Source organism: Hemitrygon akajei, chromosome 15 (assembly GCF_048418815.1).
Source record: "Hemitrygon akajei chromosome 15, sHemAka1.3, whole genome shotgun sequence".
Classification (NCBI taxonomy): domain Eukaryota; kingdom Metazoa; phylum Chordata; class Chondrichthyes; order Myliobatiformes; family Dasyatidae; genus Hemitrygon; species Hemitrygon akajei.
In genome coordinates, this window is record NC_133138.1 from 23983881 (window position 1) to 24105776 (window position 121896).

Here is a 121896-nt window from a genome sequence, read left to right on the forward strand (position 1 = left end):
GCTAGGTTGCCTAAGACTTTTGCACAGTACTGTCATAATGGTATGATTTGCAATGTCCTGCTGCTGCAAAAGCAAATTTTATGACATATGTGAGTGATGATAAACCACATTCTGATATGGGTCTCTATTGAGGACTGAGAGTGGGAAGAGTGCAAGGAGAGGGGAGTCATAGTTGGGGAAAAAGGGAAGGGAGTGGAAAATACCAGAGAGACGTTCTGTAATGACCAATAAAACAATTGTTTGGAATCAAATATCTTTGACTGATGGCTTAGGACTGAGAGTGTCTGTATGTGTGCCACCCCCACCCCTGGTACTTCTCTTCTGCCACCTATCCCACACCCCTCCCTTGGCACTCTACCCCAATATCCTTTGTTGCCGACAGATTTACAAACTCGCTCTCTGTTCCACGTTGACAAATACAAGGTTGTGCAAGAGTCTTGGGCACCCTACCTACATATAGGTTGCCAAGGAGATGGCAGATGAACTAAATGAGTATTTTGCATCAGTCTTCACTGTGGAAGACACTAGCAGTGTGCCAGATGTTGAAGGGTGTGATGGAAGAGAAGTGAGTGCACTTACTATTACAAGGGAGAAGGTGTTCAAAAAGCTGAAAGACCTAAGTCACCCAGACGAGATGAACTGCACCCTAGGGTTCTGAAGGAGGTAGCGGTAGAGATTGGCATTAGTATTGATTTTTCACAAATCGTTGGACTCTGGTATGGTGCCAAAGGGCTAGAAAATTGCAAATGTTATTCCACTCTTTAAGAAAGGAGCAAGGCAGCAGAAAGGAAATTATAGATCAGTTAGCCTGACCTCAGTGGTTGGGAAGATGTTGGAGTCAGTTGTTAAGGATGAGGTTATATATACTAATTATTCCGTCCCATCTCTATGTTCTTTTGCAGAACTATTGTTTAAGAAGACACAGAAAGATGGCTGGTGCTGGAAATCTAGAGCAACCCACAAAACACTGGAGGAACTCAACAGGTCAAGTAGCTTCAAAGGAGGGTCTCCCTTGTCTGCTCTTCTCTCTGCACCAATCCTCCTCCAGGCACTTTACCTGCAACAGCCCAAGTGTTAAATTTGCCCCTACACCACCTCCCTCACCTCCTTTCAAATCCCTAAGCTTCACATTAAATCCATTGGTGTCATCTATTGCATGTGGTGCTCTACATTTCCTACCTGTCGGTCCATGGCCTCCTCTACAGCCATGCTAAAGCTAAACACAGATTGCAAAAGCACCTCATATTCCACCTTGGAAGTTTCCAACCTGACTGTATTACTTCCAGTAACCACTCTCCCTTCCACACCCTATGCCTTCCCTTATCCTACTGGCCCCCATGACTCCTTCTCTTTGCTCTCTGCTGCACTCTCAAACTTTACATTCCTCCGTCTAGTTCCCTCCTACCTCCTTCCCACTTTTCCGTGGTCCACACTCCTCGCTTATCAGATTCTAATTTCTACAGCATGTTGTCACTCCACCCATCACTTCCTAGCTTCATTAATCATTCTCTCTCTCCTGTTCCCTAATCTCCCATCTGTCCTCCTCTCCTAGATTCACCGAACGCCTGCCAACTCTTTCTCCAACCCCACACCCGCACTCATTTATATTTTCTATATCCCTTCTTTCTTCCCAGAACTCATGAATTGCTTTGACCTGAAACATAACGGTCCATTTCCCTCCAATAGTTGCTGCCTGGCCCATTAAGTTCCTCCAGTATTCTGTGTATGGCTTCATTGTTCAAGATGGCAGCAAAGACAGGCCAAGCAACGACAAGCCAGTGAATCAGGTATCAGCAGTGGGTGAATTACTGAGGGAGAGGTTCAGTCAACAATCTAGTTAGGAGGAGTCAGCATGGCTTTGCATGTGAGAAATAGTGTCAGAATGCAGGGTACTTTCTGCTTATAAAATATGACTCAAGGGGTTCCACAGATCATGTACAGGAAAGTGGGATTAGTTAGACCATAAGACCATAAGACATAGGAGCAGGATTAGGCCATTCAGCCCATTGAGTCTGCTCCGTCATTCCATCATGGCTGATCCCGGATCCCACTCAACCCCATACACCTGCCTTCTTGCCATTTCCTTTGATGCCCTGACTGATCAGGAAACTATCAGCTTCTGCCTTAAATATAGGCATGGACTTGGTCTCCACTGCACTCTGTGGCAGAGCTTGCCACAGAATTACTACTCTCTGGCTAAAAAAATTCCTCTTTACCTCTGTTCTAAAGGCTACTATTTACAGAGACTGAAAAACAAGCTGTTGCTGCACCAATATTAAAAGCATGGCAGCAAATTTAAAGGAAGGAAAAGCTGAGTCACTTTGCGAAGATGGAATAGGACTTGTATAGAGATGAGGCAGGCAAGAGGATTGGCCTTAATCTCTCTGCTTCTTTCTCAACAACAGACCCGACCAGTTCCTCTCTACCACCACCCTCCACCATTAGGCTGAACTGGTCTTCACCCTCAATAACTTTCTTTTGGCTCCTCTCACTCTCTCCAAACTCAATGTGAAGCCATGGGCATTAGCGTGGGCCCCAGCTATGCCTGCCTTTTCATTGGCTTTGTGGAACAGTCCCTGGTAATGCTCCTTCATTCCTTCTGTGCTACATTGCCAACTGCATTGGTGCTGCCTTGTGCAGCCGTGCTGAGATCATCAAATTCATCAACTTTGTCTCCACCTTCCACCCTGCCCTGAAATTCATTTGATCCATTTCTGACACCTCTCTCCCCTTTCTCAATTTCTCTGTCTCCATCTCTGGAGATAACTGTTAACTGATAACTTTTAGAAACTTATTGACTCCCAGGGCTAACTTGTCTATACCTCTTCCCACTCTGTTTCCTGTAAAAAATGCCATTTACTTGTCTCAGTTGCTTCATTTCTGCTACACCCATTCCCAGAGTGAGGCTTTCCTTTCCAGGAGATGTCTCCTTCTTCAAAGATTGAGGTTTCCCTTCCTCTACCATTGTTACTGCATTCCCCACATCTCCTCCATTTTCTGGACATCTGCACGCATCCCATCTTCCCACCAACTTAACAGGGATAGATTTCCTATTGTCCTCACCCACCACTCCATGAGACTCCACATCCAGCACATCATTTTCCACAATGTCCACTATCTTCAACTGGACCCTACTACCAAACACATCTTTACCCTAACCCCCCCAACTCTCCACTCTACACAGGGATTTGTCCTTCCTCACTAACCTTCCTCTTGGCACTTACCCCTGCAAGCAGCAGAAGTGCTACACCTACCCAATCCCCTCCTCTCTCACCTCCATTCAGGGCCCCAAGCAGTCCTTCCAGGAGAGACAAAACCTCACCTGTGAACCTTTTGGTGTCGTCTACTGTATCTGGTGCTCCTGATGTGGCCTCCTCTACACTGGTGAGACCAAATGTAGATTGGGAGACTGCTTTGATAAGCACCACCATATAATGCAGAATTTCCTGGTGGCCAGGCATTTTAATTCCTATCCCCATTCCCATTCTGACATGTTGGTCCATGACTTCTTCTTTTGTCACAATGAGGCCATTTCTAGAGCGGAGAAACAACAATTTCTCCAACTTCAGGTAAATCTTTCCCCCTTCCCTTTTCCTTTTCTTTCAATTCCCCACTCTGGCTTCCTACCTCTTCTCCTCACCTTCTCCTGCTGCCTCTCCTCCTTCCCATTCTCCCATAGTCCATTCCGCTGTCCTATCAGATCCCTTCCTGTCCAGCCCTTTGCCTTTTCCACTGAACACCTCCCAGCTTTTTACTTCATCACCCTCCCCCATCCACCTGGCTTCACCTATCACCTTATAACTTGTCCTTCTTCCATTCCCCCCACCTTCTTAAGCTAGTGTCTTCCCCCTTCCCGATTTAGCGTCTTAGCCCAGATGTCGACTGTTTATTCATTTTCATAGATGCTGCCTGATCTGCCAAGTTCCTCCAGCACTTTGTGTGTCTTGCTCTGGATTTCCAGCAGCTGCAGAACTTCTTGTGTTTAAGCTGCATGCTGTTATGTAGAGGTTGATGAGACCAGGAAGATGAAGAGGGACATCAAACAGATAGGTGAAAGAGGAGAAACCAAATTCTCCTTTTGACTTTTCAGCATCTTTGAACCATTGAGCTCCCATTTATGACCATTATGCAATTACTTTTAGGTTCATTTTATTGTCAAAGTATGCACGTACAATACAACTCTGATATTCGTCTGCTCCAGACAGCCATGAAATACAGAAATCTCATGGGGGATTGTTGAAAGTAAAGACATCAACTCCCCCTCCCCAGGATAAAAAAGAAAAATAAACAAAATTCGCAAACCTCAAACTACTCCCCCCCCCATCCCCTCCCTTGCAAAAACAAGCAAAAAAAAACTGGAACTGAAGGTGAGGTTACAAATTCTAGCATGTGCAACTCCATTTCTCAGGACTTCTAGAATTTTTGGTTTTAGTCGTGACGTACTAATAATCTAAAATCTATCTTCTGTGGACGACTTGATGGGTTATCCTCATAATCCATACCTTTTTTGATCCACGGAGTATTTTTTTAAGATTTCTGTTGTGGGCTGGATCGATAAGATCCAAAAGATCCAAACTATTTGAGTGTCCAGGAGATGTGGTAATAGGCATACAAGTACAACAAAGTAACTTAAGCCTAATTTATTATCATAAAATAGAAAGCACAGATAACCTGCATAAAATACGATGTAGTAAGGTACTAAGATTTCCACAAGGATTCGTGGCTCACAATTCTTAGTCACCACTTGACTGTAGCTGTTGTTGGGAACTTGATTGTTCAGGGAACTCCAAATTCCGACTCGTGAAGCCACCCTGGGTCCTAGGCATCAACTGAGATATTTTCAGTCTAAGTGAAATCCAATGAACTGAGGGAAATATCTCCCAATAAATAGGGGTTCCACAAGCATAGAGAGACACACACAGAGCAGACAAACACTTTGATCTTTTGTTGTGATGTCACTAACTCAGTATGACTCTGATAGGAGTTTCACAAGCATTGAGAGACACGCAGAGGCAAACATACTCCTTGGTCTTTTGTTCTCGTGTTGTTAATTCAGCATGGTTTCCCTCATTCAAGCAACTCATGTGGTTCATTAACAGATATCCTCACAGCACTGGTGTCTGAGGCCAAGGAAGAATCCAGCCGCTATCAGCAAACATTTAACAAACCTACAGACACCTTACATGCTGTGGGCTCACTGAGAGTTAAAGTGTCACTTGAAACTGTTCAGAATTTCATCCAATATTTCACTAAATTTAATACAGCACTACTTTTGAAGCAGCAATAGCACAAGTAGTCGAACTGCAGACACACAAGTTCAGCTATCCATGTTCAACCATATCCTTCACAGCTGTCTATGACCATTTGCAATATTCGCCCTGTTACTGCAAGGGTCTCCTCTGGGTGCTCTGGTTTCCTTCAATTTCCCAAGCACTGCTGGTGCCGCTAATGAGTGGTAAGGGAAGCTGATGGAAACGTGGATTTTTTTTTCAATGAGCCTTGTGAAAATGTACGCATGATGAATGACGTAGAATTGTTGATCAACCCTAAGATTCAATTACTATGATGTCAAGTGATCAATTATAAAGGATTCCAATCGCAAACAAGAGAAGATCTGCAGATTCTGGAAATCCAAGCAATGCACACAAAAATGCTGGAGGAACTCAGCAGGCCAAGCAGAATCTATGGAAAAGAGTACAGTCGGTGTTTCAGGCCGAGACGTCCACTGTACGCTTTTCCATAGGTGCTGCCTGGCCTGCTGAATTATAAAGAATTATCTCATGGGACTGTTTGTTCAAAACTCTGCCCTATGGTACAAGTTTATCTTTAGTCTGTAGGCCAAATGCATGTTAGATTTAATAGAATGAAAAGGAGAAGTTGAATGCAAATAGTGGACATTCCTCAAATATGGTTTTAACACCAGCAACCACAGACCAGCACATTACCTGGGTCAAATTATTTGTCGTGGGAATTGTATGCTTTGATTAGATATTACTCCAGAACTCAGCATCTACAAAATGATGCGCCTCCATTGCCCCGATGCAGGGGTTTGACATGGCACGCTGACAACTCCTTTCCTCCCACAGATGCTGCTCAACCTGTTGAGTTCCTCCAGCAGATTGTTGCTCCATACACCAGCATCTGTTTATTTGTTAAGTATTCCATGCTTGGAAATATCCATTTTGCACAAAGATGCACAAAAGCTTTTACCGATCTGTAATGTATGACCCAGTGCAGCCAGGGTACTAATAAAACAGTTGGTTTTAATCAGCTAAAAATACACCTAAACACATGGCATAAACCATGTTTTGGACATGAAGAGTCAACAGTGTTTTTTTTAATTAAGTTGATTTATTTTTCAGTGTGTCAGATTTCAGGGAGGTTTGATACTTCAGTCACTCATCAGGGACTGCTATGGAAATCTGGACAAATTATGTTTACAAATGGGTGGTGGGGTGGAGATACGTCTCTGCTAAAGGAGATGCAAGCTGCTTCTTCCCTCCACTAACTTATAGATCACCCTAGGGCAAGCTGTAGCGCTTGCTTAGCCCCCTGATCAGGGTCATGTGAAGCCATGGGAGCAGGTGGTGGATGGTCATATGAGCAGCTGGTGCATAACACAAGTTCTGGTTATGCGACCACTGACACCAGGCAGACAATCTCTGAAGAGTATTGATAATGGCTGGAGTTACCTGTCTTGTAAAGGCACTGCCGAGAAGGAGGTGATGGCAAACCACTTCTGTTTACAAATTTGCCAAGAGTAATCCACGGTCATGACAGATGGGAGACTATAATCACCCAAGTCATACGACACGGCACATAATGATGATGTTTACAAAACGCTTTCTGTTAAAAAGTAAGTCACTTCGAAAATTATGTGCTTTTTTCACACTATCTAAAAATGTTTTTTGAAAATTGGTATTTTTTTTAAAATTCCAGCAAGTCTAGTGATTGAGAGATGATATGCAGAAAGGAATGATATTTAGGTTAACCAAGACCAGCATGAGTATAGTTATGCTTATTTATAAATTCAAAAGTATTTCCACTTTAATCACCCTTCCAACATTAAAGAGTTCATCTGTGCATAGTTACTATGCACTTTCAAACTGTGGATTCATAGCTGAAGTGAATTGAACTAAGACCATTTATTAGGTTCTACGAGGTTCAAAATAGCAGCTCAGTGATGAAACATCATCAGTTTTCTATTACTTTGAATATATCTAACTTTGCAAATAAAAACAATGAAGATGATGGAACTGCAAATCATAAACGCAGGGGATTCTGCAGATGTCGGAGATCTTGAGCGACACACATAAAATTCTGGAGCAACTCGGCAAGTCAACGGCACCTTTGGAAATGAATAAGCAATCAATGTTTTGGAATGTTTTCTCTCAGGAATTTGTGTACATGTCTTCTTGTGAGCAAGAGAGAGTGAGAGAGACAGATTTCCGTAAGGGTTAGACTGTTCATGGAATGATATCTAAGGAATACTAAACAGGGAGCAAATAAATAAGTATGACGCCATCTGAGGACATAAATATGTAATTCCAAGAGCATTACACACACCATTGTCAGAAATGTGATTCAGAGTGCACTCATGGAGGTCTGTAGAAAGAATGGGAAAGAAACTGGTGAGTGTTGTGTGTGATGCATGTGAATGATAATTTTAAATGAAAAAACCACCGTAACACACTGAACTGCGTGGGTCAACTTTTATCCAGGGATTGAGGGAAAAGCTATGTACATCAAAGAAAGATTGCACAGGCTTCAGGACCAAAAGAGGAATGCAGACCAAAAATGATGTCACCTGTTTCCGAGAAGTAAGAACCAAGGGTTATGTGTTACTTATCAGAGTATAGAATGATGCATCCAAGAAACTTGCCATCTTTCATACAAACTTTCTAGGAACCACGCCCTAGAATTATTCTAGTTTTGCAATGAAGGCGGACTTTAAGCACAATGTAAATTAAGTACAAATATACTATTGGACTAGTAATCTAAAAACCCAGGAAGGTTATCCATAGAGTGTCAATTCAACTTCAGATTGAGGATTTAATATCTGGACAAATAATTTTCTATCGATAACTAACCAGGAAGCATTTGGATGAGGGCTCTACAATTCATATCCTCAGTAATATATTTATGTTGCCCTTCCCTTGGACAACATCGGTGGCATGGAGAGGGGAGACTTGCAGCTTGGGCAACTGCCAGTCTTCCATGCAACCTTGCCCAGGCCTCAGTCAACATCGAAATCGATGGACAGCCAAAGAAGAAAAAGATATATACAGAAATGTGTAAAAGTATCAGGCGCACATACACAGTCTTAGGTACATTAGCTATATATATATATACATAGGTTTATTGATCATTACAGAATGTCTCTCTGGTGATCGCCACTTCCTCCCCTCTCGCTTCCCCTTTTCCCAACCTTGACCCCCTTCTCCCTATACCCTTCCCGCTCTCAGTTCACAATAGAGACCCACATCAGAATTGAGTTTGTCATCACTCACAGATGTCATGAAAGAGGGAGAGAGCAGGCTGTAGAACTGGCTCAGCAGTCATGCTCATGAGTTCCAGCCAATTAGTGTTTCATTGTGGTGGTCTTTAACTCCCTTCTTCTCTGTCTGGTCTTGTCAGGACTTGACCAAAGGCACAGCAACATCTACACTCGCTGCGTATCTTCACCATGATCTGGAAAGAAGACTACCATTTTGATTGACTCTGTAAAGGAGCAGTATTTGTTTTGTAATAAGCTACTGCTTCCTAGCCACAGTGTTGGCGTTAGCTTTCAGTTTGAGAGTTTTAGTTAACGACCCTGCTGTCTTTCCTTTTTTCTTGCACAGTCAGTGAGCTATTCATCTATTTGGTGTCTCTCCCCCTGTACTTGAGTCAAGACTGCACACTTGTGTCAGCTAGTCTCGACAACAAAATGGACCCAGCGGAGAGAGAACGGCTGATCGCGGCTCTGAGTTGGGCAGGTAGCAGAGAGGATGAAGTCAGTAGAGGCTGGTTCAACTGATGCGGCAACTGCTCGCAGAGTGGCAAGCTCCATCCACGCTGAAGTTTGTTCGTTCGGTGGCGGAGAAGTTAAAGGCAGTGGAGTTTGGGTTGTCTGAAGTGGCTAGCACAGTGATGCAATTGTTTTCAGAGCAGCAAGCCCAGTCTTTCCAACAATTCGTAGTCGAGTTCACGTGAGTGTTTGATCTTCCAGTCCAGAGTCAGAAAGCAGCCCACCAACTCCTGGACCTGCGCCAAGGGAAAGGGACAGCAAGGGACTACACAGTAAATTTCCACACACTGATGACTGAGACGGGGCGGAGCAAGAAATCCCTTATTACTGCTTTCCAGCGTGGGCTGAGTTCAGTTCAGCCTGAGATTGTAGTGCGGGACGAGTTGGATGGTTGGGATAACCTACTACAGGAGAAGAATGCCCTGAGCTTCTCACTCTTTGGCTCACCATCTACCTTCACCCTCTGTCTCATCACCCAGTTCCCAGTCCACAGAGGGGCCCATGCAGGTGAGGTGCATGTGCCCATCTCAGGAGGAATGAGATTAATGCGGGAGGACAGGCTTCTGCCTCTAACGTGGCAATTCAGACACTTCTGGGCATCATGTCCCAAGCACCCAGTAAAAGAAAATACCCATCAGCAGGAAGGGGTGTTCTGACAGTTTGATTCTCCCTACAAATATCGTCCCCTAATCACATAACGCTCCCAGCTTTCTTGCCAATGGGGGTCACAGACTCATTGCTTCAGGCATTTATTGACTCCGGAGCAGACAAGATCCTAATGGATATGTCTCTGGCTCAGTTCCATCTCAGCAATTGAGAGAGAATATTGATATCAGGGATCTGGATGGTTGGCCTCCCAGCACAGCAAGAGCGACCTTTCCACAGAACCCCTCCAACTTGTGCTAGAGGGCAACCAAAGGAACAACTCTCCTTCTATCCTTTTAATTCGTCTGAACTGCTGATGCTGCTTGGCCTTCCTTGGGTATCTCAACACAAACTGCAGATCGATTGGTCCTCGAAGCCACTCCAAAGAGTGGGGACCGCCATGTCTGTCTACCTGTCTGGGTCTATTCAGTTTTATCAAAGTGGTGCTTATACTACTGATACTTGCAATCTTACTGAAATGTTCGAAATGGCAAACGTACAATAACACAAAATATTGGCAGCAGTCATACAGACAATGGTATAATGCAAGAGGCACATAGTAAAGGAAAACCCACTTTAAATTGCTTGCGTTACTGGTATTTGTTTGGTTTCCCCATAGCCCAGGCACTTTTTAATCTAATTAATCTTTCATCAATATATAATCTAATGATAGTGCAATCTCTATGTCATAAACTTAACAGCATGGGGAACTCATGCGGAAGACCATATCCATAAATAATGCAAAGAATAATATGAATGAAAGCACATTGAAAAAGCATTAGATATGTTACTCTGTATAACCGAGCTTAATAGAAAACTGATAAAGGTAACAATTTTAGCAAGGTATTAAGTTCCTGACTCAGGACCATGTTTTAAATCAACACTTTTTCTTAATTGAAACAAGTGGGAAAAAAGCAATTCAAAATCTTATGATTACATTAGGTCTGCATTTACAAAGATCCTGTTCTATATAGAACGTGATTCTTCTCCTGGCCTACGAACATACAGAATTACTATAAGTTTATAATATTATCATGTCTCAGCAGAAAACAACTTTATCAGCATTAGGGATTTTGAATACAATCCTGGCTTAGCAGTTTATACCTTGAGGGAAAGAGCAAAGAAGCATTCATGTCAACAATAATTTTTAACCATTTTTGACCAAAATAAACCTGCCAGAGAGGGACCCAGTTTCAAATTATCATCTTTGATTCCTTTCCTCAATAAAATACCTTAAATCTGCTAACAGAGGAGTTCACCTTATGTATGAATTAAATCTTATTATGGCGTCCCTCTATCAGTAAGAGTCTTATTTTGTTTGCATAATTGGCATGGCTGCCTCACAGCTTGGAGCTGAGGGTGAGACTAAACAAATGCAACTGCTGACCATGAGATTCTACAAATACTGGAAATCAGAGCAACACACACAGAACGCTGGAGGAATTCAACAGGTTGGGCAGCATCTATGGAGAGAAATAAGCACTTGATGTTTTGAAACAAGATTCTTCACTGGGATTATGAACCTATCAAAGTTCAAAGTACAACGTGTATCTATTAACAAAGTAAGTATACGTTACACAACCTTGAGATTCGAATCCTTAACACAAAACAGAAACACAAAAGAACCCATAAAAAAGACTAACAAACACCCAATGCGCAGAGAAAGACAGAGAGAGACAGAGAGAGAGAGACACACACACAATTGTGCAAACAATAAAAGCAATCACCAGCATTCAGAATGAAAGTGGGTCCATAGACACAAAGCCAGAGCAGGGCCACCTCCTCAACCTCAGTTCATCACACAGTGAAGCAAAATGTTCCAGAGCTCACAGACACAAAGCCCAGAACAGCTGGAGCAGGCCCACAAACTCAGCGAAGAGCAGAGCGGCAAGTAGAACCAGCTCGACCCTCGCCTCCCATCCCGACACCTTGCCTCTTCAAACCATCCCGGCCAGTGTTTAAATTGTCCAAACATTGGGTCATTCTTCACTCTAAGACCCGGGTCCTATGATCTGGGCCTGGACCCCGCCACCATGTTCCAGCCCATACCTGACATTCCCAAATCGGCCCAGTGCTTAGTTTGATCAGACCTCACTCTTGGAGCTCTGCTCCGACTTTCCTCCACTTCACTCGCCCCACACTCCGTCTCAATCGTGTCTCGACTCCGTTCCGACCACTTCTTCTCAAACATGGCTCGACCCTTGAGTCAGCCTCATCTTCACTCGCCTCTTCATTGTTTGTGGCGATTGTTTACCATAATCTTTTTACAGAAAAAGTGTTATTAATAATGTATTTAGTTGCATTTCTTGCTTTGGAAACCACAGTAAGTCATTTCTCATCTTCAGTAGTGCCATCGTTTTGAATTAAAAAGATAATTTGCTCATATACTGTATAACACTGCACACATCTAATACAGGATAGTATCAGCTAAAAATTGTAGTATGTAACCATTAGACTATTAGACATAGGAGCAGAATTAGGCCATTCAGCCTATCAAATCTTTTCTGCTATTTCATTATGTCTGATTTATTATCCTTCTCAACCCCGTTCTCCTCCCTTCTCCCCATAACCATTGATTAACCAAGAACTATTAACCAAGAACCTATCAATCTCTGCTTTAAATATACCCAATGACTTGGTCTCTACAGACATCTGTGGCAATGAATTCCACAGATTCACCACCCTCTGATAATGAAATTCTTCCTCATCTCTGTTCTAAATGGGCATACTTCTATTCTGAAACTATGCCCACTGGTCTTAGACTTCACCACTATAGAAATATCCTCTTCACATCCACTCTTTCTAGGTTTTACAATATTTGATATGTTTCAATCAGTTCCCCCCCACCCATTTTCCTAAACAGGCCAGAGCCATAAAAAGCTCCTTGTGTGTTAACCCTTTCATTCCAGGATCAATCTCATGAACCTCCTCTGACCACCCCCCCTCCCCCCATGCCTTATAAAGCCTCAGTATTAATCCTTGTTCTTATGTTCTAGCCCTCTCAAAATGAATGCTAACATTCAATGGGGTGGCATGGTAGCATAATAGGTTAGCACAATGCTTCGCAATACCAGCAACCGGGGTTTGATTCCCACCACTGCCTGTGAGGAGTTTGTACATTCTCCCCATGAGATTGTAGGTTTCCTTCAGGTTCTCCAGTTTCTTCCCACATGCCAAAATCATACTGGTTGGTAGGTTAGTTGGTGATTGAAAACTGTCCTGTGATTAGGATTAAATCGGGGGATTGCCAGATGGCATGGCGTGTAGGGCCAGAAGTGCCTATTTCACGCTATATATCCATAAATAAATAAACAAGTAACATTGCATTTGCCTTCCTTATCACCAGCTCAACCTGCGAATTAACCTTTGGGGAATCCTGCACAATGACTCCCAAGCCACTTTGCACCTTTGATTTGTGAATTTGCTCCTCGTTTAGAAAATAGTCTGTTCCTTTATTCTTGGTACCAAAGTGCATGGACCATACATTTCCTTACACTATATTCCATCTGCACCTTCTTTGCCAATTCTCCTAATCTCTCTAAGTCCTTCTGCAGACTCCTTGCTTCTTCAACAGCACTTGCCCCTCCACCTATCTTTGTACTGTCTGCTAACCTGGCTACAAAACCATCAAGTCTGTCATCCAAGCCATTGACATTGACATATGTCGCAACACCGCCCCCTGCAAAACACCACCAGCCACCAGCAGACAACCAGAAAAGGCCCTATTATTCCTAGTTCAGTTCACACAGTTGCCAGCATCTGTATGTGCTTGTGGAAGTGCAAGAGGAATGGTATCAGCATTAGAGAATTTTTATGAAGTAGATTTATGGTTTAACTTACCAACTATTTTCCAGTATGTTAAAAGAAAAACTAAGAACAGAATTACAACTAATGATTAATGGTACTATTGGAAGATCTAAAGTAAGGGAAAATACACAAATATTTATGGCAGCAAGCTTACATTTCTTAATCTAAAAGCAGATCCTGATAGCATGAAGATAACAATACTGGACCTTCCTAAAACATTGATTATTATTTCCATATCTAAAATTCAAATCAGCAACAGTTGGTTATATAACATTCATTTATTAATTCATCTGGTTTAGCAAACATCAATAAGAGCAAATGATAAATTACTTGTAGGTCTGTAAACTTACCCTGATTGCAAACATTAACTGATGTCCTTTAATAGGTGAAAACACCTGATCTGCCGTTTTATACATCCAGAACCATGACAATGTTGTTACCTACCATCTGAAATGTCCATAGGCTGAAGATCAAACAAAGATACACAATAAATGCAGACTTTGCCAAAGATCACGCACCTCATGAAGGAATAAAACTCTGGTTTCAAGCCCTCTGCATCCTTTTATTCCTGTTGCAAAGTGAAGGATTGATGAACTGTTTAAAGTAATATTATATGAATCAAATATCAAGTTTGAATGTCTGGTACTGAAAAGAAAAACTTCAAAGATTCCAGCAAAGCTATTCTAGGAGGAGGTCTGTCCCAAGTGAATTTTTATGGAAGAACAATGTCTACCACTTCTAATACCAATAAATCTTGAGAAATATAATGTGATATCAAGCTATTAAGCCTAAACCAGCATTTATACCGGCTGTGGATCCATCAGTCTCTAGATAATTGAAAGTAAAATTAGATGATAAGAACAGGGCATTGTTCTAATCCTGCCAGTTTCACAGGAATGGGTTCCGCTAAAATTAACCCAAGAGGTCAAGCCTCATAAAGAAGGTGAGTAACTATTTATTATTATAATATTATAACTGTTAATTATAATTATGCCAAGTCTGGTTCCTTAAGGTTGTTATAGCAGGGGGTGATAATGGGGACAAGCTCCCTCTACCTATTAAATGCTCCCAATGGCGTGCACCTCAAATAGTCTCTGACACCCAGGCCCAGCTCCTGGCCTTCACATGTGGCTTAGCTACTACACATGGTGCAACTGTTTCTACTGACAGGGCAAAGGCATGTCACTGGTGCCTTAAAACCAGTTGCTTCGGGCAGATGGGGCTCATCAGCCATGGTTGGCAGCTCATCTAGGAGAAGGAAAACTCTGATCTCAAACCTTCGCTGCCTTGTGGTCATACCCACTCTTGAGGAAGGCCTTGGGAGTACACCCCAAGGAAAGAATCTGGAGCTGGAGTCCCTAAGACAGTCTTACATTGAGTTCAATGCTGACTGGCAAATCCTGCATGCTGCTGGTGCCAGACTGTATCAGTCTCTGCTGTTCCTTTAGGTTCATCAGATACGTGGAGAGACGGAGCTTGCTACATGGGCGACAGCTTGCTCTCCATATTGTACTGCTCAGGCTTGTACATCTAAACAGCTGGGACGCAACACCCATGGTCATCTCTAACTCGTGCCAAGTGTCATTAGCTAGAAAAAATGGGAAGCTTGACTTATACAGTATTTTGCATTGCTTCAAATATATAAATTGGCACATAACTATTGCTTTGTGCATCATTTAACAGTAGAATAAGCCAATGGAACAATTTGTTTCAGTCCTCATCTTAGTGTTCTGATCTGCCTTTGAAGAATCTGAATGAAAGAATCAAGTGTCCTATTTAGATTACAAAGACATTCTGATGCAATAGTCTCAAAGATACTACAGTACTTATAATTGATAGGCAGCATGGAAGTGACCGTAAGTTTAAGATTTATCATCCACATATTGAAGTTACTTGTACAGTGTCACTATCACTGAGCATAAGAGAGCCAATGCACTGTATTTGTAATGCATGGCTGCCTCTCTGTTGTTTTTTCCCCTGCTGACAAACTCAGGTAAAAAGCCAAGTGTGTCAACAGGGAGAGCAAAAACTATCAAAGGAGAAGAGACAGCTAACAGTGCCATAGTAGTATCTAGCTCAGAGTTCAAAAGGCCAGTGGATGAAGCAGAAAACAAATATAGTGGGAATGAGAAGTACAGTTCTGAGCATCTGGACCAGAATTTAATGCGAAATCAATGCGAAAAGCTTTATAGAGTCATAGAAAAGTACAGCACAGGAAGAAGCATTTTGGCACATCTAGTCCATACCGAAATATTTAAACTTCTTACTCCCAATGACCTGCACTGGGGCCATAGCCCTCCATAGCCCTATCATCTCTGTCTCTATCCAAACTTCCCTTGAACGTTGAAATCAAGCCTACATGCACCACTTACACAGACAGCTCATCCACACTCTCACAACCCTCTGAGTGAAGATTTCCCTCACGTTCCCCTTAAACCTTTCACCCTTAAACCATGGCCTCTACTTGTAGTCCCACCCAACCCCATTAGAAAAAGCCTGCTTGCATTTACCCTATCTACATCCTTCATAATTTTGTATACCTCTATCAAATCTCCTCTCAATCTTCTGCATTCCAAGGAATAAAGTCATAACCTATTCAATCTTTCCTTGTAATTCAGGTCCTCCAGTCCTGGCAACATAAATTTTCTCTGTACTCTGTCAACCTTACTTACTTCTTACCTATAGGTAGGTGACCAAAACCTACAATGCTCCAAATTAAGCCTCAGCAACATCTTATATAATTTCAACAGAACAATCCATCTTCTATACTCAATACTTTGATTTATAAAGGCCAAAATGCCTTTGATTTCAACACTCTGGAAACATAAGATGTGAAAATAAAAGAAATTTAAAAGAGGACGAAAAAAATTAGCATTTTGCAAATTTCTGAAAACAGCACTTCACTTGTAGGAATGAGAATTCTGGCAAGAGTAACTAACTGGAGGTCATCAGCATTCTTGAAAGGTTACATATGTTTAATAATTTGTGGCCTTAACATTTTGTAGCAAGTTTAATGGGAAATTAATGTACAAGTCAAAAATAGTTAGGGAACAAGATGTGAGTCTGTGTGATCTTAAATTAGGACCAACACAAGTCGGCTAATGATTGCTCTTAATCCTTTTCGCCAGGCGTTGCTGTTTGATTTGCACAATAATCATCTTTAATTTATTTTCACATCAACAAAATTCCTTTTAGATACCAGTTACAAGTAGGTTCCATTAATCTTAATATACATTTGTTGTCTAAATATGTTATGGTATGTTGCCTCTCAGGTGCCAGGGTTAGGCATGTCTTAGGTCATGTCCACAGCGTTGTAAAGGTCAGAGTGAGCAGCCAGAAGTCATGATACATATTGGTACCAATGACATAGGCAGGAAAAGGGATGAGGTCCTGAAGAGAGAATACAGGGAGTTAGGTGGAAAGCTGAAACCTCCAGGGTAAACCCCTGGATTGTTGCCTGAGCCACACACCGGTGAAGCTAAGAATAGAATTACTTGACAGATTCATTTATTTATTTAGAGGGATGAATTTGTGGCCACGGAATTGATGCAGGGCACAAGGTTTCAAATTTCTGTATCTTTGGGATCTCTTCTGTGGAAGATATGACCTGTACGAAAAAGACAGGTTACATCTGAAGCTGAGGGGAGCCAATATCCTTGGGGGTGTGTTTGCTGGAGCTGTTGGGGAGAGATTAAACTAATTTGGCAGGGGCGGGGAACAGGAACGAGAGGGCTAAGGATGGGGCAGTTGGTATGCAAGTAGATGCAATGTGTAGTGAGACAGTGAGGAAGGACAGGCAGGTGATAGGGCAAAATTGCAGTCAGTGGGATGAGTTGAAGTGTAACATGGGGCAAAATTTGATTTCTTCAGGGGGAAATCTTTGTCTGACGAATTCTTTGAGGAAATTACAAGCAGAATAGACAAAGTGAGTGTCAGTGGATGTTGTATACTTGGATTTTTAGAAGGCCTTTGACAAGGTGAGGCACATGAGGCTGCTTAACAAGATAAGAGTCCATGTATTACAGGAAATATACTAGCATGGATAGAACATTGATTGACTTGCAGGAGGTAAAGAGTGGGTATAAAGTGTGCCTTTCATGGTTGGCTGCCAGAGACTAGTGGTGTCCATTTCTTCATAGTAGTTCCCCCTTATGGACACATGGTGTAAACCCACATCAAGGATGACAGGAGGAGTATCCATTCAGGTTACCCAAAGAAATAGACAGTAGCAGAACACTGCATTCGCAACGGCCCTAGGATTGACTTTGACAGCGCAAAACTACTGTACTATGCCAATGGCTTTTGGGATTGCCTGGTAAAGGAAGCCATTGAAATGAAACTATATAAAAAGAACTTTAACAGAGATGAAGGTCTCACTCTAAGTAAGAATTGCAATTTGATTGTAAACAAGGTGGGAGAGTGGAAGCCTAATTGGATGAGGAATAACCAATCAGGAGGGGCGGAATACAGAGGTATAAATACCACCAGACTAGACTTGCCCAGGCATCATCCCTGAAGAAGATGACAGAGATTGTCTTCAAAATATCAATTATATTGGCTTGAAGGCCGAGAAGAGTTTATCCATCACATATGCCGGGAAAGCACTAGATCCTTTTTCATTACTTGTACTCACTTTAACACATTTGGGACAGAATGTGACTAACCAAGTGGTAGTTGAATATGTTGTAAAGGCATTGAGATGTGAAGTTACGCAGCACAGAAACCCTAAGCATGCTGATATTGTGGTTATCTACAGTCATCTCATTGACTTGTATCTGCTCCTTAGCTTTCTCTGCCTGGATTATTCAAGTGCCACTTAGATAGAGTGCGTAAGAATTTTGCACAGTATTGTAGTAATTTTATGTATTGCACTGTACCGTTGCTGCAAAAATAAAACAAATTTCATGACATGTGAGTGATGATAGACCTGATTCTGATATGGGTCCTTACTGTGAACTGAGAGTTGGGAAGGGGCCTTGGAGACGGGAATCATGGTTCAGAAAAGGGGAAGAGAGAGGGAGCAAGTGGGAATCACTCGAGAGACACTTTATAAGTGATCAATAAACCAAATGTTTGCAATCAAATGATGTTGTCTGGTATCTCGGGGCTGGGTGTGTCTGCAACTCTGCCACCCCAACCCCAACCCTGGCACTCCTCCTCTGCCACTTGTCCCACACGGCTCCCATCCTGCCCAACCGTTGCCATTCCCAACATCCTTTGCAACCCGTCAACTTTACAAACTAGCTCTCCACTCCACCTTGACAAATATAGTACTCGGCAAAGTTCGTGGGCACCTTACGTAGACAAGAACTGTGCACAGTTCTTGGGAACCCTACTGTGCCTATTACTTTTGCACAGCACTGTATATGGGAAGGAAGCATTAGATTGACCTTGGAGCTGGTTAAATGGTTGTCACGACATTGTGGGCTGCAGCTCCTGTACTGTTCTATATATCCAAGTGCATGAATTCATGGGTTACCCATTTCACAGAAAATCTGACTATTGTAAATTCATTCTTTTCCTCCCTGTAAGATCTGCCTCAAAGTTAAATTAAACTGGAAAAAAACAAAACTTCTAGTTCTTGGAGCAAAGAAGTTTGGGAGGAGATTTGACTGTGGTGTATGAGAAGATGGTGAATTTTTTTTTTTACAAAGTTAACTGCTGCTTCAATGACCAGATGAAATGGGTTTAAAATGAAAGATGACATGAAGAACAAACAACACTATTATATAGAAAAGGGTTCTGATCGTGAATTTACCACTTATCTGGATAACTGAAACTGAACCAATCAGGCTTTCAAGAAGAAATTGGATAGGCACTTCCCACCGAAAAACCACATCTCATACCAACAAACTTGCATTATTTGCAGAAATTAACCAGAACAATTTTTAATATATTATTGCGTGCAGAGGTACATAGTATTTTGGAATGACCACTTCCATGAGCTGTTGACTCTGTATCAGATTATAGAGAATGTAAGGAATGGAGAGACCTCCATGAAAAACATTGTCATCTGCTTTCAACCAAAATGTACACTTAAATAAGCTCTTGATCTTGCATCCATGTGTAAAGAATGAAGGGAATGGAATGAGCACTATCGAAAACACAGTCATCTGCTTCCAACCAACCTTCAGGATTAGCCCTGCAGGCATCTTAGAGCTAAGAAACCTGCCTAGCCTTCTCCAATACAGAGGCATTCCAATGCCAATCATCAAAAGTAAAAGGGAAAGGGTAGACAAAAACAAGCTCAAGGTAAAATTAATTTTGAACTGCACAGGAAAATAAGCTTTATCATAAAAAACTACCTTCTGTTTTCAATCAAAATTCTTCCAAGGAATTAGTGAAATGGAAATTTGTAAAACATCTGCATTTCATTTTAGGTTCATTTTCATTGAAACATGATGGAATGTTCCTTTAAATGATTTGTTGCATTTTTGTGTGAAAGTAGCTGCATTTTATTTCAGAATTATAAACAAGAAAATCCTGAATATTTTGAAAAAGAACATAGAAATCAAACCTTCTTCCATTCTAAAGTCATGGCGATGGTCCAACTGTACTGGAGTTATGCATTGTGTAATTTGCTGTTCAGCACCAAATGACTTTCCCGTTAATACGGCAAAATACTTATGGCTAAACTAGCAATGTTTGCCATCTTTACTTGTGAAACTGACAGCAAAATTGGGGTTTTGGGAAATGTTTATTGCTTCAGTCTTCCTCCACTAGTTTCAGTCCTTGCATCCTTCTTCACTTCGATTAAATTAGATCACTTAAAATGAAGTGAATTTAAACTCCTTGCAAACAATTCTAGCTGTAAAATACTCCAAGACTATTAGGCTTGTTGCATGAGCTCAGTCTGATTAAACCAAATCATAATGACTAGTTAGAAAAATAAATCATAAATATCTATAATGTAATGCCTCACGCAAGTATTTCAAAACAAAAGCACATTTAAAATATTTAAATATTTGTAAATATCTATAAGTATTTAAAAGATTATATTATAATAGATTATGCCTGCAGAAGGACTTGGGCAGATTAGGAGAGGGGGCAAAGAAGTGCCAGATGGAATACAGTGTACGGAACACATACACTGTATGATACCTCATATAGGTATCAGAAGTGGAGAGACTGAGCAGATTCAAATTCTTGGGTGTCAGGATCTCTGAGGATCTAACCTGGTCCCAGCATATCGATATAGTTATAAAGAAGGCAAGACAGAGGCTATACTTTATTAGGAGTTTGAAGAGATTTGGCATATCAACAAATACACTCAAAAACGTCTATAGTTGTATGGTGGAGAGCATTCTGACAGGCTGCATCACTGTCTGGTATGGAGGGGCTACTGCACAGGACCGAAAGAAGCTGCAGAAGGTTGTAAGTCTAGTCAACTCCATCTTGGGCACTAGCCTACCAAGTACCCAGGACATCTTCAGGGAGCAGTGTTTTAGAAAGGCAGTGTCCATTATTAAGGACTTCCAGCATTCAGGGCATGCCCTTTTCTCACTTTTACCATCAGGCAGGAGTTACAGAAACCTGAAACACTCAGCGATTCAGGAACAGTTTCTTCTCCTCTGCCATCCGATTCCTAAATGGACATTGAAGCTTTGGACACAACTTCACTTTTTTTTAAAAATATACAGTAGTTCTGTTTTTGCACATTTGTTTAATCTATTCAATATAAGTATTTGATTTACTTGTTTATTTATTTATTTTTTTCTCTGCTAGATTATGTATTGCATTGAACTGCTGTTGCTAAGTTAAGAAATTTCACATCACATGCCGGTGATAATAAACCTGATTCTGATTCTGTAATCTCATGCAATTTTGTAGAAAGAATAAAGTCATAAAAGACTATTTTCTAAACAGGGAGTAAATTCAGAAATCAGAGGTACAAAGGGACTTGAGAGTCTTTGTGCCGGATTCTGTAAAGGTTAACTTGTAGGTTGCTTTGGTGGTGAGGAAGATAAATGCAATGGAATCATACCTGACACAAAGGAAGATGGTTGTGGTGGTTGGAGGTCAATCATCTCATCCTCAGGACATCACTGCAGGAGTTCCTCAGGGAAATGACCTAGGACCAACCATCTTCAGCTACTTCATCAATGACCTTCCTTCCTTCATAGGTTTGCCGATGACTGCACAGTACTCTGTACCATTTGTGACTCCTCAGATAGTGAAGGAGTTCATACCCAAATGCAGCAGGATCCAGACGATATCCAGGCTTGGGCTGACAAGTAACATTTGAGCCATGCAAGTGCCAGGCAATGACCATCTCCAACACAAGAGGCTTTAACTATCGTCTCTTGACATTCAGTGGCATCACCATCACTGAATCTCCTACTATCAGCATCTCAGGTTTACCATTGACAGTAAACTGAACTGGTCTAGCCATACAAACATGTGGCTACCAAAACAGGTCAAAGGCTAGTATTCCTCAGCGTGTAACTCACCTCCTGACTCCCCAAAGCCTGTCCATCATCTACAAGGCTCAAGTCAGGAGTGTAATGGAATACTCACCACTTGCCTGGATGAGTGCAGCTCCATCAACACTCAAGAAACTTGACACCAAGGTAGCCCCACTTGACTGGTACCCCTTCCACATCCATCAAATTCCTCCTCCATTGACAAACAGTTGCAGCAGTGTGCACTATCTACAAGATGCACTGCAACAACACACCAGAGTTCCCAAGGCAGCACCTTCCAGACCCACAACCACTACCACCTAGAAGGACAAGAACAGCGGGTACCTGGGAACACCACCACTTGGAAATCCCCCTCCAAGTCAATAACCATCCTGACTTGGAAACATATCACCGTTCCCTCATTATCGCTGGGTCAAGATCATGGAATTCCCTCTCTAACAGCACTGTGGGTATACCTACACCTCAGGGACTGCAGTGGTTCAAGAAGGTCACCACCTTCTCAAGGGCAACTATGACTGGGCAATAACCTCTGGCTTAGCTGGCCGTGCCCACATGCTGTAAAAGAATAAATTTTAAAAATGTTGGACATTCATTTCAAGAGGACTGGAATATAAAAGCAAGGATGTAATGCTGAGACTTTATAAGATATTAATCAGCCTACACTTGGAGTTTTGGGCCCCCTTTCTGAGAAAAGAATGGGCTGGCATTGAAGAGGATCCAGAGGAGGCTCACAAGAATGATTGCAGGAATAAAAGGATTAATGTATGAGGAGAGTTTGATGGCTCTGGGCCTGTATTCACTGGAGCTTACAAGAATGGGAAAGAGGAGATGTCATTAAAACCTATCAAATATTGAGAGGCCTAGACAGAGTGGATATGGAGAGGATGGTTCCTACAGTGGCGGAGTCTAGGATCAGATGGCACAATCTCAGAATACAAGAATGACTTTTAGAACAGAGATGAGAGGAATTTCTTTAGTTAGAGGTTGGTGAATCTGTGGAATTCATTCCCACAGATGCCTGTGGACAGCAAGTCATTGGGCATATTTACAGCAGAACTCGACAGTTTGTTGATTAGTAAGGGTGTCAAAAGGTATGAGGAGAAGGCAAGAGAATGGGGTTGAGAGGGACAATAGGTCCGGCATGATGGAATGGTGAAGTAGACTAGATGGGCTGTGGCCTAATTCTTCTCCTATGTCTTTTGCTACATAGTCTTATTTCTTAATCATATGTGAATGATTGAATTTCTATTATTAAACTGCATTGTTTAAAATGTTAATTCTTTGTGGTTTGTTTTCTGATTTGCTGCTTGTCAGAAGTCTTTGGTGTGATAAACTGGTAAAAAGTGTAATCTAGTAGCTGCTGGGCATCGGGCATCCACTAACTTGACAGCAATGGGTATTGGAAAGAAGAGGTTCCTGTGTGACTTTTTTGCAGGTCCATTTTAGCAGACATGAACCTTGCTTTATTGATTTTCTAATCTATTCGATTTAAATGAAGTAAATAACTTTAAAAATGTAAAATGAACTAAAATGAAATTATGAAAATTGCATCAAAACACTTAGAATTAAAAAAAATACTTTAATCAAATCTACAATAATTTGATTTTTAAAAATATTACCATGCCCTTTGTCTTTTAATCTGTGTGACTAAAAGGCCTATTGAATTCATTGGTAACATTGATCCAGCATCTGTTCTGGCAAGATGAACTAACAGCTCTCTGAATCAGGAAATACATCTGTGTGAGTCCATGATTTACCTCACTTTGAATTGCTCAACACTGCCAATTCCAAATTGAACCAGCAGGGTTTAGCTCAGAGTATATTCATTACTTGTTCGTAACTTTCATACAGATGTAATGTTTCTATAATACACACAAAATACCAGAGGAACTCATCAGGTCAGGCAGTACCTATGAAAGGAAATGAACAGCCAATGCTTCAGGCCGAAACATTTCAACAGAACTGGAGAGAAAGGGGCAGAATCCAAAATAAAAATGTTGGGTGAGGCAGAGGAGCGTAAGATAGCTGGTGATAGGTTTGGCACTGTGCAAAGGTTTTCGGCACATATTCATAGGTAGAGTGCCTAAGACTTTGGCCCAGGACCGATCAAACTTCTGTTTGACACAGGTCTTTCTATCCATTGTCTCCACCCTTTCTATGTTAGGCCAAGTTCTTCAGTCAACAGCCACTGATGTGGTCCTGGCAAGCGTGTTTTATGTGTGTGAAAGTGTAAACATGTCACATCAGTTGTCGTTACTATAGTAACTCTAATCAGGTAAATGCTATGGGGTTGAGAAGAGACTGGTTTATTTTTCATTATTGGCCACAGCCCTTTGGGCAATGTTACTGGGTAAATGGATCCAGAATATTGTCTGGCGTCTTTGAACGTAGTGTAAGATTCCTATGGAAAAATGAAAGGGCCCATATTACTTCTCTCTATGTTCCAGATCCTTTAACCCTCACTCAAGCTATATAATCAGATTCATAATCAATCCCAGATAAATGCCATTCCTTTTCCAAGCACAACTCAGATGTAAAGACTGAATTCCAACTGAACAAATAGTTTTTCGTCCCCTCATCTTCCATAAAGCCACTAGTCCAAGTATAATAGTTCCACATCAGAGAATGCCAATTAACATCTCACTCCCAATAAAATCCATAACAGTCAGTTTGTTGCCAAATGTCACCTGATTCAAAGCCACATTTAACCTCAATTTCAATATCATAACACATTAATCTCAATTTAAAAAGTTTTGATTGACTTACTTTGAGATTGTGGGACGTGTCCAAACATGTAAAACTTTAGATTTTCCATTTAAGTTTTATTCAGTTCATGAAACTTTAGATGCAAATATGATACTTAACATTTCTGCAATTTAAAATTCAGGCTTGGTCACAAGTGCAGTTTATGCAAAGTATGCAGACAAATGATTTAATTGTACTTGATGCTGGGTGTTTCTTCTTGGTTGTGCATGCTTATGGTACTTGTGGGCGGTTATCTTATCAGCTTAATATTACAGTTATCTAATGATCAAAAGGTCGTTGGTTGACCTCCCATTCTATACCGACACTACAGTGTATCACTGATGTGTAAGATATTAAATTAAAAGTGGGCTATCTATTGAGATAATGTAAAATGTTGAGTGGCAGCAATCAAATTTTGCCCATGTGTCTCACTGTACTTAGCTCTTACACTCTATTGTCTACTTGCTTTCTCTGTAACGATAACTGTAAACTGTGTTCTGCAGCAACACACACAAAATGCTGGGCAACTCAGCAAGTCAGCCAGTGCCTATGGAGAGGAATAAAGAGTCAGCTTTTCAGGCCAAGACCCTCCATCATTACTAGAAACTAAGGGGGAGTAAGCCAGAATAAGAAGAGGGGGGAAGGTGAAGTACAAGCTGGCAGGTGGTAGGTGAGACCGGGGCGGGGGGAATGACGTATGTATCACAGAGGTAAAGGTGTGACCAGATGAGGGAGGGGGAGGGGAAGTGAGTGGGTGGGGAAGGGTGTATGAAGAAGTTGAGAGGTGATAGGTAGAAAAGGAAAAGGGCTGAAGAAGAAGGAATCTAACAGGAGAGATCAGTGGACCATGGAAGGAGTGAGAGAAGGCAGTGAGATGGTAACCAGGAGGAATGGAGAAAGAATGAAGGAGGAAAGGGGGAGAAGTTACAGGAAGTTAGAGAAATTGATGTTCATGCCATCAGGTTCCTCTCACCCTTTCTCTTCTCCTCACCTGCCCATCACCTCAATTTGGTTCCACTCCTCCTTCCCTTTCTTCCACGGCCCACTCTCCCCTCCTATCAGATTGCTTCTTCTTCATCCCTTTACCTCTTCCCCCCATCACCTCCCAGCTTCTTACTTCAAACACCCTCCCCCACCCATTCACCTTCCCCCGCCCCCTCATCTGGTCTCACCTATCACCTGAAAGCTTGTTCTCCTCTTTTACCCCACCCCCTCCACGCACTTCCTTACTCTGGCCTCTGCCTCTTTTCTTTCCAGTCTTGGCCCCAAAGGTCAAGTTGATTCTCCTCCACAGATGTTGCGTTACTTACTAAGTTCCTCCAGGAACTTGTATGTTTTGCTCAAGATTTTCAGCATCTGCAGAATCTCTTGCGTTTAAACTATATTCTGCACTCTACTATTCCTTTTCCCTTTGTACTACTGCCATGTATGTGTGTTTCACCACGATCACGTACAGATGGCATGCAAAGCAATGTTTTTGTTGTGCCTCAGTACAGTGGTTAATGGTTTAATTTAATGTCAGAGAATGTATACAGTACACAGCCTGAAATTTTTACTCTTTGCACACATCCATGAAACAGGCAGAAAAAAGCCCCTCAAAGAATGAATGACAGAAAAACTTGAGAACCCCAAAGTCACACCCAATGCACAAGCAGTAGCAAAGCATCTACCCTCCCCCACTTGTTCCAGCAGAAAGCAAAAATAATAATCCAATCACCACTTACCAATTTCCAACCCTCAACGATCATTGCTAAAATATCAATGTATCATTATATGTGGGATTTTCCTGTGTTTAAATCAAAGATTCAAAGTATATTTATTACCAAGGAATGTATAAATTATACAAGCTTGAGACTTGTTTGCTCATGGGTAGCCACAAAGCAAGAAACCCGAAACAACCCAATTAAAGAAAAAAAGAATAAAAATAAAAAGGCCAGGCCCGATACACAAGGAAAAAAAAACACAAATCGTTCACACAATTGAAGATAACAACAACAAACCGAACCAAATATTGAGTCCTCAGATCCGAGCCCCGGAATAGCCCAGAGTAGGCCCAAAGCCTCATATTAGCAGGTACGGAGCACAACAGCTGGGGCAGTCTTCATAACCTCAGCACCATAGAGAGAGAGGAGTGACCATCACAGAGAATGAGTGAAGTTGTCTCTTGCCCCAAATCCCTGTCTTTTCAGTCTATCTGGGCTAGCGTTTAAACTGACCTAACAACGGAACAGCGAAAAGCTCTTGCACCCTGGAGAGAGGAGTGAAGCAAAATCAGTTCTCGCTTCCAAGCTAGGCCAGCATTTAAATTGTCTAAACACTGTATCATACCTCACACTAAGACCCGGGCACTGTTCCAGAGCAAGGCTCCAGGCCTAGACCACATTGCCCAGTGGCTCGCTTCGGGCCCAGATTTTGAAGCCCAGCCTGAAGCAGCTCTCAAGCTCTTCAAATCAGCTCAGTGCCCAGACTGATCCAACCTTTCTCCCAGGCCAGTTGCATGTGCACCAAGATTGCCAAATTTACATAAATAACATCACTAAAAAAATTATTTATTTGATTAAAACATGCTTTGATGTCCTAAAAATGTCTTGAATGAATTATATTTTCTAACTTTCTTTACCTAATCTCCACAATGAATATGTTTAATCTTTTGGCCATCATTATTCATGGGTGCATTTTGGCACAACACCGAACGATGAACAAACGACCTAATGAATGGAGTGTGCTCCAATGGAATTTTATAGTGAGAAGCATGAACTCCAGCCAAGTGGTCTGAATGGGCAGAAAATTAACTCCACCTCTTTGATGATTCCTCAGGCTCCCCCATGCCTTGCCAACTGTAAAGAGAGTGGAGTAAGTTTCATGATCTTGCAATAACGTAAGCATGCCGAGACTGATTGTCACTTCAATTATCTTCTACCTTTCTGACAGAACGGACAGAAATGGATCCTTGACAATATGGTACAGCTCATTGAAACTGCAACACGATCCATCCGTGCTTTAAATTAGCTACGGATGTAACCCCATACCATAAGGGATGGAAAATCGGGGCAGAGGCGCTCCTCACTTCGTGTCATGCTCTGCACGACCTCAGGAATGCTGAAAATTCAAAAGCTATCGTACCAGGTCACTTTTGAAAATAGGGAGAAGGGAAAGCAAACAGAGGTATTTTTGCCAATAACAGCATTGGCAGAGGCTTGGTAACAGATCTGCCCTCAAGGCCAGTGAGTGTGGAAATAATATGGATCTTAGGAATGAATCATTTTTAGTTAAGGCGAAAATTATTAGCACTGTCATTGAACAAGTTCCTTTTGGTCACTCATAAGTACACCATTGTGAATTTTGTAGATTTCTCTTCCCTGATACAATGATAAACCCTTTTAAAAATGCTTTGGACAGAATCGATTCTAAAAAAAACTTTCCGACCATAAAGTCATATTTATTTTATTTGTTATATTGAACTATAGTCATTCTTTTTATAATGTGTTGCACTGTACTGCTGCCACAAAACATTTCACAACATAATAAAAATGATATAAACCTGATTCTGATATTTCTAATTCTAGTCCTGCATGCATTTAGCCACACAAGGAGTTTCATTTAAAACATTTTGGAAACTTAGGTGGTCCATATAATTAACCCATTAATGACAGAGAAATAATAAACACAAGAAAGTCTGCTGATGCTGGAAATCCAAAGCAACACATATAAAATGCTAGAGGAACTCTGCAGGTGAGACAGCGTCAATGGGAAAAAATAAGCAGTTGATGTTTTGGGCCGAGATCCTTCTTCAGGACTGAAACGGAAGGGGGCAGATGCCAGAATAAAAAGGTGAGGAGAGGAGAAGGAGGATAGCTAGAATGACAAAGGAAAATATATATAGAAATTCCTACAGTTAGGTGGAAAAGAGCTTTGGTTGGGAAAGGAAAAGTCCTGGATCTGAAAACACAATTGAATTTAACCTTGCATCATGCACTTTATGTTTTAATCTGCTTCCCCAGTTGGAAGCCCACGAGATTGATTGATTTGAAGGATTAAAATTAAGAGCAGGAATAGGCTGCTCAGCTCATCTAGTCTGCTCTATCATTTCAAAGTTCAAGTTGATAGTTCAAAGTAAATTTTATTATCAATGTATTTATATATCACCATGTACTACTCTGATATTCATTTTCCTGCAGGCATTCACAGCAGAATGAAGAAGTACAATAGATTCAATGAAATATTACATGGAAACAAAAGCTAACAAGCAGCCAATGTGCAAAAGAAGGTGCTTGTAATTGATAAAAGGAATAAGCCCCATAAATGTTAAAGCTATTTCTCCCTCTACAGGCATTGCCTGACCTGACAAGCATTTCCAGCATGTCAATACTTCTGGGAACTTGGAACTTACGAAATTTGTCTGCCTAGTCATTGTCTCTGGATAATGACTGCACTTTAAAATCAATGGAGGTACAAAAGACTGCAGATCTCGGAACAAACAATCTGCTGGAGTATCTCTGCAGGTCATAGAACCGAGAACACAATACAGCACAGAAACAGGCCCTTCGGCCCACAATGTTGTGCTGAACTGAATAAATCAGCAATCAATTGCCATAAATCCAAAAGGCACTGAAGTAGCATTTGGCCTCTCTGCCTGTCGAGTCTGCTCCACCATGCCTGATTTATTATCCCTCTCAACCCCGTTCTCCTGCCCTCTCCCCATAACTTTTGACACCCTGAATAACCAAGAACCCATCAACCTCCACTTTAAGTATACCTAATGACTTGGCTTCCACAGCTCTATGTGGCAATCAATTCCACAGATTCACCTCCCTCCGGCTAAAGGGAATCCTCCTCATCTCTGTTCTAAAGCACACCCTTGTATTCTGAGGCTGTGCCCTCCGGTCCTAGACTCCCCCACTATAGGAACCACCCTCTCCACATCCACTTTATCTAGGGTGTCTAATCACTTTGCCTGCACACTGGTCTAATCCATGATTTCCTGCACATTTATGTGCCCATCTACGAGCCTCTTGAATCTCTCCACTGCATTTGCCTTTGCTACCACCCAGGCAATGCATTCCAAACACCCACCACACTCAATGTACAGAAGGTACCCTGCACATCTCCTTTGCACTTACCCTCTCTCACTTTAAATGCATGCCCTCTAATGTCAGACCTTTCAACCCTTGGCTGTCTAGTCTACCTATGCCTCTCATAATCTTATCAACCACCATCTGGTCCCCCCTCAGGCTTCGCTATGCCAGAAAAAACAACACAAGATTGTCTAACCTCTCATCATAGCACATGCTCTCCAATCCTGGCAACATCCTGTTAAACTTCTTCCACACGCTCTCCAAAGCTTCCAAATCCTTCCTATAATTCAGTGACCAGAACTGAATGCAATAGTCAGATGCAGCTTAATCAGAATTTCAGAAAGCTGCAATACAACTTCTCGACTCTTGAACGCAGCTCATCAGTTAATAATGTCAAGCATGCCATCTGCCTTTTTAATCACCCTGTCAACCTGTGGAGGCATCTTCAGGGAGCTATAGACTTAGAGCCCAAGAATCCTCTGCATATCAATAATGTTGATTGTCTTACCACTACCGCCCTTTTACATTTGATCTCGCAAAGTGCAACACTTCCCTTTGCCGCGTTAAACTCCATCTGCCATTTCTCCACTCATATCTTCAACTGATCTGCATTCCACTACAGCCTTTAGTTCTCTTATGTGCTATCCACAACACCGCCATCGGGACCAGTACATTTTTGCCAAATTAATTGGCTGTCCCAATTAGCCGAAGTTTCATGAAAATAGTTAAAAGGTATAAAAAAGACAACTGTTTAACTGAGTAACAGATTATGTATTTAAATGAAATACAAAACAAATTTTAACATTTGATATACCACCCAGCATTTTGTGTGTGTTGCACTAGATGTATATTGACAGTACAACAAAACTGTGTTATTGATGGAGGAATTTACCTGTTGTGTTCTTAGGATTGAATGTAAATTAACAAAATCAATGCAGACACCCAGTGCAAATAATGGACTACCTTCATACAAAGCTTTAGGCAACTGTGTCTGCCAAATCTTTATTTTAATCATAACATTCAAGATTATTGTCAATACCTTCAAATTCTTCATAGTTTCTAACTTGTTGAAGTAGTGAAATCATCTCATTTTCACTCCTGGCCATTTCTGATACTTCCAAGACTGAATGCTTGAAACTACAGTGAGCGAAACAGTTCTGAATTGTCTTACTGTTTATTTCACACCAAATAACAGTAACAAAAATCACTGTTTTTTGAACACAAACACACACAATTAACGCTATTTAAAAACTAATCGCTCGAAGCACGGTATGGTGTCTCACTGCTACCAACTGCACGTGGCCGACGCTAATTAGAAACTGTCCATAACAGTCTACAGCCCCAATTAAGCAGCATAGTGTCCCAAATAAACAAAGCGAATCCCGGCTATTTTCTTGATATAATCTTTATTCTGCATCCTGAGGTTTCGCAAGAGTTTCTGACATGGTAAACAGTCAAACAGAGTCAGGACAAAGGATTCCTTCTCCAGTTGGCATATAGTGAGCACTGGAATATCATTGGTCTGAATCCAAATGATCAAAATCAGGTTTATTATCACCGGCATGTGACATGAAATTTGTTAACTTAGCATCAGCAGTTCAATGCAATACATAATCTAGCAGAGAAAAAAAAACAAATTAAAAAAAAAATAAAAATAAAAAATAATCGAGTAAATCAATTACTTATGAATAGATTTTTTAAAACGTGCAAAAACAGAGATAATGTATATTTTTTTTAAGTGAGGTAGTGTCCAAAGATTCAATGTCCATTTACCAATTGGATGGTAGAGGGGAAAAAGCTGTTCTTGAATTACTGAGTGTGTGCCTTTAGGCTTCTGTACGACCTACTTGATGGTAACAGTGAGAAAAGTGTGCCCTATGTGCTGGAAGTCATTAAAAATGAACACTGCCTTTCTGAGACACTGCTCCCTAAAGATATCCTGGGTACTTTGTAGGTTAGTACACAAGATGGAGCTGACTAGCCTTACAAACCTCTGCAGCTTCTTTCGGTCCTGTGCAGAAGCCCCTCCGTACCAGACAGTGGTGCAGCCTGTCAGAATGCTCTCCACAGTACAACTATAGACGTTTTAGAGTTTATTTGCTGACATGCCAAATCTCTTCAAACTCTTAATAAAGTTTAGTGTGTCCATGGGTTCAATGTCAATTCAGAAATCGGATGGCAGAGGGGAAGAAGCTGTTGCTGAATCACGGAGTTTGTGCCTTCGGGCTTCAGTACCTCCTTCCTGAGAGGAGGGTACATCCTGGCTGAAAGGGATCCTTAATGAAGGATGCCATCTTTCTGAGGCATCGCTCCTTGCAGATGTTCTGCATGCTATGGAAGCTAGTGCCCATGATGGAGCTGAGTAAGTATGCAACTCTCTGCCCTTACTTCGATCCTGTGTAGTAGCCACCATACCCCTCTCATACCAGATGGTGATGCAGCCAGTTAAAATGCTCTCCAAGGTACATCTGTAGAAATTTGCCTGTGTTTGGGTGACATGCCAAATTTCCTCAAACTGCCGTGCCTTCTTTGCATCTGCATCGATATGTTGTGTCCAGGTTAGGTCCTCAGAGGTATTGACATCCAGGAACTTAAAATCGCTCACTTTTTCTATTTCTGGTGCCTCTATGAGGACTGGTGTGTGTTCCCTCATCTTATCCTTTCTGAAATCCACAATCAGTTCTTCGGTCTTATTGACATCGAGAGCAAGGTTGTTGCTACAACACCACTCATCTGGCCTGGCTAAAGTATCCCAAAAGGATGGGGAAGGCATCAGGATGTGCTGTTTCATGCCTGTCGATTACATCGCTCAGTTCATCAACAGCTTACTTTTCACTAGCCTGAGATGGGATGTACACCACCAGCAAGATGATGGCTGAAATCTCCTGCGGCAGATGAAATGGATGACACTTGTTCGCGAGGGGTTCAGGTCTGATGAACAGGACTGGGACAGCACCGCCACATTTGTAGACCATGAGGAGTTGATTATGAAGCACACTCTGCCTCCCCTGCCTTTGAAAGACTCAACAGTCCTGTCTTGGTGGTGTATTGGGAACCCTTCAATCTGAATCGCTGTGTCCAGAACAGAAGGGGTTAACCAAGATTCCATGAAACAAAAACTGCAAGTGATTCTAATGTCCCTCTAATGCAGCACTCTAGCTCTGAGATCTTCAATTTTATTTTCCAGAGACTAGACGTTTGCCAGCAAGATGGTCAGTATTGGCAGTCGAAAGCTATGCTTCCTTAAACAAGTCTTAATCAACTTAGCATCCCCTCTTAAGGGAAAGTGCGCCAGCGACCAGAGTCCATTCCAGTTTTGTCAATTTTAAGTAGCGATAGATTTTTTAACCATGTTGAAAGCAGTGTTGCTAACTGTACAGACCTTAGATGTGGTTGTGGTTCTCAGCTGTAGCAGAGTAAAGCAGGGGTATTTGATGCTTTCCATCAGAGATGCAAGCACGAGTCACCTTCTTGGTGCCGCCCCAGAACTCTGCTGATGATGTGAAATTGACTGAGGATGCAGGTAGTAATGAGGATGTAAAGAGGCTGCAGGAGGCCTGGCCATGCTCTCTTAGACCATAACTATAGGAGCAGAATTAGGCCATTTGGCCCATCAAGTCTTCTCCGCCATTTCATCACGGCTGATTCATTTTCCCTCTCAGTCCCAATCTCCTGCCTTCTCCCCGTATCCCTTTGTGTTACTTCTCATGACCTGCTCTGAATAATCAAGAATCTGTCAACCTTTGCCTTAAATATACCTAATGACATGGCCTCCACAGCTGCCTGTGGCAATGAATTCCGCATATTCACCTCTCTCTTCTCCCTTCTCACATCAGGCAGAAGATACAAAAACCTAAAACCGCATACAACTAGGTTCAAGGAAGCTTGTGTCCCACTGTAATCAGACTCTTGACCTGGAACCTCCCTTATTATAATCTTGACTTTATTGTTTACCTGCTCTGCACTTCCTTTGTAACTTTTACACTTTTCTCTGTACTGTTATCGTTTTACCTTAGTCTACCTGAATGCACTGCGTAATCATTTGAACCGCATGAACTGTATGCAAGGCATGATTTACGCTATATCTTGGTACAAGAGGCAATAATAAAAAAATACCAATATCTGGGAACACAAGATATTAATTTAGGTGAATTACTGTCAAGCTCAAAGGACAATTCTCTTTGAAAACAGCTAATTTGTGTCAGCAAGGGTCATATTATATTAAATCAAAGTTCAAAGTAAATTTATTATCAAATTACATATATATCACTATATACAACCCTGAGATTCATTTTCTTGCAGGCATACTCAATAAATCCGATAGATCAGTGAAAGACCACATCAACAGGGTATACAACCAGTGTGCAAAAGACAACAAACTGTGAAAATACAAAATAAGTAATTAGTAATAATAATAAATAAGCAATAAATATTGAGAACATGAGATGAAGAGTCCACGAAAGTGAGTCCATAGGTTGTGGGAACATTTCAGTGATGGGGTAAGCGAAGTTAAGCCCTTTGGTTCAATAGCATGATGGTTGAGGGGTAATAACTAGCCCTGAATCTGGTGGGGCGGTGCCTGACCGTAATGCGCTTCATGGGTTTGATTGCACACAAAGTGAAAGCTTTCTGTGTGTGTGGTAACCTGCGCGTGAGAGACAGGCAACAAGCTGTTTTACAGAATGTTTGGCCTTCAGTCCTCTTCCTCTCCTTGCTCACACTGTGACCTTCCAGTCTCAGATGAACTGTCATCAACCAAAGCCCCAAGGTTTGATCACCACGTCATCCTGAGGAAAACTGACTTTGTCTGGAACAACAGAGCTGGGGAATTTCTAGAGGGGGTGGGGGGGGGGAAGAGAGAGGGGGAGGGGGAGAGGGGGAGGGGGAGAGGGGGGGGAGAGGGGGAGGGGGAGAGGGGGAGGGGGAGAGGGAGAGGGGGAGAGGGAGAGGGGGAGAGGGAGAGGGAGAGGGAGAGGGAGAGGGAGAGGGAGAGGGAGAGGGAGAGAGAGAGAGAGAGAGATTGACCTCAAAAGTACAGGAGCAAGATAAGTAAATAAACAAGCCTGTCTTTGGAATTGCCTGCAAATGTCTGAGTGTGTCTTTGTGCTCCATAATAATCTCCATTCATCTGTGGAGTCTGAGCTGGAATCCAGCCAGCCGGATGGAATAGAGGTCTCCCCTTTCTGTTTCAGGTCACAGGCTAAATGCGCTAGGGCAGTCTCACTCTCCTGACTGGTTCCCAGTAGACCAGATACTGCTCCACAGCTGAAAACTGCCATTAACTTTAAATTTACGATGCAGGCTCACGCCAAGTATCCACGAGAACAGAAGGTGAGAGTGCTGGTGGAAATGGTATTCCCGTGGTCTGCTGCATGCCTTGAGCCTAGGGTCAAGGTACTGAATATTTATCTGACATGCTCTCTATCTGACATAGAATTGATCGATGGTGTAAATAGATGCAATGTAAAGTAAACCAGCCACTGCTTTCTCTGCACAGTGTCTGCCATAGCTGGATTTATTCACATAAATAAATTCTTGCAGCTTTTTTTTCCACTGTCACATTCAGATTTATTATCACATGTATACCGACAAATACAATGAAATGCATCATTTGCGTTAAAAAACCAACTCAGCTAATGCGGGGGTGGGGGGGGGAACGGGGGTCAGCCCACAAGCGTTGCCTCACATACTAACGTCGCATGCCCACACTGCTCAGCAGAAAACAACAGGTAATAAAACCACAATCGCAAAACACCTCCCACCTTTCCACACGCCCACACACACCAACAGTCCTCCAAGCCCAGGATGGGCCTTCACTCTCCAGTGTCCCCAGTTTCCAGGCTTCGGCCATCAAATTTCGACTTCCGGACTTTTGATCGACCTACAGTAAAAAGCATGGAATGGAACAATTAAAGTTTTCTCCTTGCTGTTCCTTTAGCTTGAATGGCTGCCATGTCAACTGATGGAAGAGAGGAAATGGTAACTGGCAAGCCAAGTTACTCAATAGAAATGCATATTACAGGAGTCCTTCCTGGTGTTTACATTCATAATATTTTCATTTCGTGAGCCGTCTGATTTTTTTTTACAGATTCCTGTACAGGGGTTTTGTCAGCTGGAAATCCAGTAATTCTTTCCACGTGGGTTTGAAGAACTGAATAGGGTACTTGGCCATTGAAAGAATGCACCACTAATTGGATGAAGTATTTTCACTTAATCAGGTACAAATCTAAAATGCATACACCACTCTACACTAACAGCTGTTAGTGCCATTGATGACATTGCCAAGCCTGTACTGTTCAACTGACAACCAGATTCATTACTTTCTGTTTGAAAAAAAAAGAACCAATTATTTGACCAAATACTGACATTGAGTATAATTTTAAACATAAATGCACCAAGGGGAAACTAAGTAACAATGAATGGAAAAAAAGCAAATGAAGTCATTAACTGAGTGGGAGGAGGACCATGTGAAATATGGCCACTGACGTTGGTTAATTGGACCCTAATAAGGACATATGTTCTTTCAACACAGAAGCAGAAGTAACATAGGGTCTTTCAAGCCTGCTCTGCCATTCTAATAGATTATGGTTAATCTGATCTAGGGAATTCATAGCTGTAATTGAGATATAAGTTTCCCAGTGTGACAAGAGACCTAGGCGAGCATGGTTTGGGCCAAGTGCAAGACCAGAATTGAGACGCGATACAAGATTGAGACAAGGACAGGGATCTAACCTGGATGCTGGATGAGAATCCAGTGTAGGACTGACAACTCAGCACTGAACTTCAGTTCAGGCACTCTTTAAATATGAAAATCCTGGCGTTCAAATATGGCCACCAATTACTAGGGCAGGTCTGAGTCTTTAAAGGGGCCATGCCAGGTAGCCCTATTCCGGAGTGTCTAAACCTCAGAAGCTGGGGGGTTTGGGTGTGTATCATAAAACTCAGGGGTAACAATTTACAAGAATGATTGTAGCAACCAGCCTAGTTCAGATCCACACTCTGTACACCACCTCATTAATGCAAATACCTAATCAGCCAATCACATGACAGTAACTCAATGCATAAAGAGTCAAGAGGTTCAGTTGTTGAGACCAAACATCAGAATGGGAAAGAAGTGTGATCTAAGTGACTTTGACCGTGGAATGATTGTTGGTGCCAGATGGGATGGTTTGAGTATCTCAGAATCTGCTGATCTCCTGGGATTTTCATGCACAGCATTTCCTAGAGCAGGGGTTTCCAACCTCGGTCCACAGATACCTCAGTTAGTAGTAAGAGTCCATGGCATTAAAAAAAGAAGGTCTGGACAACCCTGCTCTGGAATTTACAGAGAATGATGTGAAAACCAGAAAAACATCCAGAGAGATGCATAAAAAACACAAAATGCTGGCAGAACTCAGCAGGCCAGACAGCATCTATGGGAGGAGGTAGTGACGACGTTTCAGGCCGAAACCCTTCATCAGGAGTGAAGTAACATGGGATGGTCGAGGGGGGGATAAGAAGTGGGGGGAGGGATGAAGTAGAGAGCTGGGAAGTGATAGGCTGGAGGGAAATGGGCTGGGGGAAGGTGGAGAATTATGGGAAATAAAAGAGAAAGAAAGGTAGGGCTGGGGGGAGATTATAGTGAGGGAGGAAAAAGAGAGAGAAGGAGAACCAGACTAAAATTATAGATAGGGATGGGGTAAGGGGGGGGCAGGGGTATCAACGGTCTGTGAGTTGAATGTTCATGCTGGCAGGTAGGAGGCTACCTAGGCGGGAGATAAGGTATTGCTCCATCGACCTACGTGTGGCCTCATCTTGATGGTAGAGGAGGCCATGGACAGACATATCGGAGTGGGAGTGGTCTGTGGAATTGAAGTGTGTGGCCACAGGGAGATCCTGCCACTGCTGGAGGACTGAGCGCCGGTGTTCGGCAAAACGGTCTCCCAGTCTGCGGCGGGTCTCCCCAATGTGTAAATGGCCACATTGGAGGCACCGGATACAGTATATCACTCCAGTTGACTCGCAGGAGAAGTGGTGCCTCACCTGAAAGGACTGTCTGGGGCCTGGGATGGTGGTGAGGGAAGAAGTGTGGGGGCAGGTGTAGCACTTCTTCCGTTTGCAGGGATAAGTGCCTGGAGGGAGGTTGGTGGGGAGGGATGGGGGGAATGAATGGACAAGGGAGTCGCGTAGGGAGCGATCCCTGTGGAAAGCTGAGAGTGAGGGGGAAGGGAAGATGTGGCTGGTGGTGGGATCCCGTAGGAGGTGGCGGGAGTTACGGAGGATTATATGTTGGATCTGTAGGCTGGTAGGGTGGTAGGTGAGGATCAGGGGGACTCTATCCCTGGTGGGCTGGCGGGGGGATGAGGTGAGGGCAGAGGTGCGTGAAATACGGGAGACACGATGGAGGACAGAGTTGATAGTGGATGAAGGGAAGCCAGATGCAGTTCTGTGAGTTAAAATGCCTTGTTAATGAAAGAGGTCAAAAGGGAATAGCCAAGCTGGTTCAAGCTGACAGGTAGGCAACAGTAACTCAAATAACCACGCATTACAACAGTGATGTGCAGAAGAGCATCTCTGAATGCACAACATGTCAAGCCTTTACGGCAGCAAAAGACTATAAAAATGCACTCAGAGGCCATTTTGTTAGGTGCAGGAGTTACCTAATAAAGTAGCCACTGAGTATATTTACAATAGAACAGGTTGCTTAAGGCCCATCATCACTGCTGACATGAAGAGTACATATATGCTATCATTCCAGGACTTCAATCCAGGCATGAAAGCCTGTGATACTGAAGTTAACGGTGCATGCAATGTAGCAAGTAATTTGTGGGCAATAGAAAAATATTCACAAAAGCTGCTGAATTCCCCAAAACCTTAATACTGCACTAATGTCCTTTAGAGAATGGAACTTACTACCCAGACCCAAACAGGACAGCACTGTCTTCTGATCAGCTTGTTTCTTCATGTGCTCAATGTGTAAACAATGGTTAGAGCGAAAGGCCCAACATCTCCGTCTCATGTTAACAAGGTCTGGTCATGAAAATCTCGTTGCCATAAGCTACCTACAACATTTTAAGCTTCATTCCAAACAATTTATCTCTGACCTCTTCTTACTGCTTAATGTTCAGGAGAACAATGAATCATAATGCTACTCAACATATGGTTTCATAATGTTCATAGTATCTAGCAGATCATGCATTAACCTCAGCTTTTATCTTCTCATCTTTCCTTATAGCTGTATTAATACATCATTGCTAATACTGCTGTGAAGTAGTGCTGCAATAGAGACATTGTTTTTATATCCATCTTGTACACAATATTCCTTATATAGCCTTAGGTAGCATATAAGTTACAGGCACCTCATGTTTTTGTATTCCATGAAATCAAATTTTCCACATGCATTTTAACTTATCTCATTAAGCTGTACTGCTGACCCTGAACCTGTCTGGCAAGGCTTCTTTGCTTCTCAGCTAAGTTTAAAATACTGCATTACCTTTAATGGGTATGCAGTCTACTGCTATAATGTACACTCAGTGGCCACTTTATTAGGTACACCTCTACACCTGCACACTACTACAAATATCTAATCAGTCTATCATGTGGCAGCAACTCGATGCATAAAAGCATGCAGACAAGGTCAAGAGGTTCAGTCGTTGTTTAGGCCAATGGGGAAGAAATGTGATTTTAGTGACTTTGGCCGCAGGATGATTGTTGGTACCAGACAGGGTGGTTTGAGTATCTCAGAAACTGTTGGTCTCCTGGTATTTTTATCACACCATTTTCTGGAGTTTATAGAGAATGGTGCAAGAAACAAAAAGCATCCAGTGTGTGGCAACTCTGTGGGTGAAAATGCCTTATTAATGAGAGAGGTCAGAGGAGAATGGCCAGGCTGGTTCAAGGTGACATTAATTCAAATAACCATGCGTTTCAGCGGTGTTGTGCAGAAGAGCACCTCTGAATACACAACACGTTGAACTTTGAAGTAGATGGGGTACATTGGCAGAAGACCACAAGCATACAGGCTGTGGCCACTTTGGGTAACTAATGAAGTGGCCACAGAGTGTAGATTGTGACCCACTGAAATTGTTGCATGACAAAACTTAATGTAGATGAAAGAATTCTGGCTTTTAGCCCAAATGGATGTAAGACCATTCCAGGATCATGTGCAGCTCAGAGAGAAATTGAGAAACTGCACAGAAACATGCCTTTCAGCCCTTTTGGGTCCATGCCAACCACAATACCTATTCACGCTCATCCCATTTAAAGATTTAAAAATAGCTTTATCTGTGACACGTACATTGAAATATCGAAATCTATAGTGAAATGCATCATTTTCGTCAATATGTGGTGGGGGCAGCCACGATTCAGCGCCAACGTAGCATGCCCACAACTGGCAAAACCCGAACCGATACGCCTTTGGAATTGTGGAGCATCTAGAGGAAACCCACGCAGTCATAAGGAGAACGTGCAAACTCCTTACAGACAGCAGTGGGAATTGAACCCCATATTGCTGCCACCCTGAAGTGTTACACTAATCTCTAGGGTGTTGCCTAAGTTGTAGCAAGGACTTGGCCTCAATCTTTGGGCTTGCGTTATAGCATGGCATCCGAGCTCGGTTGTGGGGGGGGTGGGGGAGGGGGGTGGCCTTACCCCATCAATGTTTCCCTCTAGTGTTCGATTGATAGAATGACAAGCTGGTTTGCCGGGAACTATTAATTTGCAGTACTTGTCGCTCAGGGTCTTGGACTAAAAATGTGTTTTCTTTCGCAAGTAACTATGTTCCCTTTTTTCTCCTTTCTCATCATGTTGAATGTGCATGAATGTTTTTGCACCTTATTCCCAGAGGAACACCGTCTCATTCGGCTGTATCCAAGAATGGTTTGAATGAAAATTAAATTTGATATGATTTGATTTTGATTTAGGGTACTATGCTGTCCGTAACCTTCTAAAGCTGTCCAAATATCATTTAATAGTTGTTACCATAACAATCTAGAGGTGGAGGTGGAGGTGTTCAAAAAATCTTGCTTTCTTATAGTGACAATGGAAGTGAGAATTTGCAATAGAATCTGTGGGAACTCAGTGGCGCGGTTTTTCTCTGAAGGGCTGTCGTGAATTTCACAATGATATGGCAGCTTTGATGACTACATTTTTCATGCTACGGATCACAAGAATTTATTTTCATAACTTGACTGGGTAGATTCATTAATTATCACCTGAGTAATTATTCCTATTCATAACCATGCTGTATTAATCCCTTTTATTTTCAGTCCTGATGCAAGGTCTCAGCCTGAAATGTGAACCATTTATTTCTCACCATAAATGATGCCTGACCTGCTGAGTTTAGTTATTTATTTCTTTAGTGAAATGGCGCAGTAACAGGCCCTTCTGGCCCAACGAGCCCATGCCAACCCAGTACACCCATGTGACCAATTAACCTACTAACCTGTATGTCTTTGGAATGTGGGAGGACACTGGAGCACCCAGAGGAAACCCACATGGTCCCAGGGAGAACATACAAATTCCTTACAGACTGCAGTGGAAATAAACCACTGACCACTACGGGCAAGTTTTGCTCTAGGTTTCCAGCACCTGCAGAATCTCTTGTGTCTGCTATTGTACTCTATTTGTACAATTAATATTAAAGAAAGTTTACAACACAAAAGGAGGTGATGAGCGCATCGTATGCTCCAGCTGGAAAAGATAAAAGACATAACAAATTGAATTGTACCATCCAGCACTTGACTCATAGTCCAAGAAGTAGCAGTGCTTTCTAAATGTGAAATCTTTCTCTATAATCCATTCAGACAGTGAATAGCAGACCTCTTGGAATTAATCCCGATTGCTGGCACACTAAAGCGTTACCTGGGGTACAGTGCTGCCCTGCGTTAGGCCCATAACCTTGTAAAGCTGTCCAACAGTCTTTTAAAAGTTGTTGTTGCAAAAAGCTAGGGGTGGAGATATTCCCAAACTCTTGCTTTTTTCACCTGCATGTGAAAAGAAATTGCTCAGCTCCTGAGTAACCTTCTTACCAATCACTATAAATAAGTGCTCCCTAGTTTTTGACCCCTCTTCTGAGAAAAGTAAGCCTTGGTTGACTTTATCTGAGCCTCTCATAGTTTTATACTCCTTAGCTCCATTTTCCAGAAGCTTCAGAACGAAAACAACCCCAGTCTCTCTAATCTTTCCTCATGACAAAAATTTTCCACTCCTAAATGTCCTGTGCATGCTCTGCAGTGCACCTTTGTGGCGACTTATGGAATTACATTTGAATCAAGTCAAGTCAAATCAAGTCACTTTTTATTGTCATTTCGACCATAACTGCTGGTACATTACACAATAAAAACGAGACAACATTTTTCAGGACCATGGCGCTACATGTGACAGTACAAAAACTAGACTGAACTACGTGAAAAAACAACACAGAAAAAAAACTACACTAGCCTACAGACGTATCCGGGACTGCATAAAGTGTACAAAACAGTGCAGGCATTACAATAAATAATAAACAAGACAATATGGCAGTAAGGTGTCAGTCCAGGCTCTGGATATTGAGGAGTCTGATAGCTTGGGGGAAGAAACTGTTACATAGTCTGGGCGTGAGAGCCTGAATGCTTCGGTGCCTTTTCCCAGACAGCAGGAGGGAGAAGAGTTTGTATGACGGGTGCATGGGGTCCTTCATAATGCTGCTTGCTTTGCGGATGCAGTGTATAGTGTAAATGTCTGTAATGGCAGGAAGAGAGACCCCGACAATCTTCTCAGCTGACCTCACTATCTGCTGCAGGGTCTTGCGATCCGAGATGGTGCAATTTCCAAACCAGGCAGTGATGCAGCTGCTCAGGATGCTCTCAATACAACCCCTGTAGAATGTGATGAGGATGGGGGGGTGGGAGATGGACTTTCCTCAGCCTTCACAGAAAGTAGAGACACTGTTGGGCTTTCTTTGCTATGATATCCAGACAACCTCAGTTCATTTCATTTCCCTTATCTTTCTGGCATTCCTTCTAAGAACTTGACCGTGGATCACTAATGATGAGCTCCTTCAGACCCACATCTCTCAATACAATTATTTTTTATTTAGAGATACAGCACAGAGGAGGCCCTTCCAGCCCACCAATTCGCACCGTCCAGCAATCCATCAATTTAACCCTAGCCCAATCACAGGACAATATACAATGACCAATTAACCTACTAACAGGTACGTCTTTGGACTATGGGAGGAAACTGGAGTGCCTGGAGGAAACTCACGTACAGACGGGAAGGACATACAAACTTACTTACAGAGGATGCTGGAAATGAACTCTGAACTCCGACGCCCCCAGCAGTAATAGTGTTGTGCTACTGTAGCACTTGCTTATATCTCATATTCATTTAATTTTCCATTAAGTTGGTGTCTCATCAAATCTCTGTCGGTGACGAAGAACTGAAGTAAATTATACGGGCCCCAATTTTGTTTTTGATTTGCCCCCTCTGGGAAATAATGTCACATTTGCCAAAATCCAGATCTATACCTCCTAAAAGTATAAGCACCAGGTATCAGTGGTATCTACTTTCCTTAGTATCTTTGCTGAATAATATCCTGTAAAATTGTCTCTCATTATCAGTTTTCTCCATGCAAACTAAGACAAATTGCTTAATATGTATCACTTCCTTTCAATCAGTTTAAATTACAAGCTGTTTCCTTTCTATCATTATGCATTTGCTTCTTTGTTGACTTTATTGCCTTCCCACTGATCTATTACCCTTCAGGTTTGTTACTAAATTTTCTAATTATATTTCTCAGTCTATATACAATCCCATTTTTTTAACCTCGTCTACTTATAGCTGTCCTGACTTTCACTGTTAATGACCTGAAGTCTAAATACAAATACATAGGCCTCAACTCGATCAGGATGTACCCAGCAAATGGCACATGGTCCTCCTGTGCAGTGTTGTACAGCGGGGAGACCAAGAGGAACAAGTACGTGGTGGTCTGAAAGTGTCAATACAAGTAGACGGGGTAGTGAAGAAGGCATTGAGAACACTAGCCTTCATCACACAGGGCTCTAAATTCAAGAGTTGGGATGTTTTGTTACGCTGTACAAGATGATGATGAGACCATCACTTGGAGTATTGTGTGCTCCAAGTTAAGTTAGATTAAGTTAGTGCGGGTGCAGAAAAGATTCACAAGGATGCTGTTGGGACATGGGAGCTTGAGCTACGAGGATAATTGATAGGCTGGGACTGTTTTCTCTGGAGCATACAAGGCCCCAGATGTTTGTAAAACTACAAGAGTAAGGAAGTCTCAGATAGACAACTTTACTTCTCCATCTTCTGCAGATTCATGTGTGCCTAACAGCCTCCTAAGCATCTCATTCATTTCTGCCCCTACCACCAACTTTTATCAGCTCTCCTCTCAGCCTCCTCCCCTTTAGAAGAAACAGCTGAAGTTTGTCCAACCTCTCCTGATAGCATGTCCCCTCTAATCCAGGAAACATTTTGGTATTATTCTTCTCTAACCACTTCTTAGCCTCCTTGTCAGTCCTATACCAGGACAATTAATGGGAAGCAGAAAGGTCTGAAGGTAGATAAGTCACCTGGACCAGGTGGAACTGGGTTCTGAAAGAGGTAGCGAAGAGATTGTGGAGGCCTCAGTAATGTTCTTTCAAGAACCACTTTGCCAGCTGTAAAAAAAAAAGCTTTTAGTGGAAGTACTGTGGACTCCAGAGGAATTTCCGGACAGCAGTTGTTCCCGATAGCATTTGGGGGTTTACCACCAATCACAACCTTGTTTCATCTCCAGTATGGTTAGACTAGGATGATTCAACTGAAGAAAATTTTACAAGTGGTGAGGTGGGTGGCAGGTATAGGCAGCTGACCTGTCATACAAGCAAGTGTTCCCAAAGAAGAACAGTGTCTGGCAAGACTAGATAACAAAATAAGTACATTTTCAGTTTTGACAAAAACACCTAGAGAGAACACTTCACATTTAACAGTGCCTAAGAGCAACTTTAATGGCACGGTTCATCTGAGTTTGAAAATATTATGCCTACAGCTTACGTCTAATAGCAAATTCCTGATTTCAGTCAGACTGCAGCAGAGGGGTCAAAATGCCAAGCGAAGGCTACAGGCTCTTGCAGTGAACAGAAAGCAAGGAGATTCCAACGAGTAATATCTGCCGGGGGGCAGCAACCCTCATCTAGCAACGGATCAAAAGGTGACAATGCCAGAGGCAAGCGTGAAAATCACCTGCCCACCCACCCAGGATGATGAGGATTATGTGACAGAAGGGAAAGGGGGAGAGAATAACAAATGCCAGCTGTGAAAACATCTGATGCACGGCATAAACCAACAGCTCTTTGGCAACGAAGAAACCAAAGGTCTTTGGGTCTGTGACTCCAATGTGTGGTATGGCTTTGTGTTCATTAGTACATTAATTTGTGCTTTTAAGTTTTGTTACTTCCTCAGAGAAAGGTAAAATATAAGCAGCTGGCCATCTAGTGGTAGTGCTAGTATAATTAATTCAGGCCACTAAATAGTTCAAAAGGATAAGGAAACAGCAACTTAGTAAGTGGGTTCATACGTAGAAAGAGTGAACAACGTGGGTATATTTACAACCGAACCATTTAGATTATCTCTTTTGGCTGTATTATTTTACTGGCTGCTTTTGTAAAATAGTTCGATTTTTGCACACTTCACAGTTTTATCATTAGATTCTGACTTTTGGTAATTGTATTGAAAGTTATTTGGAGAAGTTGAGAACAGCCAATTTCAGAGCTGTTTGGGTTTAGAAAAATACAGAGTTTCTCCAATGGAAGAAGGAATGGAAACTTTGTTTAACCTAATACATAACAAGATAACACAAAAGAAAGGAATAGGGCACAAATTTGGTTTAAATTTCAAGGAAGACACTGACTTATTTTTCAAAAATATACTTTATTCATAATATACAGTGAATATAAATGGGACTGTTGTATTTATGGAATAAGCAATTGACTACATTCCCATAGAATGCTACTAATATTTCATTCTTGAACACTACATAATTAAAAAGCTGAAGAAGCTGTTGAAGAGGGCAATGCCACCATGGTCAATGTTTGTTGATTCTTTTTACAGACGACAATGCAATTGAACCCACTTTCACACCAGGCACGGGTGGAGAGCTAAGAAGTAGCAATCATATCTCTTTCCGTCTGTCCTATGGAAGTATGCAACCAGGGAAGTGCTGTGGACTAGCACCACTGCAGAAACTCAACCAGCAGGTTTCTACATAGATAGACCCTCCCCACTCCAAAAACAGTAATGTGCCAATGGTCAGGTGATCTTTTAAAGTGACACTGACCAAGCCACAAACTTAATACTTAAATTGAGGCAAAGTTCAACTGTTCTCCATTTTTGTCTCAACCAGTACTATTCAATCCACCCATAAACCATAGTTCAGGAAATGATCATTTCCAGTGGCTTTAATGAAATGAAATGGACTTCATGCTTTGAGGTATTTTGTTACTTAAACTCTTGTAAAAACTTCTGCGCTTCTCAGAATCACTGGTATGTTTAATTTGAAATGTAACATTTAAGAGAAATTCAAATAGGTACATGGATGAGAGGGGTTTGGAGGGATATAATCCATGTCCAGGTACATGAGACCAGAAGAAGATAAGGATGGGTCGAATGGCCTATTTCTGAGCTGTAGCAATCTATAACTCTATGAATCTATAATATTTCCTCTCTGCTTTGACTTTCTGCTGACCACCTACATGATTTTTGTCCAAATAAAAAGGTGAAAGACATTTTTTCATACAGATTAGGAGCTGGAGAGGGTCAGTCAATAATTCAAGTCGGCTCTGCCATTTACAGTGTCCTCTACCTCTGGTGCCCTTTCATTCTCTTCTTTATTAAGTATCCACAAACTGTTGCCATAAAGTATTGCAAGACCGTGCTCTACTTTTCTTTGAGGAAGAGGATTCCAAAGTGATAGTAAAACAAAGGTGTTATCTTTGTCTTAAATAGATGACTCCTCACACTTAAACAATAACCCCTAGTTCAAAACTCCCCATTCAGCTAGGATACCACAGGGCATTAGTTATGGCATTGACCACAAATGCTTTCATTTTCACAAGGAATTACATCCATTATTTTTAAAGGCATTACAAACTTGCTAAAAGTTTAAAGGGCCAATCTGATTTTCTCAGTGATCATTTCAGAGGATCTGTCCGGGACCAGCACACAAGTGCCATTACGACTAAGGCATGGCAGTGCCCCTACTTCCGTGGAAGTTTGCACACGACATCTAAAATATTGACAAACATCTCCATGGAGAACGTCCTACCAAGCAGCATCAGTGAAGAACCAAAGATAACTATTTGATGGACACACAAGAAGCTGCAACTACTGGAATTTGGAGCAGCAATCTGCTGCAGAACTCAGTGGGTCATTGAGTCATAGAGTATTACATAATGGAATCAGGCCCTTCTGCCCCACTGATCCATACTGACCATACCATACTCCCTTCTAGTCCCAGTTTCCCCTGTTTGGCCCATAAACCTCCAAGCACTTTCCCTCAATGTATCTATCCAAATGCCTCTTAAATGTTGTATTGTACCCGCCTAGACCACTTCTGGCCACTCATTGCAGGTACTCACCGCCCTCTATGTAAATCCTCATTCTACATGATGTACCGGTGGTGCAGCATCTGTGGGGTGGGTGGGGGGGAGGAGGAATGGTCGACGTTGGGTCGAATTCCTCCGTCAGAAATGGTTCAGGTCATCAATCAGAAAGGTTGTTTCCGCTCCTGTGCTTACAGGAGGGTATTTGTTTTGAACGTTCCACTTTTGTTTCGGTATCCCTTCACAGTCGCGGCACTTTGCAAGGGAGAGGAAGCCTTTTCTTTTTGTCACCAATCTAACTTAGTAGGAAATACAAGACTGTGAAAGTGGAGAAAGAGCGAGTGAGCTTTCGGGAAAAAACGACCCCCGTTTGCGGGAGAATGTGGTTTACGAGTTTCAACTCGGTCCCCTGGGCGTCTCAGGGTGATTGCCGGTCCATTCGTAGTGCTGCAACAGGCGGGCAGCTCCACAACACCCTAGAAATTCTGGTGGAGACGGCCTTATCTTTTAAAAAAATGGTAACACAGATCTCTTCATAGAATCATTAAAATACGCCACATAGTGAGAGGGACACTCGGCCCGTCCTTCCCAGAACGGTCCCAGAATGGACTTGTTAGATCAACCCCTTTCCCCTGCATGAACTGTGAAACGTTACAGCTCCGAGTTATATTTCGCAAGTTGATTTTATTCGCAGCGGGAGATCCAGGAGGCGATCTGCAGACAAGATCGTATTTCTATTCTTCTTTTGCACTGACACGCTTTGGAATAGTTTTGCTCGGCTGAAAGCATGTTGACAGGCAATGAAGAGCGCGGGCGGACCGCCCTCATGCAAGCACCCACCTTTTTTTATTCAGCCTTTTATTGCACTTCCCGCCCTGACGTCGCGACCACTTTCATCCCAAGATAAGCGGCTCCACATTAAAACGACGCACGGGGTGTTTTTTTCCCCCAAAACTCCAGGAGCAGACTTCGCAGATTATTATTTGTTTTATATATAAAAAGACAGCAGGGACAAGGACGTTTTGGCGTTCTTCAGCTGTTCTCGTTATAACCAAGAACCAGCTTTGCAGGATTTGGAGGAATTTTATTCTTTTTTTTTAAACTGCCTTTTGAATAATTTTCATTTCAGATATTGATGCATTGTTTAGTTTAATTACGGGAGAGGGGGAAAAATCACAAAGAAACAATGTGCCTTTACTTACGCGAGTTTCTGACCCGGATCTGTCAGAAATTTGAACGAGTGTGGAGCGTGTCAGGGCTGTTCTTCCTGTTGGTCCTGCTGTTGGGATCTTGCTCTGCCTACGAGTCCAGCCAGGATTATTACGACCAGTACCAAGATGAAATGGAAAGCGAGGTAAAGATGAAGTATATTTCAATTTAACATTGTAATGTATCAGCTGGGTACGTAACTTTTTGCTGTAGGAATGTGCGACTTTGAAGTGTTATATATGTGTAAAGGGAGCGATATCCAAGAGACACGAATAATTCGGGATAACATTTAAGAAGTGATTATGATAGCGTAAACGTTTCTTAAAATAGGCTAGGATATAAAATTGCTACAGTATTGAATTTTGTTCAAGATTCGCATGGCTCCACAGAGTGTGGAGTGCTGTCACCAGCTCCCTGCGCCCTGTACATTGGAGGACTGACTGTCACACCACTGACCCAAGGACTGTCGCTTTCGTCCCCCGCTTTCTGGCCGATCACGTCCAGCCCCGCGACGGGATTTGGCTGGCCACAGTTTGCCCGTGCAGATTTCTCCAGCAAATGTAAATCCATCCCCTGAGCTGCGTTCTCAGTCGGGCGACCAGAACATTGGATCCTCGAATAGCGCGCACTGACCCTTTTCCAACTATCCCTCGACCCTCCCCCTTACCAGTAGAGGGCAAAAGTGCTTCCACCTGCATTATATATTTCATACTCAGAACTCACGGTGATATATATGCCAGCCTCCTTGTTCTCCAACAAGCTAGTTTTTCTACAGATTCTCCTACGCTGAATCCTGAAACATTCAGGGGACACGAAGTGGCCCTTCGGCTCTCAAAGTGTCTCTGCTGATTGAAACAAAAGTGTTACCCTGCCTAATCTCACCTTCCAGCAAGTTGATCTGCAGCCTAGTGGGTCAAAACTCTTCAACGGCTGATCCAGATAGTGTGTAAATGTGATGAGGGTTCCTTTCAAACACTGAGATGCAGACCATTGTGGCCCCCGGGGTAAAAGAAATCTTTCTTCATCCTTTCGATACTTTTTATCGCTGCCTGTGGTTTTTTGACCTCTTTGCTAAGGGAGCTGAGTCTTTCCCGTTCCAATTTACTTTATCCTTGCCTCTTATAAAATCATTAACTTCACTTAAACCTCCCTTGTCTTCTCTCTTCCAAAGAAACAGTTCATCCAGTGCTGCCTCATAGCTATAATTTTCCAGCTCTGACAATGTCCTCATAAATCTCTTCACGTGCACCCTGCCCAGTGCAACTAACTGTCTCTTTGCTGCAATATGCTGACTAGATATATGTACAGTACTCATTCTGCTGTGTAACTGATGAAAACATTTTATTTGTATTTCTCCAATTTCTTCAGAATATGGGCATCTATTTTTAAAAAAATACAGCATTTACTGTCTGGTCTTAATTTCTCTGGAGAAAGTAGTGGTGAAACGTCTTTTTAGGATCCTTAGGTCCCACATCACCAGGTTCAGGAACAGTTAATGCCGTTCAACCATCAGGCTGCTGAACCAGTGTGGATAATTTCACTCACCATAACACTGAACTGACGTGAATGCAACCTACAGACATATTTTCTAAGGTCTCTGCAACTCATGTTCTCAGTATTATTAATTTACTATATGATTTTGTATTTGCACAATTTGCCATCTTTTGCACACTTGCTGCTCGTCAATCTTTGTGTATAGTTTTGTTTTAATTGACTCTATTTTATTTCATTATTCTACTGTGTATGCCCACAAGAAAATGAATCTCAGGGTAGTATAAGGTGACATATACATACTTTGATAATAAATTTACTTTGAACTTTTTGAACTGCTGCAGAACTTGTAATATTATCATTATGATACAACTGGGTAGTTTACTAGACCACTTCAAGGGGCAGGTAAGAGTCAACCGCTACTACAGGTCTGGAGTTTCTATCTGTAACTGAGGTAAAGTCAATATAACAGCTGCATTTTTATATCAATTTGGCAATTTCATTTTCTTCATTACTTCACTCATTACTCATTTTTTTCTAAAAGAAAAATTCCAGATCCTTAACTGAAATTAGTGTACATGTCTGCTATAGTAGGATTTAATTTATATGTGGACAGACTGTTTTCTGTTAATCCATGTCTCTGGATCATAATCTTGGTAGTTGCTCCACTGCACCCCACGTGTGTAACTATTGTAATTATATGCAGCTCAAAGCATAAACCCGTGAACATTTCTTTGCTATTTTTTGGGGATTTTTTGCATTACTTATTGACTTTCTTCTATATTTCTTATTTCAAATTATTGTATATCTGATGTTTGGCACTGTACTACTGCTGTAAAACAACCAATTTCACAACATATGTCGGTGATAATAAACCTGTTTCTCATTCTGATTCTAAACTACTGACAACTCTGTTTCACTTGTATATAAATTTACAAAGCTGTTGATTGTGTTGCTCAGTCCCTATCCTGCTCACTTTTCTATGAAAATCATAAGTCTTATTTTCCCCCTGTAGCAAATGAGTAATTATCTGGGAATTTTATCAGTGTTTGAGGCAATTTGACAAGGTGCCATATACTTAATAAGATTAAAATCCTGCAGGATAGGGCCTCACTTTGGATGTTGCTTGCATTCCTAAACATTAGACAAAATGGACTTTATTAAACTTGTGCGTCGGCTTGAAGAGTAACGTATTAAATACTGTGTCTGGTCTGAGTTCCCTCACAAATTAAGTCATAGAGAGGACAACTAAACATACTTAAGTCAGAGCTGCACAGTATGTAAATGTACCATTCGGCCCATCTTGTTAATGCCCACCAAGATGGCTACTTAAGAGAATGCCATTTGCCTGCATTTGGCCCATATCCCTCTGAACCTTTCCTTTCTGTATACTTGGCTATTTTTTTTTAAATGTTGAAACTCTACAAGGGTCTGCCACTTCTTCTGGCAGCTCATTCAACATACCCACCACCTTGTGTGGAAAAACGTACTCCTCAGTCCACTTTGTATCTTTACCCCCTCATCTTAAACTTTTTGGAATATAAAATCAATAGATAATGTTACAAGAAGGGGTTTAAAAAGCTGGGTCTGAAGATAATAAAATAGAACAATACTATAGTATTTTTTTAGATTCAGTTAATGTGGATAAATGAATTGATAAGTTGAACTGGATAATTAATTAGATTTAATTAGAATTAGTTGGAGTAACAGTTTATATGCATGAAAGTTACCTTAGCAGACAAAATGGTTAGATATCTTGAGGCATTTTTGCGTATAAAGTCATTGATCTTTGTCTGATTGTCTATTATCTGTCTCAACCCCATTCTCTTGTCTTAAGCCTGTAACCCTTGACATCCTTGATTAGTAAGGGGAGAAGGCAAGAGAATGGGGTTAAGACGGATAATAAGTCAGCCGTGATGGAGTGGCGGAGCAGACTCTGGGCTGAATGGCCTAATCCTGCTCCTATGTCTATGGTCTTTGTATCAACTTTCTGGTATAACGCGTGTGTATAGATTTGATTTGTGTTTTACAGAAGGCATTGGATTATTTCTTAAAGCAGCTGCCAGTAGGATAATCACAAGGCAAGGAAAAAAAAATATACTGGAAATCATAACAGGCCAAACAGTACCTGTAAAAGAGAAATAAAGTTGATGCTTCAGCCAGTGGCCTTCTAGAGTGACTCATGTAGCTGGAATATAGCGCAATGGAGTTAATGAAATATTCCTTATTGTTGCTTGGCTGAGGATTGTTGTCACTATTTTTTTGTCTGCTGCAGGACTCAAACAATCTCCTTTTGTAGGAGATTACATCAGTCTGGGTGCTTTTTATGTTACCACTTAATAACATGGTACAAGCTCAAAAGGCCTATTGGTCCTCTCCTATCTGTTTATTTTGTGGATGCTCACATGCCAATTTCACTTTCATTTAATTTCCCTGGGAATAATCAACCAGCAGTCTCGAAATAATGACAGGCTGGATTTTGAGAGGTTATTTCTGGTGGACTCTTGTGATTGTGCAGCAAAGCAATGCTGTCAACTGTAAATGCAAGAATTCTTCCACAGTTCACTCCAGTTACTGGTGAAAGGAGAGAGGAAAAAATCAGGTTTAATATCATTGGCATTTGTTCTGTTTATAGCATTTTACAGACTTTGTAGCATCTTCAGTTCAGATTGTCTGGATGAACACCATTAATAAAGCTGGGGCGATTGGAACTATTCAGACTGTGGAATGTCTGTTTTGGGAACTGAAAATGTTTTTAGTTAATGCACACTAAGTTCATGCAGTTGAAAGGATCACTACTCATGGTCACGACTGATCATGATTTGAGTCTGTTCCTGGCTGCTTCCTTTCCATCTTCCTTTTAGATAATCTCTATTCTTCATGAAACTTTTCATCGTATTTCTAAGTTAGTGAATCAATATTATAAGAGTGTCTCTGCAGTAGCTTTTCTGGGGCTGTAATGAATCTGGGATGTCCTGAGTTGTCAAATGTGCTATAGAGTGAGTTGCTGTGAGGTAATTAAATGTGTGAGGTGAATGTAAGCTCAATCTTTCCCTTCTAGAGTCACTTTCTCTTGTAAGAAGGAATTTATTTCCATTTCAGGTGCTGCAGAAATATTGTTTTAAACCTTCTTACTAAATATGACTACTGTCATATTTTTGTTTGCAATTTAGGATTGTGTTTCTTGGGAATTTTTTACATATGCCTTCCAAAACCTTGGAGCCCCGGGCTGTTCTTCTTGTACAGCATGATTGACAGTAAGATCTTGTTCATACATGTAGCTTCAGAACAGTGGTATGACTTATAAGCTTGTATCATATCTTTCAGTTCCATCTTTGAATTAGTTTATTTTTATACTGTATGGATGGTGTTTATATCTTATTTACAGTTGTATAAGAGTTGATCATGTAGGTCAAAGATTGGAATTTATTTATGATTTGAAAGTGTATAACAGAAGTGGGTTCCATTTCTTCAAAGCAATGGAAAAAAATGTAATTGGAATTGGTTTATTCTTTTCACATGTACCAAGATAAAGTGAAAAGCTTGTCCTGCATACTGTTTATACATATCAAATCATTACACAGTATATTGTGTAGAAAAAGGTAAAACAATAACAGTGCAGAATAAAGTGTAACATCAACAGAGAAATTAGGTACAAGACCATAACAAGGTAGGTTTTAATGTCAAGATTCCAATTTATCATGCTGGGAAATTATTCAGTGATCTTATAACAGCAGGGCAGAATCTGTCCTTGAGCCTAGTGGTACATGCTTTCAGTTTTAGTCCATGATCTGTTGAACTGTGTCCACAAGTCTCTGCAGTTTCTTGCAGTCACGGGCAGAGCAGTTGCTCTTCCAAACTGTTAAGCATCCAGATATTGTGTAGTGAAGTCATATTTTATAACTTTCTCAAATAATTTCACAGCAAATGGAGTAATTTGGAGAAGAGTAATTGTTTTTAAAATATGAAAAATAGCTGACATTTTGGGCAGAGAAATGGTTCACATGCACTAACCTGATAAAGTACGGGTACCTTTAGTCAATAGTACCATTGTGCTTAATTTGAATTGCACCCATCCATTTAGATCAAGAGTAATCATTGGTGCTTCGAAGAATAAGAAAAGGTTTTGCTAAATTAAAAGATGAGCTCAGTATATGATGCAAACACAAGGAAATTTGCAGATGCTGGAAATTCAAGCAACACACACAAAATGCTGGTAGAACACAGCAGGCCAGGCAGCATCTATAGGAAGAAGTACAGTCGACGTCTCAGGCTGAGACCCTTCATCAGGACTTTCAGTTAGTCCTGACGAAGGGTCTCGGCGCAAAACGTCGACTGTACTTCTTCCTATAGGTGCTGCCTGGCCTGCTGCATTCCACCAGCATTTTGTGTGTGTTGCTCAGTATATGATCTGTCTTGTAGCCACATTATTTACCTTGTTGGTCAAGTGAAATGTTTGATTGTAAGTGACAGTAGGGAATTGGCAGTGGTAGTGTTGACTGTGTCTGACACAGAAAAACAAAAAGCATTCAACGTTGAAAAATAATTGACGATATGTTTTCTTGAGTAACAACATTAGTATAATTATACAGTGGACAAATTTACCTAAATAATTAAAGCAAATAAATCTTTTTACGTGTGGATATATTGACCAACATTTAATCAAATATCAACATTGGTGAATCATAGGACGATAAGATATAGGAGCAGAATTAGGCCATTTGGCCCATTGAGTCTGTTCTGCCATTTCATCATGGCTGATCCATTTCCCTCTCATCCCCAATCTCCTGCCTTCTCCCCGTATCCCTTCATGCCTTGACTAATCAAGAATCTATTAAACTCTGCCTTAAATATACCCAATGACCTGGGCTCCACAGCCGCCTATGGCAACAAATTCCACAGATTCACCACTGTCTGGCTGAAGAAACTCCTCCTTAGCTCTGTACTAAATGGATACCCCTTTATTCTGAGGCTACATCCTCTGGTTTTAGACTCCCCGCTGTAGGAAACATCCTCACCATATCCATTCTATTGAGGACTTTCAACAGTAAATAAGTTTCAATGAGATCCCCCTCATTCTTCTGATTTCCAGCAAGTAGAGGCCCAGTGCCTTCAAACACTCTGTATGTTAACCCTTTCAATCCTACATTGGAACATGCACTATATTATAATTTTTCTGTCTCTAGTTAATGTTTCTCACTGACAGTAAGGCAAAGATCTGCAATTGTCTGTGAAGGATGTTGTGTGAAAGCAGACACAAAAGGGACTGGATTTTCTAAGTCATGAAATATCATTACACTAACTTACCAATTGCACTTAATGCACATCTAAGTGATTAAGGTAATCTTAGGTGTTCTTGAATTTATGTTTGTATCATGTCAGTAAAAAAAATTCATGGAATCACATTTCAGAGTAACTAACAGTGAAGGACTAACATACATAATTTGAATGTACACTAGCAATTATATACTGGCAGCTTATTGTTAACAGTCAGCATATCATCATCAAAAGCTCTGAAATGATACACTGCTATTTTAGCTGTAACACACAAAAAGTGCTGGACGAACTCAGCAGATCAGGCAGCATCTATGGGAAGGAATAAAGAGTTGACATTTCAGCTGAGATCAACCGTCGACTGTCTACTCCTTTCCAGAGATGCTGCCTGGCCTGCTGAGTTCCTTCAGCATTTTGTCTGTGTTACTCTGGATTTTCAGTATCAACAGAAACTCCTGTGGTTATTACTCCATTAGCAGTCATTATTTTCTTTCTATTTACAGTATGTCTTCAATATCTTATGTAACTATGCACTTACTGGAGGCTGAACATTCTCTAAACATTTTTCAAATTAAGCATGGTTTTAACTTAGAGCATGTGTTCTCAACTTGGCAGCCACAGACCTTTTGCTTAATGGTATGGGCCATGGTATAAACAAAGGTTGGGAACCCCTGGCTTAGAGTAAGGATTTTGTGGAGCATTGTTACCCGTTTTATAAATAAGCTAGTTTGCTTGCCTCAAACCATAGTTGTGGATTTGCCTTTATTTTTTAACACCTAAGCAAACTTCATAATGTGCCCTGATAATATCAGGGGATTATATTGCCTTTGATTTTGACATTAATTAGAAGTACCAGTAACATTAGCTATTTTTAAAGTGATTGTTAAACTTAGCCAGCTGGCATATGCAAAAGAAAATGAAATTTACTTCACAGATGCTGTGTTAAATTTTAGGTACTATAATCTCATAAATTGGTTATCTCAGTTTTGAACATGTCTATGAATGCAATGTGTATGCTTATTCACTGTAGAAGAATGAATGCGGCTAATCATAAGACCATAAGCGATAGGAGCAGAATTAGACCATTTGGCTCATTGAACTTTCTCTGCCATTCCATCATGACTGATTTATTATCCCTCTCAACCCCATTCTTTTGCCTTCTCCCCGTAACCTTTGACACCCTTACTAATTAAGAACCTATCATCCTCCACTTTTAATACACTCAATAACTTGTCCTCCACAGCTATCTGTGGGAATCTATTCCACAGATTTACCACCCTCGGGCTAAAGAAATTCCTCAACTATGTTTGAAAGGGACATCCTTCTATTCTGAGGCTGTGCCCCCTGGTCCTAGACTCCCCCACTACAGGAAACACTCCATCTAGGTTTTCAGTATTTGATAGATTTCATGAGATCTGTGCAGCGCTATGCTAAGTCTAAGGAAAAATTAATTTTTATTTTGACACAGTTTCCTTTTCGGTAAGTGCTGCTCTGCTAATGGATGTAACTTTGATCAGTACATCACAGGAACAGGCCCCAAGGCCTGCTATACCTGTGCTGACCATGAGACAGATCTATATTATTCCAATCTGCCTGTGGATTGTCTGTATCCAAGTGACAGTGTGGTGTGTCACCAAGTGAAGGAACATTCGCTTAAAAACTATTTTGGTGTTTAAGTTGTTATGAAGTAATAATTATCATTATTTTATGTACAAATTAAATTAATTTATTTAGCATTTTAACAGATCCATTAATCTAATAGTTGGCAATTGCTGAACAAGGGGAAGTGAGCTAGGGGAGCTACATAAATGTGTGTTTGGTATTTATAAGAACATTCCACCACAACTTCAAAACTTATTTTCATTTTATTTGTTTTATTTGGAGCAACTCTGTAGAAGTACTCCTGAGGTTTGTTTCTGCACTACTGTTGAAGATATTAAGTATCTGGTAATATTTGAAGGAATATTTCTTTTACATGGACTTCCACAGAAAAATTAATCCCATTGAAACCAATAAGTTATTGTGCAGCTGCTTGGTGATAGAATATTATTTAGATCAGATGTAGTCGACTTATATTCCACACAGTGGTTTGACTTTATATTTAAAGTTGAGTTTCAGTGCAAGGCTCAGGAAAAGATGCATCACTGGATTGGCATTGAGGTCCTAAAGCTATGTCTGTTATTAATATTAAAGATCCCACAGAGCTATTCAAAGAGAGCCAGAAAGGTTTTTGGTTCTGACTAACATTGCTCCCTGAACCAATATAATTCAAAACACTTTGGCAGGTGGTTTTACAAAGAGGACAACCAGTCATCGGTATTCTGGATCCTGATAGAGTATGGGATTTTAGCATTATTTTCGTTGTAATGTCGCACAAAAGATTTGCAATGAATGTATGCGATGCTGTGCATGAAGTAACTACATTCCGTAACAAAAATTGAAAATGCTGGAGAAACTCAGCTTTTCTCTGTCTTCTTGGTGACATCTATTCTGAACCAACATAGATGACTTCACTCACTTCACACTGAACTGATTCCACAAGGACTCAAAGTTTCAAGGACTCTAAAACTTAGGTTCTCAAATTTATGTGTGTGTATATATTTGTATTTAATTTGTTTTTTTTTGTGTTTGCATAGTTTGTCTTCTCTTGCACATTGGCTGTTGGCTAGTCTTTGTGTGTAGTTTTTTTGTTAATTATCTTGTATTTATTTGTTTTACTGTGAATGCCAACAAGAAAATGAATCTCAGGGTAATATGGTAACATATACATACTTCGATAATAAACTTACTTTGAACTTCGAATTGTCTATAATTTTCTTTCCCATTGGGTCAAATCATGTTCAACTTGATATGCCACCTCTGGTCAACCCACATTAGCTGTACCGTGGTCCTTTTTGTCACCCTGCAGTACTAGTTAAACTCACGTCTCATTGATAATCCTAATTCTGACGACGTTAGCAGAGGCCCTGTCCTGGATTGTCCTGTTGGCTTTTTGCAAGCGCAATGATTAGGGATGCTTAAAATGTTCAAAAGGATTTAAAGACACAAAATAAATTGCAGATGCTGAAAATCTGGAATAAACAAATCTGGAGGAACTCAGCCAGTCAGCCAATTATCTATGGAGGGAAATGACATTGACTGTTCAATTCCAGCCATGAATGCTGCCTGACTTGTTGAGTTCCTCTAATGTTGTACATGTAATAAAGATTTAAAATCTTGACAACATAGTAAAATTATTAAGAAAAAGAAAATTACTTGAAGGCACATAACTGAGAGTGAGGTTAAAGTTTCAAGATTCAGATTTATATATCACGTGTACATCGAAACATACAGTGAAGTACATTATTTGTGTCAAGGATGTGCTGGGGGCAGCCTGCAAGTGTTGTCACACTTTCCGTTGCCAACGTAGTATTGCCCACAATGTTGGACAGAACAACACAGAACACAACAAGCAACAAAGCAACAACAGCAAAACAAACCCCATTCCTCCCTGCTCTCACCAATACACCTACGAACATACGCAGTCCTCTAGCCCCAGGACAGGCTGTCTTTGGCCTTCATCAGACTAAGATTCTCAAGAAGCTTTGGAATTTCCCAGGGGATTTGCAGAGATTCACGTATTCGAGGCAGCAGCTATCGGGCCTCGACCTCCAGACTTCCAGTTGATGTAAAGATTAAATGAAGGAAGAAGCAAAATCACCTGTACTTAACTTTTCAATTGTTGGCTTTTCAATGCACTCTGGGCGTCTTTGAGGAAACAAAGACACCAGAGACTGCAGGAATCTCTAGCAAACGAACATTGTTGGAAGAAATCAACATACAAGCAATCAACAGACACATGAACAGCCAGGCAGCATTGTGGAGGCAAAGAATTGTTAATGTTTGAAGTCAAGAATCTGACCCGATGCAAGATTTTGACGGGAAACATTGACTCTCCCTTTGCCTATGCAAATGCTGCCTAACCTACTGTTGGAAATTGAACTTCCTCTGGCAGTTTGTTCATTGCTTGAGGAAATGCATCTAACTTCCAGCAGAAGACACACCTGTTCAGAGTGCAGATTCCAGCAGTGGGGTTGGGCATCAGGTATGCCAGCATCTGATGGACAGTTCATCTGTGTAGCAACATGTGGGCACCAAAGACAGGGATGAACTAACCTGAGAACCTCAGGTGGTTTGTATTTCTGCACGGAACTGCTAACCATCGTGCAGCATGATCTGGCCTTTTATGCAACCTCAGTGGCTCTATATATCATCCACCCTTTAGTAAATTACCTTCATGGTTGCATTCCCAAGTTAAAGTATTCAAATATATATAAGTGGAAGTTTTAAAATGCTCTGATAAACTTGTCAGTACTGGCTTTGCTTGAAATGTTCTGGCTGAGAATTATCAGCTGCACTTCCATTAACTGCTCTTGAATCTCTTCTTTCATAAACTCAGTGTCATGTTAACCAGGTCATCATTCCTAGTGGCATTCTCATGGCCCTTCCCTTTAGCAAATACATCAGCTACTATTCAAACTTGCAGTATTATTTGTAGGTTAAATAAAATGAAGAAGTGTCCAGTCAGAGACTCTTGTACTTTCTGAATTTTTGACTTCTCACTTTCCTAGAGATATAGTTTTCAATTGTTTTATTCCAATTCATATCCCAAATGATTTGGGAGTGACAATTTCATTGTCGTCTTCCATGAACTGCACATAATCAAAAGATCTAGTTCCTTTCTGATTACCAGAAAGGACGTGATTGCTTTCTATTCTTATATAGTCATTCCTCTCTGTGCCTTGTGGTGCAGTGGCTGGCAACCTAGCCATTTCTTTAGCATTTGTCTGCTTTTTATGAGGCTGAGTTGTTGCTAGCTCGATGCTCAACCCAGTACAGATGGAAAGTGTACAAGGAGCCGGCCAGATTCAAATCCCGGACCACTTGCCTTGAAATCTGGTGCAGATGCCACCGGCCGGCAATAGTTAAACTGGCTGAGACTAAAATCATAATGGATCAAAGATTAAGGATTAAAGAGATTGTAGACAAAAGGGGTTAATTTAGTTGGCAACTTGATTGCTATTTTAATTGGTTTCGTTCAACACTGTAGGCCGATAGGCCTGTTCCTGTGTGGTACTGTTCTGTGTTATTAAAGATCAAAGATCAGCTTTATTTGACACATGTGCATTGGAACAAAAACAGATTCAGTGAAATGCGTCAAACCAAATCAGCGAGGATTGCGCTGGGCAGGCTGCAAATGCTGCCACCTTCCAGCATCAATGCAACATGCCCACAACTCACTAATCCTAACAGTGTGCCTTTGGACTGTGGGAGGAAACCAGAACAACTGAGGAAAGCTGCACAGTTACAGGGAGAATGGACAAATTCTTTACAGGCAGCAGCGGGAATTGAACCCCTATCAGTCATCGCTGTCGCTGTAAAGCAAACAAAAAAAAAATAGAATATCCCTCCTTAGTTTTCAACATTATCTGAGGTTCATTCACCTGATTTGTTCTTTATGCTTGGGTCATTGGATAATTTTAGCTTGGTTTATTTGTGTGTTTCTTTTTTGTGTTTCTCCAGTGTAAAATGTCCTGTTCACTGAAGGTTAAGCTGATCTACTGTTTTATTTCTCTTTTGTGGTAAGGGATACGTCAGTCCTAATCCTTCTACAGAACACTCTGACATTTCATCACACTGAATTAATCAGTTGTACCTGCTGTTGGCTCCAGAATATTTTTCATAATGTTCTCTATCTCACTATCATATTTTTTTCTTTAACACAAAACCTCTGGCCCCCAGTCTTAATTTACACTCAGTGGCCGCTTTATTAGGTACAGGAGTGTGGTCTTCTTCTGCTGTAGCCCATCCACTTCAAGGTTCGACATTTTGTGCATCAGAGATGCTCTTCTGCACACCACTGTTGTAATGTGTGGTTATTTGAATGACTGTTGCCTTCCTGTCAGCTTGAACCTGTCTGGCCCTTCTCCTCTGACATCTCTCATTAACAAGGTGCTTTCACCCGCAGAACTGCCGCTCACTAGATGCCATGAACTCTAGAGACTGTTGTGCCTGAACATCCCAGCCAGTCAGCAGTTTCCGAGACACTCAAACCGTGCCATCTGACACCAACAAGCATTCCACGGTCAAAGTGACTTAGATCACATTTCTTCCCAACTCCAATGTTTTGACTGATCTTTTGTCTTGACCATGTCTGCATGCTTTTATGCGTTGAGTTGCTGTCACATAATTGGCTGATTGGCGGGTGTACAGGTGTACCTAATAATGTGGTCACTGACTGTAATGATGTAGAGCATGGAATGATAGTCGTGGTGTGTGGTGAACTACATACACCTGTCTGGACACACCCCTCTGCTGACTGCTCCTGTGGCTCCTCCCACAGACCCCTGTATAAAGGCGGTTGGAGGCACTGCTCCTCCTTCAGTCTCCAGGATGTTGTGTGGTGGTCTCTTGCCACTAATCGTGGTCTCTTGCAGCTAATAAAAGCCTATCGTTTGCCTCCCGTCTCCGAGAGTTATTGATGGTGCATCATGGTGGCTACTGCTTAATGCAGGCAATTAGAACACAGAACATAGAACAGTACAACAGTGTAGGCCCTTCAGCCCACAACATTGTGATGACCTTTTAGCCTAATCCAGGATCAACCTAACCTTTCCCTACTGCATTACCCTCCATTTTATTTTCATTGGTCTGCCTATGTCTCTAATGAGTCTACCTCTATCAGCACCCCTGGTAGTGCACTCCACAACCCCAGCACTTTCTGTGTAAAAGATCCTACCGTTGACAGCCCCTCCCCCCCACACCATACTTTCCTCTAATCATCTTAAAATTATGCCGTCTTGTATTAATCGTTTCTTCCCTGGGAAAAAAAGGTGCTGGCTGTCCTCGTTACCTATGCCTTTTATCACCTTATACACCTCTATCAAGTCACCTCTCATCCTTCTTCGCTCCAAAGGGAAAAGCCCTAGCTCGGTCAACCTATCATCACAGGGTGAGTTCTCCAATCCAAGCAGCGTCATTGCTAAATATCCTCTGCACCCTATAAAGCTCCCACCTCCACCTTTAATAAGGTGACCAGGACTTAACGCAATGCTCCATATGTGGTCTAACCAGAGTTTTATAGAGTTTTATATTACCTCACAGCTCTCCCTTCACTAATGAAGGCCAAAACAATATGTCTTTTTAACCACCTAATCAACTTGCACAGCACTTTTGAGGGACATGTGAAATTGGACCCCAAGATCCTCTGTTCTTTCATACTACTAAGAATCCTAACATTAAACCTGTACTCTGTCTTCAAGTTCAATCTTTCAAAATGTATCACTTCATACTTTTCTGGATTGAACTCCATCTCAGCCCAGCTCTACATCCACTCAATGTCCCATTGTAACCTACGAGAAACTTCTGTACTATCCACAACACCAAACTTTGTGTCATCTGCAAACATACTAACCCACCCTTCAAAGTCATTTATAAAAATCACACAAACAGCACAGGTCCCAGAACAGATCCCTTTAGAACGCCTCTGATCACCAAACACCAGGCAGAAAACACTTCATCTGCCTTTTGTGGGCAATCCAGTGCTGATTCCATGCAATCAAGTTTCCCAGGATCTCTGCCTGAATTAGCCTACCATTGGGAACCTTATCAAACACCTTACTAAAATCAATATTCTGCACTGTAACTGCTCAACCTTCATCAAATTGTCGTGTCATTTCCTCAAAGAATTCATTCAGGCTCGTGAGGCATGACCTTACCCCCCACAAAGTCATGCTGGGATTAAAGCTTCCATCTATATCTCGCCTATGCTTTGCATTATTTTGTAGTATGTACCATTAATACTAAGTGGAAAACATCTGAAAGTATTACAATCCAGCTCAGAAATGCCTCCTTAAAAAAGATCTAAAGCTCAAATCCAAGTTAAAAGGGATCTTCGATGTAAAATTAATAAACAGGAATATTGACTATAATCATGTGCCAAACATCTTTTGTCAAATCAAATTGTAATTAAATGATTAAATTCTAATCCATAAGTAGCCTGCTGACTGTTAAAGAGCACTGTCTAAAGGTTTTCCTTCTTACATGAAATTGTCAGCAGATGTCTGTAGCCGTAACTCAGGCCAATCGACAGCTTTGTTTAGTATTTAACTGATTTAGAAGCAATCCAAAAAATGCTGTGTGACTGCCTCCTGTAGAGACATAGAAATTAGTGTCTTCAACATTTCTTGGATATTTGTGTGGTGCTGTAATTGAGACTTCCAATTCCCACTCTGGCTGCATTTCAAATCATTTTAGTCTTTCATGTACCATTTGAATCCTGTGTGCCACGTATCCATCCCTACTCACAGAACAGAGAGACTTGTCGCTCCCAGATCCTCTGGCCCAGTTGATTTTGAACACGTTCACTCAGTGGCCACTTTATTAGGTGCATCTGTACACCTGTTTGATCGTGCAAATATCTAATCGGCCAATCATGTGGCAGCAACTCGGTGTATAACAGCACCCAGTCATGGTCAAGAGGTTCAGTTGTGCAGGCCAAACTTCAGAATTGGGAAGAAATGCGATCTAAGTGACTTTGACCATAGAATGATTGCGGTTGCCAGACGGGATGGTTCGAGTATCTCAGAAACTACTGATATATTGGGATTTTCATGCACAACATTCTCTAGAGTCCACAGGGTATGGTGTGAAAAAACAGCAAAAAAAAACATCTAGCGAGCAGCACTGTGGGCAAAAATGCCTTGTTTATGAGAGAGGTCAGAGAAGAATAGCCAGACTGGTTCAAGCTGACAGGAAGACGTCACTAATTCAAGTAACCGTACGTTGTAACAGTGGCTTGCAGATGAGCATCTCTGAATGCACAGCATGTCGAACCTTGATGGGCTACAGCAGCAGAACACCACAAACATATGCTCAGTGGCCCCTTTATTGGTACAGGAGCTACTACGTGCCTCTTGTACCTAATAAGATAGCACTGAGTTCATAGGATGTTGGTGGCAGATGATGACAAGAAGCCACACAGGAGTGAGGTAGATCAGCTGGTTGAGTGATGTCTCAGCAACAACCTTGCACTCAATGTCACTGAGACCAAGGAATTGATCGTGGGCTTCAGGAAGTGGAATTTGAGGGAAAACACACAGTCCTCATCGAGTGATCAGAAGTAGAAAGAGTGAGCTGGTTCAAGTTCCTGGGTGTCAACACCTCTGAGGACCTGTCCTGGGTCCAACATATTGATGCATTGCAAAGAAGGCACAACAGCAGCTATATTTCATTAGGAGTTTGAGGAGAACCGGTATGTCACCAAAGGCATTTTCAAATTTCCACAGATGTACCATGGAAAGTATTCAAGCTGCTTGCATCACCAACCGGTATGGAGGGGCCACATGTACAGGATTAGAAAAAGCTGCAGAAAGTTGTAAACTCAGTGTTTCCATCATGAGCATGGGCCTCTACAGCAGGGATGGCCAACCTATGGCGCATTGGATGATTAGAAGTGGCGCATTGCACCCCAGTGATAATAATAAAAAAGTAAGCCTACTCATGCAAAAAGTATTAACCAAAAACCGATTTGTAGAAAAAAAATCTATAGCAGGAATTCAAGTACCTTAGAGCTAGAAATGGGTTTTACTGAGAATTAATCTAAAACTTAGCAATTATTTTTAGCGATTTTATTATTCCATACTCATCTTTTGGCGAATGTTACTTTCTTTCACATTAATCTGTTTTCAATTTTTAAAAAATGTTCAATGAGTCAAACTAGGAAAGAAGGGACTTTTGTTCTGCAGTCGTTCCATAACTGTTCAATACACGTTTGATACTTGTTTGATCCTGAGGCGCCAGGTGTCTGCACCAGCGGTGCGTTGCAGGTTTTTGCCAGTTTATAATTGACACTCGTGTGCTACAGAGTTGTGCGTTGTTCGTCCTTTGTGAATATTTGCAGTTTTGCACTTCTTCGAAAATTAAGCCTTGTTTTTACATTCAGTTACCCATCACAGTGCAAAAGAAAATGAGCAAAAGAAAAGCAGAAAATGATAGCTGTGAAAGTATGGTGATGACAGAAGCATCCTACGAAATTGCTTTAGCGTTGGCCAAAAAATGGAAGTCTTTCATTGATGGAAAAGAAATTGTTAAGCCTTGTCTCCAAATATTTGCAAGATGTCTTGGTGATAAAAATATCGAAAGGAAAGTAGACGAAATTGCTCTGTCAAAGAAAACAGTTACGAGACGCACCTCTCTCATGATGTATCTGAGCAACTGAAAGACCTTGTCCATCCTTGTAATTTATTTTCTTTAGCTTTGGACGAATCTGCTGACATATGTGATGTAGCCCAGTTAAGCATTTTTATAAGAGGAATTGATGATAATTTTAGCGTCTTTGAAGAACTTATCGGTTTTGAGTCGCTTCATGGAAAAACAAGAGGATCGGACATATTTGACAAAGTAAAGTCATGCCTAGGAAATCTACAACTAGATTCCAGTAAACTCATCGGCGTTTGTACTGACGGAGCGCCGTCAATGATAGGTAAAGCCGCTGGGACTACAACTTTGCTTGAAAACCTTTTAGGTCGCCCTCTACTAAAATGCCACTGCATTATACACCAGGAGTCACTGTGTGGAAAAACTTTAAATTTGCAGCCTGTTATGTTACTGGTTGTGAAATGCGTAAATAATATTAGAGCAAGAGGATTAAACAGTCGAGAATTCAGAGAATATTGTGAAATATTGGATGTGGAATATGGCGATCTCGCCCTTCATTGTGAGGTGCACCGGCTTTCTAGAGGACAGGCTCTGTGTAGATTTTGGAAACTGAAAAATACTGTTCATAATTTTCTAGAACAGAAAAATGAGCTGCCTGAGGAAAGAGCCCTTTTATCTGATAACATTTGGCTATTTGATTTAACATTTTTAGTTGATGTTACCAGCCATCTCAATGATCTAAATTTGAAACTACAGGGCAAGAACAAATTGTTTCCTAGCTTAGTAAGTGATATCAATGCATTCAAGATGAATTTAAAACTGTTCACCTCTCAGTTAGAAAGTGAGGATTTGAGCCAGTTTCCGCTCTTAAAAGAGCAGAGCGGATGTGCTGAAGATAATGGCAATTTTACAAAATATATTGAAAAAATCAGGTTATTGCAAGAGTAATTTGAAAGTCGTTTTTGTGATTTTGCTAAAGAAGAAGCCTGCATATTTGCATTTATACACCTGTTTTCACTTAGTGAACAAAATATCATGAAGGTGCCTAGTAACATACAAATGGAACTTATTGACTTGAAAACAAATTCATTATTGAACATGAAATTTGATGAGCTTCCCTCAGTCCCAAATGCTTCTGACATGATTAATTTCTGGCGATCATTACCCTGTGAACATTTTCCAGAACTAAGAAAATTTGCCCAGAATTATATCTGTTGTTTCAGAACGACGTACAAATGTGAACAGGCGTTTTCAGCCATGAAATTGATTAAAAACAAAACGAGGTCACGATTGACTGATTCAAATTTGAAGAATTCTCTGCGGCTCACAGTAACTAATTTAAACTCTAAACATTAAAAGCTTGGCGAAATCAAAACAGACTCAAAAGTATCATAAAGGTAAGTAATGTTTATCTTGTTTTTATATTAAATCAATATATCATGTAAAATTGATAAATATGTCTATATTAACATATTTTTACAAGAACTGAATGGGGGTACAAGAGTTGTATGGCGCATCTGAACTCGTGCGTGAAAAGGTTGACTCATGGAACGTAAAAGGTTGACCATCCCTGCTCTACAGCATCAAGGACACCTCAGAAAGTCAGCACCTATCATTAAGGACCCCCATCACTCAGGACATGCCCTCTTCTCGTTGCTACCATCAAGGAGAACGTTAAGGGCCCTGAAGACACATACTTAACATTACAGGGACGGCTTCTTCCCCTCCAATTTCTGAATGGACAATGTACCCATGAACACTACTTCAGTAGTATTTTCCTCTCTATTCGCTCTATATATTTATTTACCTACCTGTATTATATAAATACTTCAATTTATACTTATTATTTTTATGTATTATGATGCTACAAAACAACACATTTCACGTCATATGCCAATGATATTAAACCTGATTCTGACTCATTCTCACCTTGGCCTTTATCCTTGCCTTTCCACTAACCCATTTGGCTTCCACAGATACCAAAAGCAATGAATCACTGGTGAGCATTTTTTATCTGATTTATTGTCAGAACTTCTCTCAGTACATTGAGACTAATGGTTCTCATTGAGTGGACTTCCAATCTCCTTCAGGCCCTGTGGGCATGTTAATTAGTTCTGGTCAGGAAGGTTTGATGAGTGACCTGCAGTCAAGAGGGGAAAACAGAAGATAGCTGAAACTCTGTCAGTTTCCCGTCTCATGTTTCACATTTCAGGCCTGGACGACTGACCTCAAAATGCTGAAAATTAATTATCTTACAGTTATAAATTACTGTAACTTCTTGTGATTTTTAGTTGAGTTTAATCTTTGACTTCATTCCTTACCACCATGCCAGCATATTAAATAACAGTAGATATAGGTCATGGTGAGTTAAAAATGACACCAATGAAATTTACTTCTAGGATTCTGGAAAAAATATTCTTTTGAGGCAGCAACTGGAATTGCTGCTAATCCTTTCGTTACTGGTGTGATGGCAATTGCTTTGTTTCTCATAATGGTAGAAATATAACAATTAATGGCATAGGCAGGTTATAGTTTTAAACTTCTCCGAGGATCGTCACCTTGTTGTGGTGGAGAGGTTTGTGAGTTCCTGAGATTCTCAGAGAGACACCACCTAGAGTTTAGCCATCTGGCACTAAGTTCCTGGTAGGGTTACCCACGGCGATAACGTCAAGGGGATGATTCCAGACAAAGAGCGATCCAACCAAGACTTCAGCTGACGGAAGATGATGGCACATGACAATGGCAGTGGAGGCAGAGGAAGGCTGCAGCAGTGAAGGGTCCCCAGTCATCTTGCATTCCATGCTACTGGACCCTGACCCCAGTCTGTCAAGGACTGTGTGGTGGCTGACCATGTCCCAGCCTCCCCGGTTGTATTCATTGGATCAGAGGAGAGCTACAATAAAAAATGGTTTGAAAGTTTTGAGGGAACAAACAGTGAAAACAAACAGGTGTAAACTGATAATAAGCACTGCAGCATAATAGGAATATTTATCATATTAGACAGGTTACATAAATGCAAGATTGAGCTCAGCTACAAAATATTCGAGGAAATAAGACTATCAAGGAATACAGGGAGAGGGGAAAGGAGTGGAATTGGAATTTATTATGTGCAGTGTGGAACTATCACAGCCTAAGTACCATGGAAAACATAGCTGCCTCTTGTCCTGAAATTTATCTCATTCATTGGTTCCTTTCTCGTCTGATGATTCCTTGTAAAGTGAGGAGAGCGATGACCACTCTCTTGGCTGAGATTATTTGCTCAGAAATTGGATATGCTAAATAAAGGCCGTCAGCAGGGCCATGCAGAATCGATCTTGTGGTTGCCTGCGTTTCCAGTAACAGCCCCGGAGGGAGCTCACGCTTGAGTGGAACCATTAGTCGGCTAAGGTACCCATAGTTTTAATGCAGACTAAGGAGAGGCATTCTTTAGTACCAGCCTTCAGAGGCCAATTTAAGAATTACTGGTTTAGCTGCCACATTACAAAGAAATTAACCACAGTAAGAACAGCGAATTCAAGTATCTGCTTTAATCCAATTTGGCACAGGGCCCTTCAGCAGATGCAAGGTCCTGAATTTAGACAAACACAGGGTCAACGTTAGTTCAAATGTGTATTCCAGATGACCACAGGGTCACCTTAAACTGTTCAGGTTTCAGCAAACATTCTGAAAGTTGTAAGACAAATTAGGTCTCTAAGCACGCGTTGTCCATGTAATAAACTGTCAGTTGAGTGTGGTACTGAAGGGAAGTAGAGATGAAGTAAAATAAATTGACATTTCTCAGTAGCTTCAGTGGGGGAAATCTGCTCTAGTTTACTTGTCTGATGGCTAAGGGAGACATCTGTAGGAAGCTGTGCTCTATGTGGAATCCAGACTGGATTACACAGATGGACTTACCATGTAGAGCTTTAAGGGTCAAACCAGGCAGCTATTTTTACAAGAAAACATTGGACCAATATTAGCTGTAGCAGTAGTAGTAGTAGTAGTGATTGTAATATTGTTAGTAACAATGGTAATAGTAGTAGTAATAATTGTAATAGTAGCATTAGTATTAATAGTGGCAGTAGTGCAATTATTAGAGTTGAGTCTTATGTTCTCCTAAAGGGTTGTCTATTGGTGGGCTCTGAGGTGCCTGTGGAGGCCAATTTGGGATTCTGGAGCAGAATAGGAAGGAGTAAGTGGTAGCTGTGGTTAGTGTTCGGGTCTTTTGCTTGTACAGCCTCTCCTTTCATAGCTGCCAGTTGTTTTCTGAGGCACAGCAGAGCTTGCTGTCGTGTAGCACAGCTCCCTTTTGAATAGATGTCCTACAGGTGTATCTGTCGAATGCAAAGTCTTCCCAATTTTTGTGATGTAATGTTGAATTTCTTCAGGCTGACTGTGATGTTATCTTTGAAGCATTTCCTTTGTCCACCCGGGGATCACTGATCTTCTTTCAACTGGGAGTGAAGTACTTGTTGGAGGAGATGTGAGTTAGCTACATCCCACCAAAGACATGGTAGATTCATAAAAGCGATGAATGGGAACAATTATTTAAAGTTTCCAAAAGCATGAACTAATATTCTGCAGGCACTAATTCCAATTTAAATATAATTAATTACTGCTTAAATTTAAAAATCTGACCAGGTTATTGTAAGCTCATCTAGTTTACTGACCTACAGCAATGTGCCTGACACTGACAAGGCACTAAATTGTTTGAAAACTTTGATCTACTCAGTCAGGTGGTTCAGTACTTCTTTCACAGGTGGAGAAGTGATAAATAATAAACTCCAGCCTTGCTGTTGATGCCATTTATTGTGTGAATGAATTGGGGACAAAAGTCAATATTAGTTCTGCAGGAAACAAAGAAACATGTGAGGTGAACCTACCCTATTATGTGCACAAGTGATTTTATAAATGGCTAATCAACATTTCGATTGGATTTGGTCCACTTTACAGAGACAGTGATGACACACAAAAATACTTGTTTGTAAGTTGTGAAAATAATGGAATAGAGATCGTGTTAATATTTCAGCATAAAATAAGTTACCGCTTCTGTGTTGACATTCACATGGCAAAACTGTAAATGTGTGACTATATCATTTGTACCATTCTCCATCACAGTAAAACCCTCCCCATCACGGAGCACACATCTACACAAACTTTGTTGCTGGAAAGCAGTATCCAACATTAAGGTCCTCCACCACCCGGGTCATGCTGTCTTCTCACTGTTGCCATCAAGAATGAGGCACAAGAGCCTCAGGTCTCACACAATCGGGTTCAGGAATAGTTACTACCCCTCAGCCATCAGGCACCTGAGCCATAGCAGATAACTTCACTCAACTTTACTTGCCTCATTACTGAACTGTTACCGCAACCTATGGATTCATATTCAAGGACTCTTCACCTTAAGTCCTCTATATTATTTATTATTATTATTATTATTAGGTTTTTTCCCAGCTCAAGCTGGTAAAACCTGAGGTATGGGCACACTCACTTCTCAAATGCTGTTGTGTCGTGACTTTGGGTTGACGCCAGTAGTTGATATTACTATCGGGACAATGTATGCCCTGCTCCTGTTCCATAGTCTTTCAGTTTCCTCTTTTAATTCAGCATATCGCTGGTGTTTTTGACTTATTGATTTTTGTATGTTATGTGTGTTTGGAATGGCTACATCCATTAAATAAGTTGTTCTTGCTTGTTTATTCTGCAATATTATACCTGGATGGTTATTATGGACCATCCTATCTGTAATAATAGATCGGTTGTAATTAACTTTGTAAGACCCTGACTCGAAAACTTGCTTGTATTTATGGTAAGGGCCATTTGATTGTGCCTGTGTAAGTAATCAGATTGAGTTAAACTGCTGCAGGACCCTGTAATGTGTTGGATTGTTTCTGCTTTCTCTTATTATTATTATTTCATTGTTTTCCTTTCTTTTTGTACTTGTACAGTTTGCTGTCTTTTGCACACATGTCCACTCTGTTGGTGTTGTATTTCATTGATTCTACTATGTTTATAATTTTGTTATGGATTTATTGAGCATGACCACAAGAAAATAAATCTCAGGGTTGGATATAGTCACATACATGTACTTTGATGATAAATTTACTTTGAACAGTACAGTATAGATCTAGGTTAGATGAATACTGCTGTAGTTTAGAAGATCAAGTTTTCGTGGTACCATTTCTTCAATAATTAGTTCTCCTCTGGCAACTTTTCAGCCCTGAACTGTAGGTGTGCTGTTGTTGATATGTAGGATTATCTATGCAAAATGGTGACCAACGTGCAAATTCTTGGGGACTCCTCCCAGCAATGTAACAGGTGAGCAGAAAAGACATTTTAAATGCTCCACGTCAGATCTTCCCTTGCCTCAGTGGAGAATCTACAAAGAGAGCTATTCTACTGTTGCCTTCTTCCATTTACCTGAAGCTTACTGGTTGAATGTAACTACCCAATCGTTGTGTACAACGTAGGGAGTAAATGGAGCATAGAAAAAAGAAGGAAAAAAATATAAAGAACAATCCCCAAAATCACTTTTATAGAGATACGAGACTAACTCAGACGGATGTTGAGGCTAGGAACTGGAAAGTGTGGTGAGTTGTAGCTGGCACTGATCATTTCAGGGGTGGTGGTAGAAGCAGACACATTAGGGATATTTAAGGGACTCTTAGATAGTTACATGGTTGAAAGAAATATGGAGGCCTATGTGGGAGGGAAGAGTTAGATTGATCTTAGAGTAGGTTAAAAGGTCAACTCAACATGATGGACTAAAATGCTTCTCACCCTCTGCATGCCATCTTGGCTGAACAGAGGAGTACTTCCAGTAATAGACTAAGACAACTGCACTGCTCCAGAGAGCGCTATATGAGATCATTCTTACCCTTGGCCATTAGGCTCTATAATGAGTCAACCTATAGCTGGGGAAGTGATGACTGTTTGAGGTAACTTTTTTATACTTTCTTACTTCTCTTCTAACATTTGTATATTTGTATACCTGTGCACTTGTAATGCTACTGTGACACTGTAGTTAATAAAGTATCTATCTATCTATCTAATTGAGAAAGAGGCACAGGCCATTAGGTCCCACGCCACACAAGGTTCAGGAACAGTTACTACCCTTCAATTATCAGACTGCTGAGCCAGCATGGATAACTTCATTCACCTCAATACTGAATTGATTTCACAGCATATGGATTCACTTTCAAGCTCTCTACAATGCATGTTCTCAGTATTATTTATTTAATTATTATTATTATTAATATTAATTGTTTTTCTATATTTGCACAGTTTATCTTTTGCAGGTGGGCTATTTGTCAATCTTTATTTGTGTGTAGTTTTTCATTGATTCTATTGCATTTCTTTCTTCCTATGTGAATCCCTGCAAGGAAATGTACCTCCAGGTATTATATGGTCACATGTATGTACTTTGATAATAAATTTACTTTGTACTTGGAAAGGGCCTGTTCCGTGCAGTGTTGTTCTATATTTTGCTATTGCAGCCTCTGGTTTACTAACCTCACTGAACCACTGCCAGTTTTGTTGATTCTCGAGTGTTTTGCACAATAATAAATACCAGAGAACAATTAGAAGAATATAATGTAATTGTGGTGATCTGTGATCCACAGAAAACGTGGGAAACCTGCAGATTGTGATCTGGTTCATGTGGTTCAAATAGGGGAGAAACAACACCTGGTGGTCACGGCAAGGTGTAATCTAATTGAAACTCGCTTCTAGATTGAAGAATAGAATAAATGGGATTAAAAACTATTTAAGCAATTAAAGTCTGTCTTTCCAACAAACTGTTAACAGCTGGCTCTGTGGTGGACTCTCCTGAAAGCATTCTATAATTGGCTGCAGCATTAAAATTAAAATTAAAGAGTGGGCTGTTCCATATCCTCCAATCATAGACTGGCTTTTTAATCTCCTGAGGGTGGTGAGCAACCACAAGGAAAACCTCTTAAACAATTTAAACTCAGAAGTTTTCCTTGATCCCTGTGAAACCTGCAGGATATCAGGCTAACAATACAATCTACTTTATTTGGCCTCTGCTAATTGCATTCTTCTGATGGCATTCCCATATTTTCAATGGAATAAGACCATAGCGTCTGGATGTATTGGCTGCTTAAACCTGTTGTTTATAAACTTTAAGGCTATTTGAAGTCAGATATATCCAAGTGGTTTCTTTCAAACGATGCTGTGGACTAATTATTTCTGATGGACATTAGCTGTTTCTAACTACCTGTCTAGTGAAGCATTTATTTGGGCCAATCAGTTTGCCTCACTGTTACTTAAATGTGCATTCAAGACTTTATGTAAAAAACACACATTCACTGCCATGCATTTTCCATTTGTATATAAAAGATTTAAATATGATCTGCTTTTAAAGTCAATTTGCTCTTTGCCTCATGCTAGAAATCTCTCTGGGAAGGCACCAGATATTGTTAAAGATGTCAAGTGGCAGTGCACTCTCTATCCATAAGGCCTTAAGACATAGGAGCAGAATTAGGTCATTCAGCCCATCGAGTTTGCTTCACCATGCTATCATGATTGATTTATTATCCCTTTCAATTCCATTCTCCTGCCATCTCCCTGTAACCTTTGATGCCACAATTAATCAAGAACCTGTCAATCTCTGCTTTAAATATACCCAGTGGCTTGGCCTCCATAGCCATCTGTGGCAATGAATTCCACAGATTCAGTACCCTCTAGCTAAAGACATTCCTCCTTATCTCTGGTCTTAGACTCACCCGCTATAGAAAACATCCTCCCCACATCCTCCCCGCTATACAGGCATTTTAATATTCGATAATTTTCAATGAGATCTCCCATTGTTCTTCTAACCTCCAACAGGTACAGGCTGTGAGCCATCAAACGCTATTCATATGTTAAATACAGTCGACCCTCCTTATTCGTGGGGGATTGGTTCTGGGATCCCCCGCGGATACCAAAAAACATGGATGCTCAAGTCCCTTATATAAAACGGCGTAGTATTTGCATATACCCTCCGCACATCCTCCCGTATACGTTAAATCATTTCTAGATTACTTATAATGCCTAATACTATGTAAATAGTTGTTATGTTGTATTGTTTAGGGAATAATGACAAGAAAAAAAAGTCTGTACATGTTCAGTACAGATGCAACCATTGTAGCTCTTCTGGGAACGCTGATGCTGCCTCGGCATCAGCCAATCCCGATTCTCCCGCGATCTTAAAGTTCTTGAGGCTGTAGCACTTTACATAGCTAGTCAGCCGTCCCTTACTAGCTTTAAACTCCTTCCTCTCGCTCACAACACAAGTAGCGAATGAGCGAGACGCGAGGCGAACAATGCTCAAACAATGAGTGCTGGGTTTTCCCGATCCACGGTTGGTTGAATCTGCGCGTGCAGAACCCGCGGAAAAGGAGGGCCAACTGTACTTTAATTCCTGGAATCATTCTTGTGAACCTTCTCTGGACCCTCCACAATGCCAGCACATATTTTCTTAGATAAGGGACCCAAAGCTGCTCATAATACTACAAACGCAGTCTGACCAATGCCTTAAGAAAACCTCAGCATCACATCCTTGCTCGTATATTCTAGTCCTCTTGAAATGAATGCTAACATTGCATTTGACTTCCTCACCACAGGCTCAACCTGCAAGTTAACCTTTAGGAATCCTGCACAAGGACTTCTATGTCTCTTTGCACCTCTGGTTTTTGAATTTTCTTCCCTGTTTAGAACATAGTCTACACCTTAATTCCTAGTACCAAACTTCATGACCATACACTTTCCTACACTATATTCCATCTTCTACTTTGTTGCACATTCTCTATCTGTCTTTGTATCGTCTGCAAATTTGGCCACAAAGCAGTCAATTCCATCATTCAAATCATTGATATACAACGTGAGAATAAGTGGTCACAAATTTGACCCCTGCGGAGCACCACTAGTCATTGGCAGCCAACCAGAAAATGCACCCTTTTTCTCATTCTTTGCCTTCTGCCAGTCAGCCAATCATCTTTCCATGCCATTATTTATCCTGTACCTTCCAAATTACTCCTAGAAACTCCAGCCATTGCCATTCTGCCATCATCCTTGCTAGTGTTTCTTTCCAATCAACTTTGGTCAGCTCGTCTCCCATGCCTCTATAATTCCCTTTACTACATTGTTATACTGTTCCTTTACCTCAAGCTCCCTAATCAAATCCAGTTCATTACACAACACTCAATCCAAAATGAGTGTTCAATCCCCTAGTGAGTTCAACCAAGCTGCTCTTAAAAAGCCATTACCTGATTGTCACAATCTACCTACATGTTGATATCCTCCATGACTATTGTAGCATTATCCTTTTTACGCAATTTTTCTACATCCATTGTAAATTGTAGCCCACATCCTGACCAATATACAACTCCCATCAGCTTAACTCCACCCACAATGATTCTAAGTCCTCTGATCCCATGTCAACTCAGCATGGCCTGCTGCTTGACCTTTGGGGCCACCCTCCTCCCTGCCTTCATAGCCAGCCATTGCTCAATAAATTGCCAGGCTTGACCTCTCTGAAGCACCAATGCCACTTTTACCAAATACTGGCATTAAACATGCTGCTGCTGATGTGTGGACCTGGGATCCAATTCATTTCTTTACAGTTTGGACATTGTGGTGTAAGGTGTGGTCAGTATTTTTTTTTGGTCTAGACCCAGTGTTACACTGCTGTTAGATTAAACTCACTATTGAGCTAAAGGTGGATTGGAAGATAGATGAGAGAGTCTGAATAGGACAATTAAATGTAAACCCTGCATTCCTCAATTTGGATGCCTCTCCCTCTTGTCCATCAAAAAAGCCAAAGTGAAGCTTATTGTCAAGTGGACAAGTACATATATGTTTGCAGGGGTGCAATGAAAAACTTCCTGGCTGCAGTATCACAGGCACATAGCATCATATAAGCAGCATTCCTAAGAAAACGTAAGTTAGATATAAAATATACACAATTCTTAAAAGGAAAAAAAAGCTGGAAAAAAAGAACAAGTCCATTTTAGTGCAAAGTTGTCAGAAGTGTTGCTAAACTGTAGTGATTTGGGTTGTGCAGGTTGGCCCAAGAACCAAATGTTTGAAGGGAAGTAGCTATTCTTGAACCTTGTAGTGTGGGACTTCAGGCTTCTGTACCTTCGGTCTAAACTGGCATAGTCTGGATGATGGGGATCCTTGATGATAGGTGTTAGCTGTGTGAGGCAACACACCCTGTACATACCACCTATGGTGGGGAAGGATGTGGTCCTAATGTGTTTGACAGAGTTGACTGCTTTCTTACATTCCTGAACATTTGAATAGACCATGATATGACCAGTCAGGAAACTTCCAACAGTACATCTATAGAAATTAGTCAGAATGAACAGAACTCTTCATCTGTTTGACACAATGGTGTGTACAGCAGGTCGGTACAAATGTGGCCAATCTCACTCTGCATAGGAAGTCCCATTAACTACACCATATCATATTGTAGTATTATTCTCCTATGGCCATATGGAGGACTTTGTTGGATTATGGTCTTACTGAGCCATTTTGCTTTTCAACCAATGTGGAAACATCGGCGCTGTATTGAGAAGTTTCTAACCTTAAATAACCTCAATATTTGTAATACCGAAAAGTCTAGCTCACCTACAGAAGTGTTAACGATATTCTGTTCCAGATGCATGAATGAAGTAAAGCCTCATCAGAAAAAAATGAGGCAGATCCTATACAACTGCAGAATTATCACATCACAGTCAGAAGCTATTTTCCCCATCTGCTTGAATACTAGAGTCAGTACCAATCTTAATCATTTCATGAGCCCTGCAAAATTTTCTCCCTCAAATATCTATCCAATTCCCTCTTGACTCAGTTTTTAAGGATGGGATACACTTAGTAATAAGTATTCATAATTGACCAGATCATGTAAAGATAAACATAAGAGATTCTTCAGATGCTGGAAATCCAGATGAACACATGCAAAATGCTGGAGGAACTCAGCAGGTCAGGCGGCATCTATGGAAATGAATGAACTTTTCATGCCAAGACCCTTCATTGGGACTAGAAAGGAAAGGAGAAGAAGCCACAGTAAGAAGGTGTGTGGAGGAGCGGGTGACCCTTTACCTTTTCCATCTATCATCTCCCAGCTTCTTACTTCATTCCCCCTACCACACCAAACTGGCTTCACCTATCATCTTCCAGCTTGAACTCCTTTCCCTCCTCCCCCTTTCCAGTCCTGATGAAGGGTCCCGGCCCAAAACGTCGACTGATTATTCATTTCCATAGATGCTGCCTGTCCTGCTGAGTTCCTCAAGAATTTTGTTGTCAGTCCCTGTTGCTGTATGCCTTCTTTCCGAACATGTAATTCATTAGGAAATGTGGATTGATAACAATAAGCAGCAGAAGACAGCATAGGGAAAACAAAACCTTTTGGATGCTGGAAATTTGTTGAAAAAATATCAGTCTAGGGCTCTCACTCCATCCTCTTCTACAGAATTATTTCAGTGGAGTTTCATGGGATCAGCCCCATTCGAGAGGGACATGGTCTGTTCTTCAGTGTATTGCTGAGGGAGTGCTTCACTGTCACATGAGAAGTTAATCTATGATTCTATGTACCATCTTCAGTGGAGTTAAATGATCTCTGCATTGTTCAAAGCACAGCAGAGAGTATTTCAGTAATGAATCCACAATTTGCCATACTACTGATTTTCAGATTTCAGCCGCTTTATCCTTTTAATTAGCTAACTCAAAGTGGCTGCACCTATTGATAGGCTGGTATAGAAGGCGTACAGCACGTTAGCTTTATTAGTTGGGCAGTTGGGGCACTGAGTTATGTTGAAGTTCTGGTTAAACCAGATCTGCATTCATTTCTGGCTACCCTATTATAAGAAAGATGTGGAGGTCTATGGAGATGACTCCGAAGAGATTCACCAGGATGCTGCCTGGACTAGAGGACATGTGCAATAAGGAGAGTTTGGGCGAACTTGGGTTGTTTTCTCTGGAATGGCAGAGGCCAAGGGGAGACCAATTAGAAGTTTATAAAATAATGAGGGACATAGACAGAATAGGCAGACAGTATCTTTATCCCAGATTTGAAATGTTTAATATGAGAGGACATGTATTTAAAGGGAGAGGGGGAAGTTCAAAGGAAATGTGCAGGGCAAGATCTTTGCCCTTGAGTGGAAGATAGGAATGCACTGCCAGGGGTGGTGGCAGAGGCAAGTACGAAAGAGGCTTTAAAAAAGCCCTTGGTCAAGCAGATGTATATGCAGGGAATGGGGGGGATATGGATAATATGTAAGCAGTTGGTATTAGATGTCCTTATCTTATTAGTTTAGCACAGTGTTGTGGACCTCTGATGTGCTGCTTTAACTTCTATGTTCCTCATTCATGGGACATTGCTGTTGCTGGCCTGATTATCTTGTGGCCTTTTGCTCATTTCTAAGAATTGAATGTGTTGCTTGGGGTCACTCTGTTCAGAGCTCATTAGTGAGGGACAATAAATAATAAGATACATTTTCTTCTGGTGGTTGTGTTCATCATCTTGCACTTTTTAAAGACAGTTGTGAAGAAATGCTGTTGTGGGGCTGGAATCACATGCAGGCCACACCAAGGAAGGATGGCAGATATCCATATCTGAAGAATGTTTCAGAACCAGGTGTTTGTTTCACCACTTCCTAATAGTTTCATGGTCATCAATACTGAGGCCAGCTTTCATGCCAGATTTAAGTTGAATTTAAATTCCCTGTCTTCTGTGGTTAGAGTTCAGCTTGTGTTTCCAAATCAATAACCCAGTCTAACTGGATGTAGCTACACAGTGCCAAAGCACCTGCGGGCATTGCATGGAAATGGAGTGCAAGGGACCAGGAGACTCCCTGTGCAGAGGGAAAGGAAGTCAAAAGGCCAGACCTGTTGCACATTACATACATATTTACTTCCTCAGAAATTAAGAAGCTTTGAAAAGATAGCAACGATTCCTTAAAATACTGTAACTAAAGAGCTTACAGAGTTGAAACAAGTGACAGATATTGAATGTGGGCATGTTACATATGCAGATGTGTGACATTAATGCCTTCAATTGTTCAATTTTTTCAAATGTCTTCAATTATGATTTAAAGACAGCACGAAGATGAATCTATCCGCAAGAAAATGAATCTCATGGTTGTATATGGTGACATATATTTACTTTGAAAATAAATTTACTTTGAACTTTAAGACTGAACACCATGTCCACTGCAGAATTAATAACAAAACAGCTCCAAAATGCAAATAGGAGATCTTTCAGGCCATCCTATCTGTGCTAGCTCTTTGGAAGATAATTCTTATTTATCACACTCCTTGACTTTTTTCCAGATGAACTAATTAGACTGGATACTGACTCATTTAAAACAACATTCCACAGTCACAAAGGCTTAGAGATTCATGCTGGATCTCGTGCATTATACACATCGTAAAGAAGCAGCCTTTGAAGTTATTGGAAATACATTTTGGAATTGTGTGAGTTTGTTCTCTGCTAAATTTTATGTTTAGCACATCAGTTGAGATTGAACACACACAAAATGCTGGTGGAACACAGCAGGCCAGGCAAAATCTATAAGGAGAAGCACTGTCGACGTTTCGGTCCGAGACCCTTCGTCAGGACTATCTGAAAGGAGAGATACTAAGAGATTTGAAAGTAGTGGGGGGAGGGGGAAAATGCGAAATGATAGGAGAAGACCGGAGGGGGTGGGATGAAGCTAAGAGCTGGAAAGGTGATTGGCGAAAGTGATACAGAGCTGGAGAAGAGAAAGGATCATGGGATGGGAGGCCTCGGGAGAAAGAAAGGGGGAGGGGGGAGCACCAGAGGGAGATGGAGAACAGGCAGGGTGATGGGCAGAGAGAGAGAAAAAAAACAAACAACTAAATAAGTCAGGGATGGGGTAAGAAGGGGAGAAGGGGCATTAACGGAAGTTAGAGATGTCTGTAGGTTTATAGTGGATATCAGTAGATAAGCCATCTCCAGAGATGGAGACAGAAAGATCAAGAAAGGGGAGGGAGGTGTCGGAAATGGACCAGGTAAATTTGAGGGCAGGGTGAAAGTTGGAGGCAAAGTTAATGAAGTCAACGAGCTCAGCATGCGTGCAGGAGGCAGCGCCAATGCAGTCGTCGATGTAACGAAGGTAAAGAGGGGGACGGATAATCGTATAGACTTGGAACATGGACTGTTCCACAAAGCCAACAAAAAGGCAGGCACCTGCAGGCATGTGGGTGCCCATGGCTACACCCTTGGTTTGGAGGAAGTGGGAGGAGCCAAACGAGAAATTATTGAGAGTAAGAACTAATTCTGCGAGACAGAGGAGAGTGGTGGTAGAGGGGAATTGGTTAGGTCTGGAATCCAAAAAGAAGCGAAGAGCTTTGAGTCTGGAATCCAAAATTCCTTGTTGAGATTGAATTCTTTCTTCAAAAACTTTCCTTGGCTACCCGCAAGGTTATTCCGATGTTCCTGCCTAACTCAGTAAAATAAGCAGGTTTCAATACCAGCAGCTGGCAAAGTTTCCACGAGGCAGATCCCAGATAGAGGTGTTGGAATTTGCCAAAAACCAAGTCAAAAACAATTGTAACTCTAGAAGCACCCACAGGTGGTACTGATTTTCCTTCCTATCAATAGTGCCAAGGCGAGGAAGCAAATATCACTCATGTTTGCCAGTCTAAGCAGTAGTAAATTGGAACACACACAAAATACTGGTGGAACACAGCAGGCCAGGCAGCATCTGTAGGGAGAAGCGTCCTGACGAAGGGTCTCGGCCCGAAACGTCGACAGCGCTTCTCCCTATAGATGCTGCCTGGCCTGCTGTGTTCCACCAGCATTTTGTGTGCGTTGTTGTTTGAATTTCCAGCATCTGCAGATTTCCTCGTGTTTGCTGAGTAATAAATTGGAGGAGTTTATGTTGAGCACTTCAACAGCCATTCACAGTGTTTACAATTTTTAAGCAGATATTAATAGGTTAATCCCATGTAACAGACAATTGAAAGTTAAACAACATTTGGTCAGAAAAGGTTTAGAAGCTTATGGGTTTCTTATTGCCCATTACGTCACTGGCATTTAGGGCAGCAATGGAGGTCCTCTATCTCTGGTGGTGTTCAGGGCTTCCTTCAACGTGTCAGTAGTTTCCTCTCAGTTTTCATTACTGTTAAACATGCAAGTCCCGGCTGGAGACTCAGGAATACCATTGCACTCAGACGTGGAAGGGTTCTTCATTGCTGTTTCTGTAACAATTTTGTTTTACATAGAATAGTACAGCACAGTACAGGCCCTTCGGCCCACAATGTTGTGCTGACCCTTAAACCCTGTCTCCCATATATGCCCCCACCTTAAATTCCTCCATATACCTGTCTAGTAGTCTCTTAACAACCAGTCAGAGTTGTTAGCCCTCAGCTGAACCCCTGAACCTAGAGGACCAGTGGACCACTCTTAGTCTGGCCTCTACCCTTTGACCTATTTGGCATGGGTGATTCAACCAAAGCACAAGACCCTGACTCTAGCCAACATAATTCTCCAGGTCATTGAGGCATGCAAGCCTCCAAACCACGACAAGGTTGTGATCTTCTTGGAGGAAGGTTATGGCCTGAACACTAGAAAATGGGACAAAATCGGATGCACTCTTCATTGGCATGGACCATTTGGGTTAATAGGCCTGTATCCATGCTGTAGGACTCTAAGACTATGTCCTGGCAGTTTTTCAGAATCTGATACGTTTACAAACTTTACTGTTTGAAAAGTTTACCCCAGAATGAGCTTTTGCGATCTAGCCATAACCAGCAAATTTATTGTTCATCACTCATTGCCTTTGAGAGGCACTGAGAAGCCACTATCTTGCAGTATTGCAATTCTTCTGGTGTAGTTATCTCTCACTGTGCTATTGGGTAGGGAATTCTAGGATTCAGACAAACTGATAATGAAGTGTCAGATAAAAGATAAGATTAAAGATAAAGATTAGTTTTATTTCTCACCTGTACATCGAAATTACAGTGCTGTTTTTTGTCAAATCAGCGCACTAACTGCCAGACTACTGTGGCTATCCTGTGGTACCGTGCATCTTAGAAGGAAGTTCATTTTTTGTGACATACATTCCCATGTAATTGTCTTTGCCGATGGTAGAGGTGAGGATGAGTAACTGCAGTGTACTTCACAAATGGTAGATTTTTTAAATTGAGATAAAAGTATAATCTACCATTTGCCAAATGCATGGAACAGGCCCTTCTGGCCCTTTGAGCTGCAGCCCATCAATCCCCTGATTTAATCCTGGCCTGATCATGGGACAGTTTACAATGGCTAGTTAACCTACCAACTGGTAAGTCTTCGGACTGTGGGAAGAAACCATGGCACCTGGGGGAAACCCACATGGTCACGGAGGGAATGCACAAAAGCTCCTTACGGGCAGCGGCAGGAATTGAACCCAAGTCACTTGTGCTGTAAAGTGTTGTGCTAACCACTATGCTACTGTGCTGCCATCAGTGAGCAGTGATGGATGGGTTACTGGTCATACAGAGGCAAGAAAATTTGCAGATGCTGGAAATCCAAGCAACATGAAAGGTCTTGGGGCGGCACGTCAACTGTTTACTCTTTTCCATAGATGTTGCCTGGCCTGCTGACTTCCTCCAGAATTTTGTTTGTGTCACTAATCATACAGGCTCTATTGTCCAACCTGGTGTTGAGTGCCTTGAAAGTGGCTAGAACAACTCTTATCTAGCCAAATGGAGAGTAATTCACTTATGTGTGTTGTGGATGATGTAGAAAGGCCTTGCTATAGAGATCAATACTCCCCAATGCCATTCGGCTTTACAATTCAACCGCCAGGAGTAAGATATGTTAAAGTGCCGGGGTTAGGACTCAATGTATTTAAGTAAACTACTTAAGAACTTTTTAAAAGCTATTATTAATGCTTTTTGAGAGGGTGATTTTAGATGCATATCATATTTTTACTGAGTTAAGTATTGTATGTAATTAGTTTTGCTACAATAAGTGTATGGGACATTGGAAAAAATGTTGAATTTCCCCATGGGGATGAATAAAGTATCTATCTATCTATCTATCTATCTATCTATCTATCTATCTATCTATCTATCTATCTATCTATCTATATCAGGAGGGGAGTAGATCATCACAGGATAGGCAGCTTCTGACCTGATCTTTTAGTCACAGAATTCATATGATTGGTCTAGATGAGTTTCTGCTCAATGATAGTGAGGCACACAGCAATGGCTGTGTTGTCACTGATTGTCAAAGTAGCTAGATTGTATTGGACCAGTAGAGGATGAGGAATGAGGCAAATCTAATGCTTCCAGCTGTTTTATTGGATGTTCATCATAGTACAGGACAGACATGGCCAGTCTGGACCAGCAATCAAGGCAGAGACAGGACAAAGGAACTGAAATAAATTGTAAGTGCTGTAATAGCTCTGACAAAGGAACATGAGCTCATGGTTTGGTTTTATACTGCAAACCAACTTGGGCCAGTTTATATAAGAAACCAGTTTAGCAGATACTTCACACAAAATGCTGGAGGAACTCAGCAGACTGTCGTGAGAGGAATGTACAAATTCATTACAGACAATGGCAGCATTGGACATAGGCAGCTGGTGCTGAAATAGTGGTACACAGTGAATGGCACCCCGACTAGGGATATGATAAGGTCTGGAGCTGAGAGCACAGGTGACTGAGTTATTTGTGAGAAAGTGCCACTTGACAACACAATCAGCTGATGATTGAAAGTGGACTGGCCGGGCGGTAATTACGGGAATCGATTTATCTCATTGTTTGTGGATAAGGCATAAGTGGACAATTTTCCGTACTGTTGGGCAGCAGCTGCCAGTGCTGTAACAGAATATAAGCAACATGGCTAGAGGCACTGTTTGTTCTGTAGTGCAGGTCTCCTGTACTACAGCTGGCATGTTACCTGGTCCCATTTTGTGCTCTCAGACATCTCTTGACATCACATGGAGTGAATTAGTTGGAGCACTCCATCTTCAATGATGGGGATCTGCAAGGAGTTGGATCATCGACCTGACACTTCAGATAAGAGTGGTTCTGTCATACTGGACAGCAAACTTTTTCAAAAGTTTTGCTTTCTCAGAAGTTTTTCAAGGTTATGAAAGATTGCTTGAAGCTGATCACAAATATGATTTCAGATGACTTGTATCACATAGGAACTGGAGAAACAAGAAATGCACTTTTATTGAATATGGTGTGTTTAATTGTATAATTGTGCTGATGCTTTGCGATAGTTCAACTAAATTAAAAATGTTTTGTTGATTATTTTCATTTGTACTGAGAGACTGTGGCTTCTCACAAGAGTCCAACAATAATCAGCCAGCATTGATGGATTCCAGTTGCCCTGATACCATTTCTCCATGAGCACAATGTCCTGGTGAAACCTTTCACCATGCTCATCACTGACCACATCAAGATTTGCAGGGGAAGGGGTCTAAGTAGGAATACAGAAACTGGATCTTTCATGACATCTTGTTGGTCATGGTTCTGTAGGACTGAAGCATGTTGTCAACCAGCTGCACTATAGTTTGGTACTCTGTAGTTGCCAAGAAAATTTTCAACAACATGTTTGAATGCCTTACATGCAACTTTCTCTGGTCCCACTAGAAGTTCTTCAAACTGCCTACCATTGATGACCTGTTTGATTTGTAGACCAACAAAATGTCTTCCTTAATCTTGGTATCAGTTATTCTTGGAAGCATCTGTCTCAAATATCAATATCCTTCATAGAACTTTTTGTACTTGGTGACAACAGTTTCCATAAGACCATAAGATATAGGAGTAGAATTAGGCCATTTGGCCCATTGAGTCTGCTCCACCATTTCATCATGGCTGATCCAATTTTCCTCTCAGCCCCAATCTCCAGTCTTCTCCCTGTATCCCTTCATGACCTGACCAATCAAGAAGCTATCAACCTCTGCCTTAAATATGCATATAGGCTTGGCTTCCACAGCTGCCTGTAGCAAAGAATTCCACAGATTCACCACTCACTAGCAAAAGAAACTCCTCCTCATCTCTGCTCTAAAAGGATGCCCCTCTATTGTGAGGCTGTCCCCTCTGGTCTTAGATTCTCCCACCAAAGAAACATACTCTCCACATCCACTGTATCAAGGCTTTTCATCATTCAATAGGTATCAATGAGGTCACCGCTTATTCTTCTGAATTCTAGTGAATACATGCCCAGAGTCATCAAACACTCTTCATAAGACAAACCCTTCAATCCTGTAATTATTTTCATGAACATTCATTGAGTCCTCTCCAATTTGAGCACATCCTTTCTAAGAGGCCCAAACTGCTCACAATACTCAAAGCGAGGCTTCACTAGTGGTTTATAAAGTTTCAACATTATATCTTTGATTTTATGTTCTTGGCCTCTTGAAATTAATTTTAACATTGCACTTCCCTTCCTCACCACAAACTCAATCTGCAAATTAATCTTTACGGAATCCTGCACAAGGACTCTCAAGTACCTTTGCACTTCAGTTTTTTGTATTTTCTCTCCATTTAGAAAATAGTCAGTCCTTTCATTTCTTCTACCAAAGTGCATGACCGTACGTTTCCTGACTCTGTATTTCATCTGCCATTTCTTTCCCTAGTATCCTAATCTGTCTGCGTCCCTCTATAGATTCTTTACTTCCTCAAAACTACCTGCCCCTCTTTCTATCTTCATATTGTCCACAAACTTTGCAACAAAGCCATCAATTCCATCATCCAAATCATTGACAAATAACATAAGAAGAATCAGTCCCAACACAGACCCCCCGTGGAACACCACTAATCACTGGCAACCAGTCAGAAAAGGCTCACTTTATAACCACTCTTTACCTCCTGCCAGTCGGCCTCTGCTTTATCCATGCTAGAATCGTTCCTGTAATACCATAGACTTGTAGCTTGTTAAACTGTCTCATGTGTGGCACCTTGTCAAAGGTCTTCTGAAAATCCAAGTAGACTACATCAACCGATTCTCCTTTGTTTATCCTGTGTGTTACTTCAAAGAACTCCCAACAGATTTGTCAGGGAAGATTTTCCCTTGAGGAAACCATGCTGACTATTGACTATTTCATCATGTGCCTCCAAGTACCCTGAGACCTCATCCTTAATAATCGACACCGACATCTTCCCGACAATTAAGGTCAGAATAACTGGCCTATAGTTTCCTTTCTTCTGCCTCTCTCCCTTCTTGAATAGTGGAGTGACATTTTAATTTTCCAGTCTTCCGGAACCATTCCAAAATCTAGTAGTTCTTGAAAGGTCATTACAAATGTCTCTATGATCTCTTCAGCAACCTCTTTAAAAATTTTTGGGGAGTACACCACCTGGTCCAGGTGATTTATCTAACTTTAGACCTTTCAGTTTTCCAAGAACCTTCCCTCTAACTTCACACACTTCATGCCCCTAACACCTGGAACTTCCACCATACTGCTAGTGTCTTCCACAGTGAAGACTGATGCAAAATACTTACTCAGTTTGTCTGCCATTTTATTGTCCCCTATCCAGCATCTTTTCCAGTGGTCTGATATCCACTCTCACCTCTCTTTTATGCTTTACCCTTGCAGTCTTGAACTCAGTCATTCTGCTTTTGTCTTTGACAAACACAAGTCTCTGACTAAGCCATTTAACTCAGATAGAGTTAGCATATGAGGCTCACTTGACATAATGGGTTCAAGATCTGTATCTGTATCAGTGCCAATTTCCATTTCTAGTTTGTGCATCATCATGGCTTCTTCGTCTGCTCCTCTAGACCCCATGTCTCTGTTGGGTGGTTTGGGTACTGCAGGACTATTGTCATGCAGCTCAGGTATCATGGCTGAAGGGAGATTGGGGTATTCAATAGATTTCTTGCAGAGAAACCAGACACACTGGTCAGGCACAAGTAGCAGTTTGCCAGATGATCCTTCTGTTCTCACCATATCATCGGGATAGTGAACAGGATTGACTTTTGAATAGCTCTGAGCCAAGCTCTAAGATCGACAACTCACATTGTGCGACAAATGTGAGGAACCCAGGCTTTGTCTTGGTCGCCAATTTTACACCCAAAGTAGAGCACATAGGCTTTTTAAATAAGAGGAGTCGTGCTCTGTCTTTGATATTTAAGCATGTACTTGCCACAAATATAACAGAAACTATTGTGGCTGTTGCATCATTAGAGAGACATTTTGCTATCACAAATACTAATGAAAATTAGTATTTACAAAAATACAATTACTTTATTATAATGAGTACACACAATAAGCTATGGATGTAGAGCATGCACATCAATGTGAATGCAAACTGATGTACATGTAAACTTAATCCGTAGAGCAGTGTGTGTATGATACCATTATAGCCTTTCTAAAAACAGTCCTGCCCATGCTCAGGAATGCCTGTAAAGCTTACATTGCGGGCAACGTTTCAATTGACTTGAATTATGAATTGAAATAAGAAATATAGCCAATAAAAGAAAAACAGGTGATCAGGAAATTTCATGGTGATTTTCATGATCCATAGCCTAAAAACCAAACGATACACCCAAAAGTATTCAGGAAGCAAAATCTTTGTTGTCCAGTGTTATTCAGAGTAGTGAAGCCTATACTAACTTCTTTCATCTCTTCTAACCTGTTCCCTTGTCACATAATATTTTTGTGATTCATGCTCAGTGAATCCCTTGCGTCAGTGTTCAACTCATTAGGTTGCATGTTAATCCCAACTCTCTTGCTGAACAGCTGTAGGTCACTTGCCAGCTTTGTACAAACTGTTCCGATGTTCCACATTGCCAGTGTAAGAACAGCCAACTTCTTCCATTTGCCTGCTGCTGTGATGGGTTTTATCCACCTGTTAAGCAAAAGCTCAACGTTCCCAGTAGCTGGACTGTGGCAGATCAACACTTTAATAGCCAGGCCTGTCTGCTGTAGGATGACCAGTTGACCTGAATGGCATAATACTCTCTCCCACCACTGGGGGCAGCTTGGTTTATTCATTATATGTCATGTTGTAAGATGTGGGCGGCCATGATCTTTCCATGACCATGATTGCCTTTGGCAAATTTTTCTACAGAAATGGTTTGCCATTGCCTTCTTCTGGGCAGTGTCTTTACAAGATGGGTAACTCCAGCCATTATCAATACTCTTCAGAGATTGTCTGCCTGGTGTCAGTGGTCACATGACCAGGATTTGTGATATGCACCAGCTGGTCATATGACCATCCTCCACCTGCTCCACCACCCCGATCAGGCTTCACAGCACCCTGATCAGAGGACTAAGCACACCTTGCCCAAGGGTGACCTTCAGGCTTGCAGAGGGAAGGAGTGCCTTACACCTCCTTTGGTAGAGTCACATCCTCCACCCCACTACCCAATAAGCACCCATCTAGGGTGATGACTTGTAATCTCTGTCTCATACAGTGTATTAATGTTCTGCAGTGAGGCTGCTGTATCCTCCGGTGCACAAGCCAGGACAGAACTTAGAAAGCCACGGCTGTACAAGCATTAAGATTACTTCAGCATCACTAACTGGTTCCAATGTAATGCACAATATGTTTAGCACCATCCCAGTTGTAGGAGTTAATGGAAAGATGAACTCGTTTTAACATCAGTGATTGTAGGGAGTTGTAGATGGAGAGCTAATACAGTACTTGTGGGGTGGATTTCGGTGGGACGAGCAGTGACAACGTGGACATGCGGAGCACAGGGAGTAAGTGTAACTTTGTGGAGCTGGCGATGACTGTGTGTTAGACAGATGGTGACTATTGTATATGGAGCCGTGCGGGACAGGTGTTGTACACATGGAGATGAATTGGAGAGATGAATTGTGACTGTGTTTGGATGCTACTGCAATGACTGGGAAAATGTTTGGTGCCCAGTTGCTGTTGTGAAGATATTACTCATTTGCAGATAGGGAACTCTCTCTTCTCTGCTACCTGTATCAGTGATAGGAGGGGTGTTGCTTTTTGAATTCGTGTATAGAATTTGTGTGTTAATGACAACACCGGTACTTATTCTCCATGCATATTTGCCTTTGCAAAGGCAGTGGTGAGCTGCTATCATCAACCTTTGGAGTCTCTTCTAGTGGAGTTACTTCCACAGTGCTGTTGGGGAAAGGGTCCCAGGATTTAGACTCAGTGATAAAACAGTGAGGTATCATCAGGTCAGGATGGGGCATCGCTTCAAGTGGAATTTCCTGGTAGTGGTGCTCCATTGTGCCTGCCGCCTTTGCCTCTCTTGCCGGTGGAGATCGGGCAGTTCAGATGTGTTTTTGGAGTAGTCTGGATTAGTGATTACAATACATTTCAGAATCAGAATCAAGATCAGGCTTAATATCACTAGTATATGTCATGAAATTTGTTGATTTGTGGAAGCAGTAGATTGCATAATTAAATAAGTCGTGCAAAAAGAAAGAAAACTGCATAGTGATCATGAGTTCAGAAATGTGATGGTGGAGGGGAAGAAACTGTTCCTGAAACATTAACTGTGTGCCTTCAAGCTCCAGTACTTCCTCTTTGAGTGTAGCAATGAGAAGAGGGCATGTCCTGTGTGATGATAGATAGATAGATAGATAGAGATAGATAGATACTTTATTCATCCCCATGGGGAAATTCAACATTTTTTCCAATGTCCCATACACTTATTGTAGCAAAACTAATTACATACAATACTTAACTCAGTAAAAATATGATATGCATCTAAAATCACCCTCTCAAAAAGCATTAATAATAGGTTTTAAAAAGTTCTGAAGTAGTTTACTTAAATACATTGTGTCCTAACCCCGGCACTTTAACATATCTTACTCCTGGCGGTTGAATTGTAAAGCCGAATGGCATTGGGGAGTATTGATCTCTTCTTCCTGTCTGAGAAGCATTGCATCGATAGCAACCTGTCGCTGAAACTGCTTCTCTGTCTCTGGATGGTGCTATGTAGAGGATGTTCAGGGTTTTCCATAATTTGATTAATAATGATGAACAAAACATATGTTAGCTGTTGGAAACAGGATTCATTCAGAATCCCTTACTGTTTGTTAGGAATGAATTTGCCTATTCTTCAAGTGATGGGATGATAGATAGATAGATAGATAGATACTTTATTCATCCCCATGGGGAAATTCAACATTTTTTCCAATGTCCCATACACTTGTTGTAGCAAAAACTCATTACATACAATACTTAACTCAGTAATAATATGATATGCATCTAAATCACTAACTCAAAAAGCATTAATAATAGCTTTAAAAAAAAGTTCTTAAGTCCTGGCAGTTGAATTGTAAAGCCTAATGGCATTGGGGAGTATTGACCTCTTCATCCTGTCTGAGGAGCATTGCATCGACAGTAACCTGTCGCTGAAACTGCTTCTCTGTCTCTGGATGGTGCTATGTAGAGGATGTTCAGGGTTTTCCATAATTGACCGTAGCCTACTCAGCGCCCTTCGCTCAGCTACCGATGTTAAACTCTCCAGTACTTTGCCCACGACAGAGCCCGCCTTCCTTCCTTTATGGCGGATTCCATCTTTTTGAGCCATTGCCTTTTGAAAGTGTCCTTGATGCTGGGGAGTCTAGTGCCCATGAAGCAGCTGGATGAGTTTACAACTTTCTGCAATGTTTTCCAATCCTGTGAAATGTCCCCTCCGTACCAGACAGTGATGCAACCAGTTAGAATGCTGTCCACTGTACATCTGTAGAAATTTGCAAGTGTCTTTAGTGACTTAACAATTCTTCTCAAACTTGTATTGACATACAGCTGCTGTTGTATCTTCTTTGTAATTGCATCAAAATGTTGGGCCCACAATAGATTCTCAGAGACGTTGACACCCAAGAACTTGAAACTACTCACCATTTCAACTTCTGATTGCTTGATGACGACTGGTGTGTATTCCCCTAAGTTCCCCTTCCTGAAGTCCACAATCAGTTGCCTGGTCTTACTATCATTGAGTTCAAGCTTGTTGCTGCTACACCACTCAGCCAGATGATCTACCTTGCTCCCATATGCCTCCTTGTCACCATATGAAATTCTGCTAACAATGGCTGAGTTATCGGCAAGTTTATAAATGGTATTTGAGCTGTGCCTAGTGAGTCGAGCAGTGGGCTAAGCATGCATCCCTGAGGTGTGCCAGGAAGCAAAGAGGAGACGTTATTTCCGATCGCCACATACTGTGGTCTCCTGGTGAGGAGGTCAGGGATCCAGTTTCAGAGAGAGGTACCGAGGCCAGGTTTAGGAGCTTGTTGATTAAAACCTAGGGTATGATTGTGTTAAACACTGAGCTGTAGTCAATAAACAGCAGCCTGGCATAGGTACTGTATTACTATTGTCCAGATGATCCAAAGCCAAGTGGAGGGCCATTGAGACTGCATCTGCTGTAGACCTATTGTGGTGAGAGGCAAGTTGCAGCAAGTCCATGTCCTTGCTTAGGCAGGGGTTGATCCAAGCCATAATCAATCTCTGAAAGCACTTCATTACAGTAGATGTGAGTGCCACTGGGTGGTAGTCATTGAGGAAGCTCACCCCCACTCTTCCTAGGCACCAATATGATTGTCACTTTTTTGAAGCTGGTGGGTACCTCCAACTGCAACAAGGAGAGATTGACGATGTCCTTGTACACTCACGCCAGCTGGTTGGCACAGGTTTTCAAAGCCATACCAGGTACACCGTCAGGGTATGACGCTTTGTGAGTGTTCACTCTCTAGAAAGATGTTCTGATGTTGGTCACCAAGTCAGAGATCCCAGGGTCACCAGGGATTCAAATGGGCGTAGTTTCATTCTCCCTTTCAAAGGCGCCGAGCTCATCTGGGAGTGAGGCATCACAGCCGTTCACGATGCTGTTTCACTTTGTGGGAAGTAATGGCCTGCGAATCCTGCCAGAGCTGATATGCATCCAATTCCATCTCTAACCATAATTAGAATTGTTTTATTTTTGACCCTTAAAATAGCCTTCCATTGGTTGTACCTGGATTTCTTATATAGTTCTGGATCACTGGTCTTGAATGCCACAGATCTAACCCTCAGCAGACTATAGATTTGCTGTTTATCCACAGCTTCTGGTTTGGGTATGTCTGGTATGTTCTCATCCACGGAGGACTAGACGAAGCCGGTGACAACTGTGGTGTACTCATTCAGACACATCTGATGAACTGGAGAGGTTGCAGTACTGTGGGCTGATGGTGAAGTGAATGAATATTTAGCATGAAAAAAATTATCCTTTTTTTAATTGATGTTGTTCCTGTTTAGCTACAAGAAGGGTATCAATAAGATTGGAAGAGTGCAGAAAACATTTAGAAGGATGTTGTCAGGATTTGAGGAGCTGAGGTATATGGCAAGGTTGAATAGGTTAGGACTTTATTCCCTGAACATAGGAGAAAGATGGGAGATTTGATAGAGCTATACAAAATTATGACAGGTATAGATGGGGAAAAGCCAGCAAGCTTTTTCCAGTGAGGTTGGGTGAGACTAGAGCTAGGGGTCATCGGTTAAGGATGAGAGTTAAGAAGAATCTGAGAGGGAGATTCTTCACTTAGAGGGTGGTGCAAGTGTGGAACATGCTGACAGTGGAAGTGGTGGTTGGTTTGATTTTAACATTTAAAAGAAGTATAGGTGGGATATGAGGGCTATGGTCCAGATGCAGGTCGATGGCACTAGGCAGAATAAAAATTCAGCAGGGAGTAGATGGGCCAAAGGGCCTGATTTTGTGCTGTGGCACTCTATGTGCTGCCACTGGATGTTACGACTTTGTCCTGGGTGGTGGTGTGCTTCTTGAGAATATGTTGGAGCCACACTCACTGAGTTAAGAGAAAAGCATGTTATCTCAGTGCCATGGTTGGCAGGTTTGTTTTGGAGAGATTCTGTGAATATGTGGAGCTGTTCTTGGGCTGATTACAACAAGGAGTCACTGTAGCACTCAGAGCAACCAGAAGGTCTCTCCTTTTTCTTTTCTTTTCAGACATCAACACACTAAGAATTGGCTGTGGAAAAGGATCCCAAAGTGTATTTTGTTTTAAACTTCCCCAGATGAGAGACACCAACACATATATCCACAAAGTCATTCGCTTTTTAATTGGACCATGATATTTCTCGATTTCAGTTCAGAAGACTGACTCATTTTGTCTCGTGCATATTTCTGTTTTTCACATCAGCTGTCCACGTGTGCAAGTGTTTTGCTGCAGAGCTATAAAAGTTGAGCTGCTTCGTCAATCAAAGATTTGCTCCTAGCTTGTGTTGTTCCGTCTGTTATCAATTAGCAGTGGAAGTGGTGCTGTTTAGCAGTGATTTGTTCAAATAATGACATAGACGTGTGTCCTGCTTTAAATTAGTGAACCTAAAGGCTAAATAACGCGTGTTTATTCTCCCCCATTCTTGCACAAAGGGAGACCAGATGTTGTCACGCCAACATGGTCTCAGAGATAATCCTTACTAGAAGTGCAGCCATTTTCCATAGTCACCGAGACTTCATACACAAGCTGAAGAATACACTACTTGGTTAGTACTGTGGTAAGAATATTCAAAGTGGGAGTTAAATCTGACTTTAAAAGCTGATGTTATCTCCTCTATACCAGGCTAAAGTACAGCTGATAGTGCAACATTAATAGTTATTGAGTTGTAGGGAAAGGTTGAATAGGTTAGGACTTTATTCCCTAGAATGTCGGAGAATGAGAGGAGATTTACTAGAGTTATAAAAATTATGAGGGGTATCAATAGGGTAAGTGCAAGCAGGCCTGTTCCACTGAGAATGGGTGAAATTAGAACTAGAGGTGAAAGGTGAAGTGTTTAAGGAAACCCTGAATCAGAATCAGGTTTATTATCACTGGCATGTGTCGTGAAATTTGTTAACTTAGCAGCAGCAGTTCAATTCAATACATAATATAGAAGAAGAATAAATAAATAAATAAATAACAGTAGATGTATATTGAATAGATTAAAAATTGTGCAGAAAACAGAAATAATATATACTTAACAAGTGAGGTAGTGTTCAAAGGCTCGATGTCCCTTTAGGAATCAGATGGCAGAGGGGAAGAAGCTGTTCCTGAATCGCTGATTGTGTGCCTTCAGGCTTCTGTATCTGATACCTGATGGTAACAGGGAGAACAGTGCATGCCCCAGGTGCTGGAGGTCCTTAATAATGGATGCTACCTTTCTGAGACACCACTCCTTTAAGATGTCCTGGGTACTTTGTAGGCTAGTACCCAAGATGGCGCCGACTAAATTTACAACCCTCTGCAGCTTCTTTCGGTCCCTTGCAGTAGCGCCCCCCCCCCACCCCACATACCAGACAGTGATGCAGCCTGTCAGAATGGTCTCCACGGTACATTTATAGAAGTTTTTGAATGTATTTGTTGACATACCAAATCTCTTCAAACTCCTAATGAAGTATAGTTGCTGTCTTGCCTTACCTGAAGGGGAGCTTCTTCACTCGTACTGTGGTGAGAGCGTGGAACGAGCTGCCAGCAGAAGTGGTGGATCCAGGACTGATTTCGATATGTAAGATAATCTTGGGTTGGTACATGGATGGGAAGAGTATGGAGGGTTATGGTCCAGGTGCAGACCAATAGTAATGGGCAGAATAATGGTTCAGCATGGACTAGATGGGCTGACAGGCCTGTTTCTGCGTTGTTGCGTTCTATGACTATATTCTATAGATTTATTAAAAAAATAAATGAAAATATATATCTTTAGGAACTTGATCATTTCAGCATTAGAATTCCAAATAAGGGGCCATAAGTTTGACCAAATATGCTAATAATGTTTACATCAAGAGTGATGTTATGCAATTAAACTGAAGACGCTGTATAGTCATTGGCTCTAACATGATGTCGGAATGGAGTTTGAAGGTAACTCCTTGTACATTTTGGCACTGATGCTCTTTCTGGTGATCAAAGCCAAGACACTGACTGCTATTGTGCCATTACGATCTCCCAGTTGTTCAGACGTCCAGTCATTCTGATCCCCACGGAGGTCTGAGGGACAGTCAATGTAAAGGATGGTGTCACTGCAACTGACAAATGCCAAAAAATGTAGATCCAGCATCACGTTGACAGGGAATTTGTTTCTGCAGCCAAGTAAATACTTCATTAAAACTGAACTTGCTTTGACTACATTTTTCCCGAGGTCATCTTTGCTCAAGCAATAAGGTTGGGATTTGCAGAGAAAGCATTTGCATTTATTTACCAACTTTCACTGCCTACATCAAAGCACATTATACATAGTAAACTTCTCCTGAGGTTTAGTCAGTGTTGGTGTTCAGGAAACGTGGAAACAGATTTGCAAGGAAGTGAGCTTCAAGCAGCTGCAGGGGCAGTAAATCACTAGATCACCTGGGGAATTTTCCTAACACTAGCTGAAGACTGAGGTCAGTTTATGCATAAAACAGCATCTCTGTGAGTCCAGCATTCTCTCAGGAGAGAATAAAGTGGATATTGAAAGTGCAGTCTTCTCTCTCAGAAGAGATAATGCTACCAACATCTGTCACAGTGTGAGCCTTTCTTTCACTTAATGAGCTGAGAGGTTGGTGTTGGGGAGAAGGATGGTATTTAATTGCCCATGAGCAGAAGGCAGTGAACAACCTTCTTGAAACACTTCATCGATGATGGTTTTCAGTGATAAATTATAAAAGAGGGACCATAAAACATAGGAACAGAATTAGGCCATTTGAAACATCGGGTCTGTTCCACCATTCAATCATGGCTGAATTATTCTCCCTCTCAACCCCATTTTCTGCCTTCTCCCCATAACCTTTGATGTCCTTATTAGTAAAGAATCTATCAACCTTTGCTTTAAAAATACCCAATGATTTGGACTTCACAGCTGCCTGTGGCAATGAACTCCACAGATTTACCTCCCCAACTAAGAAGTTGTTCTTCATCTCGGTTCTAAAACTACCACAGAGTTTGTCAGCTTAACGTTAAAAAAGCTATAGTCTGGGATGAGTTAGTCACATGCTATAACATTCCAGCAACTAAGTCAAAGTAGTTCCACCTAAGACACACCACTATTGTGAGAATTTTATAATAGGACCGTGTTTTTATAGAATAATCATTTATATAGTAGTACTTATATTTACATAGGGTGGTCCAGTAGCATGTTAGTGCCAAAGATCAAAAGACAAATGTTCAATTCCCACTGCTGTAAGAAGTTTGAATGTTCTCCCTGTGACCTGGTGTGTTTCCCATGGGTGCTCCTCTCTTCTTTCACATTCCAAAGATGTACAGGTTAGGGTTAGTGACTTCTGGGCATGCTATGTTGGCACCGGAAGTGTGGTGACAGGTGCGGGCTGCCCCCATCTCAGATTGTGTTCGTTTTCGATGCAAACAACGCATTTGATGTTCCTCTTTAAATTCCTCTTTTGATGTTTCAATGTACGTGTGACAAATTAAGCTGATCTTAACTTTAATCTTAGTAGGACATCTGAAGGGTCTGTCACTCTCATAGTCAAAGGCCTGTCTCTGATAAGGGCATAGTTATACAAACAGTATAATTATAATTAAGTATAATTACACTGCCATTGTCATAGGGTGTAAAAATCAGAAGGGAACTATTATGCTCTGGAAACAAGAAAGTAAATTACTCCCAAAAATGACGATCATGCTTATAAACTTACAGCACAAAAAAAGTATGTGTCGACTTTTCTGAAGCAAACCCTTAAAGCAAAGTAGGTTGAGAAGGGACTAGATCAGCGGCTCCCAACCTGGGGTCCACGGACACCTCGGTTAATAGTAAGGCTCCATGGCATAAAAATAGTTGGGAACGTCTGGACTAGATGAAGGTGAGCAAGATCATGAAGTGCTCTGACTGGATAAGGGGAATTTGTACTGAACAGTAGGTGGTCCAAGGACCACGGAAGGTGTTTAATATGATGGGAAAAATATATAGCATGATGGGTTTTATTTCAGAGACTAAAATCCAGACCTCTCTCTTTGCAAAGATCAGTCAGGGCTTTCAAAACAGAATTTATTTAGCTGCCTAATGGAAGTTAACTTGCAGCAGTCCCAATAAAGGCAAAAGGAATGGGGTTGACTGGTTTGTTTGATTGGGAGCCAACATAGATTCAATGGGCTGAATGGCCACTTTTAAGCATAAGTGTTCTATATTTCTATCATCCAACTTGTTCCATCCCCCATCTTTTTTCCCATTTCCCTGTTTTATTACTGTAGTTACTTGGACTCTGTGACTAGAGAACCCATAAAAAGAGGCATTATCAGTGAAAATGTTTTTGGCAAATCCTTTACTCTTCATTCCAGCCTCTGTTTGCTCTTGGCCCCATTCATTACAGAATACTGACCATCAGACATTTGTTTAATGTCAACTGACTGGCTCTTAATGGATTCTAAACTTGAATGATTTTTGCATCTCAAACTACTGTGTAAGCTTTTAAGTTTTCAGATTAAAATTTTATATGAACATAAGCAATTCATAAATATCCAGTGGTGTCATAAAGTTATTGGACCAAAATCCAGGGCTATTCTGAGATCTGTTACCTTATGTTTCCATCTCTGGATCGAGAACTAATACTGCTCTTTTTGCAGCCTTGTGGAGAGGGTAAAAGAGGTCATTTCTTGTGTATTTTGCCAGGTTATTAGTTAAAAGGCTACTGCAGAAACTTAACCATGAGTGCATGGGTTTCCTCCTGGTGCTCTGGTTTCCTCCCACATTCTAAAGTTGTACAGGTGAGCAGCAGTGAATTGTGGGAATGCTATGTTGTGCCGGAAGCATGGCGACAATTGCAGGCTGCCCTCATCATATCCTTGGTCTGTGTTGGTCACTGGCGTGAACAAAACATTTCACTGTGTGCTTCGATGTTCATGCAACAAATAAAGTTGTTTTCTCATCTATTTTAATTGGGGAAATATTTTAAAATACCAGTGCATAAAATCTTCATTGGTGCTTGCATACTTATAGCTGTACATAGTCTCATTAAAGTGGGTGCCGCAGGTCGCATAGCAGGTACTGCAATGTTATTACAGATTGAGATGTTCATGAATTTGGAGTTAAGTCCTGGCGCCATCTGTAAGGAATTTGTATATTCTCCCCATTGAACCGTGTACGTTTCCTGCACGAGTTCCAGTTTCCTCCCACAGTCCAAAAGACCTACCAGTTAGTAGGTTATCCTGTGATATCCATTGTAAAGTATCCTGTGATTAGGCTGGTATTTGATAGGTGGGTTGCTAGGCAGTTTGGTTTGTTGGTCCACACTTTAACTCTAAATAAAGTCACATTGCAACCTTATGGCTTTACACTAACTGAAGGAATGAACCTTAGCTGATCTTTTCTTATTGGCTGGAAGTCCCGTCAATGTTTGATGGAAAGTCCAAGAGTGAGGGGACGGGAAAAGATTTGTTTGTGTGGAAATCATCTTTCACCCTTGGTGCTGCCAATAGAGATTGCACATTTGTTGACCTGCTTTAGTTCTTCACATTCTTCTGGAACTTGTTCATTTTTTGATTCTTTTCCTACTTCCCCACCCCTCACGTAATTGCAACATCTACCCCAACCCTCTGAACCCTTTCATTAATGTTATGCAGGTTATGATTTTAGTTATCTGGTTACATCTCTTGTCATCTCATGCTAATAATCACCTATCACTTAACCACCTTGTGCTCTCCACTTTGCTGTTTTTACCTTCCCTCCTCTCTTTCATTTCCCTTTTTATATATTGCTCCTCACTAACATGAGGAGCAGTCTGCACTTAAGTCACTTTCCTCCAGATGTGGCGCCTGGGTGCTGTCAACTCATCTCCCAGTAGCTATATAAACTTTGAATGATAAGGGTGATTATCATTATGTGCCATGTTGTATGATGTGGGTGATCATGGTCTTTTCATGACCATGATTGTTCTTCCCAAATTTTTTTGACGCAAGTCGTTTGCCATTGCCTTTTTCTAGGCAGTGCCATTACAAGATGGGTGACCCCAGCCATTATCAATACTCTTCAGAGGTTTTTGCCTGGTGTCAGTGGTCGCATCACCAGGACTTGTGATATGCACTGGCTGCTCATACGACCATCCACCACCTGCTCCCATGGCTTCATGTGACCCTGATTGGAGGTGGGGGGGTGGGGTGGGCTACACCTTGCCCGAGGGTGACCTGCAGGCTAGCAGAGAGAAGGAGCTCCTCACACTTCCCTTGGTAGAGTCATATCTCCTCCCACCACCCTGAATGATACAATGTTTTGATATGTCTTACCTACTCATTTAGTATTTGTCCTAGCTTTTAAACTACTGTGTTGTTTAAACTCAACTGTTGTTTTAACAATTGTTTAAACAGTTGTTTTTAACTCAACTGCTCTGTGCTGCCACTGCAAGCCTAATCCTTTCATGAGACCATAAAAAGAAGTAGAGGAACAACCATTTACACAGGTTACGCAGTATGTATGTTCTCCAAAGATGATACCTGACCTGTTGAGTTCCTCCAGCATTTTGTGTTTGTGCCTCTGGATTTCCAGCATCTGCAGAATCTCTTGTGTTTATAAAAAGGACTATGCCATACAGCTTCTCGAACCTTCTCTGTCATTCAGCATGACCCTGCCTAATCCAGCATCCCTCTTGCACTTTCTTGATCTTTCTCATGACACTTTGATTTACTTACTAATTGGAAATCCATCTATCTCAGCTTGAAATATACTCACATACACTGCCCCACAGGTCTCTGCAGCCATGATTGGAACTACTTGAACTAAGGGGCTTTATCTAAAATGAAGCTGCTTCCAGGTACCTGGGCTATGAATTTGCTTGACTACAGGAGTTTTAAAGAGGAATGCATGAGATAACATCTCCAATTTGCTCCCAGGGTTATATACTGCTCCTTGCCTTCTCCTCTCTATCGGTGGTCAATTCATTGTGTTCTCTTTGTTCCAGAGCCAGGCCACCAGCGAACTGGAGGACCAGCTGAGGTCTGCGTCCAGCATCACGGAGCTAATGGACATCTTCTACCCAGAGTACAGGAAGATCCACGAGTGCCTGCAGAGGAAATCCTCCGTGATGAAGCATGCACGGAGAGGGACTGAAGAAGCGGAATGGAAGGAGGCAGCGGCATTTACAGTGTTATGGAAAGAAGAAGATTTAAAAAGTGAGGAACAATGAGGCTTTGTTTACTATGAGATCCAGTAAGTTTAGGAAATAAGAGCAGAAAATGCTGGAAATACTTATCAGGTCAGGCAGAATCTGGAGAGAGAAACATGGTCAACATTCCTAATTAAAACCTTTTAGCATTTTCTGATTTTATTTCAGATCCTTGGTCTCCTCCATATTTTTCTTTCGATCTACAAAGTAGTCAGGATGTCCCAGTTTTGTTTTGCAGCAAAGTCATGATGTAGGGGAATGAAACAGCTAATTTTAGATTCAGATTCAGATTTAGTTATCACATGTATATCGAAACATACAGTGAAATGTGTCATTTGTGTTAACATCCAGCACACCCTAGGATGTATTGGGGGCAGCCCGTGAGTGTGACTACACATTCTGATACCTAGATAGCATGCCCACAGTGTTCCACGGAACAACGCAAGCACCAGCAATGAGAACAGCACATGGCAAAACAAAACCCATTCACACATACACACAGGCCTCCAATCCCAGGACAGGCCAGCCCTGGGCGTTCAGTCCTTGTCCCTGAATTCTCAGGCGTGCAGGCATCGGCTCTCCAACTTTGGACTCACACCATGATCCCACAAACAGCAATCTGAGACTGAATGTTTGAAGCTGGCTGAAGAGTAAACACCTGCCAAAATCCCAGGAGAAATCCTTGCTCTTCTTTAAATGGTAGCAGAGTGGTTAGCACAACGCTTTACGGTACCAGTAACCTGGGTTCAATTCCTGCCACTGCCTGTAAGGAGTTTACACGTTCTCCCCGTGACCGCATGGGTTTCCTCTGGGTGCTCCGGTTTCCTCCCACAGTGCAAAGATGTACCGGTTAGTAGGTTAATTGGGCATTGTAAATTGTCCTGTGACTGGGCCAGGGTTAAATTGGGGGTTGCTAGTCCGTCTAGCACGAAGGGCCGGAAGGGCCTATTCTGCACTGAAACTCAAATTTTAAAAATGGCATTGTAGAGCTTTTAAATTTCACTTGAGAGGACAGGCACCCTCCATCTAAAAGCTGGAACTGATAATAGTGCAGAAGCAGAAAAGACAAGTCATGCAGCGTCATCTCTGGTGATCGTCCACACTGTGGAATTGAAAGATATTACTAGATTGATGTTCTTCCATCTTCCTCAGATCCCCATTTATTAGGCTATCCTGATAAAGGGTGCACAAATACAGGCTACATTTCTCTACAGTTACTGGATGAGACACGCTGAGATATCCTATAAACCAATAGATGAGGCAGATACAACAGTGTTTAGGAGGCTTTAAGGTAGACACGTGAATATGCAGGGAATAACAAGATATAGATATAGATATAGATTTGGCTCCATGCTTTGCACTGACGTTGTAGGCCAAATGGACTGTTCCTGTACTATACCGTTATATGAATGAAAATGAGGGCCAGCTAACAGCTGCATTTAGAGTACCTCAGCATTCTTTGGAGATGGTATGAAGTATGACATAAAATTAGAAATAAATTTAAATTGCATGAAGGCAAAATTTAGAGTAAATGCCATTTGAAATAAAACCTGTAAATCTGACTTTCTGTCAAACACGATGAATGTATTAAATTATAGAGCAGATAATTATGCACTGGAAGTGTTTCAAACTAGAGCAAAATCGCAAAATGAAAAAGAGAATCAAACGTCTTTACACCTAATGAGTATGCCTGAAACGTCATTATTATTACAATACAAAGTATCCCGGTAAAGCAGAACAAAAGTACTGCTAGACTAGCTTACAAAACTGGGAGTTTTGTGAAAATACTTGAAAACCCAACAACCATAGAACAAATAGGGTGTTTGTTTAAACTGTAGCCAGTTTCCCTACTAATTCCCAACCGTCCAATAGCTCTTACTCGGTGCAAGCTTTCTGCTGTTGTAAGTATCCTTTATTTAAATGCATGTTTCAAAACCAACTAATAACTCAACCAAATCATTTGACAGATATTGAACTTGAATGGGAAAAGACTCAGTGTAAGCCTAGAGAAGTGTGCTTGGATTTGGGGAAGGAGCTTGGGACTGCAACAAACAAGTTCTACAAACCTCCCTGTGTGTCTGTCCACAGATGTGGAGGCTGCTGCAACAGCGAAGGACTAGCGTGTGTAAACGTCAGCACATCCTTCGTCAGTAAGACAGTAAGTAACTTTTATTTGGTTTTGAAGACTTTCGTAGCTCAACCTGCCTGTTGGAAAGATTTATACATGTCCTATTAACAGCAATAAAGAAGTAGGGAGCTTTCATCCAAAGAAAAAGCACACGTAAAGAAATGGCATATCTAAGAATATGGGCAATTTTAATTTAATTTCAGTGTGCTAGAGAGTAGAATTCCCGATGTTGGAGGAGTCCAGAACCAGAGGCCACAGTTTAAGAATAAGGGGTAGGCCATTTAGAACAGAGTTGAGGAAAAACTTTTTCACCCAGAGAGTTGTGGATCTGTGGAATGCTCTGCCTCAGAAGGGAGTGGAGGCCAATTCTCTGGATGCTTTCAAGGAAGAGTTAGTTAGAGCTCTTAAAGATAGCAGAGTCAAGGGATATGGGGAGAAGGCAGGAACAGGGTACTGATTGTGGATAATCAGCCATGATCACATTGAATGGTGGTGCTGGCTCGAAGGGCCGAATGGCCTACTCCTGCACCTATTGTCTATTGTCTAATCTGGTTTAATATCACTGATATATATAATGAATTTTGTGGTAGCAGTACAGCTCAATACATAAAAACAGACTATAAATTATAATAAGAAATATATATAAAATTAAATTAAATAAGAAGTAATTAAGTAGTGAGGTATTGTTCATATGTTGGTTCATTCAGAAATCTGATGACGGAGGGGAAGAAGCTGTTCCTAAATGTTGTGTGTGTGTATCTTCAGGCTCCTGCTATTAATTTCTCACTGAAGCTCAAATTAAAAATTATGTTCAAGACCATAAAAAAAGCTAATAGTTTTTTTTTATCCGTTGTAGTTGATGGAGATAACAATACCACAAGTGGGACTTTCCAAGCCAGTGGTAATCAGCTTCATCAATCACACTGCCTGTAGCTGCCAGCCCAAGCGAGACATCTTTGGACATACCCACTCCATTATCAGACGTTCTTTTCACGTTTTCCCAAACAGGTAAGAATTCATGTGGACACAAGAGACTTTGCAGATACTGGAAACCCAGAACAACACATTTAAAATGCTGGAGGAACTCAGCTGGTCAGGCAGCATCTGCGGAGGGGAATAAGCAGTTAGTATTTTGGGTCAAAACCCTTCATCGGGACGTCAGGATTCATGTGGTCCTATCTAGCAAGGGGTCAGGGGATAAGGGGCATGTTTATTTTACACAGACAGTGTAGATGTCTGGGACGGGCTGTACGAGGTAGTAGTGGAGATAGTGTTCAAGAGGCATATGAATATGCAAAGAATGGAGGGATCTGGATTCTAGACTGCAGAAGCAATGTAGTTTAATTTGGCATTGTCTTCAGCACAGATATTGTTGACTGAAGAGCCTGTCCTGAACATGTACATTTCTAAGTTCTATTATCAATTTCTGCCCTGTAATAGCAGGGTTATTCTTGGCTTGGAGAATCCTACAGATTGTAACAATACCAGTAGCCATAATGGCAGCACACATGGGAAGACTGTACCACATTTCATGTCATACTCGTAATGGGCGTCAGCTTCTGATTGTGAATGAACTGAGTGGATCGGGGATGCAGGGTGGATATGTAGAAAGATGCAGCTTTAAATCTGTCCCCAGCCTTTTGCTTCAGCTGCTCTGTGACACTGGACATTGCAGCTAACAGCCGGCTCCAGTACTGGAGGAATGTGATGGAGCGTTACGAGAACGAGCAGATCAAAGACAACCCACAGGCTTAGTCCTGACCCCATCAATGGCAAATTTAAACATCCTTCTGGAGTCACTGGGATTCATTTTCCAAAATACAAATGACATCTTTGGATACCCATCAACTATTTTAACATTGGCCTGAATTAAAAGTATTTGCAGCTGGCTTAATACATAATTTATCAAGAGAAATAGGAGCGGTCTCCAATGTTTATTAATTCCGATTCAGAATTCTTTTCTATTTATTGAGATACAGTGCAGAATAGGTCTTTCCAGCCCTTTGAGCAGTACTGCCTGTCCCTGATTTACAAGGACCTACAAACTGGTATGTCTTTGAAACTGAAGCACCCAAAGGAAACCCGTATAGTCACGGGAAAATGTGCAAACTCCTTACAGAGAGTGGCGGGAATTGAACCCGGATCGCCAGCACGGTAAAGTGTTGTGCTAACCACTACGCTACCGTGTCACTCTATGTGTACATCACAACATACAGTGAAATGTGTCAGTTTGTGTGAACAACCAGCTTACTGGGGATGTGCTGGGGGCAGCCTGCAAATGTCACCACAATATCCCTGTGCAGACATAGAATGTTTGGCAGAGCAACGCCGAACACAACAAAATGGAACACGACAAGCAACAAAACTCAACAACAAATTAAGCCTTTTCCTGTCTCCCACCCTCCCTCCCACACACATGGACAAATGTCCAACCCAGGACAGGCCTTCAGGAGGGATAGGCCTCTGCCCAGAACTGACAGCACTTTCCCCTCGTAAATTACCGCCCATTCTAGAACTCTTATCACCTCCAGAGCCAGGTAATGTTGCCTATCCAGTGATCTAATGACCCAGAACCGTAACTACCAATTCCATAATGGAAACTGGGGAATATGCTTAAATTCTGTTTATTTCTTTTTCAGTTCATAGCTCCCACACTGTAAGTTTCCCAGTGTGTACCATTGCCATTCTTGCTCCTTGCATACGTAACAACAACCATCTTCATTTGTGCAAGGTACTGCTCCAACTATTGGAGAGCTTCTCTCCTGATGCCTGTTAACTTGGATTTTACCAGAATGCCTTGATGCTACACTCAGGTAAATGATGTATTGATGGTAAGGACATTGACTTTCATCTTGCATCTGGAACTTGGCTCTTTGATCCTTGTTTGGAGAATGCCTGTCAAGATGTTTGGATTTGCATTGACTTGTCAATACCCAGCCTGCTAATTGAGGACTCAGTTATTGGTGAATAAATACCTCTTGACAGTGCTGTCAGTGATACCCACCATCTCTTTGCTGATGATTATAGGTTCTTGGATGGGTGAATGGGTTTGTCTGCATCTTGTTAACAGGACAGACCTAGGCAATTTTCCATACTGTTGATTAGGTGCCACAGTTGGAAGTTGACAGGGATAGCTGAGCCTGAGGTACAGCTGATTGAGGAGTACATGCCTTCAGTATACATCCAGGAAGCAGATTAGTCCTGTGACCTTTATTGTATTCAGCGCTCTCAACTATTTCTTGAAATCACCTGAGACAAATCAAATTGTCTGAAGACTGGCTTCTGTGATTTCAGGGTTCTTGGAAGGGAGAGAGGTAGATCATCAGTTTGGAACCTCAAAGTGAACATGGGTGAATGCTTCAGCCTTGCCTTTAGCACTTAGGTGTCATGTCCCACCACCATTGGGAATGGTGAGTTCTTGGATCCTCCTCCTACCATTAAACAACTAATTGTCACAGAGGCATTGAACACTGCAACACAGAATCAGGCCCTTTTGCCTGTCTGGTCTGTGCTGACTTGTTTCTCTGCCTAGCTCCATCTACCTCGACTTGGATCATTGCCTTCCATACCTCTTTCATCCATGTATCTATCTAAATATCTCTTAAAATTGGTAATTGAACCCATATCTACTACTTCCACTGGCAGATCATCCCACACTTGCACCATGATCAAGTTTCCCTTTCACCCTAACACTCCATGACCTTTTGTTCTCGTCTCATCCAACCTCAGGAGCAAAAGCCTTCATGTTATAGTCTTAGAAGGTCATGTGTCCATCATTTTCATGACAGGATGCATGTAAGCCTGTAGAATGTTGATCTGATCTGCAAATTTTGGGAAGCTTAGCTGCTTTTACATGGTACATAGTCCTGTGTTCCAGCTTCACCAGGCGGACACTTCCAATTGCTGGTGTGCCTGGTACTGCTGCTACAAATCTTCCTTCACTGCTCATCGAACCATGGTTCATCTCCTGGTTTCAGTGTGAGAATGGAGCGAGGGATATGCTGGCTGTTGATTCTAGTGATGTACGTCTCCAGTGTTGCCAATAGTCCACAGCATCCCAAGACTGCCTAGTCCTGATCATCCCATTTTGGACTGTTACAGTGCTGCAGAATGCCTCTCAATGTGAGGAGAAGACTTCTCTTCACAGGGACGAAATGGTGGTCACTTCTACCAGTGTGTAATGGATACATGCATCTGCCTCAGTCGATTAGTAAAAACAAGAGCAAAAGGAATTTATTCGTTATAGTAGTACCATCACTGATCTGATAATTATATCCTTCATGAGTAGGCAAGCTCGTTCAATGGGCCTGTCAGTAAAGGACATTCAGAAATACTCTTACTGCTTTAAGGGTTTCTTGCTTCAACTGAGGGAGGGCAGTAGCAGCTGATATGATGAGACTTCATGAGTTCTGGTATTAATATTGTGGGTTCCCTGTTCTGTTTCCCAACTCTATATCACACTGCTACCTCCCTGGATGTACTATCTTTTTGTTGTGGCAGAAGGTACCCAAGGTTTGCCTAGGAGGAAAATGGAAGGTATGATTCAATGATCATGAGTACGTCAAGCTCCTGCTTGTTAGGAGGGAGGGGACCGAGTCCCCAGGTACTTGTGATGTGCACACTGCAAATTCAGCAGAGCCGTGAGTGTCTTTGTCAGATCTGATTATGTAACTTCAATTAATGTCATGTGATTTTTTTTTGTTTTAATGTAGCATTTCTGGAAGGGTTGGATGATGTTTTGGACCATAACAGAGGGCATTTAAGAGTGAACTGCATTACAGCAGATGTGCACTCAGTGGCCACTTTATTAGGTACACCTGTACAGCTGCTTGTTAATATAAATATCTAATCAGCCAATCATGTAGCAGCAACTCAATCCATGAAAGTATGCAGATATAGTCAAGAGGTTTAGTTGTTCAGACCAAACATCAGAATGGGGGAGAAATGTGATCTAAGTGACTTTGACCGTTGAATGATTGCTGGTGCCAGACAGGGTGGTTTGAGTATCTCAGAAATTCTTGATCTCCTGGGATTTCCATGTACAGCAGTCTCTGGAGTTTACAGGAAAAACATCAAGTGAGCAGCAGTTGCGTGGGAGAGCTGTGAGAGGTCGGGGAGTATGGCCAGACTGGTTCAAGTTGACATGAATGTGACAGTAATTCAAGTAACCACATCTCTGAACACATAACACATTGAACTTTGAAGTGGATGGGATGCAGCAGCAGAAAACCATGAACATACACTCAGTGGCCATTTCATTAGGTACAAGAGGTACATAACAAAGTGACCACTGAATGTACAGTCACATATACTGTGGACAATGGATTTCTCACCCTTCAAAGGCACTGCTGAAACAGATGGCACTTTAGGTCAACTGGTAGTTTTATCATTATCATTAGTAAGTCCTGTTGTTATAATTGTTATAATTAACTGAATTTAAATTGTGCTGTTGTCATGGAGGGATTTGAACTAGCATCTCTAAAATGTTATTCCAGGCAGCTGGGAAACTAGTTTGCTAATTAAATAAACCTGCAATGAAAGTTGACTACAAGGCTAGAGGATTGTCATTAAATCCAATGTGCTTACATTCAAGTTGGAGAGTTTTTTTTGCAATTCGCGTCTCTGCAGGGGATGATGAGACTTGACTTTTGCATTCCGCAGCCCAGGGGAGTTTAACTCAGCCACATCGGGGTGGAGCCTGTCAGTCTCCTTCCTGAAGAAAGGGTAAGGTTGCTCATGGGAGATTTACAATGGCCTCGTGGAGGAGTATTTTTGTGAGGATGAAGGGGATCGTTGGGGAGGACATCCCAGGACTGATGAGGCCAGTCCTTAAAATCAGTGTAAGGAAGTCAGCTTTCCATGTTTGGCCTCTCCTAGACTGTTTCCTCGTTCAGCATTGGGTGAAAGAACAGCCACAAATATTTGTTTAGGAATGTGTTGGAGTATTTTCATTGTTAAAAACTGCTTTGCATCTTTGAGAAAATGGCCCTAACTGCTTCAAGGACCTTTTTTATCACTGCAAACAAGTGTGTCAAAATCAGAAGCTGCGAAATTTAAGTGGGATCTCAATGGTTAATATGTGTACATGATATATAGGTGTGCCTGATTGCTGCTGGGCATTAAATTTGAGAGAACTCCCCTTTTCTGTTAAATTCCAAACTTCAATGCAAGCCTAGTCTCAGCAGTAGCAATAATAAATCACCAACGTCTGTATTTGCAGTCTTGAGAAGTTGTACTTTCTTACTAATTGCATAGCTTGATTTTCTTTACTGATAGAAGGAGACCTGCAGCTCTCTTCCTCTGAGAATAATATTCAGCTGTAAATAGCTTGGAATGTTTAGGAAACAGCTGAGAGCCAACTTCTTACAAATGGGTTCTGCTGTGAAAGGTCTCTTTGCTCAATTAACAGATTCTCCCAGTTATTTGAATTGGACAACATCCCTGACAGGAAATGGCGATGAAGTGAAACAAAACATGAGAAAACAGTGATATTCTTCTCTGTAGATCCATTATTTTGAAGAGATTTTCAGAATTTCAGTCATTTAATTTAACAAAGCATGCTCCAGTTTTTCCACCTTACATCAAAGACGATGGCTATTCAGTTTCAAAACAAGCTATCCAGTTAATTTTAGCCACATACTTTTTAAAAAAAATTATTTTCAAATATTTGTTGACTTCCCAATTAAACACTTTTATCAATATTTCTTTCTTCAGTACTTTAGCTAGAATGGTAAATTAATGTATTCAATATCGTGAAAGTTATCTTGTTGGTAAAGTTGAGATATTTTCCCCAATTGTCTCAATCAAAGCCTCTTATAATTTTGTGTGTATTGCCTCTTAAAATAATTTTACTCTATTCAGAGGTATCCTCATTTTTCCATTGGCACATTAAGGTAGCGAAGGACAGATTGCTTAGAAATAATATATTCCATAAATCATTGCAGATTGAGAAATGACCCAACTGGATTATTAAATATAACTGAATAGATTGAAAAATTAAGCAGAGGAAAATTATTTCCTCTGGTGGGAAAGTGTAACAAGAAGCAAAAGAGATTCTGCAAATGTTGGAAATCTAGAGTCATCACACACAAATTAGAGGAACTCAGCAGGTCTGGCAGCATCAATGGAGAGGAATAAACAGTCAACGTTTCAGGCCAAGAACCTTCATCAGGACTCGGCCCAAAATGTTGCCTGTTCTCTCCACTGATGCTGCTTGACCTGCTAAGATCCTCCAGCATTTTGTGTGTATAAGTTTAGAACAGGGATATTTTGATTTAATATTAGTGTTTGATATCAGGGGACACCTTTTCACACAAATTTGAAATAATTCAAGAGATTACCAAAGGATTGTATAATTGTAGCGATAGCTTAAAAACACTAATTAAAATGTAAAGCTATATTTGTTTGCTGATTACGCCACTTAGTCCAAATCAAAAGTGGTGATGAATCAGCATGTAGGAAGGAGATTCAAAATTTTGGCTGAGAGGTACTACAACAACTCAATGTCAGTGTGACAAAGAGCAGATTATTGAGCTCAGGACAAGGAAACTGGATGTCCATGAAACCTAGTCCATATCAGGGATCAGAGGTGGAGAGGGTCAGCATCTTTAAATTCATCAGTGTTATAATTTCAGAGGACAAGTGCTGGGCCCAGTACATAAGTGCAATAACAAAAAAATACACAGCAGCACCTCCTTTTCCTTAGGAGTTTAAGAAGATTCAGCATGACATCTAAAACTTTGACAAACTTCTATCACTGTTTGGTGGACAGTATATTGACTGGTTGCATCACAGCCTGGCATGGAAATGCCCTTGAATGGAAAAGTATTGGATACATCCCAGTCAATCATGGGTAAAGCAGTCCCCTTAAATGAACACATCTACATGGAGTGTTGTTGCAGGAAAGCAGCGTTCATCATCACGGACCCCCACCGCTCAGGTTATGCTCTCTTCTCGCTTCTGCCACCAAGACGAAGGTACAGGAGCCTTAGGACTTGCATCACTAGGTTCAGGAACAGTTTTTACCCCTCAACCATCAGGCTCCAGAACCAAAGGGGATAATTTCACTTGCCCATCACTGAACTTTTCCCACAACTAATGGACTCACTTTTAAGAACTCTTCATCTCAGAGTTCTTTTCTTGATACTTTTTGCATATTTATTTATTATTATTATTATTATTTCTTTCTTTGTTTTTTGTATTTACACAATTAATTGTCTTTTGCACACTGTTTGCCCTGTTGGTGCAGTCTTTCATTGATTCCGTATGGTTTTATTGAGTAAGAAAATGAATCTTAGCTTTGCATATGGTGACATATATGTACTTTGATAACAAATTTACTTTGAACTTTGAAAGTAATTTCAAAGCCATAAAATATTACTTAAAATTGCAGTCATTTTTGACCAGTCATGCTGGAAGGTACTGTTGACATTACAATTATACCAACTGAATTAACAATCTGCTTACCCTACCTATAATGAACATTAGCTATGCACATGCAACAGTGGTGCTAAAGTGGTATCTGATGCAATACCATCGACGATATAGGAAGTGAAATGGTAGTTTGTCAGTATAACTCAGTACCTGAAGTTCTTACCTTGGAATGCAAACTTCAAAATTTACCCATAATGTTCTTTCAACTTTCTTTCCCTGAAAGGCTAGTGTTGTTCAGAATTTGGTAGAGGATCATTAACAAAGAGTGTTTTTATTTGGACAGATATTGTTATGTTGGCCTAATGGAATTCTGATGCTGTTTCTGGTGGTTATTCATGTTGAGTTTCACAGGCTTCTTCATTGAACGGATGTGGTTATCAGAGGCAGTTCAGACATTGCAGAGGATGCTCAAATTCTGATTTCATCCATTTTAGCCAAAGGCAATACTTTTTATGACCTACTGAACAAATTGTTTTTTTCTTGACTGTAATAGCACAAAATTTAAACTTTGGATATGAACCTTGTCTTAACAGCGCCTGAGAACTTACTTGTTAAAATTAAAAAAGTCTTGTTGATCAGAGTGAAAGGAACTGACTCAGGGCATTCCTATCAGTTGAGACCTGCATTTTTCATTCAGTGTTAGTTTCGTGAAGGACTTGACTGGCAGAAAGGAATGAGTTGAGAATAAATTTCTTCAACAAATGCATGGTAAATCTTGGGAATTTTTTACCCACAAGGATTATGAAGACTCAGAGTAGATTCAAGGTGGAGGTGAGGGAAACGGAAGGATATGGATACTGTGTAGGCACAAGGGATTAGCTTAATTGGCCATTTGATTACTAATTTAATTGGTTCAACACAACATTGTGGGCTGAAGGGCCTGTTCCTGTGCTGTACTGTCCTATTCTCTTTGTTCTATATTCTATGAATAGGATTTTTGAATGTGGTGGTAGAGACAAATGCTGAATAGAAGAGCAGATATAAGTGGCTAAGTGATTTACTCTAGTTTTTCTTTTTTTCTTTTGTGCCAATCATTTCTACAAAAAGACTATTTTATTCTGTCCTGACTGACCGGAAACTGAAGGGGTGCAATTGACTATCTGATTTGCAGCCTTTCTGATCTCTTCGGTTTACAAGGGTAAACGGTAAACTATGAATGGGAATTAAATCACAATCATCTAGTGGTGATTGTCCCAAGATGCCAAGAGTAAAGCATCTTTCCTGATGTGGTGCCATAAACCTTAATGGATTTGCTGATCCAAGCATAGTGGTGAATTTCAGGAATCAATTTCAGTATCACAGTGCTTTTTAAAAAGAAAATTTAAAGAGGACTGCAAATTTTGCTAATGACATGTATTGCAAAGCACTAGCCTTCTTTCAGTGGCAGGCTTGCAACAATCAACCAGCTGTGAATAGCCTGTCGATTTTTCTCATACATCTTCTGGACATCAGGTTTACGATTGTCTGGAAAATGGCACTCCTCCCAATGGTAAGAATGCCAACTCTCATTTCTCAATATAATCTCTTACTGTTAAAAGTGAAAATGAGAATGATGTGCCCTGCAGATAACTTCCGAATGTTTCTCCCCCATAGATGCGATACGGAGAATGAAACTTGTCCACATGGTCTCACATGGGATCCCCATTACTGCAGATGTGTCACCCCACACGAGGTCTTCAGTTTAGTTGCCAGCAATTCAGAACCAGGTTATGAATTACTTTTATTCATCTGTATATTTAATAATTTCTGTGGGTAGTATTTCACCTGGAGTGCTGTCAAGGGATGGAGATTCTGGCTCACAAAGATACCACACAGGAAGTTAGTGAACTTAATTAGAAGTTAGAAGTAGAGCTGTGGTAATTTACCAGAGTTGGTTCCGAATCGGTCAATGGAGAAAGCAAGATGTGTGTGATGGGGGTGGATTGTGGAGTGAACTGATTGATACCAGGGCTGTGGGAGCCACAGTAAATATCCAGGTCCACTTAAGACACAAGACCAGTGGGAACTGGGATACAGAGAGTTATAGAGAACTAGAGCACAGAAACAAGCCCTTTTGCTTATCTAATCCATACCAAATTATTCTGCCTAATCTCATCAACCTGCACCTGGACCATAGCCCTCCATACCCCTCCCATCCATGTACTTATCAAACTTCTCTGAAGTCAAACCCACACTCACTACTCAATTTCTACACACTCACTACCCTCTGAGTGAAGAAGTTCCCCCTCATGATTCCCTTAAACATTTCACTTTTCACCCTTAACTCACAATTCCTAGTTCTAGTCTCAGTGGAGAAAAGGCAGCTTGCATTACCCTATCTATAATAATTTTGTATACCTCTATCAAACCTTCCCTCACTGTCCTCCACTCCAGGCAATAAAGACCTTGGGAATTTATCTATGCTTTAGGTCATTTATCAAGAGCCTCAAAGAGATTTGAAAAGGATGAGGACAGAACTGTGGCTGGGAGAGAGCAAGGCAGAAGGATCTAATGTGAAAAGACGAGAGCTCCTACAATTTGCTCCAAAACTCTTGCCAGAAGAAGTGTTCAAGGGCAAAATGTAAAGGACACTTCGACATATACATGGATAGAGAAGGTTTAGAGCAGGGGTTTCCAACCTGGGGTCCAGAGTTCCTTGTTTAATGATATTGGCTCATGGCATAAAAAGGTTGGTAACCCCTGGTTTATAGGTACATGTGCACTGACAAATGGTACCAGCTCAGATGGGCATCTTGGTCAATATGGATGAGTTGGGCCGAAGGGCCTATTTCTGTGTTATACGAATCACTACCAAGCAGGACAATGGGGAACGAGTACAGGAGTTTGGGCTCTGATCATATTGAATGGTGAGGTAGGATTGAGAAACCAGGTGACTCACTTCTGCTCTTATTTCCCTGTGTTCCATAGAATAAACAAGTTCCTGAAACATTAATGCAATTAATGAGCAGATTCTGTAATACTGAGATACACAAGAAAACTTCCCATTACTGTACATGGCATTAATATTCACCATGCTGCAGTAGATATAAAATAACTATACTCAGGAGTATCCTTGGAATTTATGCTGCAGTCAAAATAAATGACCGCAATTATCAGAACTTAATTAAATGAAAATAAACAATATGAATTGTGTAATACAGCACTGAATGTAGACACAGCAAAGGTGATCTGTCATTCCAGTGCAGAATTATAAACTAAATGGGAAAAAAGTAGTAACATTTTTTCCCCCTTGAATCCTACTTTAATGGCTTGTATGTGAGGCATGCCGTCTAGTGGACGTATGATATACAGGTTTAGGAGACAAAACACAGGATGGAGAGAGGAAATAACTAAAGGATTACTCCTCCGTGGATTGTTCCAACTTGTTACATAAAGGAAGGTGCTTGCTGAAAGCTGGGAACAGCTCACCACTGGCTCTTAACTGGAAGGGGGAGGGCAAAGGGAGGGAGTAAAGAAAAATAAAATTGAAACAAAGTCAATCTGAACTGGTGGACATTAAAAATATTGAATATCTCTTCTGTGGACTCGACAGATGACGACGAGGGTGAAGTGCCTGACTTTTGTGGGCCCTACATGGTATTTGATGAAGATTCATGCAGCTGCGTCTGCATGAACAGGCTCTCGTCGTCAAGCTGTGGCCCCAACAAGGAATTCGATGAGAGCACCTGCAGATGTGTCTGTAATAACGTGCAGCACCGAGGCTTATGTGAACCGGAGAAGGAATGGGACGCAGATGCTTGTGAGTGCGTGTGCAGGAAGAAATGCCCAAGACATCAACCTTTGAACACTGATAAATGCACCTGTGAATGCACAGAGTCAGTAGCTTCATGCTTTCGCAAAGGAAAGAAGTTCGACCCACAGACATGCAGGTGATCAAAGATAAGCTAATCATTTCTTCATGCCTAATACCTGCAGTACTTTTTAATTTTAAATATATTAATTGACATAAATTCAAAGACAAGCAGTTATATTTGAAGACGGTATTGGATCTAGGTATTTCTATGGTGGGAATGAATCTTGAAGTAGTGTAAAGCCACTGTATCTGAGATTCCATAGGAACAGGAACAACAGGTAATGGTCAGAACACTAACCTACCTCTGACTTCTCCCCTTAACTTTCCTCCACTCACCTTAAAATAGAAGTCCTCTGGTATTGCCCATTGCCACCCTGGAGAAAAGGCTGTCCACTCTATCTATGCCTCTCAGAATCTTACATGCCTTTACTAAGTCACATCATCTTGCTTCGCTATAAGGAAAAAAGCCCTAGCTCACTCAGTCTTTCCACATGAGACAAATTCTCTAATCTAGCCTCTGGGAAATCTCTTTCGCACACCTCTCTAAAACTTTCACATCCTTTCGATAATGAGGTGACCAGAACTGAACTCAGTACTCCAAGTGTGATCTAACCAGAGTTTTATAAAGCTTCAACGTAACTTCACGGCTCTTGAACTGAATTCCCGACCAACGAAGGCCAACACACTATAGGCCTTTTTTTAGCCACTCTGTAAACTTGTACAGCAACTTTGAGGGATCTATGGATTTGGACCTCAAGATCCCTCTATTCCTCCTCACTGCTATGAATCTTGCCATTCACCTTCAAGTTTGAAAAGGTCACCTTGAAGGACTACACTCTAATGTAAAATTCTTTCTTTATCACAAAAGAAACTATTAATTCTGAGGAAAATCTGGCCCCTGAAGAGTGACATTGGGGTGATCAGTGGCACTGCAGGTGAACTATCTCACAGCTCTAGTAATCTGGGTTTAATTCTGACCTCTGGTGCTATCTGTGTGGAATTTGCATGTGTTTTCAGAGTCCACACAGATTCTTTCCCCCTCTCCCAAAGGTCCTCTTTTTATTACCCCATAACATAAATACATGGAGTGGAAAGTTAATCGCAACCTAGTCTAAGTGGGTGATAGGTGAATTAGGAGGAGTTAGGAGAGAACCAGCATGGATTTGATGGGCCAGATATCGTCCTTCCACACTGTCAAGAAATAAAATATAATTTTGGAAAGTAACAAAAGAGAATAGCACTGGCAATAAATTTTTTAAACGTGTTGCTTCCTCAGAATTTTTTTGTTTGTTATAAACTGCTTGTAGTTAAACCCAAATATAATTTCAGACTACCTGTATCATATAGGAATTTGGAGAAATGAGAAATTAACTTTTATTGAATATAATGTGTTTAATTGCATAACAGTGCTGATGCTTTGCAGTAGTTCAACCAGGCTAAGATGTTTTGCTGATGATTTTAATTTCTGCTCAGTGTCTGAGGCTTCTCACTTAAGTGTCCAACAATAATCATCCACCATTAACCAATTCCAGTTGCCCTGATACTGTTTCTCCTTGACTGCAATGTCCTGGTAAAACCTTTCACTATATGTGTCACTGACTTGCAGGAAAGAAGTCTAAATGGAATGCAGAACATGAATCTTTAGTGACAAGTTGAACTTCATGGTTTTGTATGCTTGAAGCATCTTGTCAAATATCTGCACATAGTTTGGTGCTCTGTAGTTGCCAAGAAAATTTTCAGCAACATCCTTGAATGGCTATTTTCTCTGGTCCCACTAGAAGTTTTCTGACTTGCCTGTCATTGGTAACCTGTTTGATTTGTGGACCAACAATATACCTTCCTTAATCTTGGCATCAGTTATTCTGACTTGAATTATGAATTCAAATAACAAATATAGGCTATTTTTTTAAAAATGTCATGTAATAGGGAAATTTCATGGTGATTTTCGAGATCAGCAGCACAAAATCCATGATACATCCAAAAGTATTCAGAAAGCAAAATCTTTGTTGTCCAGTGTAATCAGAATTAGTGCAAGACTGTTAGTGTAATTGCAAATGTCACTCCACTCTTCAAGAAGGGACAGAGGCAGATAGTCTAACTTCACTGGTTGGGAAGATGTTGGAGTCGATTGTTAAGGATGAGATTTTGGGCTACTTGGCACATGATAAAATAGACTGCAGTCAGCATGGTTTCCTCAAAGGAAAATCTTGCCTGACAAATCTGTTGGAATTCTTTGAAGAAGTAACAAGTCGGATAGACAAGGAGAACCGGTGTATGTTGTGCATTTGGAATTTCAGAAGTTTGTTAAGGCGCCACACATGAAGATACTTAACAAGCTATGAGCCCATGGTATTACAGGAAAGATTCTAACATGGATAAAGCAGTGGCAGATTGGCAGGAGGCAAAGAGTGGGAAGAAAAGGAGCCTTTTCTTTTTGGCTGTTATTGACTAATGGTGTTCCACAGGTGTCTGTGTTGGGACCAATTCTTTTTATATTCTATGTCAGTGATTTGGATGATATAATTGATGACTTCCTGTAAAGTTTACAGACAATACCAAGGTAGGTAGAAGGGCAGGTAGTCTTGAAGAAGTAGAAAGGCTACAGAAGGAAGGACTTGGATTCAAAGAATGACAGATGGAATACAGTGTCAGGAAGTGTATGGTTGTGCAATTTTGTCAAAGAAATGAAAGGCTTGACTATTTTCTAAATGGAGAGAAAATACAGAGAACTGAGATTCAAAGGGACTTGAGCGTCCTTGTGCAGGTTTCCCTAAAGGTTAATTTGCAGGTTGAGTCTGTGGTGTGGAAAGCAAGTGTGATGTTAGCATTCATTTCAGGAGAACTAGAATATAAAAGCAAGGATGTAATGTTGAGTCTTTCTAAAACACTGATGAGGAAAACTTGGAGCACTGTGAGCAGTTTTGGGCCCCTTAACTTAGAAAGGATGTGCTGAAACTGGAGATGGTTCAAAGGAGGTTCAAGAAAATGATTCCAGGATTAAAAAGCTTGCCCTTTGAAGAGTATTTGATGACTCTGGGCATGTATTCACTAGAATTCAGAAGAATGAGGGGTGACCTAATTGAAACCTATCAAATGGTGAAAGGCCTTGATAGAATGGATGTGGCAAGGATGTTTCCTTTGTTGGGAGTGTCTAAGACCAGGGGACACAGCCTCAGAACAGAGGGGTATCCTTTTAGGACGGCAATGAGGAGGAATTTATTTAGTCATAGACTGGTGAATCTCTTAAATCCGTTGCCACAGGCAGCTGAGGAGGCCGTCTTTGTGTATATGTAAGGCAGAAGATTGGGGCTGAGAGGAAAAATGAATCAGCCATGATGAAATGGTAGAGCGGACTTGATGGGACAAATGGCCTGAATCTGCTCCTATATCCTATGTTCTAAGATGGGGGCAGGTTGTGTAGATGGTCTTGGATTCTAAAGTTCCCTTACAAAGCAATCAAGTGATTGTTTCCCACTCTCACTGCCACACTACTCTTTAAAAGCTTTACCTTGCAATTCCCTTGCATCTCTTCCAGATTTTTAAATCACCTTCCAGCCTTCAAACTATCTCTATTTACCACATCTAGCCATTAATTAGTCTAAATGTGCAGAGTTAATAATTCAAAATGTGTTATTGACAAGTTATCTGGATGATCCAAATTACTTTTATAGAATGTTAATTATCTATTTTCTCTTCTGTGGGTTAAAACAGGTGCTACAGGTTGCCTTGCAGAACCCAAGTGAGGCAGTGCCACTCAGGCCTTTACTTCAGTCATTACGTCTGCAGTTGCCTCCCACTATACATGAAGGAATATCAAACTGAAGACTGATGCACAAACTGCTTTCAACTTGCTTTGCTTCATCAATGAAGAACTTAATTTTCCAGCCTGCAGCACTTACAAACTACTTTTATTTTTTTTTTTGGATTCTACAGTCTAGTAGGTATGCTGAGCACTGAAATGTGTCTGAGACAGTGTGAACAAAGTGGGTATTGGTCCTTGTTTTAGAATAAAAAGTTCAGCTCAATTTCATAACGCACAATTGATTGGTGTGATTACCAATGTCATTACAGATGCCCAGATAAATGTGTTTCCATTAATTAATGTTTGTTCATGGTACAGAGTGAATCAGTTGTGGGGAAAAAAGACTTTTAGTATTGACCAGCTATTGGCATGAAATGTATTTTTTATGCAAAACAATGCTTTTATTGACACAGGAAGATTATGCTACTGGAAATGAGTCCTAATGCTTCAGAAATAGATATGATGTTTTGTAAATCTTATACTGATTTTATGCCATTATGGCTGTGCAAAATAGCTTAAGCAATATCATGAGTTCACCAATTGTAAGCCAAAAAAAATTGCAGCCTTTTATCTTTTACAAAAATACATTTATAATCTAAAGTATATAAATTGCAACATAACTATTGCTGTTGAGAGAAGTCTTCAATTTTCCAAGCACACCTTATATGCACATGGAATATGAAATGAGCAAAGGAGGAAAAGGCTGAAGCATAATGCACAGCTATAGAAATGGGCCGATAAATTGAGTTGGTTAATTTATGTTACTCAGCATATCATGTGTAATGTGCATTTGCAATTAGCTACTAGGTATTTATGCAGTGGAAATGGGAGATGCACTTAAATTATCAGGGGTGTAACAAAATCTATTAAACTGCTGCAATTCTCTCTAACAATTCAAACAAGACCAATAGCTTATCACAATTTCTTCCTTCAACAGAGGAAACTTAATTAACTTATGTTTTGAGTCATTAATACATCTAGACAGCCATGTAACATTTCTCATTATAGACATTCTAAAGGCTATTTAAAAACCACATCTAATTTCAATATAGAGTGTAGAAGCATAGATTCCACAGATTAGAGAGAGTTCCACATCCTCTTTACAAAATTTCAAAGTGATCACAGTCTTGTCATGAATTATCAAGCTATTTAATATGGTAGTTGCCCCTTTTGGAAGTAAATTATTTTAGTGGTTATTCTATAATTATAAACTTCACTTTTAAAAAAAAAAGCCATGGTTCTGTAAATATCTAAGATTGCATTTTAATTCCTTAATGGTTAACCGTCATGCTAAATATATTTTCCTTTCTTTTCTAATCTCTCATTATCCATAGAAGCAGCACTGGGAAGATGTACAACAGCCACATGGTTGAAACTTCACAAATTTCCCCTCCCCTTATCAGATATTCTGCCCTTTGGTCAGTAGCTTCCTGATACAATGTAATTGAGATCAGTAATACTGAACATCAATCTTGGGTGTTTCTGGAACATAAAGCCTAAAGGAATGTGTCCAATAAATCTTTAAAAACACTGGTAACTTCATGCGTGAAAGATGCTTCCTTTGTGTGGGGAGGCCAGTATCAGGCTACAGAGTAAAGTATTTAGGACTGAAATGAGAAATTTAAAAATATACAGTATGTTCAGTGTGGTGCATTTATGAAATACCATGAAATGGTATAGGAAGAAAACACAAATAGGGTATTGAGATAGATCAGCCGTAATCATATGGACTGGCAAGTGACCTTTTTCCTGCTCCTATTTTGTGTTTCCATCAACATTGTTTTGACATTTAAATAAAATACAGCACAGGAATCATTTCAGTTCTGAATAGGAAGATTACATTAATAATCTATAATGGTCAAGCTTTGCTTCTTACACATTCCTACTTCGTGTATTACATCCTTCCATTCACTATAAAACTGGAGTATGAAACTGAATTTTATTCTCAAAGGTTTGTGAGTTCCCCATCTTTACTCGTACACTTTTGATATGCCATAAAAATGGCTAAAATGATACAAACCTGAAACAGTGGAAGTTGTTAGTAATTGATAGACCTGCCACATTGGATATGGTGACTTCATGGTTAACAAGCTCATCTTTGAATATTAGTTCCACAGTACTGTTTTTCCTCAACCCCCTCCCCCCCAAATTCTTTGGTTGAACAATTTTCCTGTTTCCTTCCAAAAGTTGCTGTTGAATCTGCTTGCAAAACTTTTATGTTTTGTGTTCCAGAAAATAACTTGATGTGCTTTTTTTTGGGCAATTATCTTAAGCCTGTTCTCTCTCATTACCAGGATTCTTGCATTTCTCATATATTTCCAAATATTCATTCTTTCAAGTACAAGAGATAACAAATTTACTCATGTCTTCAGATTTGAGAGGGTTGCTGTTCTGCACTGACCTCTATGACAACAATCATTTCATTTACCTATTCACAATGATACAGAAATTGATAACATGATTATATTTAAAACTTTGTGTTAATTTGGCTTGTTTCAAGCTTCTGAAAGTATCAGAGTCAGATACAGGCTGATAAGGGTTATTCAGAACAGTATCTGGGTAACTGTGATTTTGTTTTCTTATGGGATGAGGACAGTAGGAAGAAATAACTGGAAGAAGGGAATCAAATTAACAGGGATCTCAGTTAGAGTAGTAGTGCTTACTCATTGTATCCTTGATTCAAAGTTCACTTTTTCAAATGCAGAGTTTTTCTTTTAAGAACAGGAAGAGTTTACTTTTTAAGAATTCATTGTGAACAGGATCAGGATGTCCCAAGGTTTAGTTGTGTACTGAGTTACACCTCAGCCCTCCCAAACACGGGATTTGAATGTAGTTGCTTTTCCTGGTTCAGTCAATCTTACAAGGATTATCTACAGGGCCAAGATTGGTCTTTGTTCTTGTCAGTTCTCTTGAGTTCAATCATGTGTCAAACTCACCTGAAGGCTCCCATGTGAATAATGATTTACTGGGTAAGGCATACAAGGGCAAGTTGTTCTTGCAGAATTATAATTCAACAAGTTGGCAAGAGAACAGAATTTTGTTTCAAACCTTCTTTATAACCAGTGCTTTGTGATGCCACTCTTTTCTATTATCTTATGACATGTGAGGAATATTTGCATCAGCTGATTACAAACTTGTGACCAATGCTGTCCCAGGGTCAGTAGTAATTAATACTGCCTATTAGGTTTCTGTTATTAACACCACATTAAAAGCAATCACAAATTATTAGCAGCTGCATTCCAAACATACAGATATAGCAAAAGAAAATCCCTCCATGCTCTTGGTTGTACTATGGGTAATTATCTATACA

At 41.1% G+C, this 121896-nt stretch overlaps 1 protein-coding gene across 1 annotated transcript; it reads left to right on the forward strand.

Annotated features, from left to right (window-relative positions):
- The first annotated feature begins 48081 nt into the window (after positions 1 to 48081).
- Positions 48082 to 120123, forward strand: LOC140739206 (vascular endothelial growth factor C-like). The gene is made up of 7 exons (XM_073067296.1): positions 48082 to 48620; positions 100227 to 100437; positions 102398 to 102588; positions 103415 to 103566; positions 112585 to 112697; positions 114524 to 114860; positions 118496 to 120123. Exons 1-7 carry the CDS (start codon positions 48453 to 48455, stop codon positions 118611 to 118613), a joined length of 1290 nt encoding a protein of 429 aa, XP_072923397.1. The 5' UTR covers positions 48082 to 48452; the 3' UTR covers positions 118614 to 120123.
- The last annotated feature ends 1773 nt before the right edge of the window (positions 120124 to 121896 follow it).

Excerpts from the sequence above, each read along its gene's own strand:
- LOC140739206 (XM_073067296.1), top strand. The coding sequence starts at position 48,453 with ATGTGCCTTTACTTACGCGAGTTTCTGACCCGGATCTGTCAGAAATTT. Across the intron at positions 48,621-100,226 it reads AAGATGAAATGGAAAGCGAG|AGCCAGGCCACCAGCGAACT; the intron begins GTAAAGATGAAG and ends TCTTTGTTCCAG. Across the intron at positions 102,589-103,414 it reads CATCCTTCGTCAGTAAGACA|TTGATGGAGATAACAATACC; the intron begins GTAAGTAACTTT and ends TATCCGTTGTAG.